This window comes from Numenius arquata, chromosome 11, assembly GCF_964106895.1.
Source record: "Numenius arquata chromosome 11, bNumArq3.hap1.1, whole genome shotgun sequence".
In the NCBI taxonomy this organism is placed as follows: domain Eukaryota; kingdom Metazoa; phylum Chordata; class Aves; order Charadriiformes; family Scolopacidae; genus Numenius; species Numenius arquata.
The window spans coordinates 39,385,069-39,486,466 of record NC_133586.1 but is presented as its reverse complement, the minus strand read 5'-3'; the positions used below and the strand labels follow the sequence as shown (position 1 = coordinate 39,486,466).

The 101,398-nt window shown below is 53.8% G+C and overlaps 3 protein-coding genes across 3 annotated transcripts; 1 reads left to right on the top strand and 2 right to left on the bottom strand.

Annotated features, from left to right (window-relative positions):
- Positions 1–5,691: 5,691 nt before the first annotated feature.
- On the bottom strand, positions 5,692–61,937 carry FLT4 (fms related receptor tyrosine kinase 4). Its single transcript, XM_074155439.1, has 30 exons — positions 61,880–61,937; positions 39,645–39,741; positions 33,038–33,312; positions 28,973–29,085; positions 27,915–28,077; positions 27,527–27,666; positions 26,664–26,832; positions 25,812–25,929; positions 25,031–25,182; positions 24,116–24,278; positions 22,124–22,268; positions 19,392–19,500; positions 17,983–18,342; positions 17,599–17,745; positions 16,815–16,946; positions 16,437–16,543; positions 16,002–16,137; positions 15,093–15,197; positions 13,463–13,576; positions 13,136–13,224; positions 12,696–12,843; positions 12,140–12,234; positions 11,674–11,796; positions 11,145–11,256; positions 10,666–10,765; positions 10,014–10,119; positions 8,924–9,063; positions 8,141–8,264; positions 7,275–7,360; positions 5,692–5,911 (listed from the first exon to the last, which is right to left on the bottom strand). The coding sequence occupies exons 1-30, from the start codon at positions 61,935–61,937 to the stop codon at positions 5,692–5,694; spliced, it is 4,146 nt and encodes a 1,381-aa protein (XP_074011540.1).
- Positions 61,938–66,597: 4,660 nt separating this feature from the next.
- LOC141470411 (zinc-binding protein A33-like) lies at positions 66,598–72,652 on the bottom strand. The gene is made up of 7 exons (XM_074156425.1): positions 72,542–72,652; positions 71,736–72,010; positions 71,046–71,141; positions 69,121–69,354; positions 68,695–68,714; positions 67,823–67,938; positions 66,598–67,714 (listed from the first exon to the last, which is right to left on the bottom strand). The coding sequence occupies exons 2-7, from the start codon at positions 72,006–72,008 to the stop codon at positions 67,170–67,172; spliced, it is 1,284 nt and encodes a 427-aa protein (XP_074012526.1). The 5' UTR covers positions 72,009–72,010; positions 72,542–72,652; the 3' UTR covers positions 66,598–67,169.
- A 20,408-nt stretch (positions 72,653–93,060) lies between these two features.
- LOC141470435 (neuropeptide Y receptor type 2-like) lies at positions 93,061–94,224 on the top strand. The gene has a single exon (XM_074156453.1). The coding sequence runs from the start codon at positions 93,061–93,063 to the stop codon at positions 94,222–94,224; it is 1,164 nt and encodes a 387-aa protein (XP_074012554.1).
- Positions 94,225–101,398: the final 7,174 nt, after the last annotated feature.

Below are 101,398 nucleotides of genomic sequence, written 5' to 3'. Positions count from 1 at the left end.
ATAGAAACGTCAGTATGATCCAAGAAATGTTTCTGAAGCAGCCACTTTTATTATTTTTTAAAATTTTGCCCTTCTTGGTAAATTCTGGGTAGAGGAACCATGTGCCATTAATGGCTTCTCAGCATTTCAGTCAACCTTTCAGCCCAGCCGGAGGGCGAGCGTCGCGGCAGATGCAGTGATCCTGCATGGAGCAGGACATGTTTCGGAGCCGTCGTTCTTGCAGCGCAGACAGTAATTTGAAGTTTCAGTTCTGCATCGCTCCGATGAAAAGTCATGTGCTTTATTGCTGAAATGTCCTCAGAAGGGGCCAGAGAGTCCTAAGAGCCTGGAGGATTTCTTACTGTTCATAGAATCATAGAATGTTTTGGGTTGGAAGGGACCTTAAAGATCACCTAGTTCCAACCCCCTGCCATGGGCAGGGACACCTCCCACCAGACCAGGTTGCTCAAAGCCCCATCCAACCTGGCCTTGAACATCTCCAGGGATGGGGCAGCTACAGCTTCACTGGGCAACCTGAGCCAGTGTCTCACCACCCTCATATTCCTGCATTGACCTTCAGAGAAGGATCTCCAACCACTTCTGAGATGTGAGGATTTCTCAAAAAGTATTTGAGAAAACATTCGCTACGTTTCTGCCGGAGATAGACAGTGTGCCGTGCTCGAGTCTCCGTGCAAGGGCTGCCAGCTTGGTCCCATCCCTCCTCATGGACCAAGAGCCGGGAGGTTGCCCTGTGCCACACGCAGGGCCACCAGCACTGGGGCTGCTCTCTCCTGCCTCCCAGCCCATCCTGTGCCACCATCACTGGCCCATCACTGCCAAAACCACCATTAAACCATGTCCCTCAGCACCACATCTAAACACCTTCTAAGCACCTCCAGGGATGGCGATTCCACCACTTCCCTGGGCAGCCTGTTCCAACGTTTGATAACCCTTTCCATCAAAAATTTTTTTTCTAATATCCATCCTAAACCTCCCCTGGCGCAACTTGAGGCCGTTTCCTCTTGTCCTATCGCCTGTTCCTTGGGAGAAGAGACCGACTCCCCCTGGCAACACCCTCCTTTCAGGGAGTTGGAGAGAGCGAGAAGGTCTCCCCTCAGCCTCCTTTTCTCCAAGATGCTCAAACCCAACTCCCTCAGCCGCTCCTCACAGGACTTGTGCTCCAGGACCCCTCACCATCTTCGTTGCCCTTCTCTGGACTCATTCCAGCACCTCAATGTCTTTCTTGTAGTGAGGGGCCCAAAAGTGAACATTTATGGTCGTAAATCCATTTAAGTTCCATCTCCAGCAGCACGTTTTCTTCAGCCCAAGATCCCGCCCGTAACTCACACCGGGCCCTTCGCTTTCCTGTCAGGTTTTACCTGCCCAAAGACCCCCCGCCCGCCCCGCCGCCATCTTCCTCCCGGCCCGCCGCCGCCGCCGGGCTGAGGGCGCCACCTGCGGGGCGCCGCCGCCATGACGTCTGGGGAGGGGGCTGAGGAGAAGGGGGCGTCCCGGGGGGCCCCGCCGCCGTCGGTCCTTCCCGGCGCCCGTCACAGGGACAGAAAGGGGCCGGGGGGTCGCAGAGCCCCGGGGCCGAGGCGGTGAGGGAGAGTCGCGGGTCTGTGGGAGATGGCGGCGGGGCGAAGGGCTGGCCCGGCTCCTGTCATCCAGCTTAACCAAAGCGCATCCGGCTGCATCATGAGAAAAAGGCCGAGTTTCATCCTGGATGGAAATGCCACAAAGGCCAGCTGTTTCCTAGAGGATGCGGGGAAGTGCGAAGGGACACGAAAGTAAAAATAATAAACCCAAAACGTGGTGGTTGCTTGGCCCGGTGCAGGGAGAGCTGCAGCACCCACCGGCGGCCTCCAGGAACCAGAGAGCAGCTGCCAGTTATGACTTTATTCATTTTCACATTTAGATATTACAACAAAACTCTTAATGACGAAGGATAACAAGTACTATAGGAGGAGAGGAAAGGAAAGCAGTGTTCTAACTGGTTTGATATATAACCGTGAACTTCCAGAGACAAGACTCAACGTGAGTTACGAACACTCACAGGCGCTCACCGGTAGGAAAACTTCACACGTGCAAACACCCGGACGCACTCACCCACAAAACACTCACTCGCACACACAGACCACACTTCTGTACTCGCACATAACCCATGTTGTAACCTACTTGCTTCGAAGGCAGCCCACTGAAACATTGAATGCTGCTGTAGCAACAACAGGTACCAGGTTAAAATATTGCAATATAAATGAAGTGTTACTTGATACACAGGTTTTTCTTCAGAGACGCACGTGTATTCGCAAGTAGGGGACCCAATGCTTTTGTTTTCACGAGGGAGGAACGTCCTCTCGATGCCAACACTTTGTAAGGAAAAATGAGACTGCATGTAGAGCGGGAGCAGTCATTTTAAAGGAGGATGATGATAAATAGCTTAGCTTCAATGTTGAGTTCTGGTAAAAAGCCCAAACAAAACACAACAGAGAGTGAACTGTGAACGGAGCAGGCACAATTATCGAACCCTGGGTTGTAAAAGTTGAAATACTCCCTTGTCGCTGTGGACACACAGACAACACTGTTGCCTCACATCTTAAAACCAAACCAGACCAGCTTCGTTTAATGCTCATTCTTATCTGGACACTGAAAAAAAATCTGCCAGAAATAAAATGCAAGAGTGTGGGGAAGGGTATCAGGTTTGTACACTCTAATTTTAGTATGCTTTCAAGAGAGCGAAAGTACAATTGTCTCAACAGCTCTTCAATATCCCACACTACAATTGTTCTTCATCAGCAGGAGTGTCTGAAGAGGAGCCAGCGTTCGCTGGTATCATGGCTGCATTGTTCATGCCGTGCTGTTGACGCAGATACAATGGGATCTGATTCACCCCCCCCATCTAGACGGTGCAAAACAGAGAAAATAAACTTCTGTGGAGTCGAAGGATCTGAACATTCGAAAATCAGATGTCACACCAGTGATTCCCCCAGAGGGAAGCAGGGAATCGTTAACAATGGCTCTGATGAAGTAACCCTTCTCCACAAGGATGCTTGTGACCAATTTACAGCTGAACCTAGAGGCAGTGCGCAGCTGTCCTGGCTGGTTGGGAGCGCTGACAGCCAGCCACAGCGCTCGGACGCCTCTGTCCCCTTTCTGCTGAGGAATCCAGCCACTGCCTTGCAAGTGTTGGGCTTTGCTAGTACGTTTCTATCCCTCACACATGGACGAGGACTTTGCAGCTACTTTGGAATTCTGTTTTTCAACTATTATTTAATTGATAGGCCTCTTTCTTGGGCTCTCTCTCAGATGGGGCGGTGTTTCCAGGCAGAGGACTGTTTGTGAAGCACTGGAAACGAGAGAGCCTGGGTCCTATGCATGCACATCACCAAGCGAGCAGCCTGAATTTAGCTCAGCTGTCTGTCACCTTCCACCCATGTGAATACCAGTGCCCAGCAGCACAGGGCACATGCAGCCTTCCTTCTGTGAAGGGAACCGCCAGTTCAAAAACCAGGGCAAGATGAGGGCAGGAGAATTTGGTCTGGCCTACACCCCGTTGGCTGTCCTGCTTCCTTGGCCTGGCTCTCCAGCATCTCCTGCCAGAGGATTCTTACTGAGTCACAACAATTACTTAAAGATGCTTAAATTCCTGGCAACTTTGGGGGCCACCAGTAGAAGTGAGGGAATTCATTGTCACATGCAGTTTCCAATTCCACGTCCTGAGCCAGTTTGGCTCAAGCTGGTCTGGTTTTGTGCCTCTCTTTGCCATGGAAATCACAGCCATGTCATCCCACTGACACGAAAAGGGAGGGGAACATCGGGCGCTCTGGACAGGCTTAGAGAATCTGAATGACAGGCATGCTTTTCCCATGTGCTAAATAAATCTCCCCGTTACACTTGTGCGGAGAACTGTAATTAAGACTTGGGAAAGTCATCCATAAGGCCTCAACAGGCTCACGCCAGGAAACACATAAAACCCTCTGCTGGAAAAGAAATACAGTTTGGGAAAGCAGTACGTCTGGCAGGAAAAGCAATTTTAAAAGTCCAAACCAAACCCTTGGCTCTGTGCACAGAGGTGTGGCCCACAAGCAGAAACTCCCTGGTGCTGAGATGCCCCGGTGCAAGGAGCTGTGCCAGCCACAGGCGTGTGGGAGAAGAGAAGATGACAAGCTGTTGAGGCGAGCCTCTTCACCCAGACTCCTCTGGTGGTGACGTATCCGTGCTCTGTGGCTGAGCTCTCGGATTGTGAGCAGGATGGAAAGGAGTAGGTGGGAAATGGTGAGGCAGCAGTGCAGAAATCTGTAGAGAGGAGCTGTGGAGGTTCCTCAGAGCTCTGAATTCACGTGGTGTCTTTTAGAAACAAAAGGCCTAAGTGATGAGATGTTTCCTCAGCAAATAAATGTTTCTCAGTCCCCCAGAGACAGGTACGCTGTGCTGGTGGCTCTGCAACAGAAACTGGAGAGGAGCCTGTTGGGCAGAGGATGCCTCCTTAGAGCCAGGGAACTGGGGCGACCGGGAAGGTCATGGTGCAGAATTGTCCATCCAGGAGAACTGGGGCTTGAGCCCTGGCCCGGTGCTGCCCTCCATGTGCTCAGTGATGCCAACACACATGGGGACGCAGCCCAGGGCACCTCATTGCTGGACCTCTGTTCCATCCATTGTTTCCAAAACCCTTGCAGCAACTTGAAAATAAACATTTCACTCCCTACCACTTTGATCCTTTTCCTTCCAGCAAACAACCCATTTTCGCTCTATGTTTAGAAGCCAGCTGAAATTAACACAGCTTTGCTTTAATTTCTCACTCCAGCAACAAATGATCTCAGCATTGCTCTGGGAGAAGGGGAAGGCAAGAGCAGCAGACCCGTGAGTAACCCGCTCCCAGCACAGAGTATATAAACCCCTGTTTTGCACAAGGCCTGCAAAAAGAGTTGCTATTTATCTCACTGGGAGGACTCCAGCCATCAGCTGATGACCTGTTCAGCACTAGCTGCGTTGAGATGGCTAAAATAATCTCGGTGATAAGGCGGATTGACAGGTTTCCCCCCAGAAGAGATGAGAGGGGTGTGGGTGTTGCTTGCAGAGGAGATGGAGAGGCTGGCACCTACCCAGAATGAACAGTGTGCGTGAACATTTACAAAGATCCCTCGGGATCTCTCCATACACCTCTTTAAAATGTCCTGCTCTTGCTGCGAATACCGCTAGGGATTTCTTCCCTTTGATTCTGCTCGGCAGCTCAGCAGCTGACATCATGAGGAGAGGAGGAGGAAGCAATCCAAGGAAAAACAGTCAGGCTGCGCACCAGGAAGAAACTTGAGACTAAGACAGATCTATTTATATCTGACCTGAAACGGGCTTTCTGAATGGGAAGCTGATCTGCGTGGAGGCTGGATGCTAGGCAGAAGGTGCTGTAGTGCTGAACACAGGCACCCACTCGCCGGCAGAATGCATCTGTCTGAGCCACAGGAAGGGAAGAAAAGAAACCGGAGGAATCAGCGAGGTGCTCTCTCCAAGTGCCTGCACGGGGAAGCTGCAGCTGGAGGTGCTGCGTGGACCATTGTGCTGTGGTTCCAAGGACATTGGTGTTCCCCATCCGTTCAGGGTAGGTTCCCTGCAGGGGTTGGGTGTAGGTTGAAGGAGAAGCTCTGAGCGACCCTGATGACACGCCTGGAGGGTGAGAGGGGGTGCCTTGGCAGGCGCCTCCCGGGCCTGATGCCGTTAGTACTGCTCGGAGAAGAAGGAAGCGTGGAGAGTGGGGGGACTGGCCCCCCCTCCCGGTGGGGTGCAGCTGCCGTCCTCAGAGTGTTCTGACAGCTCCCCGTATTCACTGTTGTAAAAAGTCTGGCCTCCGACCTGGGACCCGAACGATGGCCGACATCTGCCCCGCAGGTCCGACTGTTCCCCTGGCAGCTCTGCAGTTCTGCTGGGCCCTTTACTGCTGCAGGGAGAGAGACACAGAAGATCAATCTGAGCGCTCCTGGAAGGCCTCTGTTCTGCCTTGAGAGATCCCAGCTTCAGGAAACACCATCTGCTAACGCATGGGGCAGAGACTGGGGCAGGAATGGACCTATGCCTCCATTTCAAAGCACAGCACCAGGCCTTGCTCTAAACCTAAGCACAGCCCATATGTTTTGTGAAAAATCTGCACATAACCTGACCACAGAGTTATTTCAGCTCTTCTAGATACCTCTGGGAAGCCCAGGGAAGGGTTGGGACCCCAGTGAGCAGGGAGAGACAAGACATTGCCTCAATTGTTCCTAGACCTGGCAGGAGTAACAGAAACTGATACAAACAAACAGCCAGGATGGGGGAAAGGAAACAAAGGAAGATGATGATGAAGATGTGGGAGGAAATCAGCAACCCCATGTCAGAACCTGCCAATACCATGTGACTGGGAACAAGTCACAAGAGCAAGGGCAGGGACACATTCACGGAGAGGTTTAAGGGCAGTGTTTTCCAGGAGATGGGACGCTAGGTGTAGGAGACAATGGGAATGTGCATTAGGGAAAAGAGGACAAGGACAAGAAGCAGGAGACAGTCTGATACCACAGCAGAGAGGCTGCATGGCTATGGCTAAGGGAAAAGACAATGACCAGTCTGACATGATGTTGGGAGGCAGAGGAGGTGAGGAAAAGGCTTGGGACTGGCCTTGTCTACGCATGAGCTGACATGGCTCTCTCAACACACTGTCACAGAGACAAGGTCCCAGCCTGCTCTGGCATCAAACAGAGATGAGCTGGACAGGTTTTCACCCAGTCTATCCAAGCCTGGGGCAAGGACATAACCATCCATAACATCCTGAGCCCCAAGAGTGTCAGCTCAACCTGCCAGGCTCAGTACTGGCATGTGGAAAGTCCTAAGGCTGTACCATCCCTGCAGGGCCACATCAGCACCCTGCAGCAGACGGGTCAGGGCTGGGAGAGGGAGGTGGCAGCTGCATAGTTTCCATCCGTCCCACCTGCCACGGCTTGAACAAGCCCTGACACATTTCACCAGAAAACATCAATAAGCATTAAGAGTCCTATTAACACCGTCACTCCACTGTGCCTCATTACCTTAACGGACACATTCTCATGGAATGGGCACAGTTGGTATTTTTAAACCCTAGGAAGCAGCAGGCAGGTCTGTTCTTTATGTGTTTTGCCTCTCATTAATGTGTGCACGGACTTATCTGGCTCAGGGCCCACAGCCCTGCTGCTGCTGAGAGCCCCAAGGGATATACTCTATGGGGAAACACCAGAGCTGCTTCCTGGTCTGCGTTTGGCAGCAGGGAGGTCTGAGTGGCTAGACTTAAGGAGTACCTGAATCCACCTTCTTTTCTGTGTCGGTTTTCTATCCTCTCAAATTCCTCAGATGCCAGAACCATCCCACTGTCTGTCTGATTGTCCTGGAAGGAAGCAACAGGAGTTATCAGTAACATCCCTGTCGACTGATCAGAGTGGGAAGGGAGGAGGAATCATTCAGGAGATGAGATCATGTGTATCTGGGATGGGAAAAAAGGAGTAGGGGCACTTTACCAGCATGCTCCAACCGGAGCTGATTTTCTTAGGTGCCTTCTTAAAAGTAGTATGTAAAAAGGTAGGATTTGTGTGTGCAGTTCAGTGCCACTTTTGGGGAAAAAAAAAGAGCGCTCCCTTCCTGGAAGATGTATTACCATCAAATCTGTGAGAGATGAGATTTTCCTCTGAGACTAAGGGTATGACTTAAGTTTTGCCACTATAGAGGATATAAGTACCAGCCCAGTTCGGAGAGGCCAGGAGGGTCCCTGCTGCACACTGCTGTGTGGGTCAGGATACAGGAGTTCCAGACAAACACTCTGGATTTCTCTAGTCCTGGCTGGATTCCAGTATGGTTAACCAGGCCATATTGACAGATTTGACAAGGGTGAAGAGCAGGCTCTTCTCTGAGGTCCTTTATAGTCCTTGCTTGTAGCTCTAACCTCCCTATTTCACTGTCAGGCAGTACAAGCTGTGCTGTAGAGAAACCCCTATGTGCCAGGAAGAGAAATGAATGTGCATAGGACTGGACGGACCGAACAAGAATGACACAGACAGACTGACATCAGATAGGAGCGATCTTCCTTCCATGATCTTAATAGCAGAGGTGTCAGGAAACAGCTGAACATTTCTTTGCCCCCCCTGCTCTATTCCATTCAGATGCTACTCACCGGGTGCGCCTTGTACATTGTATGTGTCATGGGAAACTCTTCAAATGTCTTTATCCTGGATGGACACCTGATCTGATTTCCTCCCGTCAAACAACCAGGGAATGAGACACAGTTGTAGTATCTGCTGACAGAAGCATACTGTATTCAGTAAAACCAAGAGTCAGTCTCCTGAATAGACAGGACCTGAACCCAACCTCCTCTGCTCTCCAAAATACGCAGGGAGGTGGACGACCCAAATGGTGAATTTTGGGAGGGGAATGGGGTCACCTTAGGCCTCTTAACCCTGTACTACTTCTGCAGTGAGGAGCACCCAGACTTCCTGATGGAATTGGGTCCCAATTAGCTCTCCACTTTGGACAAGGAGCATAATATCATATAGATCCCAGGAATCCCACTATCACAGCTGCCTGGAGATGAGAAGGCTCATCTCATCTGGGTTAGTTAGAAACAGAGAGGATGAAGCTCCTGCATTAGCAGAAGCACAGAGACCCAGCTGGCACCTTCTTTCCTCATCTGCCTGATGGGCCACGATGCTGTTAGTGGGCTGTGATGCTCTGGCAGTGTAGCTGGAGGCAGGAGAAGGAATGCCATAGGCTTACACATCCAGTGCTCTTTCTCATCAGCAAAGGAAAGAGATTTTGCTTTTATAAGCAAAAGATGCTATGGCCAAAATGCTTGGATCACACCTGATCACATGAGAACCTCGTATCCCTCAGGCTCCCTTACAGCTCAGGCTGCTGGCTGCCTGCTGGGCTCTCTCTGCCTTTTTCAGAGGGGATTCACCTTGCTGCTAGGCTGTGGCAGCGTATCCTCATGTCAAAGTCCTCTTCGTCTGAGTTTTGCTGGGCAGAGGAAGGCACCTGGGAGAAACCATCATCTTCTGAGCTGTGAGAGTCGTTCAGTGGGATGTAATCCTTCCCTTCCTGGTAGGAAGAACAGTGAGTGGCCTTGAAAGAAGGGGAGGGCTTTCCCACCAGAAAGGGCTCTACAAGCAGAAGCTGTCAGAGGTGGGGAGGAAAATTTCTGGTTTGACTTTTGTTTCTCTGGGACAAAATATCTGGCTGGAGATTTCTATGCCCTCTGCGTTATGTAGCAGCGAGCGTTGCAGGTGCATGGAGATGCATGTGAGCAGGAAAACAACCCAGTCCTATGGCACCTACAGTTCTCTAGCCTACATGGACAGAACACTATGCTCCAGGGGCACATCATTGTGGCTTAGTCATGCCTGAGCTGGGATCCAGTGCTGAAAGGTTAAAAACAGGGACGTCAAGATGAGAAAGTACTCATATTTAAGCACTTAGCTATCGCCTTATGAAATGGAACATCAAGAAAATGTTAAAATCGGGGCTGCATGCTCATTGCAGTTAAAACTCCTGGTGAGTTACTGCATGGCAGCGATTAGTAATGGTTTCAGAGAAGTTTGTATATCTGACTGCTGTAATGGAACAGTTGTTTTGTTCACATGGCCCTGACATTTAGATTTGAGGATAGAGTTTCAGAAAGCCTGGTGAAGTCCTGGTTTTCATTATGCAGGCGTGTGGGAGGCAGGAGTGCCAGGGCCTTGACTCAGCTGAAAAATTTAAAATAATCATCTGGGGATTAGGATGGAAATATTGGAATGACGACTGAGAGGGTACCCGCCCTGCAAGGAGTGGAGCTATATTAGGATGCAGGGAGAGGGCTACAGTAGAAATGAGCTCTCCAGTACCTCTGGGAAACAGAGCACTCTGATCCAAGAAATGCTGTGATGTCCCTTGGCCTATGCAAAGGTACTGCATTGGCCAGGGAGTCAGAGGAGGGCACAAGAAGGGAACTAGTGGTGGGAGAAGAGCGAGCTGTCTGGAGCTGAGCAGGGACACAGGGAGGTTTTCACCTGCTGGACGTTTTCCTGAAGAAGGTTCCCCAGTATCTCCACCAGGTCGGAGAAAGTTGGTCTCTCCTTGGGATCGCTGTGCCAGCAGCTCAGCATTATACGGTAACTGCCAAGAAGAAATGCTGGTTTTATGCTACAGAAACCCCCTCCTGCCCCACTCTGCAGCTCCCACCCACATGGTACCTGCACTGTGAAGGAAAGCTTGGCACCCCCCAGCAATTTGGCCATAGGGACCTACTGGAAGGGAGTTGGTTCGTTATGCACTGAATATAACAGTGCACAAGGAGCTAATTTGGACACCTCTGATACTCTCCAGAGTGAGAAAGCACATTGTCCACTTGAAGACCATCCCAGTGTGTGTATACAAGGGATTTGATGTTCCTAGATAGCTCTGACCTGCATTTGAATCCATCTGGCTTGCCCTTCGGGCAGCTGCCTGGTGTGAAGGAGGCATTGGCTCATCCCCCATCCTGGCTGAAAGGTCTTTGCATCCCACAGAGGGTCCTGTCCTGCCCCGTGCTGGGATCTGGGAGGTTTCTACCATCCCACAGAGGGGCCTGTCCTGCCCTATGCTGGGATCTGGGAGGTTTCTACCATCCCACAGAGGGGCCTGTCCTGCCCTATGCTGGGATCCGTGAGGTTTCTGACTCACATTTCTGCTGTGGCATACTCTGGGGCTCTCATTCTGGTACCGTCTTTGAGCCTCTGGCAGAACTCCTCGTTGATCTGGACTCCAGGGTATGGAGATGCCCCTAAAGGAGATGCAAGGAGATGTGGGAACATGAAATATGCCATCAGAAACCGCTCCTTTCCCTGAGACTGCCCTTCCTCCCAAAACACAGGGAGATGTGGTCACTTCTCATACACAGCCCAAGTCCTCAGTGCTGCTTGAGACAGGCCCCTCTGCCTCAATGAGCAGGATGCTTCCTCTGCGTGCCTGTCTCCCATCACCCTGTTCATGGGTGGATATGGCCTCCATAATTCTTTTACCCACACTGATGTCTCTTCCCATCACTCCCTAGATATGCTTCAGGGTGTCACAGCCTCCCGCTCAGACTCACCCACCAAGCTGCTATGCGGGAAGAGAAGTCCTGTCTCCCTCAGCAGTGTGTGACCCTCATTAGCACTCACCTAGTGAGAAGATTTCCCAGAGGAGGACCCCAAAGGACCAGACATCACTCTGGGTAGTGTAGACCTTGTCGAAGATGCTCTCTGGAGCCATCCACTTCAGTGGGAGACGGGCCTGCAGGAGGAAAAGGCAAGGCATAAGTGTTCAGTCAGGGACATGTCCCAGGACAGCCCTTCTTGTAGCAACGGGATGAAAGGAAACTAGAGCCAATAGCCCTGCTCCTCCCTCCATGGAGGAATGGAGGTTTGGTTAGGCCAGAGGGAGGGAAAGAGACACTGAAAGGGGGAGGAAGGAGTATAAAGAAAGAAGAGTAAGTAAATGACAGGCTGAGGGGCAGAAGGAAGGAGACAGAGGTCTGGTGAGGGAGGAGGACAGCACATACATCACTGGGCCAATGGTTCCTGGTCAGCTACACAAGTGGTTCCACTCCTCCTTTTTCATCTATTTCTCAGTTTATTCCAGCCCCAGAGTAGTTTGTGAACACCTCAGGGAGGGCCTAATCTGTACAGGGTTTGAGAAGATGGCACTCACACTGCCTTTCCTGACATAGTCAGGGTCCTTGTAGATGTCCCGAGCCAGGCCAAAGTCACAGATCTTTACCACGTTGTTCTCTGACAGCAGAATATTGCGAGCCGCCAGGTCTCTGTGGATACACTGAGGGCACACAAAGAGGAAGGGGCAAAATCAGAGGGACAGGAACCACCATCAGAAAGTACAGAGCACAGCCCCCTTGCGAACCTGAGCTGTAATGGGGGAATGGTGGAAGCGGAAAGGAGTTAAAGATAAAAATTTTTAAAGGGGATGGTTAGGGAGAAGATGAAATGCAAGAGGACTAACTTCCCATCTTTGTGTACGCAGGACTACCTTAGACTTCTTAAGAAGTGTGAGGCAGGTCACTGAACCTCTCTGCGTGTCACCTGTAAAGCGGCTGTAGGCAGGCCTTCTCTGGTCAGGCATGCACAAAGGAAGAGGGGAGCAAAGGAAAGTGTGAACTCACCTTTCGGGATGCCAGGAACTCCATGCCACGTGCTACCTGGAAGCTGTAGCAGATCAGGTCTTCCATGGTCAAGGGACTTTGCCACAAGTCATCCACTGTCCAACAGCACAAGAAAATGATTAGACAGTGAGCGGTCTCTTGTCCTTGCCTCTCTCCAGGACCGCAGGATACAACCAGCCCCTTGGTGAGATACAGACAGTCCCCAGTGCTAACTGGAGTACCCAGCTCCCCTCTAGGATTTTCTGCTTAGGTGGCAAAAAGCACATGGCAGGAATGTGCTGAGGTGGGAGGAGAGTGAGTCCAGCCTCCAGCACGTGTTGGTCAGGCAGAGTTGTGGGGAACAGGGTGGGAAGGGGCTTTGCAGGTCAGCTCATCATTCCTGTCCTAGGGAGGACCCACTGAGAACCCCCTCAATTCTCCTTTCTTTACACTAAAAAAAAATCCACAGGGAATCCCAGCTCCCCACTGTCATGCCCTAGCCTTTCCCCAAGTTAGCCAAATCTGGCATTTCTTTGGTGGCCCAGGTGAGGAGCCACTGCTGAGGCTGGAGTATTACCTTCCTGGATCGGCTGCGCTGTCTGGCTTTTGTGCATCAGAAAGCGGTTGAAGATAGCGCTGTCGCTAGTCCCAGAACGACTCCTCCTGTCTGCTCTCACTGCCTCCACGATGGACTGGACCTGAATACGCAGCCTGGGAGACTTCTCCTGGCAAGGAGACCAAAACAAAAACCTCAGCAGGCAACACGCACTGTAGCCCCTGCTCCCACGAGCTGCACAGTCTTTTCCTGTTCTTAGACTGTAATTCTGGCCTGGAAGCACCTATCTTCCATTGCAGAAATTACTTCCCTGACGTGCATATGAATCAAGATCAGTGTGTAAAGTTGATCTGCTGCTAGACAGAGGGTGTCTTTGTTCCAGTGTCACATCATGTTTCAGGCTACGCATCTTCCTTCCCTAGACATGGGACAGGTCCCTAGGGGCAAAGGAAGCTACTTACCCTGTAAGGACTGAATCCTTCCCGCTTGGTTCGCAGGTAGTTGGAGAGGTTTCCATACTTGCAGAACTCAACGATAACCATTAGTGGACCTGGCAAGAAGACACCAAAGGTCAGGGGATAGAGGTGAGGCTTGGGGTGGTCAGAACTTGTCCCAACTCATGTTTTGTGCAGCCCCGCTGAGCTGTGGCACCTGCTGAAGTGTGCACAGACACACCGATAACATTCCCCACATGTCCTTGTGGTCACACACGTGGCCAGCAGAAAGGGCACAGGGGATGAGCACTGACCCGTGGGAGCAGGCACAGCCTGTTGCCCTCCGATATTTACCATTGGGTTTGGTACAGGCACCCAGCAAATTCACCACGTTGAGGTGGTTCCCGATGTGAATGAGGATCTTCAGCTCTGACATCAGTGCCTTGTGCTCGCTTGCGGTAGCTCCCTCTGGAAACACACAGACCATGTCATGACGCTTCCTCACAGCTTTTCACTCCCCCTCACCAGCCTTCTCTTATCAGAGTGTTATTGTGAGCCTTGCCGAGGAGGCTGTGACCCCAAAGCCTTGGTACATTTTGTTATTGCATGTTTCCATATGAAACGTCAGAGCCTTGTCTGGAGATCCCAAGATCCCTGCTGTACTGTGTAGGGTGCTCCCTGCAGGTGCAAAGGACAACACAACCTGTGCCCAACACATTTGTCCTTGTGATAGCTGTGCAAGGAAGAAGTTCACTTGAGGCTTACATACAGATGCACACGTTTGAATCTGCTCTTTCAGCCTCTCAACAGAGACAACAAGGCATAAAACAATTTGAAGGAAAATTAGAAACAAAGGGGTCTGAGTCTTTTGGTCATGACTGAAGATAGGAACTGTCTCAGCTCAAACTCAGAATATCTTTTTATGATTCCTCTCCAATAGCAAACAGAGTCTTGTGCCTCTGCCAGCTCTCTGTGCCGCATTTTCTCTCCAACTGCCTAATTCACATCAACTCTTGATCCTTTGTTTCACCCTCAGGGTGTGTTCTCTGGTTTTGTGTGCCTTTTTCATACCTCTCTGCTTCCCTATAGGCATTTTGCCTTACTTGAGAATTTGTAAACATAGTCTGAGAGGCAGAAGCATCCTCTTGAGCTGCAGCTGATGGGCCAGGTGACAGCCATGCCTCAAAGGACTGTAAAGCAACCTTGCATGGCCAGGCTTCCCTCTGCAATTGCTGTGCAGATCATCTGTACGCTTGCAGTGTAAGTACTGCTGAGATGAGCCATGACTCGGTTTCAGCGTACAGGCCACTGCTGACCAGAGGCTGCCTTGGTATTTTGTTGGGTACCAAATTACAGAATAATGTTCTGGGTGCCTCTTTCAAAGCATGGTCATAAAAGCTTAAAATCTCACTCTGGATTGACCAGGCTCTGGAGGCAAAGCCAAGGCAGCCCTCAGAGCTAGGTAAGAGCTGCAACCTGCTTCCTTACCCAGCTCTGGACCTGGCCCATAAACAGGTACATTTGGAAGAAGGCAATTGGGATCAACACTTCCTTCAGTGACCTGCCAAAGAGGGGCTCTGGATTCTTGTTCATCCTCTGAGACAGATCTCATTATTCTTTGCCTTTGCAGACAGCTAAAGTTCCTTGAAAGCTGAGTTCCCCAAGTCCCTGTTGTCTATTCTGCCACTTGCCTCCCAGTGCAGCTGAATGGGGCTAAAGCATCCACGGGAGGAGACCAAGAGGATCAACTGTGTTGAGGCCAAAAAGCCATAAATTAAAAGGCTGGGTCCAGCTCCTCTTCCCTGGCTCAGGATTTGCTCAGGCAGAAGCACCCGGGAGTGCTTGTGGGAGATAAAACATCTTCCAGGGCCTTAAAAAATGCCTTATACAAAAGACAGGCATTTACAGGGTGGAGATTCCCTGGCAGATGCCTCATCCTTTGCTGTCCACTCAGGCTGCATATTATGCTTTGCTGCCCACGTACCTTTCAGCATTTTGACTGCTACGGTCTCACAGCTGTTACTTTTATTGATCCCAAATGCCGATGCTTCCACCACCTTCCCAAAGGCACCATGACCCAGCACCTTACCTATGGGGAAGGAAAGAGGCAGTGTGAGGGAAGGCAGGTGCGGCACATGCAGAATGGAATGCAAAAACAAAAAACCCAACAGGAAATCATGGGAAGAAGAAAGAAAAAAGGTCATAAAGGAAAAGGAAGGAGTGGAACTTGTGCCCTTCCCAGGTGGCTGCTTGCTCTGTCGGTGAGAATAAGAGAAAGGATGAGGGGAGGAACTGTGACAGAGCTGGCATGGACAAAGCAGAGGAAGGAAATGGCCCGGCAGAAGTGAGGGGCTGTTTGTTGCCCTCGAGCAGAGCGTGTGGGAAAGGTAAATGTGGCACCTTGCAGCAGAGCAGCCAGGGCTAATATCATTCTCTGTACCTCAAAGGTAGTCTGCAACCCTTTTAGCCCTACCAGATAGACAGAAGAGACTACAAGCTGATGTCTCATCACGAGGAGGACAGTGGATGCAGTGGTCCTGAACTTGGGGTGCCTGCTGTGGACTGGGGTGTTCTGTCCAGATTGCCAGTTAGAGAATATGGGCATGGATTTCAAAGCATTCCCAGAGGTCTCCTGGTCTCAGTGATACCTGTGAGGGTACACTGGGAGAGTCTGGGCTTACAGTTGGCTCGGATCTGTCCATAGTCAGACCCAAAGAAATTTCCCAGGCACAGCTGGGCTTTAGGGACAGCCTGGGGAAGAAGGTGGGAAGCCTGAGGCAGAGAGAAGGCATTAAACACACAGAGATGTGTAAAAAACCTGGAGGGTGAGTTTGAAGGGCTGGTGGGAAGCCCTGGCTGCAGCGCGCAGTGGCAGGGAGGGGGTCCGGCTCACCTAGGCGCAGGCGGTCTCGTGGGAACTCCCACTTGCTGGAATCATAAGGCAGGTACTCGCACTGCTCCTCCAAGGGCACCTCACCAGGGTCCATGATGATGGAGAGGTAGCCTGTCTTGATGTCTGCGTGGGCAGGCTGCAGGAATCAGCCAACACAGAGGGTGAGGAGATGCCCTCCCTGCACTGGGTGCTGACTCCCAGAGGGGACTGGGTTCCTTTGCCTGCCTTGACCTGCTTCCCCCTGGCAAAGGCCATTCCCTGTCACCTCCTTTACCACAGCCCTTATGCACCCTGTCCTTGGCAGTGAGAGCCCTTTAAGCATCACATGATAACCTTTTAGTGGATGCTGTCATACAGCCCCACATCACAGCAACAGTGTTGCCCCAAGCCCCACTAAGCCATCTCCCCTGCCCTGGGGCAAAGACAGTCACGTACCCTTTTGATGTTACAGAAGATGAGGATAAGGAGGATCCAGAAGAAAACAGCGATAACCCCAGTCCCGATCAGGATGACAATCTCCACATTGGTCCTGTCATCAGAGCCTGTGGGACAGGAGGAAGAACGTAGCTTCAGAGATTCCCATTCCGTGTTCCAGCTCAGCTGTCCCTTGTGGCCTGCTCAGGCTGTGAGGAGACTGTGGAGATGTGTTTGCCTGAGCTAAACGTGATCCTCCCGTGAGAGCACCATGCCACCAGCAAGGCCTAGGGGCTTTCACTGCCTCCTGCTGCCTGGTGTCACAAGGAAGAGACATAGGACCTTGGCCATGCTCCTACTCCACCCATTCATCCCAAGGGTTGTTGTGGCTGCTGGTACCTTCCACGGAGACACTGGCCGAGGAGTTCACACAGCCCTTAGCGTTGCAGACGCTGCACAGGTAGAGCCCAGCGTCCTCCTCCCTCACCCTCTGAATGCTCAGCCTCTGGTTGAAGTCTGCCAGGTCGATCCCTGTAAGGCACAGAGGGTTGTGATGGTCACTCACAGGGATGGGGAGATTAGTATGCTGCACTCATTCAGGATCAAAATAAGGCTCCTATTTTTTGGCTGGTTCATTTTAGATGGCAGAAGGAAATTGCACCAGCTGGTAGAGGCTCTCTCTGGGGCCTAACGGCCCCAAAAATACCCTGGAAGAGCCCTCCACAGAGAGTGTATGGAGGGAACAAAACCCCCACAGACAACACTGGATGGGTGTGGTGCCATCCAGGCAGTCCAGCTGGTGTGTCAACCTCTGCTTCAGCTCCAGGACCTGTTCCTTTCCCTTTGCAATGTACCTGGATCCTTCCATGGGATTTGAGTTGGTCCCTGCATGAGCAGAGATGCCAGGCCCTGGGCTGGGAGTAAGAAGATGAAAGATTTATCTCTCTTTCTCTGCTCTCCAGCTGAATTGTGCACATGAACAGAGAGTGCTGAGCCAGGCCCTAGGGCATAGACTTGGCTGGTGACACTGGATCAAACTGGAATAGAACATGATTAAAACCCAGAGTTCAGCCAATTCAGAGAACAGGGGCTTTTGCCTGGGCACATCAACTCCCAGAACCCAGCAGCGTTCAGCCAAACATGATGCCTTTGATTCACCCTCATCCCCCCCAGCCCACTGTACCTGACACTTCTTCCACCAGTTTCTCGTCTTTGTACCAGCTGATTTCGGGAACGTGGTTGCCGTCCACCTTACAGCGCATTTCTATGGAGTCACTGACGTTCACCCAAATGTCTGTCAGGTTCTGCTTGAGGCGGGGGATCTCCAGGGCTGGAGGAGCAGCACAAAGAGGAGGAGGGGAAAACGGGAAACTGATTGATCAAAGAATATCTGTGTTCCTGGGGGGCTTTGGGTCTCTGACCCCCGCTGAAGGGTGTCTTGAGAACCCAGGTGCCCTGCCTTTGCCACCTTGAGTTTAGCTTGCTTGCACGGCTTCCCCTGGGAAGCTGATGGCAACAAGAGCACCAGCTCTCCTCTGTCACTCCCGCCTGCCCTGTGGACCCTCACCCTGCACAGAGATGTATTTCTTGTGGCAGTGCTTCTCCCGGGTCTTCCTGTTCTGCACCTCACACACGTAGTCTCCCTCCTCGCCCAGGGAGATGTTGGGGATGGTGAGCAGCAAGGTGGCATCGTTGGAGTCGGGCTGGAAGCGCAGCTCCCCCTGCATCTTGGTGGCATAGAGGTGGACGTTCTTGCAGTCCAGCACGAGGGGGTTGCCCTCCTCATCGTGGAGCTTGGAGAGGTTCAGCCGATACCACTGCAAGTTCTCGTAGGTGTAGTTGTCAGCGTTGCAGCTCAGCTGTAGGTCTTGCCCCTCTATGGGCTCTTCCGAGGGCTGGGACTCAATCTCGAACCCGTCTGGAATGGCTTTCAGGAAGGAAATGAACATGTGAACGAGTTTCCATGGCTGAGCTGCCAGACACAATGAAATTGTCTCCTTGTCTCAGCTCTCTGAGACTTCTCTGTTCTCAGCCAGGCTGAAGGAAACCAATCTAGAGCAGAACCGTGACATGCAAACTTCTAATGACCAACAGCTTAAGTTGCACCCTGAGAGTGCTAAGGGATATGCTGAAGTCCCAGGGTCAAATTAGGATGGAGTCACAAATGAAACAAGCCTGAGAGGTCTGAATTAGGCTGTTGCTGCTTTCAGCTCAGCTGCAGGATTCTGGATTGCACGTGTGCCTGCTTTTACACGTGCAGGTGGTTACACAGCCAGGCTGGACCGCTGCGCACGCAGAGCATTACTGGAGCAGTGATTGCAGATGTTCATCTGCCTCCACAAAAGCTGGTGGCTCTCACAGTACAGGTACTACTTACGAGGGCCATGAGCCCAGGCTTCTGGGGTCTGTCCAGAGAGGCATGAAGATAAGCCTCTGCAGTGCCCTTGCCAGGCTTCCTGTCCCCAGGGGACAAGGACAGACTCTCACCGGCCTGGGGTACCATCGGCAGGAAGATTATGCAGCCCCATATGGGCCATGACTCCAGCCCACACTGCTGGGCTCTCAGCTTCCTCCCACCACCACAATTCCGTGGGGACCCTGCCGAGGGGCTCGGACCAGCAGGACCCTGCCTGGGAGCGGGGCGGGCAGTGCCACTAGAGGATGCTCTTGGACCAGGCACATCCCCAGCCCAGGGAGCTGCCTGAGCCTGAGCCAGCAGGACATCCCCAGGCCAGGACCTGCCAGGGCTGCTCCAGGACCTAGGCACAGGCCAGCTCATCCCCAGTGCCTGCCAAACTCTGCCTGTGCTATCTGCTGCCAGGGCTCCAGGCTTTTGCCACTCAGCAGAGCTCTGGGGTAGCCCTGCTTTCCTGCTGGCTTCCTGGTCACTGACAGGACTCGGCAGGTCTAGGGACCTGCCTATTTCAAGCAGAGAGTTCGGCTGATGTGGGTGGAGGGGACTTCTGCAGTACTCACTGGTCACGTAGAAGTAGATCAGCCGCTCGTCTCGACCCACTTTATTAGAGGCGATACACTTGTACATGACTGAGACGTTGGCCTCCTGGATGGCCAGTTTGCTGACTGTCTGGTGGGGGAAGAGAGCATAAGGAGGAGTTAGGAAGAGCCAGAAGGAAGAGAAGTAGGATCAGTGCTGCTCTCTGGCAGACAGCAAAGCACACAGCCTGGCCCCAGATGGCAGCTATACCTGGGAAAAGGTTATGCAAAAATAGCCCCTTATTCAATAGCCCTTTGTGCATTTCAAACCTCATCTGCTGGCTCTAGCAACAGCAACATGGTTTTATTCCTGATCGCTGCTCCTTTTTACGGACCCCAGCCAGCATAGATGCCTCTCCATCGGAGCAAACTTCTTGCTAAGCCCTTCGGGTCACCGTGGGGACGGGTCTGTGCCCAGCAAGGGGGACATGAACATGATGCAGGGCTGAAGGGATGGTTAGGCTCTTGCCACGCTTTGTAACAGTGGGGAGAAAGGGAAAGGACACCGAGGCTTTGATTCCCTGAGCCCTCTGCAGTTAAGTGACTATTTAGTGTCCCCCAGAGTTCAGTGGAGTTTACAGGTACTTACAGACCTGCAAGCACTCCTTTTATCCATAAGGGGAAATCAAATCTGTGAAAGCATTCCAGCTCTCACCACTTCAGGAAAAGCTGTCATCTTCTCCCTTTAAATTCCAAGTGTACATAGACATGGTCCTAAAAGCTTCCTCCTCCTTCCCTGTGACTGAGATCAGGCAAACAGCCAGGCTGCTGCTGTCCTGGGAGCACAGACCCAGGAGATGCTGCCTGCAAATAAGCCAGGAAAGGCAGCTGGGGAGTCAGGCTTGCTCTCCTCCTCCCGGCGGCTCACACCGCACACGTGTGAGCTGCCAAATGTGTTACAAGCACTCCCCTTAGAGGAAATCTGCAGTTTGAAGCACAGGTTTCTCCTCCCTCCCAGTCTGAATGACATGTTAATCCCATGCAAAAACTCCCTCTAATGAGAGGGATTTAAAATGCAAAAATATGGTGTTCCTACCGGGAAACCGCTTTGCCTTTACTATGCATCCCATAGACTTTAGGCAGCATTTCCATTCTAAGTGGCAATGTATTACCCTGTGTTAATCAGAAGGAACAGTCATTCATTCAGTGCGTATTCAATACAGCTGAAGTGACCTTATTACTAGTACTTCTGTACACTGCCTTTTCCGTTTCTTGGGGTTACTCAATACAGCTGAAGTGACTCTATTGCTGGCACTTTTGTGTGCTGCCTTTCCTGTTTCTTGGGGATTTTCCTTCTAGTCTGCACTGTTACGTTTGAGTTGGGGTTCCTGGACTTGACATCATGCTGCTGTCTGCAGGGCATGGCTGTGCACCGCACACCCTGCGGCTCGTTCTGGCTTTTCCGGACAGAATAAAAGACAGAGGAAGATGGTAAGAGAAGACAGGTAGGAAGGAGAGGGAAGAGAATGCAGATCTGAGGACATAGCATCCCACTGCAAGTGGAAGAGCTCTCTTCTTCCAGAGCTCTCGCACGTCCCTGGGCTGCACAACCTAAGTTGGACCTCCAGGACAGTTACAACCAAATAGATGGAATGAGAAGGACACAGCTGAGGAATAGGAGGAAGACAAGAGGGAGAAGGAACAAGGGAAAAAGGGAAAGATCAAAAAGGACCAAGAGTCACATCTGGAGGGGGACACAAGGGCTTCTCATGCAGGAGCTCCCACCACCCCTACTTGCCTCCCCGGGGGACACCAATCCCTGCCTCTCCCTTCAGCTGCTCTGGGAGGAGCAGCATCTGCCCCTGCCACCCTTTTGGCAGAGTGACGAACTCCCGGCCAGGCCAGGGGACGGGAAGTGCCTTTGGAGGTGTGTAGGAAAACAGGAAGTGACTTTCGGAAACAGGGGCCCATTTGTTTGTTCTGCATCCCTCTGTGAGCGGCTGGTGCCCGACACCAGCGGGAACAGGAACCCCGTCATGGCACAGACCTGACACTCGCAGCTACCAGAGAGACAGAAACAGGCAGTGTCTGGCTGTTTGCGGGTCACACGCTGCAATGAGAGAGAAACATTCCTTCCAGAGAGGAAAGGCTGTGATGGAGAAGCAGGCTCCGTGGGGCACACATGCTCTCACTCGCAAACATGCAGCGGATGGACGCCAGCATCTCCATACCACCCTCGCCCCACAGGGATGGGGACAGCTGGATGAAATGCCCCGCTACACACATGCACGTTCCCAAAGCCAGAGATTTTTTGGTCAGTCTGTGACTCCGGCTCTCCTTTCCTGGTTGCCCAGGCTGCTCTGCAGGGTTCGGCTCTCCCAAAACAGCTCAAGCAGGAATGCTCAGAAATGGCCATGGCATCCCCCACAGCACGTGTCCCCCATGCCCTCCTTTGCTGGGTCCCCTGTGTTCAACGGCGATCGGTGTAAACCCTCCTGCAGAGTCAGCCCCAGCGGGAGCCTCTCTGGACGCAGGGTAATTTCTCAAAGATGACAGCTCTCCCTCGCCCTGGGGCTGCCTGGTACTGCGGAGCCCCAGAGCTGGGAACAGCCGCCGATGGTTTACTTTAGAAGCAGAGGTGTGAAGCCCTCCCCAAATCTGTCTCTGCCAGGCTTGTTTTCAGGCCACTTTTGTTGGCTGATTGCAAAGGATCCCTCCGAGGGTGCCCGTTTCCAGCTCCCCGCTCCAGGATGGGCTTGGGGCTACGGCCTCACCTTGTTCCGTCCCTCCACGAACTCCACCCAGGTGTCAATGCTCTCAATGGGGTTCACCGCGTCCTGCTGTGACACATCTTTCCAGTCCTTGCACTCTGGCATCCGGTCCCGCTGATGGCGCCTTGCTGCCCGGTGCCGGCTGTTGCTAATCCAGCAGACGGGGAGGTGCAGGAGGAAGAGGAGAGAGATGGAGAGAGGGTCAGCTGGGAAGAAGGCAGCAAAAATAGCTTTGTGTCTGAGAGGTGATGTCCCTGTTCTCTAACCCTGCAAAATTTCCTGTGTCTTCCAGTTACACAGTTCTAATGTGTTTTACAAGGGTGCTCCACAATCACAAGCGAGGCAAACATCTATAGATGTAAAAACTGAGGCAGGGAACAGATACTGGTGTCCCAGGCAGTGTCTTCACCCCCAGGTCTGTGGTTTCATCCTTCCCTGCTAAAGGTGGAGAAAGGCAGGGGTGAAATTGGTTCATGTGTGCCTGGGGCAGTTCTTGATGCTCCTTTGCTCAGCAACAAGGCCTTAAACTCCTGCTGCGACTGTGGGTCAGGGATGCCACAGACTGGCTGAGTGCTGGCCTGGAGAGCTTATGGGGCAGCAGCCAAGGGGGCAGCTCCCAAAGGTGCTCCTGCTGCCCTTGATTCAACAATTACCAGGAGGGAAACATCCCAAGTAGAGATGCTGCTGGTGTCTCACAGGGATAAGGTGATATCTCTTTGGGCTGAGCCGGGTGAATATGGAGAAATGCCCAAATCTGCCAGGGACCTGGGATGCTGCAGCCTGCAGGGTGCTTCTGAAATGCACGCGGGGCAGGGAGATGGGAGGGTCTGCCCAAAATCCAGGGTGGGAGGTGCAGAGGGCTTTCAGTGACAAGGAAGCAGGGGGGAGCTGAGTGCCCAAGAGCAATGGCAAGGGTGCACGCTGGCAGTGTGGGGCAGAGCGCTCAGCGGGGCGAACACATCGGTGAGCTGTGTAAACAACAGGAAGCTAGAAAGAAGCCTCCTGCATCCTCTGGAGCTATGCTAGGCAGAAATATGGTGGCCTTGGGAGACAGTGCTCATAATTCATGGGCCCCTCTGCTTCCTGACAGGGCCACAGTGCACTTGCATGCGATGGAGAGCTCTCTGGCGTCCCTGGCTTGGCAACAGCCTGTACAGGGCTGCTGGACCTGGCTTCCTCCAGGCACCCTGATGTCCTCCACCCTGACCGCTCTGGCTACAACTCCACAGCATCCCTTTTCCTTCTTCCTGTGAGGCTGCCGCTAAATAATGCCACTGCAGCCCTGCCTGGTGCTGCCCCAGCTTCCCAGGGCACAGGCAGTGGGCACGCACCCTTCCTGCCTACCTATTGGTACTGCCTGCACAAACACCCTCCTGGCAAACCGTCCTGGCAGCTGGCAGAGATCTGGCACTTCCTCCAGATTCAGCAACTCTTCTCCACACGCAGCAGCTCTTCTTCCCTGCCTATGAGCACTTTTGCTTCCATCATTACCCAGCAGAAGATGAAGGACCAACAGATCACAGGGACCTTAGAGCACGAATGGGATGAGCCTCAAGCTGCTGTCTCAGGGTCTTACCAAGGGGCTGTGATAATTTCTCCTGCAATCTGCCTCAGTTTCCCCATTAGCACAGTGGTCAGCAGTTCTATTGCAGGTACTGTGAGGTATGGCTGGGCCATGAGCATCCCCTGCCAGATGCAGATGGCTGTGGACACAGGGGAAGCTGTGGAAGCCCTCAGTGTGTGGGACCAGCCAGGCTGGGCAAAATTCCCACACGGAGCACAAGTGTCTCCAGGGGGCTCTACTCTGCCTCTCCACAGGTTGAGTGGGTGCATGGTGCTCCGAGCTATCACTCAGTGCTGTCCTCCTCTTGCCGTGTTGTGGCTGGGAGAGCAAAAACGAGATGGGGTCTGGGACGCAGCCACGGTGCCCAAGGAGCCCATCATGCCACGCTGCTGGCCTGCTAAGACACGGGTGTTGGAAGAAATGGCACTTACAGGCTGCGTCGGGAGAACATCCGACAGGGCATCCATGGCCTCCACTGCCACTGGATCACCTCCGGTGCCGGGATGCCATAGACCGTGCAGGTGAGGGCCTGGGGGCTCCTTCGGGAGTAGATGCTTGGGGAAGAGGCTTCCTTCTCATGGATGCGTGGAGGAACTGCAAGGATCAGAGTGACAATGTGAGCGGCTGCAGTCTCAGCCGCTGCATCCCCAGCCCAGGCACAGCCCTCCCCAGGTCCGTCTGTAGAGAGTCTGGGCACTAGAGCACTATGGCTCTCAGGGCGACTCCCAGGGAGCTCAGCCCTGCCAGGCAGAGCAGGTTATACTAAGGCAGATTCAAGTGATGTCATTTCTCCTTCCTCTGCAGAGTGTGACTGTCTGGATGCCGAAGGGCTCAAAGCACTGTCTGGCAGCCCCCAGCACAAGGCTACAGAGCCTGCTGGAGACAAATCTCCAAGCAGCAGTGCCCTTCCAGCACGTTTTATGCTAGCAGCTGGTTCCTGCACAACAGGGACCAGTTTCTACCAGGGGAGAACTCCCTGGGAGCTTCCCACCCAGAGGAACTGCTCCAGGTCCAGGCTCCACGTGTGTTGAAGCTGCCCTGCCCTCAAGTCTGCATCACACAGGGTCACCCTCAGCAGCAGCTCCAATGGCAATTGGGAAATGGTCCCTAAGCAAGGACATATCCTGCCCAGAGTGATGGAGCCAGGAACAAAACTGCTGTATTGCCCAGGCCACAAGGAACCAGCCTCACTGTAACCAGAGCATCACTCAGCAATGGGGGAGAAGGAGATGATGTAGGTACCAACTGCTTTATCAGAGCAATGGAGACTTGGTCTTGGAGCAGCCCAAAGGCTGGGGCCATGACTCAGCACTCTCCCCCTGGCCCCAGCCCTGGCCCTCTCTTACCGTTGACGATTAACTGGAGGCTGATGCGCTTCTCCAGCCCCGCCAGCCTGTTCCGCAGAACCAGCGTGTATGTCCCAGCGTGCTGCTCCGACACATCCTTGATCTGCATTGAAGATTGAGATTGCTTGGGAATTAGCTTCCCGTCCTTGTACCTGCGGGGAGGCAGAGAGAAAATGCAGCCATGGGGAGGAAGTGTCCCACTGGTGGCTGGGCAGGGATTTGCTGGTCCCCACTAGAGCACAGTCAGGGTGCCCCTTACTAGAGCTGGGGATCAGAGAAAGACCCCTGGGCTTTCCCTGGACCTGAGTGACGGGTCTCTGCATTGTCTTGTATGGATGTGTGTGGGGTTGGGGACGTTGTTGCTCTGCCCTGAGCAGTGTGCAGATGCAAAGCTCCCAGTTAGCTCTGGCAGAGGTACAGCATGATGCAGTGCACACCCTGTTCCACTCTCTTGCTCCTCTGGACAGCCGTGACCCCCACTGCATGGGCACAAGAGGGGCAGCTCCTGTGGGAGCTCCACTTGTCCCCTCCAGACAGTGCAGAGCTGCCAAGCCAGGCCAGGACCTTTGCTGCTTCTACCCCAGGCCTCACCTCATTCTATCCCAAGCAGTGCAGCTGAGAGCCAGGGCAGGTGGGAAAAATGACCCCCATGGGTGGAAAAAAGTGGTATTTGGGACAATCTTGGCCACAGAGAGACCTAGCAAGGAGGCCAGGCTATGATTCCCTACTTGGCAGAGGGAAGGAGGAGAGAAGGTAGCTCAGGCTAAGAAAGGTGCGTTACCACTGGAAGTCTGGCGGGGGGTAAGCCACAACTTTCACCGGCAGCTTCACGGCTTCGTCTCCTGCGGTGGCTTCTATCACTGGGCCCTTCCTCCACTCCACATTGATGAAGGGCTTTTCTGCAAGAAAAAAGGTGAGCATGGAGGAGAGGAGAGCACAAAGGGACAGGCTGTCATCAAGCTCTGCTACTCCCCACGGGGCCTGACAGCAAGAACCAAGGACAGGCAGGGCATTGTGGCAGTGCAGTTGAAAATGACTACTCCTCTGAAATGATGAAGTAAAAATAACCAAAATTCACTATTGTCCCATCTGCCCATATGACCCCCAGCCCCTCTTCCACATCCCTGTTCCCAGCAGGTCCCCGCCCTGGAGCAGAAGGGAGTGGATGCCAGGCAGAGCCAGACAGGCCAGCACAGTACTGCTTGCTGTTGGGAGCCATCAGGGCCACAGGGGAGCTGTGCTGCCTCATGACTTTCTGCTGCCAGGTGACAGCCACCCAGTGCTGATGGTGCCTTGTGCCAGCCATGCCGCAGGGACACTGCATCTGCCACAGGGCCATAAGACCTGCGTGTCCTGCCATCCCACTGACGTTTGGGCCACTTTGGCATTTGCATCTCTCTTTCTCATCATCTTGGCACCTTGCAGAGTGTGACTGTGCTCCCAGTGTGGTGTTGGGGTGCAGAAGGGCTGAGGGACTGGAGGAAGGCTGGGTCTCACTAAAGCAGAGTGGGATGGAGGTGCAGGAGCCCCTCTACTGAGCCTTGGGCCAAGGACTGCTGAAGCAGTCTGGGGATTGTTCTGCTTGCAGCTGGGCTCCGTCTATGGCTCTGCGAGGGAGTGGAAGGTGCCTTACCGTGCACGATGATGTCGGTGCTCTCCTCCAGCATCTGGGCGCCGTTGGTGGCAGTGCATGTGTACTTGCCCAGGTCCTGCTGGCTGACATTGTGGAGGGTCAGGATACTGGAGAGTTCTGTGTGTGTCTGCAGAGACCGGCGCTCGGGCTCCATCACTGCCCGCTGTGTCTGCGGGAGGTGGCAGAGAGAAGGGGATGAAAGATATCAACAGGATGGGGTGTGCATATAGGCTCCTCGCATCTGCGCTTCTTGCTGCCCAGTGCTTGCCTCTCCCTGGACAGGGGACTGACTCCACCACTGACTGCTATCCTCAGGGATGGAAAGGTAATGAGTCCTGTATGACTGACTGCCTGAGGCTGGGGTCAGGGTTTAGCACATGTTTTGCTCTGATCTGCAGCCCAGTAACCAGGCTGGGAGCCCTATAGGTATGTGAACAGAGTGATGCCCTCAGGGGACTCCTCTGTCTCACTGTCCACAAGAGCCAGAGGCTACAACAGGGGGAAGGGACCTCCTCGCAGGCTCTTGGTAACCAGGGCTGTGTGGCTAGAATAGCTCTTTTTAAGCCAAGGATATTCATTCTGCGTTTGCACCTGTGGAAAATAAGCCAGTGTTTGCCCAGGAGCACAATAACACCTCGGCAAGGAGGGTGCTTTCCGCCAGGTAAAGGGGTCTTCCCTCTCTCTGCCTTCTGCTGCAGGAGAGAAAAATGGGAAAGCACTCTGACCGAGACGTCCAGGCCACAGCATGATCAGGATCATGAAGCAGAGCCCTCCCAATGATGTGAAGAACAATGAAGGGGCAGAAGGGAACGACTCAGAGGGATGTGGTTCAGTGCACCAGGAGCCGCTCTGTTTGCTAGTACCTGTTTGCCAGGGTAAGTCCACTGGAAGCGAACACCGGAGTTGAACTCGGCCCACACGGTGCAGTTCAAGACCAGCTTCTCTCCTACTAGCAGCTCCATGGCTTTCTTGGGATACAGCTGGATGTCATACAGCTCATTCCCTGATGCAGAAGAGGCAACAAAAAGACATTTCTGATCTATTAACTCTTTGACTCAGACTCTGCAGTTACAGGAGGCTTGGGTTTGACCTCCTGCTGCTTGGTCTATCTCTGTCTGGCACATAGTAGAGGAGATATAAGCACCGTGCAGAGTTTATGTAGCTAGAGAAGACCATAACAACTCCATGTTCCACACTCATGGACTTCAGAGTCATCCACACTGCCCCCCCCCCACCTTCCCAAATATTCACCTGCTATATGGATGATGAAGAAACTGGATTTGAAGATCTTCTTGTCGATGACAGTCTCACACAGGACAAACAAGGAGTCCCTGATCAAGCGTGTGGGTACCTGCACCCCCTTCTTGTTGTCCCAGAACGTGCTTTTCCCGTCAGGGTGGATGAGGGAATTTTGCTGGAAAAATCAACATTTTGCCAACTGAAATAAGAGGGTAACAACATTCCCACCCCACCCCTTCCAGGCTTTACGTTGGCTAAGATCCCTTTTGTAGGAAGAAACGATGCAGCCTCATGCCGTGCTGGCCTCCCGCCCTCTCCCCCTGAGGGTTTGTCATCTAGGAATTGTAGCCCCCCCATACCCTGAGCAGCCGTATCCTGCACCACAAGGCTCCCTGTCTGCAGAGTGGGCCAGAGACTTCCAGGAATGGAAACTTCTAGTGATAGCTAAGGAAACTGATGCTGATGTCCCAAACATCAGCCCCACCGGGATGAGTGCTGACCTTGGGTAGTGTCCTTCCCGGGCAAGGGAAAGGCCCCTGGCCCCCAGAGTGTCCCTGGAGGCTTTTGTACAATAGTAACACTCATCCTGGAAGGATGTATTTACATTGTAAAAAAAAAAAAAAAAAAAAGGGAAAAAAAAAAATAGCAAAAAAAAGGCACAAGCAAACTGATAACAGAGTTGTTTTCAGTTGTCAGCCCCAGAGCTGCAGCCTCCTCCCTTGTGGGGATGCTGACCACCTAGAGGGTTTGTAGATCACAGAGACCAGAGCAAAGAGGGGATTCTGTGGGGAAATGGGATTAAAACAAAGTCTTGTTTTGTTTCATAGATCTCCAGGGAAGAGAAGCAAGGTTGACAGGAAACCCATGGGGTCTGCCCAAGGGAACGGGACAGCACAGCTTCAACCAGCAAATAAAACGAGGAAGCCAGTGGCTTGTACTTTCCATGGAAAATGTATCCCATGCATTTTCCATTCCTGGCAGTGCCTGTCCCACTTCCACTCAGACAATTACAAATGCAGAACAAATGCGATACATGTCGGTCCAGAGTCTCCCACTGGCCAAGCTCTCACCGAGATGAGTGTGACGTTAAGATCTGGGATGGACACGAGGCATGGTACCCAAGTGTTCTCTTTCTTGCTGATGAGGAGGGTCTCCGGCTTGTTGATAAACGGCTGTTCAAAATCTGAAGAAGAGATACAAGGAGAAGAACAACTAAAGAGAGGCAAGAAAAGAACCGGGAAGAGGGACAAACCAGAATAAAAGGACACTTTCTGGCTTTCTTTAACACAGCATGAGCTTGCCAGAGGGAGTGGTGTTGAGCTGGACAGCCCCGTCTGCAATGTCCTACAGTTGGAGGAGACACCTGGAGCTCAGGAATGCAGAGGGAGCCGCCGAGGTGGGCTCCTCTGCACCGAACACCATACCGACAGAACGACACTTGTGTGACATTCGGGCAGTGCTGGAAGTGACCTCCCCTTTCCTGGCTGCCTCAAGGTCTCTGCCTGGGTTTGACCAGGTCTCGTCCTGGGCTCAGCGCCTGCCCAGGTGGTGACTGTGTGTGGTGGCCCCACGGCAGGGACAGCGCAGGGCTGTGCCGCCCTGGTGCAACAGCAGCAGCAGCGCGATCTTCCAGGGCGAGGAAGTGATCCGCAGCAGAATGGTATGCAGATGTCATCCTGCAGCCACCCCAGCTGGCAAATAAACAGATGAGCTGAGCTTTTTCCAGGGCTGCCACCCCAGTGCCTTCCAACTGCTGCAAGCACAAATATTGACAGGAAGAGCAAAACCACCCAAAATTAATCAGTGAAACAACTTTGTAAGGCCAGGGACGTTACATCAAACTCCACGTGGAGCCAGCACCAAGCAAGGTGTCTGAAGAAGGGGCTGTCCCGTCCCACGTTGCCTGTGTCAAATGAGACAAGCCCAAGCAGGGTTCCACGGTGGAAGGGAGTTGATGGCAGCATATAAAGGACCCATTGTGCCAGGCACCATCCAGACACAGACCACAAAGTCCAACCCGATCTCAAAGAGATGGAAAACTAATAGGGCAGCATGGACCCCATTTCTGTTTTTTTCTCAGATACACTGGAAAGAGCTGGTGAGACCAAGATGCAAAAAATCTTCAAAAAAATTGGAAGAAGAGACAACAAATTACAAGGCTGCTTGGTGTCCTCTGGCAGTGCCTCACTGATGGATGACCTCTTCTGAAATATCAGCTCCTGCCTGCCTGTTTCCTCAGGGACACACACCTCATGGGATGCTCTGAATACAGACTCATCCCTACTGTCTCTCACGCCTGTTCCTGCCAACGTCTTTCCTCTGTGAGAGTCATGTCTCTGGAAACGTCCATCCAGCATGTGGTCATGATCGGCTTTGTCAATGGGAACTATCCCCTGGGCGAAGGGAGTTCCATAAGGAGATGGTGGGGCTGTCCCAGGGACCTGCTAGGGGAGATCTTATGGATTCTGGTATGCTGGAATCAGAGCAAATGATCCCAGTGGCCTTGAAGGCTACTATTTGTTCACCTGTGTTGCAGCTAAACCATTGAGTTAAAGGGACTGTAGCATGAGGATGTCTATTTGTCCAACCTGAGACTCTTTCCTTCTGCTACCCAACCGCTACAGTTGCCCATCTAAAATGACAAGTCAAAGATGAATTTGGTAATGATCACCATTTGGGGATCCTGCTGTTCAAATCACACTGGGTCCAACTCAATCCAACCCGGTACTCCCATTGTTAAATGCATGAGGCAATTCTTTAATTTTTGATCTATAAAGCTGTTGCTTCACTGATAGTCATGCTGCAAAGACCTACTCTGGGTGAAGCGCTTCTTTTTTACAGCTTATGAAAATATGGATTCCCCAGGGAATTCTTATCTTTATTTCCTGGGTTTTGTGCTGCCACAGGATTGCCGTCGTCCAAAATCAAAGATCTGTTTCTGAGTGTGAACATGTTCCTCATTCTCCTCCTTGAGCTGTGGGCACGTGAGAGGGAGGAGGCACATAACTGCCAGAGGTAAGAAACTATGAGGTCCCCTCCAAGCTTAAATGGCAGCCAAGAACTAACTGATTTACTGGGCTGGTCCTGCTGCCAATGAGCTTGTGATTCATGCACTAACTCCCCTCTCTGACCACATCACATATTTTTCTGTAAGACTCTCTTAATGGGTCGGATGGGAATAATTTAGCATCTTCTTCATTAATATATGCTAAGCCTTATGAGATGGGGACTGTACGTATCCTATTCCACCCTGATGAGGCATTCTGTATGTTTACAGTACTATCTGTAGCTGTAATAAAATACACACCTAACCAGACACATGGGAAATGAGACATATGTGTGGAGAGTTCATTTGAGAACTGAGCTGCAGGTAAAATACAGAAGAACCCATTTTTCCAGCCAAGCAGAGATATTTTGTTCCTGGCAATTCCACCAAGCTCTAAACATGAGAAATGAGGTTGATGGATAAATCTGTGGTCTGATCATGCTGTCTCCAAATATCCCCAACACTTACATCAGCCCTTCCAAGCTCTCGAGGGACAGTTTCACATTGCAGCCGAGTTCAGCGGGAACAGCTAGGGCTTTATCTGGATGTTCTGCAATGGCTACGGTTACTGTGTGCCTGGGTTTTCCTGACATGTCCCTTCTCCTGCCTGAAAGCCTGTCCTGTCTGGAAAGGCGGATTCTGAGGTTTCCTGGATGTTTGATAGCCATAACAGGGCACAGCCTGATTGGAACGAGTATGAACTTATGCTGTGTAGCCATGCGCACAGCAACGCTGCGAGGTGTTGGCTGGATCTGTTGCACACACGCTGTCCACAGGCACTGTGAGTCCCACGGGCCCTGACAGTGTGGGATTTATTGCCCCTAAGCTACACCGCACGTGCACATTTGCTGCTCTCCTGTTTAGGAGAGCCATTACCGAGCTGCAGATGAGGCTGGAGGTGAGACAAGGTGGACAAAGAGGCAAAGGAAGTAGCATTTGCTGGATCACATGGAAAATGAGGCTCTTACAACCTTACAAGCCTGTTAGGTTGGACTTATTTTCAGTGTGTATAAGAAGCACTCTGCCTCCATCCCAACACAACATTCTGAAGTGTCTGAACAACCCCTGCCCAAGACGCCAGGGATAGGGGGAAGCTCTACTGTCCCTTAGGATGGGCAGCAGAGCCCGTGGGAAGATGAGGCAATTGCCCAAACAGACCCAAGTTCCTCTCCAGCAGCTGCCCAGCTTTTCTGATTTGCCCCTGGATTTTTCTCCGCATAGCTGCAGAGGCAAATTTGGCTTTGCCCTGGGACTTCTGAAAAATGCATTTTGTATGTCATGACCTGCCTGGCTCATGACAACTGCACCAACTAATAAATGGGGGTGGAAAGAGAAATAGCTCAGCCAACTGTTTCCAGGGGACAGTGCTCGTTTATCTTGCTGGAGAGCGCTGCGAGCAGTGGGGGAGACAGCAGAGGAGGAGCCCCTGGGGTATGGAGAAGCCGAGTATTGGCCCCGCAGCTACTTGCTGAGCTGAGGTTCTAGTTGCAAGCCTAGTGGACAGCCCTCCTCCTGCAAAATAAGTCTTATAACCCTGCCTGCGTGGGCAGCCCCTGCACAGACAGTAAGGAGAGAAGGATCTGGTTCTGCCATGGTGGAGCGGCTCCAGGGCCATCCAGCCTGGGTACAGGAGGAGGCTGCACATGGCGTGTTTGTACCACTCCTCCTCTCCCTTTCTCGGTCTCAGCTTTACTGAAAACATTATCATCCCTAGCCACTAGCATCTCGGAGAGTCCCCAGCTGCCCAGAAGCTAACTCTTGTGCTTTTTTTAGCAGTGGAGCGTCTCTGAGGCCTGGCTCTCACCCCTTAAATTCCTACATTCCTGCCCGGCTGGAGCAATACCCCCGGGCTGGGACGTAATTGAATCCCAGGCGCTGCCTCCATCCCCCAGAAGTGGACGGATATTGGTTCCCTGGAAGCGCAGGGAGCCAGCACTTGTCCCCATCCCTGAACCTGCAGCAGCCACACTCTTCCCTGGGAGGCCGGGGAGGGCACATTGGGCTTTTTAATCTTTCTGATATTATGCTGGTGCACAGTCTGCCCTCAGCTCCCCTAGCCTGAAGGTGCACATCACTGGGTAGCTCTTACCTCTCACAAACACGTAGGTGCTGACTGCTGTGGTGCCCTCGATTTTGGCATCAATGTACTTGTAATAGCAGCGGTAGTAACCTGTGTCGTTCGCCTGGGTCTCCGTCAGCACCAGGACTTTGCAGTATGGCTTCGTGCCGGTCCCCTCGCAGTCTTCTTCTCGGATTGCCCGGCCGCTGCTGGGGGCTGTTGAGGCCACCAACTCAGTCTCCTTCTCCTTCCCAGCAGGGTCCACCTTGCCTCCAGGCCACGACCACTCCAACGGGTGCTGGCCTCTAGACATGGGCAAAGAGGAGAGTTAGCTTTGGGCTAAGCAGAGTGAACACGATGGGGATTTAATTTACTGAAAATAAAATTGGTTCTGTTTTACCTCAAACCAGGACAACTGCCCTGTGTGGCTCTGTGTACATCTGCACGTGGCCCAGCCAGCCACCGCTCTCAGGCTGTGGCATAGAGAACAGCCATCATCCAAGGAGAAAAACAGGCTCGAGGAGATGGCAAACAGCTTGACTAATTGCTGGGCAAGAACAGGCTCGTTTCCTTCCCCAGGCCACCTCTCCAGCCATGCTAGGCTCTAAGATATCAGCGCACTCGCAAGCAGGTCTCCCCCCTCATGACTTTGTCCTACTGGTATTGGACAGGGAGCCACATAGGGCCCTGAAGGAAAGGCTTCATTTATTCTTTATTCTCTATTCCCTCTCGTTATTAAAAGGGTCCAGAGCTATTAAGAAAACACACAGATGTGATGAGTTCCCTTGGCTCAGTGCAGTTGCTGGCTGGGGTTTGTGGTGTGATGAATGGAGTGGGAAGGAGGATGAAGGAAGGAGAGCAGACTGGAAGGAAAATGAAAAAGAGAAAAGCAGGAGGGAGTCAGGGATAAAAGAGCAAGAAGAAAACAAGGGGGGGGCTCAGCTGACCACCTTCTGTCCAGCTGCCAGCTCTATTTCCTTCCCCGCTGCTGTGAGAGGGGGTTCCCTTACTCTGCACAGCACCCTGCAGCCCCTTCAACCCCCCAGTATGCTCCCCTGGCCGTCCCAGGGCTGCTGCCCCTTCCCATCTCTGCAGAGACACTGCGCTACAGATGCCCCTAACGAGGGCACGATCGCAGAGACTGTTCCCCAGCAGCCCAAAGGCAAACGGAAAAGTCCAGGAACTGCAAGAAACCCCCAGACAGAGCGTGCACGTGTGTATTTATATATAGCTGAGGATCTCCAGAGCGGGAGGCTTTGCACATGCACATGTACGCACACGCCACCATAGCTTGCTATAACTGTGCTTGTTTACTACAAACAAAACAAGCTTTTATTCCACGCTGGAAGTTTCCTTCTGTGAAATCAGAGACCCTTTCAGAGGAAGGCCTAGTCCCCACTTGAAAGTTTGCCAGCGTAGCTGAAAGTCACTTAAGAATGTGCAAAAAAAAAAAAAAAAAAAAAAGAAAAAGAAATGGGAAAAAAGAAGAAAAGAAGACATCGCCAAGAGACAGCTGTGGGGTAAAAAATGGCCTTTTGTCAGCACCGTTTGCTCTATTAGGGGAAACTGGGTTCATCTATTATGCAAGTTGAGAATAGGCATGTTGGCACAAGCAGCTCCTCTGCCAGGGTCCTGCCAGGGCAGCTCTGTGGGCAGATGCTTTTAAGCGCAGCCAGACCGTGACCGTCACCAATAGCTGGATCCAGACAGCAAGGGACAGCGAGGAGGAAGCGAGATAAGGTGCCATCGGAGGGCACAATGGCTCAGACGCAATGAGGACAGGATTTCTGTCCAAGTGTGGGGGAAAGACCTGCCCCTTTGTGTTTGTCTTCAGCAGCTGATGTATCTTCCTGCAGAACGTGCTCTCTTCCAGCTCCTGCTGCCCAGCTTGCTGCAGATGAGTTCGGAGACAGTGTGCTGCACTCTCCCCTTGTCACCAGGCACAAGGGCTCTGGAGGCAGCGACGTGCCCTTGGGGACAGCCACGCAGCCCCTCTGACACAGCTCAAACTTCTGCATTCACTAAAAATGCCATTGGTCCCTGAGGTAGGACTAGAAGCCCAGCTCCAGTGGCTTGTGCCCATGTATCATGGTAGGCTTCTCCAAAGGATCAGGATCTCAGAAACACTTCAATAAAATAAGACTCTGGAATTTTGGGTTTTTCCCATCCCATGCATACACAGAGAAAAATAATAATTAATTTGATCACCGAACTGGTAACACTCAGTGGCCTCTGCCATGCCCATTGCTCTGCTGCACTGGGCGCAGCCCGTGAGGCTGGCCCCGCTCTCAACCCAGACTCGAGAGCTTCAGACCCCGACTGCGCAAAGGAGCCCCAAAGCTCTTTGCCTTTGCTCAGGCATTTTTGGCGCTCCACATGGAGCAGGGCAATTGTACAAGTCTCCAGCGTTTCCGCTTTCTGTTTGTTTACCTACTGGGATTTTCACGCATTATCAGATCCACTTGTTTTATTAACCATCAAGGCTAGCAGTAGCTGAGTGACAAGTATTTATATAAACACGGATGGGCCAGTACAAACAGACCTGCCGACCGGCCTGCGGGCAGCTCTAAACTCAGGCATTCTTTGCATCGTGCGCCGCTCAACCAGATTCAGTGGGGACAGAGAAGGTGTAGGCATTAGCACGAGTCCAAGTTAGCATCGTTGGGGTATTGAGAGGACCAGAAGGCAGCAGGGACAAGGGGCATGCCAGGCTCACTTGGGTTTATTTCTGAATCTACCCTCTGCATTTGGGGAAAGGTCCAGGCAGCAGTTTTGGATGGTTCCCTCCCTCTTATCTGTCACCTTCGATGATTTGTTCCCAAGTTGTTTTCTTTCAGCTCTGTGATAATGTGCCTCTGGGCGATGGAGCCTGCTGATGCCAGCTGGAAACAGATGCACTGTAGGCTTCTCCACAGCTGTTTTCCTAAATCTTTTCAGGACAGATGCTCTTCAAGGGAAACGTTACAATTGGCACCACTTTTCTTCAATCCTCTTTGAAGCTCCCAAGCGTGGTATGATGGGCAAAGCTGGCTGTGGCTTTGTGGCTTAGCTGGGGTAAGAGAGGTCCCTCCTCAGCATCACAGAGGATGTTCACAGCAGTCACACACGTGTGGGAAAGAGCAGCAGGTGTTGTGCATCCCCGGACACTGCTCCAGAGCAGTCACAGTGGGGTATTGCCTTATCCTCATGCTCCTTCAGCCCTGCCACAGTGCTCATTTCCTCCATAGGAGCCAAAAGGGCTCCGGGGTCAAATACTTCCTCTCTGCCAGAGTAGGGCTTGTGCATCCGCAAGCATCTGCGAGTCAGCTCTATTAACCAGTCACTGGGCAGCAAAGGACAACCTTGCTCTTCTTCCTTTTTCTAAATAGCATGACTGGGTGATGCTCCCTCTCCACCTGAGTGCTCAGCACCTGCAGGATGGGACGGGATGGCTGGGGCTGGGCTGGCACAGCCAGGACCAAGTTGATCCCTCCAGAGGTTTCTGCTGTTGTGCAGCCAGCTCCTGTGGGCTCTGCTCCAATATTCATGAGCCGGAAAGCACAAGCTCTCTGCTTTCCCCCAGCGCAGGCTGCCGAGGGCATGAATGCAGAGATTCACAATATTCTTTTTCCTCCTCGGGATGGAAGCTCATAAAAGATGCACTGTCCATGTGGGCACCAGCCCCTTCGTCCTGCTCTGCCACATGCTTAGATCAAAACATCACTGGGGCTCTCAGCCAGCCCTGGCACGATCTGTATTTTGGGAAATGCTCCTACACTGGTCCTTTGCTCTGTCTGGACCTCTCAAGGGTGCATTGCACTGGGTGACAGGGGTAACGTGCCTATATGTGACAGTATTTGCAAAAACAGAAACTCAACATCTGGTAGCTCCTTGTGGGTGTGCTGTATCTTGGCGTCTCTGTTAAACATGCCCAGCTTCAGAGGCATCGCTTATCCCATGGCCTGGTACAGACTCTGGTCACCGATGAGGCCAGGCGATCTGTGGAGTGGGAGAAGGGCTGCAGGTGTGTGAGATCCAGGCTGCTGCAAGAGAGCCTGAGAGCACAGTCGGCTGCGGGACTCTCACGCTTGGTGGGTGAAGCTTGAAAGGTCTCCAGGGAGCCTCATGCGGTGGGTTTTGAGCTCTGCTTTCTGCTGCAGCACTGCTTCAAGCAGGCCCATACTCCTGGCTCCAGGGCAGCTCGAAGAGCAGCCAGAGGACATTGTTCTCAAGGGAAGACCAGGGTCAAACTGAAGCCACCTCCAAACACGATGCTTAGCAGGGAATCCCTGGATTCTGGATTTGATTTCGTATTTGTTTCTGCCCTACCCTGCCCCAACACCCTCTCCTTTGCTTGTTCTCTTGGTGGTCTGCATGTTTTTCCCTTCTGCTCCCATTAACACAAGCCAGGTCTTCCTAGGGTGGGCCATGGTCCAGAGAAGAGATTGGAGAAGCAGCTGGGTGTAATTAGAGATCCAGGGACCAGGAAAGATTTACTTTTCATTCAAATGAAGTAATAGTGTCCCACAGTCAAAACTCTCTCCTCAAGACATTAGACAAACACAGGCTTGAGAGCTCAGAGGGACAAGGGGAACCTCTGAGCCATGTAGGAGATGCTGAGACTTATCTACCTGTGGATGGTGTGAAGGACAGTGCACACTCCCTGAGGAGCACATCTGGGATAGCAGGATGCAGAGGCGGGGGGCAACCAGGGAGCAACATGGGCAGAGAGCACCTGGGTTTTAGTACTGTTTGCAGGTGGCCTTGCTGATCTCCAACTGGCTAGTTCAGTCCTGCACAGCACCTGGGAGCCAGAGGTAGGGATGTTCCTTGTCTCAGCTGTGTCCATGCTAGCACGCTGCAGGGATGCCGCCTAGTGAGCCTGAAAGACAGACCTTGGCACTGCAGCAGGAAACGGGGAGCTTGGCTGCCACTTGGAGAGACTCTGTAGCTTGTACGATGCTCCCTGCAAGGGCAGGCCATGCAGAGTCTACACTGGAAATAAGATCATTTTTTTTTTCCACTTTGTATGATTTTCTTTCATATTAGTTGATACATAACAAATGCACAAGGAAAGGGCAGTCTTGTCCTTCCCAGACCAGGAGGCTTTCTGCTTCATGGTGCTAAGCAGGTATGTTCATGCTTGACTGCAGAAGACACTTTCTTTAACCACACCTCTAACTTCAGCATGTCCTTTAGCCTTGGCTGAATCTGCAAGCCACACAGTCCCAAAAACACTTTCCGTGTCCCTCCCCAGCCCACTTCTGAGAAAGAGTCCAGCCTGATTTATAAACTAATTTGGAATAATCTCACTGAATCTCCCCTCTTCCAAGGTTTTAGCAGTGAGTGACAGTTCCCACATCCCTCTGTGGAGAGAACACACAGCAGAGTGTGGAACCCACATCCCTCTGTGGAGAGAACCACAGCAGAGCACTGGAATCGCCAAGATTCCGCCCTCTTCCTCTATGCCCCCCCACAGCAGCTACACGGCTGACCACAGTCCTCCAACTCACACATTCCCTACAACCTAGCACACACCATGGCTCCTCAGGTCACCACACAAACAAGCCCACAACCGCTTAGCTTCCCAGGCTGAGTGAAATCAGTTCAGTACGGCCATCAACCAACCTCTCCTCTGTCCCTCTCCCCTGCCTATGAACTGATTCACAAAGTAAAAGCAATGCCATCTGTTCCAGGAAAAGTTAAATATGTTTGTGACAAGACACGAACACAATGCCAGCCAAGTGTTTGCAGTAATTGCTCCATGGTTATATATAACATTGAGAAACACCCATCTGAGGCCCACGCTGAATTTATACCCCCGTTGGGCCCTCACACTCAGATCCCAAGCATGGATCTGCTTTCAGCTGCTGAAGGGAAACTCCAGCTTTGTCAGGAAAATTGACCTTGGTCAATTCTCCCACTTGGTTGTTGTTTTTTTCTTTCCAAGATAGGGGGTAGTGCTGAGAACGTGTACTGAGTTCATGAACATGTTCCAGTGCTGAGAACATGGGAACTGAAGTGTCCCAGCACGGGACAAATCAGGTCAGGCACATCACCTTCCCGGAGCCACAGTCTCCAAAATGACCAGAGATTCTTCAGCTCCTCTCACAGAGTTATTCACCCGGCCTGCCTGGGGCTTCTCTTCACCCTCATGTGTACAAGACAGAACATTAAATCCCAGCTTCCTTGAAAAGCTGGAAGCCTCTCGCAGCCACCAAGTGCAGCCTTGCCTTCTCCCATGGATATTTCTCAACGTTCCCCAAAATGACCTGCCAGATTTAGAAACCAGACCTACAACCCTAACAGCCCCTGACGAGGTGAGAAAAAGCAACGTCAGAGAAAGACAAGGAGAATTAGAAAAGCAGTTTCCCTGAAGAGCTTACAAGGAAGCTATTGGATCACACAAATGTTTCTCTATCTTCCTTCTGCCTGCAAGACTACAGCAGAGGTTATCACCATTTCCCCTGAGATGTCTCCAGCTTCTTTTTCAATTAATTAATTAGATGAATTCACACTTGGTGAATGTGGCAGACTTCTAGTCAGCCGTGCTAATTTGCAGGTATACTGCAGCCAAGATCTCCCTGGTGGGCTCTCCCTGCCATGTCCTCCAACACTTACCATGTAAGAGCCGTCCAGGCAGAGCCACGCGCCTTACCTGCAGGTGATGGTCAGCGTATCCTTGGCGTCGATGACGTGTTCCTCCTCGGTGATGCTAAGAGTAGGGGGGGTCATAGAATAGCTGCTCACCAGATCTGTGGAGAGAAAGGAGAGAGGGGACGATGGAGACATCTGCCAGTCTGGACCCACTGCTGTGGGTAGCAGCTGGCTCGGCATCACGAGCCTGGAGGGAGGCAAAGCCTCCTGAAGGAAACATCTCGTAGGAGTCTGCTCTTCAGCAACAGCTCTAGGGCTAGGGCCAGAGAGCCCGTAGACTCAGACAGACAGACTAGCAGAGACGAGGGCCAGAAAAAGAACGGAAGACCAGAAATCAGGGAATCCAGGTGTGGCCATTCCACACCAGGTGACTGAGATTGAGCTCACCTGGACTACTGCTCTGAAACGATTTTATCTGGTAACTGGAGGGAGTCTGGTGGGATTTTCTTTACGCATGTAGTTTTCTGTAATCAGGGGGACGAATCAGGGGCGCCCAGATACCACAAATGCAAAATACTTGTGTTTGTACAGAGATGCTCTCAGGAGCCAGCAGGCGTTCACTGAATGCCCTTCTCCTGCTGGGCACTCACTTTGGGTACGTGCAGTCACCTGAACATGACCAAACCTTCGGGGATTACCGCAGCCCCTTCCCAGCACCACAGCCGGGCAGGCATTCCAGGAGTGAAATTATCCAGGCTCAAGGACGGGCAGTTAAACATTATCATGCAATTCTTCCAGCTTTTGTCTGGAAGAGTCCCACTTCTTGTGTGTCTGCATCGCCGGCATGCCAGACACGCACCCTAAGCGAGCTCCTCATGGACAAAACATCTCGAAGTACCGGTTACCCTCACAGAGGTACCCGTTGTTTTTCATCAGCGCCGTGTTGCTGACTGTCATTACTTCATGATCTTTATCTTAAAAACTCCAGCTTCTGGAGACGGGAGATAATTCAAAAGAAAAGTCTTGGTGACTGCAAAAAACAAGCAAGTAAACTAACCAGAAATAGAAGACAAAAAAAAAAAAAAAAAAGTAAAAAAAAGTTGTGAAATGTGAAGCTGTGACTCAGGTAGATGCTAAACGCTAAGGAAGAAAAGCATGCAAAAATATGTTGCTAGCTCAATTTCCTACAGAAACGTGAGGTTTTTGCAGCTGCGTTCTGTGCATGTCTCCTTCCCTCGTAACACTCAAACCCATTTATCAGCTCCAGAGGGATCTGGCAAAGAGGGAGAGGTCTGGAGGACGTGGTGTTTCCACGAGTTTCACAAGCAGCAGGCACGCCATATGCCACCTCTCCTCCATAACCGTGGCCTGAGGACAGCGGGCCTCGGAAGCCCTGTGGTAGAGGCCTGCGATGAATGTTTCTCTATGGGGAAACCTGCCCCAGGAGACACCAAATGGCCACCCCGCCAGCCCCTTCAACACAAAGCCTCGGAGGGGTGGCATGAGGAGCCAGGACCCCAGGGATGCCGGGATGCCCAGGGCCCACTGCCATCATGAGGGGCCACCGAGGGGGACATGGCGGTGGAGGGACGTGCCGAGCGGCACCACCAGCACAGCCAGCCCAGGGCCGCCGGCCTTGTTCTCCCCGATTGTTCTCCACTTCCTTCCCGCCTGCACGCGGCTGCCCCCATGGCAACAGCGGGGCCGCCGGCCATCTTCCCCCCCACCCTGCCATCTCCCGCCTCCTCTTCTCTCGCCCTCATGAGGCAGCGTCAGCCCAGGGGCCACCCTGGTCCACCTCCGTGGGGGTCCCGCTCCCCACAGCCCGGCTGACAGACACCTCTCTCCCACCCGCTCCCCGGTGAGGAGTCAACGAAAACAACGACAACAACAACAGCAGCCATCGTTCGTCATTCAACACGCGGGTCGGGTCGGCGTCACCGCGGCCCCTGGGACCAGGCGGTGCTCGGCCCCCATGGAGGACACCCTGCCTTGTGCCTCCAGCCTCCCCTTCCCTGAGGGAGGGGACGTCAGATGTCACACACAAAAATGTGCCCTGGGGCTGTGAAAACAAATGAGCGCATTTTTGGTAAAATCCCTTCAAAATCTAACAGGGTTTATTAAAAAAAGGGAGGGGTGGGGGTGGGGGGAGGAATCTGACCGCTAAGCTGCATTTCCTATTAACGCCAGACATGCTTATCCCAGTGCAAACTCCGCTCTCCAGATGGCCACAGCCTGCCAGTCCTTTGCCCTGGCGAGTGACTGGGGGTGCCCACCACCCCCAGAGTGCTCAGCCCAAAATGTGAAAGATCACAGCTCGCCATGGGGCTGGCTGGGGCCAGCAGATCCTCTCATCCTGCTGGTGCCCCGGGCAGCGAGCAGAAAGCTAACCCCCAAAACCCCTGGCACAGACATCCCCAGGGCTGTGGGGGATGAAGTGTGTCTCACACCGGAGCCATCCTCCTTGCTTGAACCACTAAAAAAAAAGTGGTCCAGGGTGGCAGGAGGCTCTCAGTCGATGCTGTGCATCACATCTGCCCTGCTGCTGGGCTTGGGAGGAACAGGACGGTCACAGAAATAACCCCCTGCCTCCCTTCACGTGCCGCCTGGTGACCTGTTAGCAAACAACGCTGGGGGGTAGAGGGGAAGAAAGAAAAAGTACGATCTGTGCAGGTTGAGGCTGTGGGATTCCTGCAGATGCATCCTGTCCGTGGCCCTCCGCGAGTACAACAGGAAAAGGAACCACTGCTCCCTCCGAAAGCACCACCATGCGGGGCCGGGGACATTCCCGCTGCTGGCAGCCAGCGCTGGGCTGGCCCTTGTGGCCATCCAGCCTCCTTGATGGCCCCAGGCTGATGGAGCTTTGGGGACTCCCCGCATCAGCCACCGGCTCATGCTGGGGACCCACTGCTCACCCTGACGCCCCATTCCAGGGCTGGCACCTCAGGGTGCTGGTGCCTACAGCCTCTTGTGGCTTTCAGGACAGTCAAAGAGCCATTCCCAGCCTGCAAAAGCATCTTCAAGGCCATCAGCTTTCCCCAGAAAAATTCTCCATCCCTCTCCGTGGGCCGGCCAGCCAGATCCACCCCATTGCTGCCCCTTTCCTTTCCCTCCCCGAGGGAGCATGTGCCTTGTTATGGGTCCCTCCTGCGTCTTACTCTTCCCAGCACTGAACTCGGTGCTGGGTTTGGCCGTTAAATCTCCGCTAACTGACATACAGATGGTTTGTGTCTCTGGCAAATCCCAGGGCGCGAGGGAGATGTCTCCAGAGCATGGAGCATCTCCTCTCCTCCGAGTCCCTCCTTCCCCACCTCCAACCCCGGCGATGCTTTATCTCCTCAGCCCTCCGAGCAGACCCCGCTCTCTCGTGCACACCAAATTGCGCCCTTGCACGGGGAGAGCATTAATGTAATTAAAAAGGCATGCGGCAGCCCCGGCGAGCTTTGTTTTTTCAAGATGGTTTCCAAGCAAGTTGGCAGCGGGATATTAAAATAAACAGAGGGGGATTGATGGGTTGCGGGGAGAGGAAGCAGGATCCCACAGCCACTCACACCTTGTCTATTTTCAGCGGAGTGTGTTTCCCAGCAGTTTTCCTAGCCTTGATCTCTCAGCGCGCGGCTCTGAAAGGGGCCAGGCTGCACTGAGGGCCTTCTCCTTATCGAGGGCAGCTCCTTCATTTTCTCCGGCCCCCTCTACCTCTTTCTGCACCCCGAGATCACTGCTGCTCTCAGCACGGCGGGGCTGCCCACTGGGGTCCTGCCTCCCAGGGCTCTCCCTGCCTGGTGGGGAAGCCACGCTCGCCCTGGAAAGTGCTACCCACCCCAGGGTGTCTCGCAGAGACCAAGGAGCCCATGGGCTCCAGCCTTGTGCCTGACCTCGAGCACATTGCGGGAAAGCCTTGCCAGGGGCTTGGGTTTCCCTTGAAATGGCTGCAGATGGTTAAATCACTGCAGAGCAACATCTGTGCCAGAGCCAGCACCGCCGCAGCGAGCGATGGCTTTGGAAACCTGCGCAAAGGTGTGGGTGGAGGTGCCAGCATGGCATGGCACGGCACAGATCCCGCTCTCCGTCTGCTTCCACCCGCAGGAAGCCCTGCACCGGATCCTCCCTCTGAGCCCCTGCACACCCCCTCAGCCCCTCTCCGCTTCCCCTTCCCTCCCTCTCTGCTGAGTCGGCCCCGCTGACTGATTAACGGGGCACCTTTCCGGAGAGGGATTTTTGTTCACACTCTGTCCTTCTTGCTGACTTCCTTCCCCGGCGCTGGACTGGATCGCTCTGGCCACGGCTACCGTGTGTCCCCAGCTAACCGGCACAGCTCACGCTCCTGCCACCAAACTTACTGCTTCGGGGTTTTGTGATAAAATAACAAAATAACATGCACAGAGCAAAGATGAGGCTGCGTGCTCCTGCTCATCTCCCCGCACCTCACGTACCCAGCCCAACCCAACCTGCCCACCCCAGTGCCGTACTGGGGCAAAAGATAGGCTGAGAGGGAAAAAAAGAGTGTCCTTCCCCCAGCAAAGCTACCCTGACTCTGCTACTGCCCCGTCTTTACTTTGCTGTATTCAGGCAAAAAATCCCAGTCCACGAGCATCCTGACAAAGCAAGGCAGGAACCTGAGATTTGGACACTTTCTACAAAAGGAATTTCTGGCAGGTTTGTACCAGGTAACCGAATCCCCAGTTGGAGCCCCTGAATTTACCCCATACCCAGTTCAAAGCACCACGGATGAGCCTCTTCCGACTCTCCTCTGGCCTGTCCCTGGTCAGGGCTCAACAGCACCCTGAACGCCCTGGGATTGCTCAGAGCCCAGTGCTACCAGAGAGCCCAATGTGGCTCATCTTGCATAACGTCCCCCCTTTCTTTTGGGTTTTACCCCCAGCCTGAAGCTTTGTCTGCCTTGAGCTGCCCCTGCAGGCTGCAAAGCTGGTGGTAGGGGTCTTCCCTTGCAGGCAGGGCAAGGTGAGCACTCAGACCTGCAATCACACACCGTAGTTACTATGTGAGAGCAAAGACCTGGTCCTGGAGAGCCAACAATAAAATTCCAGTACCTCGCTGGCAACTGGGCAAACAAAGACCGAACGACCATTTTTGACGCAGAAGAGCGGAAATATCTGATTCTGGGGCAGAGGGATGAGAAACCTTGCTCTGCCCTTTCTGCAGACCTCTCCTCCCGCTTTCCAGGCTGGGCTTGTCCAAATTAGCAGCATTTGCTGGCGAAACTCCATGTGCACCATCTCCCTTCACCCTGAAGGAACTAACCCCAGCGTCGCAGGTGCAATCTTCCCCCTCTGCTCCAGTTACCTCTTCCCCACCTGCCCCATGCTGGTATAACTGGCTGCCCCGGTGCCTGACGCTGGGGTTCCTGTAGATGCCTGCAGACACATGGGAAATCCACGTGCCGGAGGCAGAACTGGGCCAACTTCCCACCTATGGGGCTGAAGTTCCCCCACGGAGAACACTCCTCACGCATGGGGCAAGCATCCAGCTGCGGGTCGTGAGTGTCATGTCACGCAAGGAGCAGGCAGCTGGCAAAGCAGCAGGGGGAATTTGGACGTAGGGCTGTCAGCTCCTCCTCTTCCTCCTCCCAGTGCTCGCCAGCACGGAGGAAGGCTTGTTTTGCAGAGAGGTGAGATATCGCACGAGGCTGAGAAATGAATGGCAGGCTCCAGCTGACGTGGGGATGAAGCATCAGGTGTTTTCTCTCCAGCCTGACAGTGGGGCAGGGCGAGCTGCAAACCGCGGCAGGAATTCACACCAAAATGGAGCAGGTTCTGCTTGGCAGCCCGCACCGGGGGAAAAATGGGGAGGTGGTGGGCTAAAGGGCTCTGTGGGCAAGATGGAAACAGGCTAGAGCAATGAATAAATTAAAAATTATAACGATTGAAATCCCCCAAAACCATGCATTTGCGCAAAGGGCAAAGGAAGCAGGTCCCTTCTTTTATGAGGTTCCTTTGTGGTTGCCCACAACCACAAATCACTTCAGATCTGTCCCAGAAGGGTTAAACACAGGGGCTGTGCTCCTCTGCACCGGATCAGCCCCTCTGCACCCTGTGTTGTGCTACAGCAGCATCGCTGTCCCAGCCATGCACCTCCACACACCAACAGCTTATTCGGGTCTGAGGAAACATGTTTCCCCCTCCCACAGTGGGCAACGCCAGCGATGAGACAACACTCCCCACCTGGTCTGGAGATTTTCAGCACCTCAAAGCCCTGTGATGTCATAAAATCGAAGTGTGGTGGATCTGTGCCCTCACCATTTTGTGAGGATGTTCCCAAAGCGTCAGATGTTCCTTTGCTCCAACCAGGGCAGGAAACCTCTTTCAGGAGACACAGGGGACTAATAATGATAGGAACTCAGCCAATACTCACAGACACGGAGGTGATCATCATTATTGGGTGTCTGATCCCTCCTCTCCAACACCAAAAGTATAACAAGACATCAACTTTGCCCCGAGACACCTGTGGGTGAGTCAGGAGCCCCCCGAGCAGGGTCCAAGGTGAGGGCTAAGGAGGGGGCCACTATGGCTGGTGGAAGTGCTTTTTTCTTGGCACCAGCCTCAGACATGCCCCAAGCAGCATGGGTCTGCAGCGATGCCAGGTGAGGAGGAAGGAGGTGTGTCCAAAGGGACAGGGCATTTGGGGGGGATGCAAAAATCAGGGCTCTCCTCCAGCTCAGCACCTGTGGCCACAGGAGGCCCCAGCCAAAGCAATTCCCTGCCCGGCAGCCAAGCAGGGAGCGGGATGGGGTGGGCAGAGACACGAGCAGTGCATCCTGCAACAGCAGCATCGTCCTGACATGAGCAGAAGAAGCCACAGCCAGATCAGCCACACCACGAGGCTGGGTATTCTCCTCTGCTCCTCTAGCCCCTGGCTCTCCACGGCAGCACAGCCGCACATCCAGCACCCACAGGTCCAGCCAAACAGCCCTGCAACCTCCAAAAGGCTGCTCTGACCTCAATGCGTGCACTCCAACAGGTCCATTTAGCACCTCAGTGCTCATAAACTTTAATTAATTGGTTCTTTTCTGGCAAGGTACAAAAATATTACAACCACCCGCACCGATGGGGAACGAGGCAAAGAAAATCATGAGACCTCTGGGCTCCTTCAGCTTTTGGGCTTTCCAGCCAGCAGCTTCATCAAGGGGCAGAAACAGAGGAGCTCGAAAGCAGGAGCCACTTTCAAGAGAGCTGGGCTGTCCTGAGGAGCAAAGTGACCCTTGTGTCCTGCAGTCCTGGTCCTTTGGTGCCTCCAAGCAGGGATTTAAATCAGGATATTTCACAAGCCAGCTGCCCCGAGGCAGCACGGCACGGCTACATCCAACACCCCACCATGCTGCCACCTGCTTTGGGGACTCTGGTCTGCACGGGCACAGCCACCCATGCCCTTGGGACCTGCCACCACGTCATCCCAAAGCATCCCAAAGAGGGGTCAACAAGCGCCTGTCTGGGAGTGTTTATCTGTCTGCCTTTCTCCCTCCGCAGGAAGCACTATCTCACCATCGCCCTGCCTCGCTCCAGCCCGGTTTCCTGCTCCATCCTGCCAGGTTTACCCTGCTTTTTCCTCCTCCCCTCCCCCTGCCCCACCGCTGTCAGGCCATGTTTGCATTTCTGTCTCCTGCCGTCTTTCCTCTCCCTACACCCCCCCGCGCTCGCTCCCTACTCCATCCTCCCCGAGAGGCTACGTCCTGAGCCAAAGTTAGCCTCTGTCAGGTAGCCACATGTCCGGCCTGGGGCAGCGGGTCAGCCGGGGCCACCCTGCAGACCTCCTCCAGGATCTCTGCTGTCAGCAGCCTCCCCGGGCCCCGGGGGAGCCGGCTGTTTGCTGCTCTCGCCCGGGCGAGGGATGCTCCCGCACATCAGAGAGCTCGTTTCCCCTTCAGCGGGCTGTCGGCCCACCCTTTCTGCTGCTGGCCAGGGCCTGGCCAGACACCGCTTTGTTTGGTCCCCCCCATTCCCTGAATCACTCTGGGTTTGTTGGCTGCCTGCTCCTGCCCGGAGAATCCTTTTCCTGCCTTTGAGATAGAGGATGCTCGAGCCATCTGTGTGTTTTATTTCCTTGTAGAAACTAACAAGCCAAGGATTGCTTCCTCTCTCTGACATTTCGGAGGGCAGCTCCAGCTCAGTGGGACGCGCAGGGAGGGGTGGGGGAGCCCAGCGCTTTCAGACAGGAACGGGACCTATTCTGTCCACAGGATTCACTCCCCAAAGGGCAGAAATCCTCCGACCTGCCAAAATGCTGTGGCAGCTCCCACTGCCACGGCCGCGGCTCTGCAGGAGCCCAGGGTGAGCCGCCCTGCTTAGCATACACAGCCACCCCTCTTCCAGTGGCCCCTATTAACTGCATGGCTAAACCCTTGCAAAACTCAATTAAAATTATCCTCCCACATCTTAAGGACTGTCAGGTTGCTTCTTCTCCTGTTTTAATTTACCTCATTCAAAATCTGGCCCTGCTCACATTCTCCGCCCCCGCAGGACGTGATTAACGTGGCGTAGAAAGAGCAGAGGGATCGGATGGCTTTAGGGGACCGGTAACAGAAATTAGCACCATTCATTACATCCCTGACCTGAAGGAATGCAATCACCGACGAATGGTCCACAGCTCGTGTGAAGTGAGCGTTGGTACCTGATCTGGTACCTGGCAGACAGGCAGTGCCAGCACAAACGGATGGCCAGGAATGGGCCGGGGACATCTCCCCATGGGCCCTGAGGGTCTGGGATCTCTGGGCAAGAAGCTTGGGAAAAGCTTCTACTGCTGCTACCTCCTGTTTACCTATTTGGGACTGCTCAGGAGTTGCCTGACCATCGCAGGATTTAGAGTTTAATTCCACCCCGTGTCTATCCAGGTGTAACCCCCAGGGGCTTTATCAGGCTGAAGCACCTCTGGCAGCAGCGGGTACAAACCCATGGGACACTAAAGAGACATCTTCAGCCACTGAGAAGAAATGATAGAAATAAATGGCTGAAGGAAGTTATTATTCACTGTTCCTCATGCTGTACCTGATGAAGCTACGAGGCAAACAACAAAGTACCTTTTCATGCAACTCAGCTAAACTGTGGATTTTGCCACTGTGGGATACCCACAGAGAGATTCCCAAAAAGAGGGATAAGCTCGCGGAGGACAAGTCACCACCAGCTCTCACACACAGTGATCCAGGTGAGACATTCAGGTCTAGGAGTCTCTAAACCACCCATTGCCAAAAGAGTGGATGCACCAGTGCAGGGTCCCCCTGCCCACGCCAGGGCATTGTCCCTTTTCTTGGAGCCCCAGCTGCCCACGCTGAGGCTGGTGACAGCCCAGGCAGAGCCAGGATCAGCTCCAGTGTCTGTGCAGGGGCTTCACACACAACACCAGGGCTTTGCTGCATGGACACGGAAGAAGGGAAAAGCCTGAGAAGCAGCAGAGAGGAGACCCTCAGTTTGGACATCATTAGCTACAGCTCCATCATAAGCCGTTCCCACAGGCTCAAGTGAAGTTTTCATCAAAGCAAGCCGCGATGTGCTGTTGGAGGAAGATGGAGTTCAAGCTAAGCGAGGCCTCGGCATCCAACTCTCGCTGGGAGATGAGAAGGCAGAGGGAGCTGACTGGGAAGTCAGACAGAGCCCAAGGGTCGGCACTGAGCACAGAGAGAAAAGGGCAGCATCATTTGGAAAGGAAAAAGAAAATCGCAGGTTTGCTTTTTCCTTGATGTGTGTGGGCTTAATTGTTGGCCTTTGAAGTTTAGCTCTTCCCAAGACCATTGGCTTATGGACAGACTGAGCAGGACACTGAAGAAATCCCTGTGTCCCACTCAGGGCAGGTTTCCCCCATGCAAGCAAAGCCTGTGGACCCTGCCTGCTCCCTGCCCAGGCTGCTGCGGCCAGGCTGGCCGTGCTAGGGATCTGCAAGCCGTGCAGCTGGACTGGGGGCCACCGTGCCAAGCGGAAAAGACCTGCTCCTCCATCTTCATGTCCCTGGAGTTTGCATCCACATGTTTGCTACTTAGCTGTGAATTGAAATCAACTCAGAGCCCTCAAACCAAACGGCTGTCCTGGAGCTGGCAGTGCCTGTTCTCCTCTGCAGCACAGCCCACCCTCAAGTTGATCCTAGCTGCTGAGTGCCAGAGAAGCTGATGAACAGGGTAAGTGGGGAAAAAACAGTTTTGCAATTAGATGATTATCTTGGCCTCAGAAAACCTGGATTCAATTCCCCATCTGCTCCAGGCTCCCTGCGAGCCCAAGCAGCCTCTTTGTATCTCTCCATCCCTGCCTGAGCCACAGAGGGTAGGGCAGAAGGAACTTGGCTGCTTTGGCTTGGAAAAAAATACTCAAGCAAGGAAGGAGGAATCCTTATTCCTTCTAATGAAAGATAACAGGGAAGAAATAAAATGAATTTATTCCAGAGCCAACGTGACATGAAAAAAAGCTGCATTAAATGAGGATGGGTCCAGAAAGTAGGAAGCAGAAGCACAGTGCAGGAGGAATTTAAACTTCCTGATCATCAAAGCAGGGTCTTCAAGCATCAAATATAACCTAAAAATAATAATAACTAAAAAAAAAAAAAAAAAAGCAAAGGGAAGAGTGATCATGGGCATGAGCAAGAGCTGCTGCCTGGGGAGCAGGAGAGCACGGACCCTCCTCCACGGCGCAGCTTCTCGCATGCACACCCGCACGTGCACATCTGCACGGCCCCTTCTGCTGCCTCCGACGGGGTGGGCACAGGGGAGGCAGGAAGATCACAAGCACAGGCTCTTCAAAGCAGAGTTAGTCATCAGAGGTAGCGGCAGAGGAAGGAAACCTCAGGTACGAGGTCAGACGTGCGCAAGCAGACAGGGCTGCTGGAGGAGCTCTGAGCGCTCGCGGCAGATCTAAGAGCCCTCCTGGCACCCGCGCGAGCAGGACAAGAGGTGCAGTTCCCTGGGGTAAGCGCATCTACGGCAACGCAGGAGATGATAAGAAATTTCAAGCCTCCTGGAAAACACTGCACAGCTTGGCTTTCTGCCATCCGTGAAAGCAGCCGGAGCTGGCCAAACCCAGAGCCTCCCCTGATGTGGTTAATAAAAATCTGACTCTGCTCTCTGCAGGATCCCCAGGAGGGATGGGCTCTAGAGAGCGAAGCAAAGCTCTCCCTCCACACAGGGCTTTTCTGGGTTGCTCCTCACTCCCAGGTCAGTGATCCCATCTGCTCCCTCCTGGGCAAAGAGACTTGAAGATGGAGAGACTGGGGGCACCGGGAGGAAAGCTGGCCCCATGGGGCTGCCCGGGGCATCGATGGCAAGTTACAAACGCACATGCTCTCGGTTTCTCTTGGCACAGAGCTGTGACCACAAGCCAGGACCCGCTGCAGCAGGAGATGATAATCATCATCTCTGAGAGCCAAAGTGTATCATCAGGGCATTCGCGTCACTTGAGATTAGCTGGCTGTTTAACATCTGCACAGATTTCGCTCTCCACCTCCACATAACACCCCTCACGCAGCTATGAAACTCATTTAATTCCCTTCCAAGAAAGGCTGAGTTGGAAATGTCACACTTTGTATATCATAGCACAATTCCTACGATGAAACACCCAGCCTAAATGGCAGTATCGGACTCTGGTGCTATTTGAAGGCCAGTCAGCTAAAACACCTTATGCTGCTTTTTAAAAATAGCTTACAAGAGGGTTACCAAGTTTCATAAACACCCAGTTACTCTCTTGTTAATACTCAGAAGTTGACTGTTGTTTTCCCGTTCAAAGGTGCTTCCCTTGCCACGCAGCTCAGCGGGGAGAGCACGCAAGCAGACGCAAGGGGAAGGAAGCGTTTACACATGCTAATGACTTCCACCAAAGGAGCACAAGTACTAACGGGGAAATTGTGCTAAAAAGACAACACACCACTTCCTTGGCTGTCCCTTGTTTGGTCACCGCAAGGTACATGGTGCTCAGAGCCGTGGGTGAGGCTGGGGATGGCCTTCCCACCCCCACGGGAAAACCAAGGCAGGAACGAAGGGAAGACACATTGGCTTGGACGGCAAAGGCAGGAGAAGCCATTTGGCAGCGAGGCCTTTTCGGCACCACACTGGACCAAGGGACCAAGGACAGACACAGGCCCTTTCCCATTCCCAGCAACGTGGGTCAGAGCCCTTCAAGGTGCTGTTGAGGCCATTTCCCCACACGCATCTCTCCATGCCAGCACAGGTTTCCTAAGTTCACATGGGGCCCTGTTTATTTTTCTTTTCTTTTCTTTCTTTTTTTTTTTTTTTTTTTTTTTTTTAAATCCACTATTGTATTAAGAAGTGTTTTTCTTTTGGCAAAGGTTACTGTGGGGCCAACGCTGTGCGGAGTCTCCTGCCTTCCATCACCGCCATAACCTCTGAGCAGGAGCTTAGCCCGGCCAACACCGCTTACCTTCAATGAAGGCAGGTTTGTATTTCCACCGCCATATAAAAGAGAGATCCCGGCGCTTCCCCCCTCTCCCCCGGCGCATTCTTTGAAATGCCACCCAGGCCTTGTTATTGCTGGGAGGCTGGAGAGCCAGGGATTAACTGCCTCAGGCTGCATTAGGCTTTATTTGTCTAAGCAGCCAAGGGTGAGGAACGGCCATAAATATTGTGAAACGCCAAGCGTTGTGGAGGGGCAACACTGGGCAATGCAGGCACCATGGTGGTGGGCGTCTTGGGCTGGTGTGACCGATGTTGTTGGAAAGGTTCCTGCCCCGTACAACACAGGAGGTTCAGGGGATATCGAAACCCATCCTCACGTGTTCAAACTGAGGACATCAAGCTACCGTCCATGCCTTCTGGTTGTCTCCGTTAGGAGACAAATGTGGTGGATCTACCTGACCAAATGGGAAAGTCCCACCGCAACACTGTCACCCAAGGGGAAACATACTGGGATCTGAGCCTGTCTTCCCAGAATGTGGCGGTATGGGGTACGCTGTGGCTCCCCTTCACTTGCGCACCGGGACGTCACGGCACAGGGAGGAGATAAAGAACAGGGAATGCCCCGATCCCATGCCAGCACTGGTGGTACTGCCAGAGCCAGCACTTACAGACAGCAGCCCAGGACCTGCTGAATCTGATAGCCTGGCACCAACCAACAAACCAAATGAGGAGTCATCAGGCCCAGATGCACGCTACATTAGCTAAATTGCTTTACGAAGGCATCGCTGGGTAACCCTGTTTGCAGACAAGGCGGTTGCTTCCCCCGTGTTTCATTCCAGCACAAGGACGATGCATCACTGCCCAGCAGCACGGGGAGTTTCTTGGTGTCAATACACGCATGTCCCATGGGAGCATCCCGCATTGCAGCCGGCCCCCGCGCTTCAGGGATATGCCGTTAAACTTCTGCCCTTTGCTTCCCGAGGGCTGAGCACTGCAGCATGATGAAGGGATGATGGCCACTTAGACCAAATTATGCCCCAGTGGGGACCCTGCTCAGGCTGGGGCAACCCAGCGCCTGAGTGATGGATTTCTCTGGGCACTGGATGCCGTCACCTCTGCTGGATGTGATTTTGCTTACTGCCATCACTGTGAGCTGGCAGTTTCCAAATCTGAGTATAAGCCACAATTCGTGCCCAACCTTCTTCCCTTAGTAAATATCAAGATTTACTGTCGTCCATGGAAACTATTGACTTGGCCCTCACTTTTGTCAGTATTTATTTTTTTAGGTCACAATATCTAAGATCCATCTCAGCAGATGCCAGTATTTCAGAAATGGGGAAAGCAAGTCACAGACAGAGAACCAAGCCTGGAGCCAAACCTCACTGTCAGCACACGCGTGTGTGTCTGTGCAGACACGTACATGCTTCCCCCAGCCAACGCAGGACCTTCCACCTGCGGGGAAGCCAATGGAGGGTCTTCCAGGCTCTGCTACACATCCCTGTGCTTTTTCTGTAGCTCTCTGGGGGGCACACATGAAACCAGTAAACCTTTTACAGACCTCCCTGCCGCATGAAGAACCCATGTGCCTCCGTAACTCAGAAAGCTGGTGGAGGACCCCAAAAACCCTCCGTGGGTCTCCTGAACACACAGGCAGACCTTTCACCAACCTGTGGAGCCACCACCCAACTCAGGGCACTTGGTTGGGCCCCGTGGGGTCTGCCAAGCCCTGTTAAGCCCTGACAGCGGCCGAAATGGTGAACCTGCTGCAGGATGGGTGCTTTGCGTCCCCAGAGAGGAAGGGGACAGTGACCCAGGCAGGGGGCCCGGCTGCCATGGGCCCTGCTTGCTGGCTAGCGCTGGCCGCTCAGGAAAGCCACCATGAGCTTGCAAATTCTTTATAAGCTTCCCACGTGACACAATTACCCGGGCGCCAGATCCTGAAGACCTTTCTTCTCCCTTTACTCCAACCAGTCTCCACTGAAGTCATTGAGGCATTGGCCTAAATACAACTGAAGGACTTCAGGATTTGGCCCAGTAATAAAAACTTCCTTCCTTTGTCTACTGCTCACTCCGCATGATCCCACTACCTCCCGGCCTCCTCCTGGCCACGTCTCCCGAGACTGGGGCCATCGGTTGTTTTGGTTGATGCCGCTCTTCCGTTTTACCCTTTGCTGCACCGTGCCTGTCCCCTCGTGCAGCCACAAGCCACCACGGCGCAGGGAGCTGGGGCGGCCAGCGAGGAAGAGGGAGGACTGTGGGGCAAAATGGAAGCCGGCAGAGGGGCAATGACAGTCCTGGGGACACCCGTGCCTGCGGACACCGTGCAGGCTGGGAGCAGTTCTCAGCCATCGCTCGGGGGCCCTCCCAAAGGCAACTCCTTCAACACCTCTTTGAGGATGGGATGGAGCACCTCCAAAAAAAGCCTTTCTCCCCTCTTTCTCCCACTGAGTGTAGAGCAAGTGCCTTGGGCAACTCACTAGACTTTTATGTGAGGGGACTGGGTGAGACGAGTCCTGCCCAGGAAGGTACAGCAGGAAGTTAACTCACCTCGCTCCAACGGCGACTATGCATCACGCTAGGAAGTGACACTGTTAAGAAACACGCGTAATTTTGAACAAATAACTTGCGCTGTGAATTTTCCTGGTTTTTCTCTCTCAGAATAGCCACGAGGATGCAAAGCCCTGTTCTCCCCGATGGGTACCCCACCCCCAGCACAGTCATCCGAAACGCGCACTAAGGTTTGGGCCAGGAGCTCCTGCTTCCTTCCCATGTCCACCAGCTCTGCATCCCCCTGTGGCACTGATAGAGCAATATAAACACAAATAAACACAATAAACACAAATACAACAATTCCCTGCACTCCGATCTCCCTGCCTCTGCTGCTTGATGACAGAAAGCAAACACAAAAGGAGTTAGAACTTAGCTGAAGTGAGAAGCATTTGGTCCTGAGCTTGATGCAGCAGAGCACCAGGTCACCAGCAGAGCTTGATGACCTAAACCTCAACCCCGCAACTCATGGATGCTCAGGTAGGTGACCTGGTCATAGAAAGCACAGAAACAGCCCCTGCGAGTTCCTGCCGAGTTCTCCAGCCTTGCAGGGAGATTTTTAATATTGCTCAGCTAAAGCTGAAGTGATCAGGCATGGATCTTGGAGCCCGCAGTTCTAACCACCCCAGGGAACATGAAACTCTCTGAGCAGCAGAGGACCGGTGATCTCGGGGCTGCGAAGCTGCAGCGTGGCCTTTGCAGCCCAACACAAAGCACAGCGCGTTGCACAGAGCAACACTACGTGCCCGATGTCCAGTCCTGTGGCAAGGTCTGCCTTGCTTAGGGCTTGCTCTTTAAAAAAATACAGTCTTGCTGTACATTCTGCCCTTTTTAAATACATTAATTGCCATGGAAACAATGCTCTTATTGGCATGGGAGCAGCCTGGTGGCCTCCACAGATGCAAGATAAAAATCAATGGATATATTGAAATACAGGCTGTATTTCAGGACCTTTTGTGGTTTTGTGGCTGGTCACCATGGGCACATACATGAGAATGGCTCAGACGCTAGCAAGATGCCATCTTCTATGGAGAGAAAGCCGGGGACAATAAAACACGCAGTAACATCCCTTTTGCAGTATTTATCTGCGCTGTCTGAGCATCCTTGTACAGAAGCCGGTCCCAGTACTGATGTGTGTGCTCAGGTCCTGGCACTGGCCATCACTCCCAGCTCCTGCTGATGCACCCGAGTCCCAGCTGCCCTTCGTGTCCTCATTGCCAGCGAGTGGAAAGCCTCACCTGGTCTCAGACCTCAGCAGGGCAGCTTTGCTCCACGCCTCCCCTCTCCCCATCCTTGGCCCTTCCCACCAGCCTCACCAAAAAAAAAAAAAGAAAAAAAAAAGCCAATATAATATACACATGCCATCACTCCTTGGCCTTGAGAGTCTTTTAAATAGCAGTGAGGGGGTTTGTACACAAAGGGAAGGGCCAGTGCTATTCCCTCCCTACTCACAGCCGCCTCCGAAAAGCCGGTGCAAAGGGCAGCCCCGGCTGCCCCGCTCTCCCCTCCCGGCGAGGAGCAGCGCTGCCCTGTTCCCTGCCGTGCCGCCCATCATAAAGGGGTCCCTGAGCTGTTATCAGGCAGTGACAGTTTCCGCCATCAGATTCCTCCTGTCCGTCAGGAAAGCTAAATAAGGAACGTCGTTCAGGCGGCTGCAGGAAGAGGGGAAATGCAGGGACATCCGGCCCAGCTGCCAATTTTTCCTTTCCCATGAACCACCGCTGACCTCCGCCAAGGGAGAACCTGGACACCCAGCCTGGCATCGGCACCGCTCCTCTTTGCTTAACCCTTCCCCAGGGGGATGCCCTGGCCCCTGGAGCCTGCCCGGGAGGGTGGCCTCGCCACGCGGTGCAGCGTGGCTGCGGTGGGGTGGCACACGGGCATGGCGGGCACCGCAGACCGGGGCAGGCGGACTCGGCGCACCGGCTGGCATTTGCCCAGCCAACTGGAACCACAGCCAGGAGAAGGCTTAACCCTTCCGCGCCCGCATGCGGGTGGGTGGGTGGCTACACCTCACATGGCAGCAAAGGGTCCCGAAAGCATTATTGAGCTACTCCGGTCATTTCCCTCTTTGCATGCTCTGAGACCGGGAGCAGGGCTGGGCTTATTCTCTCGCTTATCCCTCTCCAACCGCACTGGGGTTTTCCGGCTCTGCCGAGAGTTATAACCAGCTCTGGACTGGCTGCTGCTGCAGACAGGTAAAATCTCATCTCCTCTTTCTCTCTGCTCACTCTGCTCATTAGCAGTGGGGGATAAAGACCTGGAGAATCTGCAGCCTACTCAGCTCTTTCTCGTGGTCCTTCCCTGCGACAGCCCTGGGGTCCTTGCTGCCTTTCACTGCATGGAAGCTGAGCAGGGGACCAGCAGCCGCCTGGGTATTACGTGCTCAGAGAATGGGAGACCCCAGCACTTGCTTGGAGTATCTCTTGCCGTTCCCCACCACCCTGTTCTCTGTATTTCCCCAGTTCAGAGTCTTTTCCTGACCCTTTAAACCGATCCTCCCTCAGCACATGATGTCCATCCCACGGCACCTCCAGGTTTGGCCCGCAAAGCCTGCGCTGGAGATCCTCGCCCTGGAAGGAGGGGGCAGAAACACAGCAAGAAAAACAATTCGCACGTGGGAGAAGTTGTAAGGTGAAATACAAGTCACTGGCTGAAACCTGTTTCTGCTACCTCAGCAGGGAAACGACTCCAGGAGAGACTCCCCGCTTAATATCCTCAGCTTATAAAACTCAGGGGGAGTTTCACCACCGGCTGTGGCGGGGCCAGGTTTGTCACCCTCCTTCTGCTGAACTTGCACCTACAGACAGAGCGATTTGCCCGCAGCCGCTCAACAAAACCAGCGGTCACGCTGGGCTGAAGGGCTCGTGCCTCCTCGCCGACTTGACCACAGGCCATCTCCACTTCCACTATTTTGCGTTAACAATGAGGCACCGCAGATGGGCAATAATCCTGTGTGCTGAAAACATCAGAACTATTTTGACCAGAGAGAAAAAGCCCCCCTGGGACCTGGCTAACCCTCTCTTTTAACAACGCGAAACAAGAAACAAAGGTCTGGGATAGCCAGAGGCAATAAAAACCCTGGAATTCATTTAACCAGTCACTAGATGCCAGTGCAGCTGCAGTACTATTTCTTTTTCTAATGAAGGACAAAAGACAATCCCAGCTCTGGCCCAGGGCAAGGCTCTGCTCTGGCCGCCCCAGCAGACTATGGCGTGGACAAGGCGGTCGCGGTCCCCCCCATGGCACCCAGCTGCTGTGGGACCCTCTGGGGACCGTGTGCCCAGCTCCTCACTGCCCCTTGCCCAGGTGAAGATTTGCAGGAGCTGCCTGGGACAGGTCAAGGTGAAATGTGGTGCTGGACACCTCTGGCTCACAGTCTGGGGTGGGAAAGGGGACCTTCAGCTTTAACTAACCACCTGTGGGTTTTTTCCCTGCAAACCCACATATTTCTCCATGCACACCTGCCTTTGGGCCCAGGCAAATGTGTAACACCCACAAGGCCCCATGGTGACGAGCTCCACCGCTGGATGGTGGCATGAAACAAGCCACCAGCTCCCTGCCACACTCATCCTCCCAGCATGGGAACCCAGCAGGAACCGCCTTCTCCAGCCAAGCTGTGATTTTGCAGCCCTCTGTCACCAGGCCCCAGCCCATCTTTCCCAGCAGAAGATCCCTGCGAAGTTTAGTCATTCCTCGCACGGAAATCACCACGGCTGCTGCTCCTCCGCCCCAGCTCCCCACCCTCCACGGGCAGCACAGCCTGTGGGGTCCGGCCATCACAGGGCTTTCTGCTTCTCCCCACACCTGCAGGACCCCCTGGGATCCCCATCACCCCAGACTTACTGCAGCTTTCTCCTTCCACTGGGTTTAAATACACAGCCCTCCCAAACTGGGGGTGAGGGAGTCCCTCACCTTGCCCCCATTGCTTGGGGCTGTCTGAGTCCAAGCAGGCTGAATGCAAAGATGCCACCTTCAGTTGGAAACGCCTCTGCTGTGCCAGCTTGAGTGGTTGGGGAGAAGGTGGGTGAGGTGGGTGCTATCTCCACGGCTCATACTGCCCCCCAAAGCTGCTGAGAGCCAGGCAGACCTGGTGACCCATCAAGAGCTACCTTCTGCTCCACAGCAGCTCTGCAAAGCCAGCTCCTGAGCGCCCCAGATGCCTCACACAGCGCTGGAGAAACTGCTGCTTGGCCGTGGCCCCCTTCTGCTGCCGTTCCCGTGGGATCCCGCTCTCCCTTTCCCTCCCCAGGAACTGCCCTGGGACTCTGGGAACAGTCTGTTCTCTCCTGGCCGACTGGGAGCACCTGCCCTTCCCACGCCTGCCCTGGAAAACACCGCACCAACGCGGGGCCAAGAGACACCCCAGGGACAGCGATCCCACATGGAACAAGCCCACGGGAGAGAGGCAGCGGAGCCGGGTGGGACACACCAGAGAAAGCCCTCTCCTGCCCGGCCCAGGCTGGCCGGGGACATTGTGCTGCTGGGGGAGTGTCCCCTTGACCAGACGTCATATTGAACTCAGCAACAAACACCCTCGTGGCTGTTTGTACAGGCAGCGAGCCGCGGGCTCGCATGGCCGAGCCAAATCCCAGGGTGGTAGCTGCAGTCCATTCATCCAAAATCAACCCTAAGCAGACAGGGGGGCACAGGGGCCATGGTTGCCCCCTCCCCGGCAGCCCCCGGGGACCACGGGCTGCATCCCTCCCATCACCCGCCTCCTCCTGGGAGGCCCTGACTCCGCTTCGTCAGGAACAAGCGACTGGGTTAAGCCAGAGCGGGGTTTGTTGTGCACTCGCGGGGCTTTTGCATGAAAGGGTGTTGCTGAAAAGGCCCCTGTTTATTACTCGCAATAAAGCAACTGCTTCAAATCCCAGCCGCGAAGGCGAATGTTGCTGCTGGCACGGTCAGCGCGGGGCTGTCCGAGCACCCGGCCGGGGAGGTCTGCGTGATCTTGGAGGAGGGCAGGCGGTGGCAGCCAACGGAATCGGCTCAGGTCCTACACAAGCAAAGGGTAGATGCTCTTGAAAGCGGGAAGCTGGAGTCCCCGAGGGGACTATTTGGCTGTGGGGTGGCCAGTGCTGCTCTGTGCCCAGAGCACGGCGGCTCAGGGAGTACAATCTCTCATTGTCATCCACAAAGGGTTACCCCAAGATGATCTGGAATGCTGGGGGGGAACCTCCGCCTGCTCCCCACATCCCACCACTTGCAAGGGGCAGCTCCCTGACTCCACTCCATCCTAGGAGCAGCATGGAGCTGGGACACAGGGAGAGCCTGGTCTTACACACAGCATCCCCTCCTAGCACTAACCAGGTACCGGGGTGCAGGAACAAGCAACAGGACCCAAAGCCAGAACAGACCTTTCATGATCCTGAGATTAATATTTCACCCTTCCCAGGTGGAACAGTCTCACACGCCCGTCCCTGCTTCCAAGGGGAGCAAACATTCACACCCAGTTGGGATTCCGGTTAACGAGGAATTTGTGAATCTTTTACACACTGACAAATTGGTCTCAGGTGGAATGGAAGAAGAGGCAGCGAATCCCCAGGGTACGGTCCCCCACTTGAGCTCCGCATCGTCCTTCGTCGCTGCGCTAATCAGGCAGCGCTGGAGAGCTTCAAAGCTCTGCGCAGCCCGCTGCTGACGAGGCCCACACATCACACCACCACGCTGGCCAGAGCCTCCCAGGCACCGCTCCCCGCACCTCCGGGAGATGAAAGAACCTGAGAACAGCTACACGATGCTTTACAAATTGCTAACGAGAGAGCTTTGAACAGCTGCAGCTCCCGCCGTGATGCCACCAGCAGCGGGTCCCTTTCTGCTTTACCCGTGCCCTGCCTCCCAGAGATATCCCTGAGCTCCAGCAGCCCGGTGGGTCCTCCAGCCCCATGGCACCAGAGCCACCAGCAGCATTTTGGGCAGAGCAGGTTGATTGTGCTGCTGCCGGTGATCTGGCTGCACCGCACCTCTGCGGCCAGACCTGCAGCCCTCCTGTGAGCTCACTTCCAACGATGGCAGCAAACGCCGCCGGTGACAGTGAGTCACTGAGCCGAGGCTATAGAAAATTCTATTTATGCTCCCAAAATTCATTCCCCACATTGCAAGCTTCCAGCGTTACTAACTTTCTGTCGGTCTCGCTCCGATTTGGGCTGTGAATGCTTTATCCGTGCAAGCAGGAGCTTCCCTGGGGGAAGCTGGTGGGGCTGGTGCCCCATCCCCGCTGCCCTGGCAGTGCCCACCCAGCTCTGCTCTGCCCCACGGTCTCTGCTCTCTGGAAGGGCACTGCAGCCCCATCTCTGCCGTGGTCCCACATCCACCTGACCCAAGCCACGGCCAGGGGGTTCAACCCACTGCCCAGTTGCCTTTTGCCCCAGAAGCGCTATGGTAAGGAAAAAAACATTTCACCAGGATCTGCCTTGAGTGACTTCCCAGGCGGACCAGAGCCGCCAGCGACGGGCTGGGAGAGGCAGGATGGACGGCATCGCGTGGACCACCGCCTCCCTGCGCCTTCCTCCCCAACGCGCTGCCCGGTGCTCACAAATTAATGACTCTCTGCATGTAAAAATAAACAAACGGAGCAGGGAGCCGGCCTCCAGGCTGCCCTCCCGGCCGGGCGCTGCCCCGCGCAGCGAAATCCCTCCCGCAAGAGTCGGATGGGGTTTCTCCCTGCTCGCAGCGAGCACACCCGGGGTATGGCCACGGCGTGGGCTCACCCACGGCCTCGCCCCCGCGGCCCCGGACCCCTCAGGAGCGGCAGCAGGGTCCTCCCGTCCCGTCCTCTCGCTGCGGGGACGCTGGCACTGCCGTCGGGGACACCCGGGCGGGTACCGCCGTGCATCCCCGTTGGAGCTGGGGGATCCCGGAGCGGGCTGTCTCGGGGCTGAGGGACCCCGCGGCGGCCTGTGTTGGTCCCCGTCGGGGATGGGGGACCCCGGGGGAGGGCTGCGTCGTGGCTGGGGGACCCTCTGAGGGGCTTTGTTGGTCCCCTTCAGGGAAGGAGGACCCCGGGGAGGGCTGCGTCGCGGCTGGGGGACCCCACGACGGGCAACGCCGGTGTCTTGTCGGGGATGGGGGACCCCGCGATGGGCTGTGTCGCAGCTGAGGGAAAGGGGGACCCCGGGGCGGGCTGTGTCGCGGCTGGGGGACCCCCACGACGGGCAGCGCCGGTCCCTGTTGGGGATGGGGGACCCCGGGCCGGGCAGCGCCGGGGCACGGCACATCCCCGTCCGGGATGAGGGACGCCGCGGCAGGCAGTGCGGGTCCTTGCGGGGTCTGGGGGACATAGGGGCGGGCAGCCCCGAGTCCCGTCCCGTCCCGTCCCGTCCCGCCGGGGCAGCTCCCGTTCCCGGCGCTCCCGCAGGTGCGGGGCGGGCGGCAGAGCCGGCGACCCGCAGCCCCGCGTCTCTCACCTGCCTCCGAGACAATGCCGAGCCAGAGCCAGAGGGGCAGCGTGAAAACTCTCTTCATCTCCGGGGCTGCGGGCAGGTCCGTGCGGGGCGATGCGGAGCGGTGCGGAGCGCCCCGCGCACCGAGCTCTGCTCCCGCCGCGCCCCAGCTGCGGCAACGCGCGGCGGCGGCGGGCGGGGAGCACCGGGGGCCGCTTCCTTTTCCTCCGCCCGCCCGGGCCGCCCGCCGCCCTCCGCCGAGCCCGCGGGGCGCCGGGCGGGCGGCGGGGCGGGCCGGGGCGGGGCGGGCGGAGGTGGGGGGGGGGGGGGGGGGGGGTGAGCAGGGGAGGGGGGCTCCACCTGCGGCTGCGGGCACCGGCGGGGTGTCTGCACCCCCCCGCACCGGGGCGGGCGTCCCGCAGCTGGGTGGATGGGTGGGCATCCCCCTGCAGCTGGGTGGAAGTGTGTCCCGCACCTGTGTGCGTGGGGGTGCATCACCCCTGTCCTCCCCCCACCCCGGACACACGAGCACCCCCGCACCTGTGCGTGTATTTGTGCGAACACACGCCCTGCACGCTTGTGCGCACCCCTGTGCATCCATCCCGCATCCGTGCGCGGCGACATCACCTGTGTGCAGATGCCCACACATCTCCCTTCTTGTACGTCCCGGCCTCCTGGATCAGAGGGAATGGACACGGTATGGACACAATTCCCTCTCACACCGGTGTGCACACACCTCACATGAACATACACATCTCCCGTCTGCCTGCACACGCACCCTCACACCTGCATGCACCCCCCCCACCTCACACCTGTTGTGTGCACGGTCCTGCACTACCCCCCTTGAGCCCCCCACTCCTCCTGCACGCCCCCAGGGACACACAAAGATGCGCACGTGCTTTCTCACACCTGTCTGCACACACTTGCACCCCTACTCTTTTGGGGGTGCACTAAGGGCCCCCACTCATGTTGTCCATCCATGCACACTGCCAGTAGCGTGGGGCAGCCGCGTTGCTCCCCCCCCAGCACCGTCACACGTGGCACACGCACCCCTCTCTGGCAGGCGTTTGCGCGAAACCCATACACACGGCTGCGGCTTTGGCAGCAGGATGGTGACAGTGCCACTCCACGCGTGCCAGTGGCGCTGCCCCCACACCGCTGCTGCTGCCAGCGACAGCGGCTCCGGCTCGGTGCGAACACGCTGCGGATGGAGGCGATGGCAGAGCTTTGGGAGCACGGCGGGCACACAGCCTGCGCACCCAACGAGCGCTGAACAGATAAATTAATGCAGCCCCACGCTGTGCCCCGGAGGGTTATTAATTATGCACGCTTGCAGACAGCGAAGAAGGAGCCCGAATGAGAACCATGTGCTCAGGGCTTCGAAACGGCGTGAAAACTTCTTGTGCGCTCAACTGCTCTTTCTTGCCAAACCCATCCAAGAAGTCACCCTGTCCCTCTCCCAGAGCTGTCAGAGGGGCTCCAAGCTACAGGATTTATTTTACCCGACTCCCCCCAGCCCAATTAGTGAGTTTTTAACCCTGAGAGCACTGCCTGCGTTGCTCTTCAGCACACTCATCTTGAACCACATCCTTCCTTGATCCAAAGGAACAGAAAGTGATGGTGTCCCTCCATCCTAGGAGTGTGCTCAAACCCCTGCAGCTTTCTGAAGAGAGACTTTTAAAACTTGCCGTCTTGATAGGGTGATGAGGCAGAGCTGGGGACCACAGCATTGCCCACTGCTGCAGGGAGAAGAGCTGAGATAGCACGATCAGAGCCCTCCCTGGTGCCAGGGGTCATGATCAGAGAAGGGGTGGCCATGGGGCTCCCTGCAATGGCAGCATACCCACGCTGGAGACCACTGTGAGCATTAGGGGGTCATCGGCTGCGCACTTGAGATGAGCAGCGGGTTGGTGAGGTGTGGACAGTGATGGAGGGATAAATCACATCACACCACTGAGATGCTGGACACAATGCACAGCCCGAGGGCTGCCCGGAGAGGCTGAGTGCGAGAAAAACAAAGGGTCTGACCTGGGGATTCCCTGGCACCCCAAAAATCAAGGGATTTTGGCACCCTCTGAGGGATTCGGCAGTCCAAATGTGGGACCGTGCAGGCAGTGGTGGCCAGGACCAGCCCGTCCATGCTGCCATCTAACGGCGGGACGCCGGGGAGGGCTCGCCCCGCAACGACGGGGAATTTTCCATCACAAACACAGGGTGACTGTGGGACCGATGGGACCTTTCCATTGTTGCCGCCCTGGGAAACAAAAGGTTCTTATTTTAAAATCTTGTTCCCCTTCCAGCACGTGGGGGGACCCGAGGAAGCAAAGGCTTCCCCAAAGCATGGGATAAGGACACAGACGTGTCGCAGCGGGGGCCAGGGCAGGAGCTGCCGGACACTGCCCAGCCCCAGGAACGGCTATGGGAAAGGCACCCTGGGGTGGCTCTGCAGACACCCAGGGACAAAATGACAACGTAATCTGCAAGGAAAATCCAGCCTGGATCTAGGGGCAGATGGCAGCCCTGGCAAGGGTCAGTGTCCGGATGCTGAAGCAGAGAGGGGTGTTTTGCCCCCACAGCGCCCACTCTCCATCCCAGTACCCTCCCGCCCGAACCCAGGGCCAGGCCCGGTTGGTCACTGCATTCACCCCGCGCCTGTGGTTTCTACTCTGCTTTTCATCAGTAAAAGGCATTTTTCAGACAGCATTTAACAGCAGGCAGTATTTCCTCGCTGGGCTAACGCTGCACGTACGGCAGCTCGGAGCAGCGTTTTCCCTGCACATCGGAGCTGCCGTATGTGCTCCATGGAGGGCAGGGGCTCTGCCTGCCCCAGCCTTCCAGCCAGAGCCCTTCCCCGACAGCAGGACAGTAACACCCCAGCGGACCAGGACGTAATACCCCAAAACGTGGCTCTGCTTGGGAGCGGCATGCCGCAGCCACACAGACAGGAGGAGGAGGAGAAGGAAGGACGTGCTTCCTCGGGAGCCTGCTCAGCTCGGGGATTTGGGACGAGCAGATCTTCGCTGCTCTCCAGCTCTGCCTTTGGCAAGGGGAGGGTGTAGGAGGTGACAGCGATGGCACTGGCACGCGTCGCAGCGAGATGCTCGCAGCCCGTGCCGCCGCACCGGCCCACGCGGCAGCGGTGGGCAATGGGAGATGGCAGCCACCCTCCTGCCTGCCAGCGGCTGCCGAAGCCCAGCTGTGCTTGCCGCCTGGCAGATCCGCTCCCCATCACACTTTGGGGACATCTCCCTGCTGCTTCCAGCCTTACACACCTGTGGTTTCAGGGCAGGTCGGGGAGGCGATGGGTTTCAGCCCCCCAAGTCACAGCTCTCCGCTGCTCTCAAAGCAGCCTCCCCTTCCCGCAGAGGCTCCCAGCCCTCGGAGCAGGGATGACAGCCCCGCTCACAGCAGCATTTCCGAGCCAACAGCTCTTTCTTCTCCGCTCTTATTTCAGCTGAGGCTGGGGGGCAGCGAGAGGACGAGGCAGGAGCCGGGAGAGGAGGCTGAGCCCAGCCCAGCCCAGGGGCAGAGCTCACTGGTCTGGGGATCAGCTGGGGACTAGAAGGGAGCAGAAACCCCCGACGTCACCTCCAAGCGCACCCGACCCCCAAGCAAAGCTGCACAGGGCAACGGCTTCCCAGTCACTGGGTCCTCTCTGCACCCACTTCCACCCCGTGCCCGCAGACCCCCAGGATGCTCACTGCTCCTGCACAGGGGGGGCACGACTGCCTGTGTCTTGCGTGGGTCACCCTCCCCTCCAGCAGAGCACAAAATCTTCTCCTGCTCCGGCACAGGCATTAGGCACCCCCAAAAGCAGGTGCTCCAGCAGAGCCCAGCCCCAGCACACCGCAGGGGTGGTGCACAGGATGGGGTAATGTCCCTTGTGGCACCACAGGAGGACAAGGTCCCCTGTCCTGTCCCTGCTGGGCAGGGGGATGACCAGTGGAGGACTTTGACAAGCATCCCCGTGCCCAGCTGTGGGAGCTGGAAAGCCCTCCCCCCGGCCCTTCCACCAGGGCAGAAAGCTGAGCCGCTGCAGGAGGAATGTGCAGTCTCCAGCCAACACCGGGGGCTATGTAGGGTGGGGGCAGCTCCAGCTTCTGCTTTGACCCTGGAGTGGACTTCAAGGAGTCCTAGCCCTCCTCCCATCCATCACCAGCCAGACTCTGACCCACCCCAGCACCTCCCGCCTCAAGTTGACTCTGCAGACTTGTGATTGAGGTGGGGACATGGCCAGCACTCTCCAGGGACAAACTGCAGCACCTAAATCCACTCAACTTCTACCCCCAGGAGCCCTAGGCCACCCTCCCAGTGGGAACATGTGGGGCTGACGTGCAAAGAGCCATGCTGGGACCGCCTGCTCCCGGCGGCAAAGGCTGCTGGGGCTTTCGTGAAGTTGGCCTGAAATGGGACTTTGCATTTTTCATATACACAAATCTTTAAGAGCCAGCCAGGCCAGAGGAGGCCAAATCTTAAAATCCAGGAGCCCAAGGCCAGGGCTGGGCTCAGACAAAGCTCCCTACCCCATGGGGCTGCCAAACCCCCACCTTGTGGGGTGGAAAGGGCTGAGGGAGAGAGGAGACTCTTTCATGCCTCCTGTGCCGCAGGCGGGGAGAAGGAGCCTGGGTTGTAGCAGGGGCTGGGGGGGGCTGCTGCATCCCCCCAGGCTGTGCTACACCCCAGTGCAGTAGATCCACCCCTAGAATGCAACCCATCAGCAGGTCCAGCAGACACCGGTCTTTCTAATGAGCTTTAATAGTGATTGAGGAGAAGGGAGGCAGCGCCGTGGTCCTGGGCGGCAGCGGGTCCCACACTGTGCACCGAGCTCCCTCTGCCGCCAGCCTGGAGCCCTTCCCCATGGAGCTCTTCCAGCAAATGAAGCCCACCCTGCTGGGACGCAGAGTTGAGTGTCAAGAGGCAACTCACAGTTGCTCCAGGACCGCTGCCCTCCTCCACAGGGTTTATGGGTGGGAGCATGGAGGCACAGGAGGTGCAAGCAGCCTACAGCCACCTCCATCGCAGCCCTGTGGCTGCCCTTATTGAACCGTGCAACGCTCAGGCACAGAGGGTTGTCCTTCAAGGGGCGTCAGGCACCCCCAGGAACACAGCATGGCACCACCCCACGGAACGGAGAAGGGAGGGAAGACAGCAGCTGGGACCAGACTCATCCCTTTCCTTCCAAAACTGAAACCAGAACAGCCCCTCCAACACCCACCAGGTCTGTGTGTGCAGAACTGGCCTCCAGCGTGGCCCCAGCTGGCAGAGACAAGGAGCCAGGCTGGTGTCCCCAAAGCACCCCCCTCTTCCTTGTCCCTCACAGGGCCAAGTGGCAGAGGCGCATGGGTTCTATGTTGGCCCTCCCATCGCTGAAGCAGGTGCTGAAGAAGGGGCAGTATCTCTCTGCCGAGACCTGGTGGAAGGTGAAGAGGTGGGACATGTCCCCAGCATCGAAGAAGGTGACGGTGCCCTCCTGGCAGTCCAGGAAGACCCCCACTTTCCGGGGGGGGCGGCGGGGAGTCAGGCGCACCCAGGGGGTGGCAGTAGCCCAGTACTCCGTCCTGTTCCGCAGGCGGAGCGTCCAGTAACCGTTCTCTGGGCATAACTTGACCTTCGCTGCCCGGTCCACAGCCTCGGAGGCCACCCCCAGGTCCCACTTGGTTTTTCTGCCCACCCAGACCTCCCAGTAGTGCCGGCCGCTGTCAAAGGTCTGTGAGCTCAGGACATTGACGCACTGACAGAAGCGCCGGGGGCTGCTGGGGACGGGCTGTGCTCGATTCCTCTCTGTCACTGCTGTCAGGTCTCTGGAGAAGACCAGGTTGGGGTGGGCTGACTCAGCGTCGAAGGTGAGCGGGGCAGGAGCTGTGGAGACATTGAACATGGCATTTTACCGGCTGCGCATTCCCTCTGCAGAGCATCCCTGGCCCCACCACCATCCAGCACATCCATCCCCATCACCAATCCACTCACCGGGGCAGATGGAGCGCAGCATCTGTCTCCAGAAGATGTACTGCAAGGGGCCGCTGTGGCTGTCCCTGTAGTGCTCCAGGTCGAAGGCGGGCTGGGTCTCAACACGCACCGAGGGCCTGGGGCAGAGAGAGCGGCCATCAACCCCTCTGCCGTACCATCAGCGAGGCACGAGGGAAGAGCGTGGTCAGGACTGCAGCATGCTCAGATTTGGTAAAGACGGGACATAAACCTCCCTGGCAGCTGCTCGCGCCCCATGATGTGGTGTGACCCCCCCCAAAGTGGCTCAGGGTAGAGCGGCTGCAGACCGAGGCAGATCTGGCAGCTCCGCTCACGGAGCGGTGACTCACGGCAGACCAGCACCCAGGACTCCTGCACGGGTGACAGGCCAGGCCTGTGGAGCCGGGCTGCATCCCACTGCAGAGGGACGACGGGGACAGGGACACGCTCCCCTGGGGCAGTTCTGGCCCCCAGCTACTCACAGTCTCAGGCAGACCTGCACCTCGGGGACAGTTTTGCAGCCCCGTGAGCTGTAAGAAGCCAAGAAAGGGCAGGGAGAAGCCAAAGCACCCAAAGTCTGTGGCATCAGCCTTGTTCCCGCTGGCAGCACGCACGGCTCCTGTACCCATTCCAAACCAGCACGTCTTCACCATCCGCCCTTCCAGCCCAGCTGTCTCGACACGCGCGCTCCCTGGGGAGAGCGTCCAACACGTGCTGGGGACCAGTCCCCCACCACAGCACAGCACCAGCAGCTTGCTGAGCAATTTGTGATGCTTTTAAAACTTGAAGTAAGATCCCTCCCCCATGTGGGCCCAGCCAGGGACAGAGATAAGCTCCTGAAAAGGGAATTGGCTTCTTTCATGCCAGACACGTACCTGATATCCAGGCTCTCCACCTGCAGTGAGGAACAGAGAGAATTAGCAGTCACTGGCTGTAGTTCATGCAGCTGCACAAAATAAGCTCCCTGTCCTGCCTCCTGCTGTCAGGAAGCACAGAGAGAGGAAACCAACCCGCCAGGACCCCGACCCTGGGGGAAACTGCCTGGGCACTGCGGCCAAAGCAATTTCACAGGGGTGACAGAAACGTAGGAAGGCTCCTTAGAGCCACCACATTGGAAAGATCACCATATCCCTTGTGGCTAAAGCCTCTAGACTCCAAGGGAATGGGTAGATAATCCAGAGGGATGGCAGAGAGTGACTTCCAAGTACAGCCTGATGCTGTCGTTTAGGACTCTCCCCATCCCAAGTTCAGATCCTGAAACAGCCCTCAGCCTCCTGCAAGGGTCAGCCAAGCACACCCACCTCCAGCAAGGACACCTCTTCCACCTTGCCCAGGGTCTGCTCTATGCGCTCTATGTCCTTCTGCAGCACAGACATCCCCTCCTCCAGCCGGTGGACATCCCCGTGCAGGCATGCCAGGGACCGCTCCTCCTCTTCACCCAGCTCCGCCAGCACAGCTCTCTCCTCTTCCTCCAGGATCTGATGAAGGCGGGCAAACTCTGCATGGATCTTGAAGTTCAGCTCCCCAGACACCTTCTGAGCAGAGGGGAAAAGGGAGAAGATGAGTCTGACGACTAAAACACACAAGCAGGGGCACAGGATGGCTGGGCCCGTTACTCTGCTTACAGAGTCCTGGAAATAAGAGAGTCTTAGACATACCCATGACTTTTTCCCTGGAGAACACGACACAAGGACAACTTTCAAGATGGCAGAGCCAAAGGGGAAGGAAAGAAAAAAAGCTCTACCAACGGCTTGGTCACCTTAACTAGAAATCCTTGCACACAGCTGCAGTGGGAGCCCACAGCCCTCTCCCACACCACCAGGAATTCCCTTGTGTGCAAGACTGGAGCTCTTTCGCTTTTCTGGAGCTGCAGACTCAGCTGTTCAGGTTAGTCAGGATTTACTTCACATCGTGCCAGAGCCTGGGCAGGGCTGCCTGACACTGGTAACGTGCTCTTTTTCTCTGATGCCTCCGTCTCTCAGAGCTCCTGTTTGTATGGCAGAGGCGGGGGAGCTGCACAAACTAATCTCTGTAGTTAAGGCTGATAAAATCCCATTCGGCTCTTTTCAGATGTTACTTTTTTCCCCAGTTGTTTAGTCGGCCAGCCAGCCTTATGGCGCTCTCACTGCTTTCCCACCCGGTTACAGGAGACAGCCAATGACTTATTTTCCCAGTGTTTAAGCTTTTTATCTCTAAGTGCAACCTTAGCCCTCGTTATTTTCTTGAGGAGCGCTTCCTGAAACACACATCCCTTTCTACCAGCAGGAAAACCATCTCCCCCAGAGCACATCTGCCGCTTCACCAGCTGGGCCAGCACCCCAGCCCTACTTTGCTCGAGCAGGTGCTTGCACTGACACACCAGAACCGCAGAGGATGTGCGTGGCCACCCTCCTCCCTGTCCAGATCCGCAATTTGCTCCTTCACTCTTGATACACCTCTTAGTCAGCTCTTCCACTGCAACGGGACATCAGCCCGTGTGCTGATTTGATAATACTTCTTCATTAAACCTCAAAGGCCTATTCCAAATCTGGCAGCGGGATCAGAGACTCTGGTCAGAAGACAGTCTCCCATCAGTTTTATCTCACTTCTAAACTACTTCGGTTTTCCTTACACTGTCCTTCTTTGGCTTTCAATACTTTTATGTCACTCAACAAGGAAGCTCAGTCAGCCCGTGGCTTCATTGATCAGTGACAAGGAGGCAACCTGGTGCCACTTGAGCCCGGAGACAGCACTTGGGCTCCCGACATCATCTCAGAGCTTCACAGGGAACCCAAACCCGGTCCTGGTGACAAGGCCACTGCTCTCTGCAGCACCAGCACTACTGCTGACCCAGCTCCTTCAGCTTCACTGCCACCCCTTCGGACACACAAGAGGATTTTAGAGCTTCCAAGAATTAACCCTCTCCCAAAGTGGCAGCACTGCAGGGCCAGAACAGGCTGCTCAGCCAACAGCTCTCACCACTCGTGCCACCTCAGCTCTGCTGCACCAATGCACCTTGTAAACGCTGCATTAACAAGTGCTTAATGCCTCTTCCCAAAGCCTCCACTGAATAGTGAGTAGTGATGGGCTCTGGCCTACGCGAGGAGGAGTTTGTTTAGAGTCCTACATAGTTATTCATCTAGATTATTACAGGAAGCTGAGCTCAACCTCAGCTGAAGCGATAAACAGATCCTCTATCAACGTGAACCCAAAGTCTGTATAAAAAGCAGCTATCACAGAGCACTACCGTTAGGCCACAGATATCTTCCTGTGTTGCACGCTTTCTCCGCAAGAAGTTCTCCATCTCCTTCTGACGAGCTTCCAAAGCATCTTCCAGGTGCTTCTGCAGGAACCAGGAAAAGAAAGTGAAGAGACCATTTCATGACTCTGCTGTGATTCAGGAGCAATCCCAACTCCTGAGGTCAGTGTTAGAGGGAGGCTTCAACAGGATTTCTTATAGAGGCAGTAAGGAGAAGAAAGCACCTGATGCGCAGGCTTGAGAACTGTGTGTGTGTGTGCCTATAATGAAACAAATTTGTTTTTAAGACTGGGAGCTCCAGCCTGGGACACCTGTTTGCAGAAGGTTTAAACACTGTGCGCCGTGTGACTTGTGCAGGGACTGACCCCTCCAGCAGCCCTCACCCCTGGCCGTGTGGTCACAACATGAGAAACAACCAGGTGGTGACGGAAGTCAGCCATGGCAGCGAGGGAAAGAAATATAAGAAAAGAAAGTGTCCAAAAGACAGCTGGGAGGAAACAGAGGGAATGAATCAGGAAGCGACACAGATGTCACTGCACCGGGGTCAGGCGAGGCACACACAGGGCTCCCCGGCGGGGCAACTGACCGTGAGAGGAGGGGGTGGTGGGCTGGCACTGGCTGCACAGGGCTCACACGGCTCTCAGACCCTTCTCCCCCGGCCAGGCAGAAGCCACTCACCTGCATCTTGTGCCGTTGTTCTGCGGAGCCGCAGCGCCGCACCTTCTCCACCAGCCCCGACAGCAGGTAATGGGTGCGGAAAGCCCGGTCGGGGAACTCTCGGCGGCACTGGGGGCAGGAGGGGACGTCGGCGCAGCTCTCCCAGTAGCCCTGGATGCAGGTCTTGCAGAAGTGGTGCATGCAGTCCAGCATGACGGGCTCCACGAAGAGGTCGCAGCAGATGACACATGTCAGCTCCTCCCGCAGGCTCCGGTCCTGGCTCCTGCCGGCCATCCCTGTTGGCACACAGGTCCCAAACTGACCTTCCTGCCACCACCACCACCACCACCCCCCCCACCCCAAATCCCCGTCCCCCTGGGCTAGCGCAGAGTCCTGCCTCTCCTCATGCTGGGTGCGCTGGGGCAGGGCTTGGTTACCAGCCCTCGGGCGGGAGGCACAGGACCTGCCCAGGTGTACCCAACCCTGGGAAGCCCCGAACGGTGGGAAATACCGTGAACTCCCAGCCAAGGGTCAGCCCCTTCGCGGGAGAACAACTTTCCGTTTCCCATTATTTCAGCAAAACCCCTCGCAGGGCCCACCAGGAACGGGCCGTCTGCCCTAGCCGGGCCCCAGGGAAGGGCCGGCCTGGCTCAGGGACTGCAAGCAGCCGCCCCACAGCCCGGGGAGCCCGGCGGCCCCGTGTGCTCCGACCCCCCCCCGGCTACGAGGGACCCCCGCCCCGGGCTGACCGGAGCCCGCTGCACCCTCCGGGGCCCAGCCTTGGGGTGTGCACCCCGTCCCGCGCTCTGCGACCCCCTAACCCTAACCTCCGACCTCCACCAGCCCGGGGCCCCCACCGGGCTCAGGACGCCTCCGTGTCCCCCCCCCCCACACCGGCGGCGCGCAGCTCCCGACCCCCGACTAACCGCCTCCGCCCCGCCCCTCCCGGCGGACTGACGGCCGCCTCGACCAATCGCCGAGCGGCGGCCGCCGCCCCGCCCGTCCCCTCATTGGATGGGTGCTGCGGCCGTGAAGGGGGGATGGGCGGGGCTTCGACACGTGACGTGGGTCACGTGCGGGGGGTGGGTGGGGCTTGGGGCGGCTGTTGGGGCCTCGCGCGCCGGCCGCGGGAGGGCGCGTGGCGTCCCGTCCCGTTCCGCACCGTCCCTTCCCGTATCGTCCCGTACCGCCCCGTCCCGTCCGTCACCGTTCGGTTCTGCACCGTCCCGTTCGCTCCGTCCCGTCCCGTCCCGTCCCGTCCCTCACCGTTCCGTTCCGCACCGCACCTCACTGTCCCGTCCCTCACCGTTCCGCCCTGCCCCGCACCACTCCGCGCTGTCCCATCCCGTCCCGCACCGCACTCCACCACGCAGTCCCGCCCGTCCCATGCCGTCCCGCACCGCACGGCTGCGTTCAGCAACCAGAGCCCAGCTCTGAGCCCCCGGGAAGCGCCTGCCCCTCCCGTCCGCCCTCCGCCGCTGGTCCCTGGCCCAAGGCCCGTGGCTTGCGGGAGCGCAGCCGGCTGGCCAAGCCGCAGGGCAACTCCCAGCCCGAGCTGCGGGGTCACGGCTTCAGGTGCCCGTCAGGAATCCCGGGGGCTGCAGGCCTGTTAGCAAGGGAAGAAACAAGGGAGGGCTTTCATCCTGATGGCCGGCCCCGGGGTGTCCTGGGAAGCGGCGAAGGCTGAGGGACATGTGAGAAGCATCACGAGAGCTTTCAGTGCTGGAAGTAAAAGCAAATAAAACCAAAAGGAGGGGGGACACAGGGACAAGCCACAGTTGCACAGACCATCTGTCTCCTAACTGCTGGTAGAGCATCCCCCCAAGGGCGACGTGCTGGGCACTCTCCATCTACTGCCCTCCTCCTCCTGCCGCTCTGCGCTTTCTCGCCGTTAGAGCACTGCAATTAGCACAGAAAATGTTTCCACCCGCCTTCATTTACCTGTCTGAGGGATTTTCCCAGCCTTTCTCCTGCACTGTGCATGTGTGCTCGCTGGCCTGTGGCCCCAGCAGCCCCATTTGCAGACATTGGCCTCCCCTGACTCTCCACCAGCCCCTCGGGGTCACTCACTCAGCCACAGCCCCACACCGATGTCTGGGCTTCGAGCATCACCAATGGCACAAGGAGCAATCGGTCCTGGGGGACACTGGCCATGGGCAGGCGAGGTGCACCCTGGGCAGCCTCCTGCAACCGCCCGGGCACGAAGCAGCGGCGAGCTGAGGCTCCTCGTCGCTCACCATTGCTCTGCAGAGCCCTGGTGTAGGGACCGTGAACGCTGGGGTGAGTGTGGTGGATGGGATGGGATGGGATGGGATGGGATGGGATGGGATGGGATGGAGGAGCCCCCAGGGAAAGCGCCGTGCTCCAGGAAGTGCCACAGACAGGGTAAGGAGGATGTGGGCTGCTGTGAAAGAGCCCTGAGGCCTCTGGGTGGCCAAGCAAGTGGCCTCTGTGGATGCCAATGAAGTTTAAGTCACGCTTAAACATGCTGCCGGCCCCAACACGGTTATTCTGGGGGCTCAGGACCTGAGAGAGGCAGGGGTTGGCTGTGTCCTCTTGCTCCAGTCCCCATGGTGGCAGTGGGACAGGGATGCTCAGCTGCTTGCCAGGCACTGGAGGATGGAAAGCACTCAGTGAGCAGGAATTGTTTCTAACAGGCTGAACCTGCTCCCATTGCTGCCCTTTTCCCCTCTCCACTGCACAACTCAGCAGGGTCCCCCTGGAAATGTCACTGGGAGGGTGACACCGGGACCTAGGGACAACACAGGGATCCAGGGATGACACAGGGATCCAGAGATGACCAAACAGTCTCTGCTTAGAATCATAGAATCATTCAGGTTGGAAAAGACCCTTGGGATCATCGAGTCCAACCATCTACCCTACTCTACAAAGTTCTTCCCTACACCATATCCCCCAACACCACATCTAAGCGACTCTTAAACTCATCCAAGGATGGTGACTCAACCACCTCCCTGGGCAGCCCGTTCCAGTGTCTGACCACTCTTACAGTGAAGAATTTCTTCCTACTGTCCAGTCTAAACCTACCCTGTTGCAGCTTGAAGCCATTCCCTCTTGTTCTATCGCTATTTGCTTGTGAGAAGAGACCGGCACCAACCTCTCTACAGAGTCCTTTCAAGTAGTTATAGAGAGTGATGAGGTCACCCCTCAGTCTCCTCTTCCTCAAACTAAACAGTCCCAGCTCCCTCAATCGTTCTTCGCATGATTTATTCTCCATTAGCTGTGACTTAAAGCAGCAAAACCTCACTCCCTAACTTTATGGAGTTTTGTGCTTCCAGTAGGCTGGATCTCACCATGCGAGCGGGCCGGTGCTTGCCGGGAGCCGTGACCGCTGCCAGCCCAGCGGGAGGGTGGCACATGTCACCCTCCTGCCACGCGCCAGCAGTCCAGGCAAATAGCTGGCTTTGAACCGGTGGATTTTGGATGGGAGCTGAATCATCTTGTTTAGATGCATCCTTCTGAGAGGGAAATAGCTTCATCATCCGTGTCCAGCCTCTGATCTCCTGGCTTTGCCACTGTTTCTCCAGGAAGCACTATGGACTGTGCACAGACACACACACAAACCAGCAGAGAAGATGCCCAGCCCGGGGGGGAGCCAGGGTGCTGCTCCCTGACCTGTTGCAGCTTGCAGTGCCGTGGTCCATTAGTTGTGTGGCTCTGCACAGAGGTAAAAGCATCAATAATTGCTTTTCAGCAGAGATCTGGAATGTGCTGCGAAAGGTTACGTTCCCGCAGCAGCCCGAGACACCAGCGCTGGGAGATGTCCCCGTGAATCAGCATCTGTGCTGTGTTCTGAGAGCTCATCCCTCCCCGTGGGGCTGGGATGAGCCCAAGGAGGTGACAGCCCCCAGCCTGCTCCTCCACGTGCCCCGGGGCAGCTGCAGGCCTGCTGTTTGGAGAAGATGAGTCCCTCTGGAGCCAGATAACTGAAGCTTCACCCTTAAACACCAGAATTTGGGGTAGCTCAGCTGATGTTGAGCTCCCCCATCAGCTCCCTTCTTAGCCCCAGCTGGAACATGGTCCTGGGCACTGCAGGAGCATCCCCCCTGGGCACTGCAGGAGCATCCCCCAACTGCAGCACCGGGGTGCCTTGCCAGCAGATACCCTGCTTCTGGGGCTGGCATGGGGCTTTGGGATGCTGCTCTCATGGGAGCCATGCTCTGCACAGGGTACGCTGGGTCCCGGTGCTGCAGGACACCCTGCAGCACTCAAGGGAGTCCTGGACCCCCTGATGTCTTGACTCGACTTTCCCAAATAACTCCCCTTGCTGCTGACAGGACCGATTGCCCATGTCAAATTGCTCGTCTCCATCTTTGCAGGTTTGAGCTGCAAACGCAGGTTTTGGAGCCAAAGGAGGAGAGGCACCATTTTAACACGTGCTGCACCAATCCATCAATCCAAGAAGAAAGTTCTGATACAGGCAGGGATGTCCTTGTCGAGGCCATTTAACTTTCTGGGACATCAACTACGAGGTCTAAAGCTAACAGTGAGTGGCAGTCACCTCCCAATGAACACGTCTCCCGTCTGCGGATTGAAAACACGCGCCCGAGCGTCCCCCGGTCTCGGATTCTTGTTTAAGTGCTCCTGGCATCTCCTTCCTTTCAGCACTCGCTTCACTTGGCAATGTAATGTTTTTCTTTCTTTTTTTAGCATATTCCTCTCGGGAGGCTCCAAGCTCTGGGCTGGGACCGGAGAACGCCCTGTTTGGAGAGTCTGATTATGCACTGGGGAAATGAAGGATAACGTGGATTGGGAAGGGTCTGGCCAAAAGCTCATGGATAAGGTCCAAATCCCTTCATGGTTCTCTGTTTCGTGCAATAAACATGTATTCTTGGAGACAGGTGTCAGGGGCACAGTTTGGGCTCAGAGAAGGAGGGGGATGAAGTGGGGAGTGCGGTGGGTCCAGCTGCTGGAGGGCTTCACCGGGGTCCCAGCAATACACAGGGAGAAGGGGAAGAAGTTGCTGATCCACAGCATCAGTCCCTCGTGTCGGCTCCCCGAACGCAGGCAGGAAAGCTCGACAGGGGCTGAGATGCTTTGCGTCTTGATTTCCCTGTTTCACTTTGTTTTGAGTACAAACAAACACTGAGGACTTGGATTCCTCCAGATCCCACTCTCCCCCACGCGGCTCTGCCTGAGCGGTGCCCGGCACGGGGCAGGGGAGGGGGCAAAGGGGTAAATTGGGGCTGGAGCCCTGGGGTCCCGCAACGGGGAGGTGCTGGGCAGCCCCTCAGCGGGTGACTCCAGTGCCTGGCAGTTCCCAGCTCAGCTGCTTACTGGGATGTGAGAGCCCACATGTGGGAGCATGTTTTAAACACAGCTGAAAGACTTGTCAGTCTTATCCTCTGTCCTTACCCTGGGATCCTTCAGCCGTCATTATTTCCACGTTTCAGACACTGAACTGAGTTAAATCTGGGCTTTTCCACATGCTGACTCAGACAAGCCCCAGGAGAAGGACTCTGCGGGGGTAAGGATGGAGCAGCCTGGAGCCAGCCCTTCCCGCTGCCCACGGCATCCCTGGCCAGGAGGAAGTGTGCTGCTGGTGGTCCAGGAGTAATCCCCAGAGTCCCAAGAAGTCCTCAAAAGCAGGCTGCGCCCCAGAAGGCTCCGCTTCGGTGGGCTCCTGCCACCTCTCTCCTCCACTGAGACCAGGAGGGAGGAAGAAATGGGAAGGGAAAGCAGCAAACAGAAAGGAAAAAGTGAAAGAAGGAAGGGATGAGGTGAATCAAGGTAAGAGCTGCATCACCGTTAATGAATATTACGCATCTTTCCGTGACCTCAGCTGCAGGGACATGATTTAAAGGCCTCGTTTGGAAAAGCGAGCAGGAAATGAAGCAATGCTCCGAGATATGATATCTTTGGATAAATAGCTGGAGGAGAAGGGTGACCAAAGGGTAGACCATTATTTGCCAATATTTTCTTCCCAGGCCCAAATGACACCGCTGTTTTGCTAAGGCCAGAGCCTCATGCTCTGAAGGCATCCAACTGGCCCCAAGTACCCCCATGAACTGGCAACCATAGTCCAGATGAGAGCCAGATGGAGATGGTGAGAGGTGTTGAGCAGGTTCAAACCATCCCAAACATGCCACAAAAAGACCCAGGTCAAGTAAAGCCAATGGTCTGAAGGCCTGTGTCATTTTGTCCCTCCAGTGTCCAGGAGCTTGTGGAACAGGGGTGGGGATCAGCATGGATGAATCCATCTCCTACTTCATGGAGAGAGGGAGTTTGCACCATGGGGGTCTTCTGGGCCCTTGGGTGCTGCACGGCTCTGGGGACACTGGGGCTGTGGGAGGGTTTCACCCACAGCCCACTGGTCCTGGAGCAGGCACGGGAGGATCAACACCGCTTAATCATGGCTTTTTTTTGTTTTTCCAGGGATGCTCAAATAGCTCAATTCCTAGGGACCAGATTCACATGGCTGCTGAGCTTCTCAGCCCAGTCTCCCCGCCCCAGGACTCCTCCTGTAAACCAGCACGAGCCGTCCCGCCAGGCGGTCTGTCACGCCGGGATGTGAGATTCCCCATGCCCCCACTCCGGGCAGCCAGGAATCCATGTTCGCATTCCACCAGCGTCCTTTGGCTCCCCACACCCAGGCGCCAAAACCAGGAGATTTCTGCAAATATTAACATTTCTGGCTGCCGCTGGTTTGCCTGTTTATTCTGAGCTACGCATGAAACCCCTCTGATATTCCACGCACAGGGCTTGGCCAGAACAGCTTTGTCCTCTCAGCGTTCCCTGCGATGGGTCATGCTTCAGCTCCCCAGCCAGGCCATTACCCGGTCCCCGGGTGGAGGATGCCCCGTAACGCTCCTCTGCTGCACTTGGATGTTCATGGTGAGGCTGTTGAGCATTCACAGATGTGTCGAGCTGCCTCTGCAGGGCCTGAAGTATGTGAATTTTAGGTTTTTTGAGGTTTCTGACCTCAGCTCTGTATGGCAGGGATGTGGGAAAGGTCTTTGGGAGCTCACCCTACAAAACTGGGCTGGAGAGGCTTGGCTGCTCAAGGTGCTCGAGTCTTTTGTGGGTTATCAGCCATGTTCCACGGTCAGAACAAAGTAGCTGTGAAATCCAGCCCTGGGGCCACATCTCATCCCCAGATGGCTTTCCCCTGCCAGGTCTGAGGCTGTTTGCTATATTCATTACTTGCACTAAAGGCAGCCACAGCCCGGTTCTCTGCAGCACCCTCTGATGTCACAGATTAAAATCTTCAGCCCCTTCAGTGGAGATGGAGAGAATTCATTTACCATCATGGATCGTTCAAAAGCCAAGGGATGTTTCTGGAGAAGACCCCACAAGAACAATATCTCTCAGTGCAGCATTTCCTGCAAAACACAGATTACTGGGCATAAACGTTCCCCCTTGCTATTTACTTTGGACTTTGCTATCCGAGAAGGATGCAGATGTGCTCCAAAATCTCACTCATTTTGGAGAAACTTAGACTCAGCCTGGAGGCACTGTCCTGTGACTCCCGTCAGGATTTAAAAGCAGCTCTTTGTACTTGGCTCTGCCTTTCCCTCTTCCATTTTCTTACCGCCGCACAGTGAAAGCCAGAGCCCGAGCACTATCAAAGCGGTCTCCAGAAACGAAATGAAAGAAATTCAGTTGCCATTGACTGAGATAACCATCTCCTTTAAGAAGAACAATGAAAGTGGTTATATCTTTGTTAAAAAAATCTGGAAGATCCTCAAAAAGATTTTCCTTTTGGAGCTGTCACCATAACAACGGATGTTTGCAAAGGATGTCACCGGGAGAGAGACGTGCCCTCCGTAAGCACATGGTGCCATGCCTGGACATGCAGCTGGTGGCTGCAGGTGATGCCGAGGACGAGGAGCAGGCCAGCCGAGGAGGAGGGATGCATGGGTGTTATGGTTTGAGGAACCCACAACCATTTATTGTCATTTAGACAATTATTTTATCACCTGATGACCCCTTTCCACCCATGAAAGGTAATTGGGGAAAAACAAGGAAACCTGGGGGTTTTATACAAGCAGATTTAATAGAATAGGACTAAATAATTAACATTAATAACACTAAAGAACCAATACTGATCCCGATACCAATATAAAATATATAAGGATTATACTCAGCGAGTTCTATCCACAGGAAGCCGTGCACTCCCAGCAGGGACAGCAAATGTGGGACACTGCAAGTGCTGCGGCTTCAGGAGGAAGGGAAAGGCTCAGGGCTCTGGCACCGGGGCAAGGAGTTCTCTGGACCACTGCTGGCAAGAAGAGAGAAACTCCTCAGCAAAATTTCTAATTTATATTGAATGTGACATTCATGGTATGAAATAATCCTGTTGGCAGCTTGGATCAAGTGCCCGGGTCTCGCTCTTCCTCATCCCTGCACCTGGTTAACTCAAAAACACCGAGACCTTGAAACCCACGTACCATAGCTGGCTATAAAGTAAATATTTTCACAAATTCAGACACTAGAGTCTTCTAAAAGTGCAGTTTTCCCAGGCATTAGAGGAGAAATTAGTCCTGTATTGCCCAAACCAGGACAATGGGCATGATGCTGGTGACGGGGAGGAGTACGGGAGGAGGAGTCCTTTGGTCCCAAGGAGGGGAAAGGATGGGTAGTCAAACCAGTCTGGTCCTGGGAATATTGCACACGTCTTCTGGCCCATTCCCAGTGTCTGTACTGGTGACACTGTGGCGGTGCTCGGTGGGGCAGCAGCTCGCTGCCACCCAAGCCCTCACCAGAGCCATCCCAAACAGGGGACAGCCAAGCTGAAGCTGAGGCTGGAGGCAGGGGGTGGCCTTCGGGAGGCTGCATCTTCTGCCTCTGATTGTGACAGCACGTTAAACACCGACAGTGATGATCTTACCATGGGGATGAGTCGATCTTTTCAGTGCCCTGCTGTTTTGCTCCCCATTCAAAGTTCACAGACTGATTTAGCTGTAATAAGAGCTTGGCAGGCTCCTTCCCCCTCTTTTTCCAGGGGAAAAAGCTGGGGCGCCGCCTTGCCCAGGGCAGCTGTCAGAACAGGGAATAACCCACCCCGGAGACGTGGCACCAAGGCCCCTGCCACCTCTCCCCCTTCTCCGGCTACCAGGGCTGGCTGTGCTCCTCTGCTTTGCCCTGCAAGATGATGATGCCCAGTGCTGTGGTCCTCAAACCAAGGTGTCATGGGAGGCTGCCCACCTTCCGCCCAGAGCGAATATCATCCTGAAAGAACGTGGTTTTCCCTGTGGGAAGCTGAGCACCACCAGCTGCAGCATTTGGAAGCCCTGAGCGCTCGCAGGGGTAACGCTGTGCAAAGCCGCATTTCCCCTGGCACCTTAAATACCTTTAGCACCTGGGGAGAAATAAGTCTCTTCTCCCTCCAGCAGGAAATGGCTTTCGAAGTGGATTTTCAGGCTCTAGACTCACCTCCCTCACGCGTCTGGTCCGAGCTCTTCAGTGGAGGCAGAGGGGAAACGCTGCTCATCAAATAATAAATTGCAGGCACGCGCTCCCCTGAGCAGTCGTTTGGAAAGTGTCCCACACGCCTCGTGCCAAATTTGCTGGCCAGGGAAGCTCAGCGGTATTAGCATGTTCCAGTTAATTAGGGTTGTGAGCCGTCCTTTTCATCGCCTGGAAGAGCTGAAAGAAGGACAAACCCAGAGCTCTGCCTTTATAAGGCTTTGTGCTTTCCAGCATGGCTTGTGTGTGCTTCGCTCATACCCTGGGGACGCTGCTCCTTCTCCTGGGGGACTCGGTGTCATACCTATCGCTCAGTGTCAGATCGGCGACTTCTGGGCCACGTTTCTGGGGAACACAGAGCCAAATGGATCCCCAGCCAAATCACTGGGTCGGTATCAGGAATGGATCTGACTCAGTGTGCACCGACACTGCCGCTGGCCCAGCACCGCGGAGCTGAACTCGGTGGGGATAAATTGTTCCTTGCTGACAGCTAATGGGGGTCCTCAAAGGACTGGGAAAGATGAAAAGAGGTAGTGAAGAAGCAAACGCAATCCTGCTGCTCCTTGGGGGTGCTGGGCACTGGAGCTCAGCTCCTTGTGACCTGGTGCTTTTCAGCAGCACCGAGCCTGTAGAAAAGATGCCCTGCCGTCAGCTTTTCCCAGGCACTTGTGTCACCGTCAGTCTTGACACTCGGGGAGGGTTTAGGTTGGGGCTGCCATCAGAGCATCCAGCTCTGCCCGCTCTCATTGCCACAACCCGGCATTTATAGCCCTGATTGGCATCGTGAGAGTGCCAGACTGAGCACAGGCTTGTAACTTCATTGTGGAGCAATGGAGCAGGAGTATCCAGAGCAGAACATGCTGGCTAAATGAGATGGGCAGCTTAGAAAGAAACCCCACAGGGCAGAAGTGCCACCCCTCTGTCCTAGCCGGGCTGCCAGAGCACCCGTTCCCCCGTACGCACACGTTGCCCACTGCTCCAGTCCTGCGTGTGCCAGAATGAAGCATTTTTATCACCTCTTTAAGGACAGGGAACTGCGACACATCAAGTGGTTTGCCCAAAGGCAGACAGGGAGTCTGTGACAGGCCAGGAAACACGCTCCTACCCCAAAACTCAGCCAGATTTCTCGTTTATCCAGGCAAATGCTGGTGTACAATATATCGTATTTTTGCAATCCGGGCTCTGAAGAGCTTATCTGACTGCAATTATCCTCTTCTGCAGAAGCTGTTTTCTAGCTGGCTTGGTACACAAACAACAAGCAACAACCCTCTAATAAATTAGCAAAGCTTTGAGTGCGGTGACTTGCAGAAACGGCAGCTGAATGCAGGGGCCAGTTCTGGGCTCAGAGGCGATGGTGTCACCCCAAGGAACCCTGCTGAGCTCCCCAGAGTCCTTCTGCCCCAACGTGAGGATGATCAAGGGGATTTTGTGTGTTGGAGGGAGATCCAGGGGTGGGAAGGGAGTGGAAGGGGTAAACTCTCCTCAGCATTAATCAATTGAATCATATGAGCCCTGTCCCTGTCTGCTCCCAGCTCTGCCAGGAGCTGAAGTGTGGTGATGTGTGTCCTCTTTGGTAGGACACGAACTCCGTTAATCTCTTTCCATACAATCTCCTCTTCCCTGGCTCATTGACTCTCATCCTGAAACTCAGCATCCCCGTCTTCTGCCTGTCCTGAAGGAGAGCAGAGCCCTGGCAGTCCCAAGCTGACCCACATGGCTCATCTCTCCTCCTGCTTCTCCTTCAGATCACTCAAGTGTTTCAGCAAAACCTTGCTCCTGATGCTATCTCTGCTCCTCCACTAATTCCAGAAATGTTCATATGGGGACAAAAAGCAGTTATGAAATGAGAACCTGCTTTTAAATTCAGAGAGGATGTGCAGACAGTGTTCTATCCTCCCTCCCACCTCTGTGCAGCTTTGTGGCTAATTTAGTCCCCAAACGCATCACAGACTCCAAAATCCACTGCATCCATGAACTCTGGGGCTCAAATGGAAAAGGGGCTTTTGTGTTACCACAACATGCTGATGCTGCTGAGGCTGCTCAGCAAAGCACAGGCTTGGCACCCCGGGAAGGAGCAGTGGAAATATTTTAGTTACATGCAGGTGGAATTAAACAGATGTTTGAAAAATGAAAAGCTGCTTTTTTCAAAGTATGTCAGTGTTGCTGCTCCAGCTGAAGCAGGATGAACTGGAGCATCTGGAAGCCTTGGTAACAGATTTCTTAGTGATTTCTCCCAGGGAGCGATCAGATAATATGCCTTTCTTTTATGACAGAAGTTGAGCGACAGAGTACGGCTTACAGCTGCAAGGTGTTCAGATCGAGGACCTGCCTGCTCTCTCAGGCAGAGCAGATTATGGGCTGATGAAAAGGCAGTCCTCTCCTCTGCCCCATTTCTCAGCTTTCTTACATCATTTTTGCTCCCTGGAGCATAAAATTCATTGTTGTATTCTCAGAAGACTAGGCTGGCAGGCTCGCTTTTGCCTAACCAAAGCCCAACTACTGGGAAAGGCTTTTGGGCTGCAAAGATCCTTTGAAGGATCCCATCGTGTTTGAAAGGACACAGGGCTCCCAGCGCACCCGTGCGGGCATTTGTGTGTACCCAGCAAACACCCCAGGGTTTGAGGCTACAATGGTGCATGCACTGGGTCCTGTCACCTCTGCTGGGGGCTGCGCAGCCTTCCACACCCCAGGGCAATGCCAGGCACCATCTTTGCATCTCCCCATCCTCATACTTCAGGGTGTAGCTGCTGGCTGAAGCTAGGATGACCCTCCAGGTGCTTCAGGATCTGTCAGCTGCGTGGGGAGGTCTTTTTGCACCTCCGTGTTCAGGCTGCTTCTCTCAACCCACTGAGAGGGTGAGCAGACCCTGGCTGTTCCTTAGCTGTCCCTTAGAGCAGCTGAGGGCTGGGCAGCATCAGGGTTATGCCGCTGGCAGTAATGATGTTGTAGCTGGGTGAGATGAGGCAGGCTGGCAGGCAGCCCACGCCTGCGGTGCCGTGAGAAGAGCCCGGCTCCCGGGGAGAGAGCTGGGGAGAGCAGGGACCAAACCTTGGCTTGGTGGCTGCCAGTTGGGGTGACAGGCCAGGCGTGCTGACAGCTCGATCTTCCTGCGCTGCATTGCTCCGTGCCGCAGGAGGATGGCTCGCAGGGGACGATTCATGACTGCAGGCATCACCATGGATCGTGGGGAGCTCTCCCTTCCCAGGCTCTGTCTGTTTGGGGCTCTTCAGCTCAGTTATCTGGTCAAAGAGGTGAGCTGACGTTTGGCAGCATCGCAGGTTTTGATGCTAACCTCTCTGCTGGGCCCCTGAGACCGTGGGAGAGGACTGTCTTGGGGACTTGCGCTGACTACTCCATGATTTAAGAGTTTGGATTTGCTGTCATCCAGCAAACACCACGTGCCAAAAATGACTGGAATTCACCCCATAGTTCTGATGAAGGTTCACAGCTTCAGGCTGCAGCAAGTTTCCCTCCTGTCAATCACTGCCTTTTCCCCAGGCTTCTCATTCCACCCAGGGGAAGAGAGGAATGGGGAGCTGTAGCAAAGGACTCTGGGGAATGGGCAAGAAAAATCTTACACCAGAAGAGAAAGGAGGGAAAAAATATCCCTCTCAAGCAGAAATCAACCATCCACTGGTGAGGACCCAGGAGAGGAGGAGTATCCATCCACCAGGAACACGGGGAATAGCATGCACCGCTCACTTCCCATTAGCCGCTCTTTGCCCTCCCTGTGGACCATTGGGAGACAGCAACAGCCCCTTCCAAGCAGGTTTGTCTTGTCCTGCTCCCCTTTGCTCTCAGCTTTCCAGAGCAGCTAAATCAACAGCCTCAGGCAAAACGAAGAGGAAGAAGACCCAAAACTCCCACAAAAATCCAGCTGGTGCAGCTGGATTGTCAGTGCCTGGCTGTCAGCGCCAGTGTGGCAAGCCCTTTCCTTCTCAACACAGGGATATGAGAAGAGGAGGGGGAAGGACAGGACTCAGGAGGACCCTTGTCTGAGTCTTGGATTCAAGTGCCACTTTCTGCATGACTTACTTCAGGAATGCTCTCACTTTCTGTTTTCTGCCGAGCTATTGGAGCGTTTTCTTTTTCCTGGTGTATCGCGACTTTTGCGGCACAGAAAGTTGGTTGAAAACCCTCCCTGTTTCCGTTCTCACAAAGAAAAGGAAACCAAAGCCCACTCTGGGGGTGAAGAGCAAGACTTGTCTGATAAACTTCTAGTTGTAGATGCTTGAAGCTGAGGAGAAGTGTCTTCCTCCCTAACCTCTGGGAGCATCTCCTAGGTCAGGTGAGCTGCAAACTCATATGTTGCCTGTGGTGGAAATTCTATGCTGGGAACACACCTGACTTCTCTTCAAAGGTAAAACATTTGGCCAGGTAGGGAGCTGTGCTTCTCCTGCTTCCCTGTGCTGCCCTCAGGGTGCTTTCCTGGGCTCCACTGAGCTTGGATTTTGCGGATTTGGGCAAGAGGATGCTGCTTTTGTGCCCGTCCCTCCCTCTTGCTCCAGGTGTATGGGCAGTGCTGAGCACCCTAAAATAGAAACTCATGTGAGTTCCTAGCTCCACACCGAGTCTGGCTCTGGAGCAGACCGAGCCATTGCCAAGTGGCTAAATCTTCTCACCATTACTTTTATTTGCATCCCGAGAGTACCCGGAGGCCTGTCCCGTGGCAGCAGCCTGCTCTGTGCAAGCACAGAGGCACAGAAGGATGGGGCGATGTCTGTGAAGGCTCTGCTGAGTTGCAGAACCTGCAGACCTCTTGCTGCAGGGTGGATCCACCCCTGGACAAGACTGTGCCAGTCCCAAATGAGCTTAAAGTCTGAGCAGATGGGAGAGCTGCGGAGTGAGGGTGGATGGATACTTGCCCAGGTCGGTGGCACAGACGAGGAGCCTGCAGACCTCCAGCTCCCACCACTTCTCTCTGGAGAAGGAACTAGATGTGATGGAAAAGCTTCTCTCTCCTCGATGCAAGAAGCCCCTCAGTGGCTGAACACTGTATAAACAGCAGCAGCAGGCTCCCTCCCCCTTTCCATTTCTGTTTGTTAAACACACGCTCCCTGCCTTTCTCTCATTCAGGAGCTAACACAGCATCCAGCTTTGTGAGACAGGGGCTGTCAGTCACCCTGCGAGAGGCTGCTCTCCAGATGCTCAGGGTGGGGTATCGAAGCTGACCCCGGCGATGAAGCACCCTCCGGCAGCCCAGATCCTCGCCTGACTTCCTCGCTTTTCTGAGGACAGTTGGAGAAAAGTGCTTTTCACCCCTTTGCCACAGGTTGACTCCCAGAGAGTGGAGAGGACCAACCGCTCCATCCTGGCCAGCAATGAGACGATAACTCGAGGAGAGCAGCTTGGTTCCCGCAGGAGGAGGACGCTCTGGCCTTTGCAGGTGGGTCGGGGAGGGCTCGTCCGAGCAGCAGAGCTGAGGTGGGGCCAGATCTTCGCCATGCCACATGGTTCAAGCAAAAAAGGTTCCAAGCATCTTTTGGGAAACTGAATTTGGGGACCGACAGCCCTGAGAGCTGGAATAGGGAGAAAGTGAACGAGAAATACTGGCAGGAGAGTTTCGAACGGTTCCGAGCAGAAGCAGGGAGTCTAGGAAGCAGGATGCTGAGCCAGAGCAGTCAGGAGAGCAGGTTGCTCCAGGGGGGTGCAGGAGCCGGGCACGTAGAGAGCAGCGTGTTGCAGGTGTGGGGTTGAGGTGTGCGGCTGTCTGAGAAATCCTGATCTCTCCCACAATCTGCCTCCTCGTGGCTTGGTCCAAACCTCCCGTCAGCTCCTCCGTGCTGGGACTCTGCACACTCGCTGCCACTTGGCTCGCTGCCAGAGATTGGTGCCCTCAAAGAGAGAGATGCAAAGGGAGATAGGGGACTGTCTGCAGGAAGAAAATTGGTGCTTGCTTTCTTTCTGCACTCGTTGCATGTTAATTGTTGAACAGAGTGAGCCACTTATAATCCTGTTGCAGCCTGTGATTCACCTACAGAGTTTCCAGTCCGTCCCAAAGCAAACCCAAAGGATACTGGGTTTGCTCCCTGGTTGTCCTGTTAGTGGGGTTGTTATTTCCCTCCACTCCCTGCTCTCATCTACCTCAGACTCCCTAAATTTCAGGAGGCAACAGGCTCCTCAGATTAACCAGGGTCCTTCCACTGGGCTGTCTTCTGCAGCCCCGACAATCGGTGTGTCTCCATTGCAGCGTCACCCGCTGAGCCCTACCTCCCAGCCAGCATCGCCCTGCTCCCATAGTGTGTCCTGCAGGACCCTGCACTCTTCACCCCTGCTTTCCGCAGGGAGAAATTTCCAGGAGAAAGTGTGCATCCCTGCCAAAGAGGTCTCTTCTCATCACCTTCTTTTTCATCCTGCTCTGACCTGAGTGACTCAGGTGTCCTCCTTGCCCCGTCCCCTTCCAAGTCTTTTGCAGCTCCAGCCTAAGCAGGGCTGTGCAGATGCTTAGAGAGAGGAACTGTAAGAAATCCCCGGGGTACCGTCTCCTCCTCCTTGCACTTTGTCTCCCAGTGCCAGTTCTACCCTGGGGTCCCTCAGGAGCAGCTCTGGGGCCCTGGAGCTTTGCAAATGCAGGGGTGGCAGCGCGTGTCTGATGCCATTAGGGTTCTGCACCAATGGGCCTGATCTGGATTGATCATTTACCAAGCTGCAGCAGATCACAGGCAGGTCAGAGAGTCTTCCCTTCTGCCATATTGTCATAATGGGGCAATTACTCCTTCACTGGAGATGGAAGGACCTGCGGTAATTTCTATCTGCTCTTTGGCTTCAGAAAATCATCCCAGAGCTGCTGTTTCTCCTGAAACCAGCCCATTGCACAGAGAAGACAAACCCCTCTCCCCTCCATCACTCACATTTTGCATTTTCGTGCAGTTCCTGAAATCTACTTTCAGGTTCTATCCTGAGAGAAGCAGAGTCCTCTCTGGTGGTGAACACAGGAGGCTGGAGTTAGAAAACTTGGGCTCTGCTCCCAGCCTTGCCGTGCATGTGCTGTGTGGCCTCTGGCAAGCTGATTAACCTCCATATCTCAGTTTATTGTGTTCTCCTCCATTAAGTGCTGTGCCGCGGGGTGCAAGGCTGAACACTGCTGCCTCTTCAGTTCTGCAGGGGAACATGAAGGTGGTAAAAGGTGTCTTGCCCCAGGGTGACCATCGGGTTCTGGTGGTGTGGGATGGTCTCAGACCTCCTTGCCACAGACACCTGACTCCTGACACATATGGGGCTGGGGATGAGATGAGTCGGTGCTCCAGACTGGGCTGCTAGAGATGAAGGGGTTTCATGGAATTGAGCTGCTTTGGAGGAAGGACACAGCATGGAATAAATCAGTGAGACAAGCCATGAAAGTATCCATCAGCCTCAGCCCTCACACCCCAGCGCTGCAGTACAAAGAGATTGTGGCTGCCATTAGTCAGGGAGCAGAGGCTGGCCCAAGTTCCTCCACTCCCTCCTTTTGAATCAGTGATAACTGTGATAGAATTGTAATTCATGGTCATGCTCTGAGCAATTTTTGTCCTCACCTCCCTCTTTTCTGCACCCCTTGTCCCCACGCTGTGTGGCTGCTGGTTACAGCCACCCCAGTCTTGCTGCTTGGGACAAAAAGAGGAATTTTAATTAACATGCTCTGTTTTCTCCAGCCCTCTGCCCACCCCTCCCACCATGCTTTCTGAACCCTGCCAGGCATTGCAGATGGCTCTTCCAGGTCTGGACCAGGCTGGCTGGGCTACAGCAGGGACACGCAGGGAGATGGGGTGTCCCCAGAACACAGAGGTGCATGTGAGTACCAGGGCACCTCGTCCAGACCCTCGCTGGGAGCCCTGCCTCAGGCTGAACCTCAGCTGGAAGAGAGGGTGAGGGCAGGATCCAGGCAATGCTCTATTTCTGCATCCCTTCACGGCAGCCCAGCACAGAGGAAAGGGCGTAGGGTAGTATTTCTGCCTCCTCCTGGTCTGCCCTGCTGTTTTGTTCTCCCCAAAGCAGTTCAGCTCCAAGGATTTTTCCATCTAGCCTGGCAGGACCGCTGGGCACAGGAGCGTGTGCCTGGCAGCAGCCTACACATATGCCAGCACTTCCATTACTTGCTGGAACGGACCTCGGTCCACTCCTAGCAGCATCCCTGTGATCTCCAGGCAGCCCCTGGAGTGGGAACATTTATTATGACCATTTTGTCTCTTAATTAAAATGCCTTAATTGATTTTTAATGGTTCCCCTTTGGAAAAAAACAAAGCAAACCAAATCAAATAATAACTCCATTAAGGCCATTTTGTTAGGAAGCGAAACAGCTCCAATAACCACGATGTTCCTGGCTCCTCTCAGATGGTGGGGAGCTGCCAGTCTCCAGTGAAAGGAAATAGCCTGAGATGTGAACAGGGGAACCGGCAGCCAGTTAGTGGGTGAGATGGGGAAAAAGAGAAGGGAGTGGCCACTGGTATCGGGCCAGAACTTGGGTACTGAAGATAAATGGGACAGGCAAGCCACAGAAAAAGGGATAATAAGTGATAGTGATAAAGTAATGCTAGACGATCTGAAAGGTATAAAAGCCCAGGCAGAGAGCAAGCAGGGGAAGCACGGCCACTGACAGTGTGCCCAGCTCTTGCACTGTTCCCTGCACTGACCTTGCTCCTCTGGCAGGGAGGTTTCGGGGCCAGCTGGGTGTCTGAGTGTTGCTGCTGCCTGTGGGTTGGGTCTGTCCAAGAGGCTGTGGCTGTGCCATTCAGGGTCTCCTTTCCCCACTGCATCAGATGCGTGGGGTGGCTCTGAGCTCCTCTCTCCTGCCTTTAGAAGCTGGGACCCCCCTTTTAGCTTAAGGGTTACCTTTCCAGGACTGGAGGCAGCTGTGTCACGGAGGTCTCAGATCACCCTTAAGCAAACCCTCACCCCAGCAAATCCACCCATTTTTCCCTCCTGCTTCCCCCCTCAGCTACCTTCCTACCCCCTCAGCAGGAGCCATGTGGTCTCTGCTATCATGGTACCTGAGCCCAACAACTTCATTTACAGGAATCATTGGCATAAATAGGCCTAAGTTAGACAACTTACACAAGCCAACGGGCATGGAGAGGGCAGGAGAAAGCAAGTGTGCAGGCAGGGATGGTCTATGGCTGGCAGCTCCATTGCTGGCTCTTCGCAGGGGCGCAGGTTTGCAGCTCCCAAGGGGGAATTGCAGCCCTTGCTCTGAGGAGCAAAGAAAGAACAATCAGCCATTTATTATTTATTGCAATGTAATTGCTGTCACCTTTACCATCTTGCCACCATTATTTTATGCTGTTTGTTTAAGGAACTAGTGGAAATGAAGGTGCTCTGCCCAGAAAGCACTCTCCCTTCCCAAAGACAGACTGTCCTTAAATATTTGGCTTGCAGGGCATAGACCTGCGGAAGCCCACAGGTACCCAGTCAGCAGTGCTCCCATCTCACCTGGTAGAAACCCAGAGCTTTGCACTCAGAGCTTTGTACTCAACCTTCCTCAAGGAGGTTGAGAAGGACCCCAGCTGCCTCTAATTCCCAGCTTCATTTAAACCCTGTATCTCCCTCCCTTGGTGGCAGGGCATTCTCTCCTCTCTCTGCAGGTCAGAGAAAACATGATGTTCTGCAGACCACATTGTTTGGGCAGAGTGATGACTTTTGCTCACTTTTGATCAAGTGTGTGGTGGGAATGGGGGCTCCACACACAGTGCTGGGGAGAGGGGATATGTGGGGGGCTACGTCCACCCCTCTCCGCATTCTCTGGCAGCAACGCTGAGACATGGAGGCTGAGGAGGAGCCAAAAAACAGAGCTGGCTTTTCTCCCGCTGTGTTTGGACTGAACGGAAACCCTGCCGTGGCAACACTCTGCTGTAACAACGGCACCAAATGCCAGCTGCGGGTTCCAGGCTGAGTCAGTTCTGGCTCCTTAGTCGGGCTCCCCGCTCCCAAAGCTGTATTCATGCAGAGGTTTGAGCATCCTGGGGCAGGAGGCTCACTGACGCTGGGGCCTTGGCTCTCGGGCCTCTCTGTGCCTGGATGCTCAGCAGCAGCTCTGTGGGAGGCTTGTTCACAGCTTCAGCATCTGTCCCCTGCACATGCACAGCTCTGCAGGAGCTCCCTCCAGATGCCTGGGTGTCACCGACACCAAGGGGACAGACAGCTTCTTTTAGGGATCCTTGGCAGAATGATGATGGCACTAAATTGTAGTTACAATTAAAGCTATATTTTCTTAACAGGATATTATAATTAGTATAGCAGAGAATTTATCATTAGAATGGCACCAGATTTCTACAAGCAGAATCAATGTAGTACAATTTGTAAATAGCATAATACAGAATTTATAATACAACTTATTATTTATAATCACCTAGACTATAACTTAACTTACGATTTCTAGTCACCTAGGTAGTACAGAATCTGTAATACAACTTAACTTAAAATTTCTAATCATCTGAACCCTCTGCAGATTGGGTCAAACCATAGAATCATAGAAGCATAGAATGGTTTGGGTTGGAAGGGACCTTAAAGATCATCGGGTTCCAACACCCTGTCCTGGGCAGGGACACCTCCCACCAGACCAGGTTGCTCAAAGCCCCATCCAGCCTGGCCTTGAACAACTCCAGGGATGGGGCAGCCACAGCTTCTCTGGGCAACCTGGGCAAGTGTCTCATTGCCCTCACAGGAAAGAATTTCTTCCTAATGTCTAATCTAAATCTACCTTTTTCCAGTTTAAAACCATTACCCCTCATCCTATCACTACGCTCTTAATACAAGGTTTGCTGTATCAATATAACAATCACAATCAAGACTCGAAAATCATAGAAAATCCTCGGAGGAAGCAGAGGACAGTGGGGACATCCCTGGCCATGGAGGGTCACGGGTCTCACTGTCCAGCAGTTTCCACTTAGGACTTAAACTCTTTGTTTTTATGGAGAGTGCTCTGTGTGCTGTTATGCTTCCCTGTTCTGTGACGGGGTCATCAGCAACACCTGGCTGGCCAGGCGCCTGGGACCTTCAAGGCCAGCAAGGAGGGGAGTAACCAGCCTGGCGCCCAGGAACCTTGAGGCTGGCAGGGAGGGGAAGAAGAAAAGTGTTTGGTTCGTCTACTTGGTTCACAGGACCTTCAGGGCCTGATAATGAGGGAAAGGGAATGAATATGTGACCTGCTTGGTCACAGACTATGGCTGCTTGCCTCATAAAATGGTAATAATTGTGCTAAATATTACCAGGGGTCAGGAGAGGGGGTAGAGGTCTTGGGTGGCAGCATCACTAGCAGGAGCAGTGGCAGAGAGTCATGCAGAGACAGGGTGACAGATATTTTCCCCTGGAGAGGTGAGAAATAAGAAACTGGAAAAAAAAACACCTGGGTGCACAATCTGGAAATAAATTGTTATGGGGAGGTGGAGAAAAGCACCTTGAATGTGAGTATATCCTGTTGTTTTTCTCCGTTCCTAGTTTTAAGTAAGGAGTTAGGACTCAGGGCACTTTTGTAGGCAAGTAAATCTCATCAAAGATGATTGACAACATCATCGATTCCTTCTGTCAGCCCCAAGAGGTCCCAAATTTTTGGCTTGTTTGAAGCAGCTTCCCTGTTTTGCAAAGCCTAGCCTGAAGAAGCAGGAGAGGTAGTGTGTGAAGGGGCTCCATGGCCAGGAAGTCTTTTCAGGACCTGCCAGTCTGGCCCTGGCCGGTTGAGGGGTTTTTCCATGTTCGAGTCAAATAAACAGAATCTCAGAAACGCGTGTGAAAAGTTGCATTTTCCCATGACCTTTCCTTGGGGGTTTGGGGTTCAACTGATCCTAGGTTCTAAGAGGAGGTGTAAGAGAGTGAAAGACGATTTGGTGTGAGGAAGGATGGGGGGGTAAGGGAGTCTCAATTCTTGCAGATGCTCTGCTGTCTCCTGTCCTCTCACTTCTGCTGTGTCTGTGTTCCAGACCTCCTCCTGACGGAAAGTCTCAGGCCAGGCATGGGACCCTTGGAAGGAGCCAACAGCACCCTCACTGTGGAGAAGACAGCATTAGATGAGAAGCTGCATCAGGGTTGGCACGCCAAGGACTTTGTCACTCCTAGCCACGATCTCTCTGGGTCCCACAATGTTATGATGGACAGCACCAAGATCCTGGGGGTCCAAGTTGTCCTGATTGCTGCCTACTCCCTCATCATCCTGCTGGGGTTCATCGGCAACTCCTTGGTCATCTACATCATAGTGAAGTACAAGACCATGAGGACCGTCACCAACTTCTTCATAGCTAACCTGGCCCTGGCGGATCTGATGGTGGACACGCTCTGTCTGCCTTTCACCCTAGTGTACACGCTGCTGGACGAGTGGAAGTTCGGAGCTGTTCTTTGTCATCTGGTCCCTTATGCTCAAGCTCTGAGTGTCCATGTGTCCACTCTCACCTTAACTGTGATTGCCCTGGATAGGTACCGGTGTATTGTTTTCCACTTGGACAGCAGGATTTCCAAGAGGCTCAGCTTCACCATCATTGCTGTCATGTGGCTAGCAGCAGCTGTCCTAGCAGGTCCTCTGGCCATCTTCAGAGAGTACCGGTATGAGGAAATCCCATCCATCAACCTCAAAATGGCTGTCTGCTCAGAAAAATGGCCTTCTGGAAATAACAGAGATGCCACTATCTACAGCCTGTCCATGCTCCTCCTGCAGTATGTTTTTCCTCTTGCAATTATTTGTTATGCCTATACCAGGATTTGGTTCAAGCTGAAAAACCATGTCAGTCCCACTTCTAGGAATGAAAACCAGTGCCGGAGGAGGAAGACAACCAAAATGCTAGTGATGGTAGTTGTGGTATTTGCAGTCTGTTGGCTCCCCTTCCACATATTCCAGCTTGCCATTGATCTGGATCTGGTTCTTATCTTCCACGAGTATAAACTCCTGTACACTGTCTTCCATGTCGGAGCCATGTGCTCTACGTTTGTCAACCCCCTGCTCTATGGATGGATGAACAAGAACTACCGGAACGGCTTTCTTATGTTCTTCCGTTGCCAGAACAAGCCAGAAAGCATCCACACTGAAGGCTCAGTTAGAGGGAGGTCATACATCTTCAGGGCCAACACCCTAAATGGGAGCATCAAACAGACTCCTGGCAATGGACCACTGCCCACAGAGGTTTAGGAATGGGACGTCACCTCCTGGACTGAGGCTGACTGAGCCCAGAGACATTCTTGGGTAAATGCCTTTTTTTGGTGGGACATTGTGTTGCCAAAACATTGTAGCTACCGCAGCCACGTAGAAATACTCCCCTGTATCTCTCAGAACAATAAATCTGGTGTATTTCTGTCTGACCAAACAAATGAATTTTTCCTTTCTCTGCGTTTAAGTTATGCATGCAGAAGCGTGAAAAATCACACACAGAGAAAGCTTTCATTTAGCAAGCAAAATACAATCTTTTTGCTAGTTCCATTTGCCAAAGTGGGTTGCTCAACCTTTTACCCCCTGACATATTACACATTACAAGTGCGGACATGTTATTGTGTATGCTTGTTCATCTGTACGTCTCCTACCCAAAAGCCTTAATGACTCATCTTTAGCTAATGCCTCCAAGGGGAGGGAGACCTGCTGTCTTCTGCAAACACGGGCTGGTTAGTGCCATTACTCTGCAGGCCTGGGAAGGGAGCAGGCTGGTGCAGGTTGAAGCTGGGCAATCCACAATCTCTTGCAAAGCATTTGCATGAATCTGCATTTGCAGCCCATGGGATGAGCTCTCACCCTCAGAAAGCCCAGGAGATGGCAGTGACACTATTTACCACGGTTTCCTTTCCAAGTGCCAAAGCAAGGCTTTGGGGGACACCTCATTAGCCAGGGAGCTTGTGAGCCATGCCCTGGATGTAGCAAGGAGGAGAACAGGCAGAGAAGCAGATAGGAAAGGAAAGAGCTGGGGCAGCTGATCAAGAGGACTGAAACTGAACCTGGGGGCTGGCAGAGATGAGTTCCTCCAAACCCTAAGATGTGGCTCCTACCATGCAATAACTTGATGGGTGTGAGCATGACCAGAGAGGCAAAACTGCGAACACCACCATTCTCCAAGGCACTCAGAGGGTTTTAAGGCCTTACCCTTTCTGGGGTCGGAGGTAGAATGGGTCTGTACATGGGTGCTTCAGTTCAGAAGACAGATGTAACCTGCTTGCATGGTTACCACAGATGTGTTGTCCCCTGGCAGAAGACATGGAGACAAAGGAAGATGTATTCTTTCAAACCACACTACATGTTCTCCTCCCTAAGGCTCTGTCAGCTGGGGAGTGTATTTTTAGCTCTGCCATCAAAGGAGGCTTGATTGCTACTGTGATCTCAGCAGCTCGTCATTGGTGGTGTCTCTAAAAGTCAGTGTTCATCAGATTGGAAAGTAACTCCCAGATGCAGGGAAGAGACTCAACAGACCTCCTCATTAAAAATAAAAAGAAAAGAAAAACTTTGATTTGTAGGTCTTCACTGGAGCAAGGACAAGGGGTAAGAGGACTTGCAGTACTGGATCAGGTTGCTGGGCTGTCCCATCTGGAGTCCTCAAGAGACGAATTGTCAAAGGGCTTATTTGAAAATCCAGCTCTCCTGCCTCCTTCCCAGCTTGACCTGCCTCTGGCCCTTGTTCTCCAGCTCAGCTTCCAACTGCCACACTAGATTTTAATCTCTCTGTTTATTTCTTTCTCTGATGCCCTCCTTCATTTTCCTAAATAGATACAAGAAAGTGGTCTCTGGTTCCTCCCCAAAAGACATCACTGCCAGGCAGGGGTCACGGACCACGCTCCACACTTGGGGGCACGGACATGCTGATGCCTAATAACCTTGCCAGCACCTGATTCTGCAGATCACAGCTCGTTTTTCTTTTCAGGGAACTTCAGGATCTATGAAAAACCTGTCAGGAAGTCACTGATGTTCCAGTAAAAGGGTCATCTCCTTCCTGACATTCCAAGACATGATGGGAGAACCAGGACATGATGGGAGAACAAAGACACAAGTAAATCTTCCCCATGTGAAGTGCTACAGCATGATGGTGAGAGTTTGCTGTTTCATCCTGATGTAAGCAGGAGGATATTCTCCTCCACAGCACATGTAAATTCCGTCCCTACCTAATGAACTGGTCTTTTCTACAATCCATCCTCCCAAGGAACTCTCCCCACGTTTCCACCAAAATCCAAGATACAAGGAAATGTTTATGTTTCAAAAGCAGTTTAAATGAGTGGAAAGAATTCAACTATTACCAATAAACACTTCAGAAAATGATTTAACACTCAATAATATATGTCAGAGTAAAATAACACATTCAGCAATGCAAGCTTGGAAGCCAATCACGCTGCCAGCTGAGATGGATGAGGAGCTAAATTGCTCTTCTAGAGCCCCTGCCAAAGGTTTTATCCTGTGACACCACACACAGTATCTGACCGCGGAGCAAGGCAGATAATGACATTATGAATGGCTGTTTAATTTTGAGCCCAGACTTTTAAACTAAATATGGATAAATAAATAAATAGACCCCAGATTTTCACAAATGAATACTGGCAACGGCATTTATAGGCCACAGGGATTTTTATGCTGGAGCAAACTGAGAAGGAAAAACTATTTACTTGAAGTGTAACAGCAAAGTTCCGTTTGCTTTATTTAATACCCTTGTGCAGCTTTACTGATGGATTTCTGCCTGTGCGCTTGCTGCTTTTTCCTTGCCACTGGAAAAAGTTACAACCTTCCACACCTACTGCAAGCAGGAAAATCTGCTCTCCGTTGTGTATACATGTCCCTTTGGAAAACTATGATGCCTCTGTTGCGGCAAAGTGGCCCTGGTGTCCACTGCCAAACAGAACAAGAGAAGGTGGAGAGCAAGGACGCAAGCTTCTTACCAAAGGTTGATTTGGGCAAATAAATAGTATGTTATAGAGTGCCATGACTGCACAGAAGACAGGAATGAATTTGTTTCCATAAAACAGAAATCTGGTGGAGATGACGGTTCCCCAAATATTAACACTCTGCTAAAGTTGGCCTTATGATCAGTTCCATGAAACCAAAGACCAGAAGGATTTTAAGCTTGTGAACTATTTTAGAGCTCAAAACAGGATATGGCCCTTCTCTGTTGGGGTCAAGGGTAGATCCTCTAGCAGTTTCAGATATTCTTGGAGCCAAAAGCATCTTCCCACTGCCTGCTCCTTGCCAAAGGTGCATCAGCGAAGGCCCACCAAGCCAGGCTTCTCTCTGCAGAGCTGGCCCTGGTGTTACTGACATGGGATGGAATGACTCATGTCAATGGCACAACAGCTGATAGGGATAAGGGATTTCATTACAGAGATAGAAACATGTTGACAAAAATGAAAATGAACAAGTGTTTCATCAAAGCTTGTCTGGAAGACATTGTTGTTCCTGGTGACCAAGCAAATTTCCTCTAGGGCTTCTCCTGACTCTTGCTGACATCCTTCTCAACATGCTGCTTCACTGAACTGACCTGAGGATATTTCACAGCTTTTAGGCGAGAGGTTCTGAATTCCCTGAGAAACACCATATTTCTCATTCTAGGACACTCTGGTCACATCATAAAAATCTTGTATTATTAAAAGTACCACTGAACAGTTCTTAATTGCCAAGGGACCCATAGCAGATGATTAACTTTGAACAGACACCACAGGTGGGGATGCCTCTAACTATCCCATGCAACCATTACTCACATGCCAGACAAATACAAGAACAGCTGAGAGATGGCAACATCATCATTTAAAAACAGCAGCATCAATAACTGTTGTTCCCTATTACTCTAAGAGCTCTTAAGAGTCCCAGAGTCTCTTATCAAACTTCCAAGCTTAACAAAGTACGTTGAAATTTGCAGAGCAAAGGCTGCACTTTGGACACAGGAGGCTCTCTGAGCACTTGAAATTTTGCCTCTAAAGCACTTAGTTTGCTCTGAAAAATCCTTTTCCATTTGATTTTGAAAGCATATATATCTGTAACAAGTTAATGCGCATAAAGAGAGCAAAGGTTTGGGTTTTTTACTTTTCCTTGTCTTAAGGCAACATATACAGCCGGTATTTAGATCAATGCAGGGTGAGCCAGGTCCTTCGGTCAGGCCCCTGTTAGAATCAAAGACGTGACACACTCCTGCGCACGCCTGTGCTTCATCCTGCTCCTCTAAAGGCCAGATCCATCCCCTCGTGGCTCTCTGCCCTGCAGTAATGTGTGCCCTCTCCCGTTACCCACCGCAGCCCAAGCGAACAATGTCAAATGGCACATGTTTTATTCAATATGCTCACAAATGTATCAGCAGAAACACTGCTCTGAGCTTTTCACAGAGGCTCTGTAGGGAAATACATACTAGATCAGGAGAGAAGCAGTTCCTCTAACATATGCTAATACAAGAGGGGCTGGAGAGCTATTCTGCTGAAGGAGGTCACAGACAGCTCAGCATTTCCCTTGATATCAGGTGTTAATCTTATCGTTGTTACAGCTAACATGGTCCGAAACCAAATTAGCCTTTGTTTGGGCAGGAACTGTGGAGTTGGCGCTTTCTTTGCATGTCTTTGTCTTTCGGCTCTGTTTTTGTGTGATTTCACCAGGGTCTCCGAATGTACTTGGTTTTAAATAAGGCATCAGGATCAGCTGACCTGGTGAAAATAAGGAATTACTGCAATAATCCAGAGAAAAAGAAAGGATTCTGGGTTCATATTGGTGAGCAGAATTTGGTCCCTTGCATTTGAAAACAACTGAGCTTTGTCTTCCTTTCAGTTTTCCCTTATCTAGCTTGAGATTCTTCAAGTGCCAAAAATAATATTGCATATTACTGCCAGAACATTTATCTTCTCTTTGAGCTCATTTCAGTGAAGGGATTTGTTCAGGAGGGCCTGAAAGGGGAAGAAGGCTACGTTTTTAAAGCTCATCGTTATCTCTAGTCTCAGTGTTTTGTAAGTTAAAAGACTAATCAGAAAAAGACAAAGTCACTCACACACGCCGAGGGAGGTAGCAATTTATCTTCAGACAACACAACCTCTATTTAATTTTCTATCCAGACACCCCAGCACCCTTTGCCAAAGTGTTGCATGTATATGGGGCTGAATGAGGTTGTGGGAGGAAAGCATTTTTCTGCTGCTAATAGCAATACCTTAGTGTCACTCATGATTTATAGCCAGCAAAGAATGCTTTTTCTGGTCTATGTTCTGCTCAGTGTAATGAGTACGGAAGGAATAGTGCGGATGCCTCATGGAGCTCACAGGAGGAGATATTCATTAGTTCAGTCCTCTCCAGTGTGGTAGCAAAGACTGAGAACATTAGAGAAGAAACCCTTTTGTTTATAACCAGCTTATTGAAGTGCACGAGCATGGAGTTGTGACCGTGTCACTCTGCTAATGTGTCACAAACCTTCAGACACTGTTTGTCCTCAGGATGTGCAGACACCTCAGCCACAAGGTGCTTCTCCTTGCTGTTGCGTGGAAGGAAGAAGGAAAACAGGTTACAGGACAAGATTTGAAGATATTCAGGACAGGATGATGAAATTTGGAGGTTAATATGGTTCTTTATGAAACGTGGGGTAGATTGTTGGCTCTATTTGGACCAAGATGAGTAACGTCAAAAGGGGAATGAACTCTGCCATCATGCAGGAAGAACAGAGCCTCCATCAAAGTGGAGACAGGTAAGAAATAACAGCAAAACTGGATCCATCACGTCCACTATTCTGTCTTAGATCGAAGCAATAAAGATGCCGTCTAGGGAAATCATGCTGACTTGGCCACTTTAATGGTCCATTCCCCTTATGCCCCTTGCAGCAGCCACAACTGTTGTATCAGAGATGTTAGAGGGGACATCCTTGTCTAGACCATTCAGTATCCATTTCTAGACTTTTTGTTTGTGATTTGGTCTAATCCCTCCCTGACTGACACAGCCTCCTGTGTCGGCCAGAAGTTCACTTCTGTGGTGTAAAAAGGTACTTTCTTTTATGTGTTAAACCAATCCCCTACCAGTTTCAGCAAATGCCCTCTGGTTCCAGTACTGTGGGATTGCTGAATACCAGCTGAACCAGTGCTTATCCAGTGCCTTCCTCATTTTGTAAATCTTGATGCTGTCGTCCTTCTCCAGCTTTCTCCTCTCCTAGCTCAAGTCACATCTCCTAAGGCAGCTTCTTCATCCCTGATCATCTTACTTGCTCTTCTGTGGACCTCCTCTAGTTCCACAAATATCACAACGAGCTGAATTTTGCCCATAATTCCTGTGAAGGAGAGGAATCTATCAGCTTTGTTCCAACCTTACTTGAGATCAGTCATATGAGTACTTTTATGTATGTGTGGGGGAAGGACACCTCTTGACAAAATGTCAGGCTGCCTCTCCCTGGCTGCAGCATCCCTGTATTCTCAATGAAATCTCATTACACCGGTCACTGAGTCAGTTCAGTGAATCATGACATGCATCCCCAGTTTTGTTTTTGAAGATGAGAGACGCAAGGGCAGTCAGATCCTTACCTCACCTTGAACTCTGTCTCCAATAGATTTATCCAGAGGCAAGACTGGAGTTCAAATGATCCTGACCCCACACCAGTGTCCTAAACCACAGCTTCATCTGTCCATTCTACAAAAAGAAAAACGAGGAATTGTGCATTTCTAGGAAAAGAGTGATGAGCTTTTGTTACTTGGCAACTGTCGCTCCCACATATTTTGGAAGAATTTGAGAATATCCTGCACCTCAGAGAAATCAGACGGCTTAGGTGAGGAGGAAGGGAACTGGCAGCAGATCCCCAAAACTTTGAGCTGGAAAGATCTCTTGAGGCTCATGGAAGCAAAAAGTGCTTTATGTCTGCATGCTCCTCAGCTTGTCTCCTCAACGTGACTGTCTGCATCAGTTTCTGGGCTCTTCATGGTGAAATAATCCGTTGTTCTGCCATTTCTGTCTCACAGAGGCATTTCACAGCCATCTGAATGTGCTCTAATCCACCTGCCAGCTGCAATCAGCACACAGCACGGCTGCACTCCCGTCAGCCAAGATTTGAGCACCAGAGACAAAAACCTTCAAAAGAGGAATCAGCAAGAGATCTGCATGTGAAAACTGGGGAGGGGACAGTCAAACCTGAGGGCTTGGTGAATGTATGCACAGTGATAGCAAACCCAGGCAATGAGGCCAGGGTAAAATTTGACTTGCTTTCTGCCGTGGCAGTTGACTTCAGACAGGAATTCAGACATGATTATTAAAACAATAATTTAGGGCTTCAGTTGCTGGGAGCTAATCTCCAAGGTTGAACTCAGCAGATGGCTGTGTAAGTGGACCTCAGCTAATGCATTTATGCAGTGGTTCAGCATTTTTGGTCCAGTTTTGTTACCGACAACTTTGCTATGTG

Excerpts from the sequence above, each read along its gene's own strand:
- FLT4 (XM_074155439.1), bottom strand. The coding sequence starts at position 61,937 with ATGAAGAGAGTTTTCACGCTGCCCCTCTGGCTCTGGCTCGGCATTGTC. Across the intron at positions 25,183-25,811 it reads CCCCCGCCAGACTTCCAGTG|GTACAAGGACGGGAAGCTAA; the intron begins GTAACGCACCTT and ends GCCTCCCCGCAG. Across the intron at positions 24,279-25,030 it reads CCTCCAGTTAATCGTCAACG|TTCCTCCACGCATCCATGAG; the intron begins GTAAGAGAGGGC and ends TGATCCTTGCAG.
- LOC141470411 (XM_074156425.1), bottom strand. The coding sequence starts at position 72,008 with ATGGCCGGCAGGAGCCAGGACCGGAGCCTGCGGGAGGAGCTGACATGT. Across the intron at positions 71,142-71,735 it reads AACAACGGCACAAGATGCAG|AAGCACCTGGAAGATGCTTT; the intron begins GTGAGTGGCTTC and ends TGGTTCCTGCAG. Across the intron at positions 69,355-71,045 it reads AAGATATCTGTGGCCTAACG|AAGGTGTCTGGGGAGCTGAA; the intron begins GTAGTGCTCTGT and ends CCCTCTGCTCAG.
- LOC141470435 (XM_074156453.1), top strand. The coding sequence starts at position 93,061 with ATGGGACCCTTGGAAGGAGCCAACAGCACCCTCACTGTGGAGAAGACA.